Source organism: Pagrus major, chromosome 11, assembly GCF_040436345.1.
Source record: "Pagrus major chromosome 11, Pma_NU_1.0".
NCBI lineage: Eukaryota > Metazoa > Chordata > Actinopteri > Spariformes > Sparidae > Pagrus > Pagrus major.
The window spans coordinates 23314683-23458087 of NC_133225.1; the positions used below are offsets into that span (position 1 = coordinate 23314683).

General features: G+C 40.0%; 8 protein-coding genes across 12 annotated transcripts; 6 read left to right on the top strand and 2 right to left on the bottom strand.

Moving 5' to 3' along the window:
* Positions 1-2372: 2372 nt before the first annotated feature.
* On the top strand, positions 2373-7514 carry dmbx2 (diencephalon/mesencephalon homeobox 2). Its single transcript, XM_073476356.1, has 4 exons — positions 2373-2822; positions 3364-3536; positions 4879-5054; positions 6133-7514. The coding sequence occupies exons 2-4, from the start codon at positions 3371-3373 to the stop codon at positions 6649-6651; spliced, it is 861 nt and encodes a 286-aa protein (XP_073332457.1). The 5' UTR covers positions 2373-2822; positions 3364-3370; the 3' UTR covers positions 6652-7514.
* A 2251-nt stretch (positions 7515-9765) lies between these two features.
* Positions 9766-45375, top strand: csnk1g2b (casein kinase 1, gamma 2b). Of its 3 annotated transcripts, none has more exons than XM_073475970.1 (11): positions 9766-9905; positions 12991-13802; positions 27466-27535; positions 35944-36092; positions 36905-37139; positions 37635-37720; positions 39505-39589; positions 39687-39835; positions 40034-40117; positions 43107-43213; positions 44231-45375. In XM_073475970.1, exons 2-11 carry the CDS (start codon positions 13575-13577, stop codon positions 44283-44285), a joined length of 1248 nt encoding a protein of 415 aa, XP_073332071.1. In that variant the 5' UTR covers positions 9766-9905; positions 12991-13574; the 3' UTR covers positions 44286-45375. The 3 variants fall into 3 exon arrangements, with proteins under 3 accessions (XP_073332071.1, XP_073332072.1, XP_073332073.1); XM_073475971.1 differs by lacking the exon at positions 9766-9905 and adding an exon at positions 10032-10152; XM_073475972.1 differs by lacking the exon at positions 9766-9905 and having other exon boundaries at positions 13477-13802; positions 39690-39835; positions 44231-45227.
* A 2844-nt stretch (positions 45376-48219) lies between these two features.
* Positions 48220-55389, top strand: mfsd12b (major facilitator superfamily domain containing 12b). Its single transcript, XM_073475969.1, has 9 exons — positions 48220-48833; positions 50627-50837; positions 51020-51152; positions 51242-51427; positions 52483-52575; positions 52686-52778; positions 52897-53070; positions 53883-53977; positions 54340-55389. The coding sequence occupies exons 1-9, from the start codon at positions 48560-48562 to the stop codon at positions 54473-54475; spliced, it is 1395 nt and encodes a 464-aa protein (XP_073332070.1). The 5' UTR covers positions 48220-48559; the 3' UTR covers positions 54476-55389.
* Positions 55390-61735: 6346 nt separating this feature from the next.
* On the top strand, positions 61736-84949 carry LOC141004427 (occludin). The gene is made up of 9 exons (XM_073475904.1): positions 61736-61986; positions 67168-67768; positions 69538-69729; positions 70832-70999; positions 77920-78083; positions 80644-80856; positions 81557-81728; positions 83201-83242; positions 83546-84949. The coding sequence occupies exons 2-9, from the start codon at positions 67187-67189 to the stop codon at positions 83645-83647; spliced, it is 1635 nt and encodes a 544-aa protein (XP_073332005.1). The 5' UTR covers positions 61736-61986; positions 67168-67186; the 3' UTR covers positions 83648-84949.
* Positions 84950-86731: 1782 nt separating this feature from the next.
* LOC141004583 (nuclear receptor subfamily 2 group F member 6-like) lies at positions 86732-99544 on the bottom strand. The gene is made up of 5 exons (XM_073476160.1): positions 97850-99544; positions 96089-96183; positions 90494-90828; positions 90114-90360; positions 86732-89641 (listed from the first exon to the last, which is right to left on the bottom strand). Exons 1-5 carry the CDS (start codon positions 98116-98118, stop codon positions 89367-89369), a joined length of 1221 nt encoding a protein of 406 aa, XP_073332261.1. The 5' UTR covers positions 98119-99544; the 3' UTR covers positions 86732-89366.
* Positions 99545-114523: 14979 nt separating this feature from the next.
* Positions 114524-125053, bottom strand: ushbp1 (Usher syndrome 1C binding protein 1). Its single transcript, XM_073475769.1, has 14 exons — positions 124887-125053; positions 123922-124145; positions 123582-123718; positions 123167-123330; positions 122283-122447; positions 121665-121912; positions 121172-121312; positions 120897-120985; positions 120627-120762; positions 120162-120396; positions 118481-118639; positions 117029-117120; positions 115961-116083; positions 114524-115846 (listed from the first exon to the last, which is right to left on the bottom strand). The coding sequence occupies exons 1-14, from the start codon at positions 124890-124892 to the stop codon at positions 115681-115683; spliced, it is 2085 nt and encodes a 694-aa protein (XP_073331870.1). The 5' UTR covers positions 124893-125053; the 3' UTR covers positions 114524-115680.
* A 1168-nt stretch (positions 125054-126221) lies between these two features.
* babam1 (BRISC and BRCA1 A complex member 1) lies at positions 126222-130596 on the top strand. Of its 3 annotated transcripts, none has more exons than XM_073476499.1 (9): positions 126222-126340; positions 126988-127433; positions 127518-127576; positions 127663-127783; positions 127918-127996; positions 128114-128138; positions 128245-128374; positions 128496-128582; positions 129567-130596. In XM_073476499.1, exons 2-9 carry the CDS (start codon positions 126999-127001, stop codon positions 129765-129767), a joined length of 1137 nt encoding a protein of 378 aa, XP_073332600.1. In that variant the 5' UTR covers positions 126222-126340; positions 126988-126998; the 3' UTR covers positions 129768-130596. The 3 variants fall into 3 exon arrangements, with proteins under 3 accessions (XP_073332600.1, XP_073332599.1, XP_073332601.1); XM_073476498.1 differs by having other exon boundaries at positions 126251-126340; positions 126985-127433; positions 129567-129855; XM_073476500.1 differs by having other exon boundaries at positions 126251-126340; positions 126985-127433; positions 128245-128368; positions 129567-129855.
* A 2632-nt stretch (positions 130597-133228) lies between these two features.
* plvapb (plasmalemma vesicle associated protein b) lies at positions 133229-140675 on the top strand. The gene is made up of 9 exons (XM_073476424.1): positions 133229-133685; positions 134029-134205; positions 135002-135095; positions 135476-135677; positions 135777-135996; positions 138520-138669; positions 138905-139030; positions 139576-139680; positions 140309-140675. The coding sequence occupies exons 1-9, from the start codon at positions 133482-133484 to the stop codon at positions 140315-140317; spliced, it is 1287 nt and encodes a 428-aa protein (XP_073332525.1). The 5' UTR covers positions 133229-133481; the 3' UTR covers positions 140318-140675.
* The last annotated feature ends 2730 nt before the right edge of the window (positions 140676-143405 follow it).

Here is a 143405-nt window from a genome sequence, read left to right on the forward strand (position 1 = left end):
AGTTATACTCACTGCAAAGATGATTTCAGAAGACTTTACAAGTTTTATTTTGTAATTTAAAGGTGCACTATGTAGTTTTGGGGAGGAAAGAGAGAGATCTTCATTGGCTGATTCATTTATGTCTAAACAAAATAAATAAACAAACTTTTTATGACTGAATAAACTGAATAAACAAACTGACCTTAAAGAACAACACAGTTTCATACTGTTTTAATTAGCTTATATTTGGCGGACCCTGCCACCTTTCTTATTTTCCTCTGAGAACAGCTTGTTTATTCAGTCATGGATGTTTTGTATTATTACCTCATTAATCAATAAACACAACAAGAAGATTTCAAGTAAACATACCTTGAAACAAATAATTACACATTTTCCTTGATGGTAGCCTGAGAAAAAAAAAACCTGAAATAACAGAAATAATGTGACAAATAGGTGCCTAAAGGTACATGTAAGATACTGGCAAAAGAATATCTCTAAACTTCAAGATTTTGAACAACCCAGAATAAATGATAGCTAGATAACCACAGGTAAGTTATAACTTTACATTTGTTTAGGTTCAATTTTCTATCTAGGGTTAGGGAAACATCGTAATTTGGCTTTAAATAGCCTGTTTTTGTCTCGCCACAAAAATGCCTGGAGTTGTCTCCTTAAAAAAACACCTCAGATTTTGTCGCCACATATACAGCTGGAGATGGTCCGCCTTTACTGTGAAAAATAGACAGCTTTGGTAGCCACGGAAACGGTTGAGAATCTCGCCACAAGCTGCAGCCGTTGGCGGCCTTGTGGCTTGTAAAAACACCACCATCATCATCTAAGTCAGCTAACAAGCATATGATACAAAAGTCAACCTCAGATGTATCTGCGGTTTGCAGAAACGTTAACTTATATCCAGGCGACTGGGCTGTTGTGAAGAGAAAACTCACACGGAAAGCTACAAGCTAAAGCTAGCACACCAACTGACCGCTTGAACTGAAAAACCATGCACTGGTGAGTCTCCCATTCCTGTCTCGGAAAACTGAGATCTTTTCTGTGGGAAGAAGGACTTTACATTTGTATGCCGGTCTACCAAGATACATCTTGAAACTTCTCACTGAAGAGTTGAACTACAAAAGCTAGCTAGCAGTTACAGTTGGTAGCATCAGTCGCCATGGAGACCACCACTCACACAGAAATGGGACATACTGCTGAGTGAAAAAGTGTACAGGCCATGAAGAAACATAAAGAAAACTCTGTATTTAAGACATCTGATGCACGTCTGTCCATAAGAGTGATCCCTCCTCTGTCTCACTTTTCCTGTGTTTTCTAATCCAAATGAACTTTACTGATGAGAAATCAGTGGTGGAATAAGTACTCAGATCTTTTTCAGTCGGTAAAACTACAAATACCACAGTGTTAAAAGTACTGATCCCCAAATTCTGGGCCTCCCGAGCAGACATGTAACATCAAAAAAACAATTTAAAAAACAAAACAGTGGGTAAAATGCCCTCACTCTAAATTGTTGTAAATGGTTTATAACACATTAATTTAGTTACAAGCCGATACAAGATCTTTATAAAGACATAATGAATGACAATATAGTCAACACTTATGTGATCATTTAAAATATGTCTATAGGAAAAGTTATAATTGTTGACAAATAATGTACATTAAAGGGGCACTATGTAGCTTTGGAGAAGGAATTCAAACTCAGAATTTTAATATTTACAATATTAATGAGGTAATAATACAAATTCAGAAGTACTTCTTTTTTCCATAACTGAATAAACAAGCTGCTCTCAGAGGAAAATAAGGTCCCAGAACACTGTTTGAAGCTAGAAAAAGGTGGCAGGGTCCGCCACATATAAACAAAGTAAAACAGTATGAAACTGTGTTGTCCTTTAAGGTCAGTTTGTTTATTCAGTTTATTCAGTCGTGAAAACGAAGACAGTTTATTTATTTAATTAAAAAAATCAGTCAATGAAAATCTTAAAATTTCTTCCCCAAAACTACACAGTGCACCTTTAATAAAAACAACAACATATAGTGTGTTATAAACCATAAATGACTGTAATAGTCTGAGTGTGTAACTGTAGCTGTATTAAGCAGCACTAAATGTACCTACATGTATTGTTGTAGAGTATAAAGTCCTTTACTTTAGAAAATGAATGTATTAGAGGACTTAATTTTGATTTGATGTTTTTCCTGACTGGCCTCTCTGCTCCTGGGAAGACTTGTAATTTAGCTCAGCTGGGTGTGGAGAAATTGTTCTCGTTGAGCAGCGCTCAGATTAACTTCACATGGTGACAGTTTATAGGCAAAATATGGTGCCTGTTAGCAAAACAAACCCTGAGAGAAAAGAGGGCCTGTCAGAGGCAGCGGTATGGGAGAAAGAGGACTGAGGAGGAGAGCACAATCAAAGGCTGTTATTTTAATCTGTCCTGCCTCGGAGATTAGCCGACCACATTGTTTTAATTGTTTTAACGGGAGGGAATGAAACGCTCGCTTATAGGGGGATCCTTGGCATAAATCTCTCAAGTTCAATAGTTTCAAAAACTTGAGCTCCTTGCAACCCCCCTCTCTTCCCTCATCCCACCTAATCCCGGCTAATACCTTTCTTTCTATTGGCTAATGGCTGAGGGGAGCCTGGGTAAATGCTTCTTAAATAGTCGTGGGTGAGAATGGTTTCGGAGAATAAGATCTGTGCCACGACAAAGAGCGCTGCTGTGCGAGGATATAAGGCCCGAACTGGACTGGGAAGTACTGGACTACAGCTCACCAGGGTCGGCTTCTGTGCGTAAAGGCGCACCTGGATCTCACGCTCCTGCTCAGGCTCCGGCTCTCAGGTAAACAGCAGAGGATATTTAGAAAAACTGCGCAGACAGAAAAGGTTTTAACAATGTTTTTATCGCGGAAAGATGGCTGAATGAGTGGACAATTGTGTACGGACATCAACGAAAGCTTATTTTTGGTTAAAAATGCTGCTTTTATGGCTTTGAGATGCGAAACAGGTGCAGAATTTGACGCTAAGTGTGAATATTTGTCACCAATTCATGACGACACATGAATTAATTTTTGAAATAAAAAGGTCACAATCTGAAAAATGACTAAAATTGCCAAAAAGGACAGTAATTATACTGATTTTTGGAGCATTAAATGAAAAACGTCGGTCCCTCCAATAATAAGTGCTCTTTCGCAGGTGTGTGTATTTTTTGGCCACTATGTCTAACAATGTATCAAATTAACAAATAACAACAGCTTTAATTACTTAATCTACAGTAACTGATTTACTGACCTCATGAAAGTACCAGTTAATAACTGTGTTTACGAGGTTTGAGGAATTTGCCCGTGCAGGGTTTCACGTTACAAACCTTCCTGTGTCCTCAGATTCAGTATGAACTCGTTGAATTTCTGCGGGACGTCCAGCGGCGGTGTGTATCCGCTCCACGGTGTCAACTCCGTGCTGTTCGACCTGCACCACCAGATGGCGGAGCAGTACCACGTTTACTCTGCAGCCAGCCCCGCCGTGCACACCCTCTCTGTGGCCGAGAGACTGGCAGGTGGGTCCTGCTGTGGAGGCACATTTCTGCCATGAATATAATTATTTTCAATTTTAGACTAAACTGATGAAGTCATGTTTGTCTGTCACTTGAAGTGTTAGGGTTTGTTCAGGACCAGCATGATATGGAAACCTATTTCTGGCAGCTAAAGAAAGAAAATGATGAAAACTCAACTAACAGTTAGTGAGGGATATTGGGATATGGGTGCAGATATGCATGTGCATGGATATACAATAAAAGTCAAATGAAATGTGTCGCATTATTTTTGGGGATCAAAAATATTCACAAAACACAAAATAAAAATTTTAATATGTAACAAAATAAACAATCCTGTGAAACACTAAAATATCCCAATATCCCTAAATCATTTTGATGAGTGTGCATATATCAAAGTCAAAATTATGAAATAAAGAGTTGAAATCATGAGATATAAAGTCATATTTATGAGGTAAAAAGGCAAAATTACGAGATTATGATCTTATGAGCTACTTATGTATCAAATGTACAAGTAAAAGTATATACAGATAGATATAAACAGTAATGTATATATATTTATAAAGTCAGAACTGTGAGATAAAAGTAAAAATGATGAGGTATAAAAAAGGCAAAATTATGAGATTATGATCTTTTTTGTCTCATAATGACTCTTTTCTCAGAACAAAAAATGTTTAAAAAAAGTAATTTTATGTCAATAAATGTACTTAAGAATCAAAAGTACAAGTAAAAGTAAATACATATAGATATTTACAGTTATGTATTTATATAGGTCGACCGATTATCAGCCTGGTTATTTATTGGATCAGATGTCAATTGCTGATTAAAATGAACTGATTTAAAAATGTGCTCATTCGGGACATGGCTCGATTTAACTTCACTTGACTTGCCCAGGAAAAAATGACAAGAGACTTCCATGAGACTTGGACCACATGACTTGAGTCACGTGTAAATAAAGACTTTATGTGTAAAATGTGCTTTTAGGAAAAAGATTTATTTGTCCAGCGGTGTATAAATGAGTTAAAAAGAGCTGCATCTTCAACAGCTCGAGTGTTGCAGTTCTACTTACACATTAATGCATTTTGTTGCGTTAAATTATTGATGATACTTATCAAGAGAAATTATTAATGCAGGACTTGTAATGGTCAAGTGTGACATTGCTACCTTGACTGTGTGATAATGCAAAGCCTATTAGGAATTAATAGATGACAGATCAGTCCAAACTGAGTCCATACAGGTCAAACCTTTACTGCATCCCTGAAACACAGAAGAATAAAATGGAAATGTGAAACTTTTCACTTCAAAGTATACTTTGCTGATGACGTTTTCTTTCTCTTCTTCCTGCCAGAGCTCATTCTGGAGGCTCGGTACGGCAACCAGCAGAAGCAGCGCCGCAGCCGCACGGCGTTCACGGTGTCTCAGCTGCAGGCGCTGGAGAAAGCCTTCCAGCAGACACAGTACCCTGATGTCGGCATGAGAGAGAGGCTGGCCGTCTGCATCAACCTGCCCGAGGCTCGCATACAGGTGAGAGCAGACACCTGACTGTAAACAACACTGCATGTGTGTATTTGTTATTTTATGGTAAACATTTAGCTGGAAAGCATGAATAAACCCTCCTGTGTTTAACTTAATATATTAAAGTCTAAGACATGTAACTTTAATAGGAGAAAGAAAGTGGATAATATGAATCTTGGGAACAAAAACAGGCCACTTCAATCCCATATGTACATGTACGAGGGTGTCAGTGGTTCAAGATTTTTACATAACCATCTCAAAAAATATCCTGGTTTCACAACAATGATGCTTAAAGGTTGTGGCGGACTCGGGATTTTTGAGGGGCAGAGGAAATAAAAATAAAAAGGGCACAGTCTGTATGTGGCGGGGGACCACAGGGCACTTTATCAAGTTTGGTCCACTGGAAGGGCACCCTGGAGAGCACTTTATCATGTTTTATCTACTTTAGGGGCGTCCAAGAGGGCAGTTTTGCTGTTTCTCTTCACACATGGGGGCATCAGGGGGGCGATCACCCTCGCCACCTCCCCTTAAGTCCACCAGTGTTTAACGGAGTAAAAATAGAAGTGTTTTTTGGTCAAGCAAACACTGTATTAAAATTCAAAGAATATTATGTCCATGAAACTTGATGCGTAGTTGAAATATATATATATGTTTTGATAACACTAATACGGTAGAATATGAACAAATTGACACGGTATGATAATTATTAACTTTCACATGATGGAATACCTTGAAATGGTACATCGCTGCAACCCTAACTTGTACATACCTGCTTATATACATATAAATATACATATATATAGTTCATATATTTAGTTTTAGCTCCATTTCTGTGTTAATTATTTCTTATCTGCCTGTTTGAGTGTCTTTATGTTTTGTTTTGTGATGTTTTGTGTGATTTGGTCGCTGTAAAGCTGCATTATGTTGTGTTTATCTCTTTTATTTTGTTTTGAATGTCTTGACTTAATATGTTCACATTATTTGTTCAGTCTTTTACAATTGGTTTCAAAGTGTAAATGTTTGTATGGCACTTACAAAAAAAAAAGGTGCTATAAAATAAATGTACCTTTGCTGTTTGTTCATCCAGGTGTGGTTCAAGAACAGGAGGGCGAAGTTTCGTAAAGGTCAGCGGTGCTCCCCGCTCTCCCGAGACCACAGTATGGAGGAGACGCCTCATCACAGCAAGGCAGGACAGGAGGAAGTCAGGACAGAAGACAAACAGGACACCACTGCATCACACATGGACAGCAACATCCCTCCTCGTCGCTGTCCTCCTCCTCATCCTCCTCCTCATGTGGATAAAACTCGGGATGTTTGCCCTCCCCCTGTTCCTTCAGACTCTGATGTTTCCCGTTGCTCCCTCCACCTTCACTCTCCTACACTTTTCCCCTTCATGACAGGGGAATGCTACAGCCATCCACCTCACCAGCCGGTTGTGGGAGTGCTGTCCACTGAGCTCGCCCTCCCCCCGGTGTTCTGGCCCATCATTCAGCAGCAGAGCTCCGCCCTGGGGCCTCATCAACCACCCATCACTAAAAACTGTAGCCTCTCCCTTCAGACTGCTTGTTCTGGTAAAGCTGTGCCTCACCCTCACCTGGGGCTGTAACTGCAGAACTACAGCCCGACATCTTCGCCCCTTGTGGACACCTGAAGCAGCCTTGTGTGTGAAAAGACAAGGAAGAGAAGCAGTGACTGCACCGAATGTTCATTTTTATTTAGTGAGCTTTATTGAATGGATGAAGTACTGTCACATGCTTTCAGAGGTTTTTTAGACTAGATCACGTCTAATTTGGATCTGACTAAATGACCCTCTGCAGGTTGGTTTTGGCTTGCTTGAAGGAGGCTGTTCTTTAAAGGATTACTCCACCAATTTCACACATTAAAATGTATTTATATGTCTTTGGAAGTAATGCTGCATATGTGAAAAAAAGTAAAATAAAGCCTTTTGTGGCTCCAGACGAAGCTGCATCTAATCTGATAAATTGCCTCCAGTGATATCACTTAGTGGCCAAGTTGCATTGTGAGTAACATAGGCACGACTGCATTGCACTCTTCTCATACTATTAGACTCATTATGGACAGTTTTAAAACAAATAATTAAAATCAATACAGCAGACCCGGAGAATTTGCCTTTACCCACAATGCACCTCAGTCACTGATTGACATAACTGAAGGCAATTTATCAAATAACAAGCAGACTTCTCTGGAGCCACAAAAGGCTTTAAACTACTTTTTCACATATCTAAACACACTTTAATGTGTAAAATTGGTGAAGCTGCCCTTTAATCCATATTATTTTCATTCCAGACAACAAGCAGGGAGCACACGACATTTAAATTATTGTTGTCTCGTTCAGCATTGTTGAGCTACACTGACACGTAGCTACACAGTAATAAAGCATGTGAGAGGGGTTCCTTATTGTAAGTAGGCACAACATAGAAATGTGAAATAAAATTATTTGTACGAGAATTCTGTTTTTCTTTTTTGTTTTTTTGTGAGACTTAAGATGAATTTCACTCATTTAAAATGTGACACATAACAAGACTGGAAGAAAAGAAGGTATTAAAAAAGGTTTATTATTTGTATTTACATAGAGATCTGCTTCAAGAAAAAGATGTAATCTATTCAGTATGAGGCTGGGTGATGATTCAGTTTCATCTTCTGTCATCATTGGAAGTGTATTGTGATCATATGATAATAACATTTCATCACTTTAGTCTGTTTGATTATTCTACGTGGTTTTCTACATATCTGCCTACAATATACTGTGACATTGATTTCAGCCATATTGCCCAGACCAAAGTTGATGCCTGAGAAGTTCTTTGAGATATAAAAAAATTTTTTTTTGGGAGCACTGCCAGCAGCAAGGAGATAATCTGCTCAAATAACTGTCGAATTTTACATGAACTCTGGTGTTTTGGGGGATCCTGCTCTGAAGAATGAATGAAGCAAACATCTGGCAGTTGAAAAAAAAGAGGTCAAACTTCCCACAAACGTTAAAATTTAAAGAGTGAGGAAGACAGGAACTGTATTTAATTTGAATGACTGTATGCACACAAACAGGTCTATGAAGTTAAAAGGATTGTAGTCTTCTTGAACACAGGTGTGTTTTTCAGCTTCTGAATCAAAGATCAACAGTCTGCAGTGTTGATCCTCGTGCAGCTATGGCTGCAGCTAATGATTATTTTGATTTTCAATTAGTCAGTAACTTGTTTTATTGATTAATCATCTAGTCTTTAAAACTGTCAGAAAATAGTCAAACAATGCCGATCAGAGCCTAAGTGCCTTTATATGACTTGTTTTGTCTTCCCAACAGTCCAAACCCCAAAGATATTCAGTTTACTAATACAGAAGACAATCAGCACATCTTCACAATTAACAAGCTGGAACAAGTGAATTATTGACATTTTTGCTTAAAACATGACTTAAAATTATCAAAATTAGAGACTGACCGATATATCAATTAGCCGATATTGGCCTTTCACAGATCTGTCAGTATCGGCGCATATGTTGTCTGATATGTGCCGAATTGCTGGCGTAATTTATAACTATAAAATGAGTCAAATACATTTACTCAAGTACGGTACTTAAGTACATTTTTAGGTACATGTACTTCACTTAAGTATTTTCAATTTCTGCTACTTTATACTTCCACTCCGCTACATTTTGGAGGCAAATATTGTACTTTTTACTCATTACTACATTTATTATATAACTTTGGTTACTAGTTACTTTCCAGATTAAATGCTACATCAGATAATCAGTCCACCCACTGTGTACAGTATATACATACATGTGAATATATGTATAATTTACTTGAAACTTGTACTTTTTGATACCTGATACATTCAATATCAGATACTTCAGACTTTTACTCAAGTACTATTTGTATGGGTAACTTTCACTTTTACCAAAATAATATTTTAATATCTCTTTCCAACACTGTCCGTTACATATCTATATCACAAGTGTTTGTTAACCACATTTGAAAGATCACTGCAAAACTGTGAGTATATTGGCCAATATTCATTTTTTTACTCCCTAACATCTGTACTGGCGTTGGCTCCAAAAACCAAGTATTGGTCGGCAAAATTATTGCTGATTAATTTTCTGTCAATCGATCAACTGCTTAACATTCAATAATTTCTGCTCTGAGTTTGATTTCATCAACATGTTTACTATAAAAAGGTAAACAATCTTTAATAATTGTTAATGTATCTGGTGTAAATTCCACATCAGGATTTCAGCTGTGGGATCTTTGGCAACATACAGTATTTGGATTTTGCACCTGTGAAATAATATCAAATAATCTGATTTTCCCAAAATATGACAAAGTGGGAACATCCAGCCTTTTGTTTAAGATAAAAATATCAGTACAGGAAACTAAGATATGAAGACCTAACTCAACATATAGACTGTAGTCACACACCTGTGGCATAAAAACATGTTTGAAGGGACCATATCAAAGACAATAATCCCCTAATTTGTGTTTAATTAGTAAACTAAACAATACAATTGTGTTTGCCAAGTTGCAGATATTTCAATAACTTCACACCATCTTATCTTCAGTTTAATGAAAACTGCACATTTGTCAACAGATCGACATGTTTGTTTGTTTGTAGCAGCTCCTCAGTGAACCACGCGCCTGACGTTCAGCCCGATTCTCCAAACCGGCTGCGTCAGTTTTCCAGCGTAGTGCGGCGCTGTGAGCCAGCGTGACGCTGTGCCTGGGTATCGGCAGCCGAGGGAGGCTTAAAGAGACAACAGTGAAATCATAGCAACTTGACTTGAGGGCAAGAGAAACGAAATGAGACCGAAGAACCATGACTTGGACTACGTTTCGATAGCTAACATTTAAAGGTAATATTCTCTCATTTGCTGACAGTTGTTTGTTCGTAGCAGCGTCTTGGCGCACACTAAGGTTCCTGCTAGTGCTTCGTGTGTTAGCCCGGGTGCTAGTTTGCTAAATGGCTAGCCTGTGAGCCGAGCGGTGAGAGAGCCCAGGCTGCCGTTGGTGTGCAGTCGGTTGTTTAGGATTAAGGAGTTGCCCGGCAGTGGTCAGGATAAGACTGTACCTGGAATCTGAACTCAAAAACGATCCTCTCAGGTGAAACAACGATTCATTTAATTATAAAGTGACTTCGGTCGATGGCATTAATTAGTTACAACGTCGCTTGGGACGTTGTTATTTCTCAGTTATTAAGCGTTTACTAACTAACCTGGTTACTGTAGCAGAGGGAATGTCAATCAATGAATATTTTATGTTCTGTCCTGTTTCGACTTGTTCAATTTGAATTGGTTCGTTAAAGGTTAGCTGGCTTGTGTTCTTATGGTTGACTGCTGTTAACAGATTAGCTAGCGTTACATCGTTAGCTGGTTTTTATCAGGCGTTGGGCCAAGAGTAAACGGTGTTTTTGGTAGGTGCTAGCTAGGTTAGCTTGTTACTGGTAACGTTATGTGGAATTTCGATTGAGCTGCAAGTAACAGTAAGATTTACGCATACTCTATATGCATGTATCGCTAATACTGTAATGTTGTTCAGATAGCACACTAAAACAGCTCAGCAGAACCAAACTTGGTACGATTGAACGATGGCAAGCTAACTTGAGCTTGCTAACTAACGCCAAGATAGCCTGAGAGTATCCGGCCTTGTCCGCCGAAATAGCTAACAGTCTTATGTTAACCCTAGGTTTCCCGAAGACAAACATCGACGGGGTTTTCTTGTAAGATTTTATTTACTTTGTCTTATGTCGTATCGTGCTATCAGAGAGTAAACGCAGCTACTTTGAATCACCCGAAACTAGCGCTAAATGACAGCTGCCAGGCACTATTCGGTAGCCAGTTAGCTGTTAGCTAGCATTAACATAAGCTCTGAAGAGAAGATATTTTGTACACTGCAAGGAAACATTGTCAATCGTATCCAAGTGCTGTAATACTGCTACTGTTGTTATTGTCAATCTGAGGCTTTCTGTTGGTAGTTGGATTCATATTTATAACGTTTGAAACCCGCCTGCGTCGTCTTATTACGAGCTAACTGTGTTGACTCCAACGTTGATTGTAGCAGGCTGACGTTAGAGCCCCAAGATTTCATTTAGGACATCATTATTAGTTTTATTCTTTGTAGTTTAATTGCCACCTCAAAGCTAAAAGTATAAGACAGCTTAGTCGCTATATATTAAAGAACATGTTGGCTCTACCCAACAGCTGACATGAAAAACAACACACAACTTCCTGAAATGAGTCAGTCTAGACATATGGCCTAAGATGGCCAAGAAGTTACTTAAGATAGTAAGTTCATTAGCTAGATTGATCTTTGTTGTGTTCCAGGGGCATCGCTATCCTTTATTGTATTCAAACACTTTGGTTTTAAAGTATTTACTACTTTTGTTTTAAAGCGTGGACTTTTTTTTGGGTCACCTTGACAAATAAAGTGCTCAGCATAGTGCACATCGCCATTTCATTAGTCTTTGTGATCATTTCACAATCTTAGCTTGTACCCACCTTCTTTATTTCACTCCCAGTCTTGTGACAAGGTAGGCTAGTAAGCAGGCATACCATGAGCATGGAACAAGGAAGATATGACAGTGTAATGACTGACTGCATACCTGGCCTTTAAACGTCTTCTTTTTCTCAGGCAAGCTGACTGCATTACTAAAAGAAGATGGACATGCACAAGATTTCAGTGGATTTTTATGGGTTGTGTCTGGGTTTATTTACACACAGACGCACCTCATAATGTTTCAGGCTTCAGCAACTAACTAGTGTAGTTGATATAACGTTGCTTACTCAAGAAAATGTCATCCATCCCATTGTTTGTGTACAAGATATTACAGTCACATGTGTGAGTGATTTTTAATAAATATTTTTACACAAATCAATGCTTATTGTTGGCAAACGTATGATTGATAATACTGTGTTTTAGTCCTGTGATGATTATATAAGTCCTGAGCTAGCTGTAGACTAGACTGTATCCAAATCCTTCCAATAATATGCTTCCCAATGATGCAAATGTTATGATGAGATGAGACATTACAGCAGTCATTGATCCGCGTAAGTGCCTTTCCATAGCAAAGAGTAGCTGCCCATCGCTGGTGCCTGCATTCAGCACCAACATCATCATGGACATAGGGGAGTTAGGAGAGCTGCTCTGGACAGAGATGTCTGCATGTGATTGTTAGCAAAAGGCTGCACAGAGATGGTCAAGTCACACTGCCACTGAAACCTGAAGTAATGGTTGTGTTTGTTGTTTGTGCCTGACATGGCTTATCGATTAGTGTATCATGGCATGGCTTAGTCTGATACCTGTTCTCCTTTTCCCTTTTACATTTTTTCTCCACCCCTTGTCTCTTGGATGTGTGTTTATACACGTGATCATTATCAGAAGTTTTCAATAGTCTGAAACTTAGCTCATCAGTGTTTCAGAACATTAAATACATCAGTCTTGTACAAATCTCTGTAGCGTACTGTGTTTTGGGTTTTAAAAAATAGGTTTAATTCTAAAGGAGGTCTTTTCTCTCATGTCTGAGGTCCTCTTTGGAATATTTCCGCTCGTATCGATTGCTTTATTGAATTTGCCTCGCGCTGGTCTGAAGCAAGATCTCATTTCAGCTGTAGTAAGGAACAGCCACAGTGGACATAATTTGATCCTCAAGTGAAAGGTTCAACTTTTTGTCTAAAAATTTTAATGTCTTTATGCCAAGGAAATGTTATGGGTACAGATTATGATTGATTTGTTCATTCTTTTTCCAACATTTTGGCTTATATTGATGATTGTAAGTGTAGAATGGGATAGCTACTGGAGAGGGTATCTCATCTGAAGATGGTCAACATAGTGAGCATCAGTGTGCTTTTTAAAATCTTTAAATATGCCAAAAGATGTGGTTGTTGTTGTTGTTAGAGGCTGTACAGAAAACATACTGATTTCTGTCTGTTTTTGCTTTCGCAGATCTCCAGCTGACATCAAACCCATCCGTTACCTGTCGCCCCGCGCTGTTTTCTCTAAATCTGGGTTGCCTCGTCTGCTGTGGCCCTGCAACATGGAGAGCTACCACTGTGTCACTGAAGGCTGACCAGAAGGAATGAGGCACTCCTGGAGATGTTCCCAAGTGGCCTTGTGGATGCAGTAGCTGGGTTTCGGAGTGCTATTTTATGACTAGCATTGTATGTGTGTCTGTGGGCACATCCTAGCACAACCTGCCTACTCCTCAGGCAGGGACATGCTACTCTGAGACTGGAGCTGGAGAAACACACAAGAAAGGATCCCCTCTGGTAAACAAGGAACACGAAGAAAAAAAGGGAAGCACTCAGCAAAAGAGTTGTCTGACAAACACACGGGGCACTTCAGCTGTAGCTTGAGCTCATTTAAGTGTCTTCTGAACTATTGCACATTTTAACAGCGACACCTTTCCTCTGTCCTGTGAGATTTGTCCCCCTCCGCCTCCCTAAAGCCTCCTCTGTCGTTGTTATTGGAGTTTCTATGATTTGCATGGCTGGAGAATAACCGTGGAGAGGCCAGGGTATCACAAGCTTATGGATTTTGACAAGAGAGGGGGCAAGGGAGAGACAGAGGAAGGGAAAAAGATGTCTAAGACAGCAGGCAGCAGGACTGGACATGGGGGCCGGAGTTCAGGGACCAATTCTGGAGTTCTTATGGTTGGCCCAAACTTCCGTGTGGGCAAAAAAATCGGCTGCGGGAACTTTGGAGAGCTGCGGTTGGGAAAAAACCTCTATACTAACGAATATGTGGCCATCAAATTGGTAAGTTCATCCTTAGGGTTGGTGACGTAACAGAAATATGAACTCATAATTCTACATATCAACCACACTAGTGTTCTGGTATATCTCAGTGGATCCTGTATGAAGAATCCTGCTTATCTTATGATTATGCTCTTTCAGCAGTGGTGTTTTTATTTTCATAGAAGGACAGCCACATATTTTCCTTTCACTTCATTTCAAAGAGAGGGCAAACTGAAAATGTATGTTAATTGATTAATGTATTTTTCATATCATTTTTAGTTCCTCAAGTTTGTTCGAAACAAGTGGTGATTCTTACTTGATGTCCTCGAAGATAAAGTCCATACCTTGGAAATGTTTCATTAATAAGAGACTCAATCTAGGATAATTTTCTTTGTAAAAGCTAAATGTTCGAACCTACCTTACCTACCTTTCCTACTCTTTCCTCATTCAGTGGAGTTGATGTCAATGCCTTTGCAAGCCTCCCTTTAATAAGCTCACACCAGGCCTTATGAGCAATCAATAATTTACTGCATCTTTTGTTTTGTGTCAGCATGAATTCTTTTTTTTCAGGCCCGCTGGATCAGTAGCATTTAAACAGGTTGTGAAAAGCCACATGAAATATCGAGGTCTCTTTGTTTTCGTAGATTCTAGGTCAGCCAGTGGCTGCTCAACCATTTCCTCTGCACGTCATTTCTTTTTTATAAATGTGTTGCCACTTGCATTGCTTTGATCACTGGCAGATATTTCTTTCTCTGACAGTGCCCTAATGTAAGCAAGGCCTAACTCGGACTCTAGTTAAGTAGTCGTACTGAAGCTGATGTGGACTAAGCGTCATCTCCACCACATCTGCACTGGTCTGTGTGTGATTATCTTTACATTTGTATCTCCCAGCGAGGTCATTATCTCTGAATGGGCATCCACTGAATACTTTGCTAACCACATAGAAGGCAGAGGTTAGCAAACAGCTATAATTGCAGTTCTCCTCTCTGAAATCTTTAGTTGTGCTTGCTGCCTCTCCCCCCCTTGCCTGTGAACCCTCCCATCTGTTTGGGTATTTTTATCCCCATGGTGTCCAGCTATATCTGGATCTGGTATTAGGGCCATGACACTGCTCCATGGATCTCGTGGCCCACTGGACCCAGCTTTTATTTGAATGTATAATTGTGAGAAGAGGAAGTGTGCAAATGGTGTCAACAAGGCCCGGCTAATATTAGGGCCTTGTTGTGAGAATTGTTTAGGGTTTCATTTTGAGGACTTATTTCAGATGATGATTCATATTTTCTTGTTGTTAATTATCAGCTACAATAACTCCATTTGCTTCCTTTTGATGTTTACAAAAAAGATCCTTTAAGGCTTACATTTTTTCAACACAAATTATACAAATTAGACTGACTGTTTAAGTAGTTTTGTGGCCTGGTGTTGTGACGCCTGACATGGAGAGGTCTTCTCCCCTGTCGATTCTCGGGGTAACCCAGACTCTGGCACAGTTGTCTGTCCACATGTTTCTGTCTGTCCCTGATCTCACAGCTCCCGGGGGTAACCCAGTGAATGTCACTGCCTGTCCAGTTAGGCCTCTGTTTTGTCAGAGGCTGTTACTGAGCTCTTCCTTATGGACGAAGACAAATAACAGCCCTGTTATCTACCACCACCTGCTAACACATGCTTGACATGAGTAGGGTGTCCTCCGCTGTCTGTCAGTCACTGTGGCGGTAATTGCTCACTTGTAGATAAAAACTTTAATAAATGTTGGCATGGATAGATAGGACTGAGGGAATGCTGTTTGTTCATGATGTGGTTGTACAGTTTGACAGAATGCTGTTATGATTGGATAAGAATAAACAAATCTGAGTAGATATATAGAGTAAACTGCTCAAATCTTATATTCTGTGAGGGATACTAGGGCTGCGGCTAATCATTAATTTGATCATTGAGTAATTTGTTGATTTTTTTTTTTTTTTTTTTTTTTTTCAACTAACTGACGAAATGTTTTGTCTGTAAATTTGAGGAAATTGTGAAAATGCACATCACTACTGCTAGTTCTGCCTAAATGATGAATCGATAATATGTTATTATATAAGACATGATACATGAATTCAAGGACTGATAGGATTATCTGGATATTTGGCAATTCACTTTCTGTTGACCAACGACTAATCATTTCAGACTTTGATATAGACTGTGCACCATCCAGTGTTTCCCCTGTCATTAAAATCAAATGGGACCAATATGATTTCTTAACTGATCAACCCTTGGTCTCAGTATGAAGGAAGTATGTCAATTATTACTTAGTGACTGGTTGAATGAAATGTTGCTGATCTACCAAGAAGGCAGCTTTGTTGAAATGTCAACGTGTAATTGGTTATGTGGCTGGTTAAAACAAGTTTAATCCCTCTCCTTTGTTGAAATGAATTGTAGATGTCAGTCTCTGAAGCACAGCATGTAGTGATTACTCAGTGTTGAGCTGGTGCCTTTATGTGCTGTGTGTCTTGTGTACCAACGTGCAGAGTTGGCCATGTGGGTGGTGCCTGCCTGCACCTGGGACAAAGGTGAATGCCAGTGTCACCCTGCTCCACCACGTGATAGCAGAGATAGAGATGTATGGCAGGGCAGTGTGCACAGGATCCTCTGTCAGTGGATCTGGAACTGCTGCGACTGTTGCTGCAATAAAGCGAGAGTGAAGGGGGAAACTGCTGAGTGCTGAAAGGTCGTCTTTGTTAGCAGGCCTTGTCGACACACAGTGGTTCAGTCTTTGGTTCGACTGGATGCTTTCTCACACTGACAAACGCCTGTGTGGTGGAGGCAGGACCATATAGCCACAGCTTTAAGCACACTGCAGGCTTAACTCCCAAGGGGAGATCCCGATGTCTTAAAGAAACAGTAGCATCTAATGTCTGCTTACTGTAGAAACTAGCATCCATCAGGCTCATTTAAAGGGTGAAGGGACACTACCATCTCTACCAATGAACTCTCCCGGCATGGTGACATAACTGTCCAGTGAGAAAATGACCATCTAATCCGCTTTTTTTATTTTTATTTTTTAATTTATTGTTTTTCACATAACTGCCATACTATTTTTATTTTAACACCCTTACTATCCTGATGTAGTGTAGTCTCACTCTCTTATTTCCTGACACTATCTTCAGGGTAATGTCTTATCAAGGTCATCAGCCCTCTGTTAACCCCATCCCTGTGTTAGCCTTGGGTGCAGGACCCATGCACACACCCATCTAATCCATTCTTTGCGCTCAGAAATCCAATAGAATTGGTTTTCACTGACATTTCCACCAGTCCACTCTGCAAACAGTCGAAGATACAAGCTTTACGGCTTGTATTTCATCGTGGTCCCTTTTTGTGTCGTTGGTCATTCATTGACAGATGTGAGGTGCCTGTGAGACATCCTGGTGTTATCTGTAATAAGTAATAAACCAGTTGGAGGGCTCTTTGTGGCGACGGACACTTTCGACAATGACAAGTGGCTGTAATATCTGCCCAACATGGGGGGAGAGAAATAAGTGAATGTTAGTGTTGGGACTTATTGTACAGTGCCTCCCATAGCTCAGAGACAGGGGGGTGATATTGGAGTGATCATCGAGGGAAGCCAGCACAGTAAACACAGAGACCTACTGTGCATTGTGTGCCATGTACATACAGAGCAGTGTTTAACTCTTTAACTGTAGTGTATGGTGGCAGTGCTTGCTCAAAGCATGGATGGACATCAGACTTAAAAATTATTTCCGTATGTCACCATCCCTGTGACCCTGATTGCTCTGGCTGAAATCACAAGTGGCAGTAGTGGACTTGATCGGCTGAAGCTTTTTAAAGTGAATTTTGTGAGTTGGCCAAAACACAAAATATAACACTTGGCTGTTGTCTGACTGGTCAGTGTGCTTTGTTTATGTCTGTACCATTTACACGATTTGTTTGTTGGTTGGTTGGTTCGTTTGTCAGCAGGATTACACAAAAATTACTGAACAGGTTCTCATGAAACTTGGATGGAGGATGGGTTGTCGGCCCAGAACTGACCCCATTAACTTTTGTTGTGGATCTGGAAAAAGGGACAGGTCCAGGACTTTTTTCTTACTTACTTTAACACTGAGAAAGTTTTCAACATATTTGCTAATTCTAATAGACTAATGCATGGATCATGATGAAAAAAAATCAGGCGTATTTAGGTGGCTGTTACCTATGAGTGAGTGTAGAAGAGGAGTGCCATTCAAGCTCATATTTTAATATGAGAGTCTGGTCAAATGACAATGTGTAATATGAGAGTCCTAATCCGTATTGATGAACCCACAGACAAATACCACCAGACTCTGCAGTTTTCCTCAGCGCTACACAGTGATTTAGTGTCTTTCAGCTCATTGTTTTGGTTTTCTGGCCTGCAAATTTACTACTTGGTTCAGTCTTATTTACAGCTGCAGCGGTCAGAAAAAGCCAAGATGAATCCATCCTATGCTGCCTCCTCATCTCAGAGCAGATACTGGGCTTACAGTATTCTCCGCATACCCGACTTCATATGCTAGTATTTTTATGTGTCTGTTGGATGTGTAGATCGAGACGCCAAAAAAAATGTATGCTTCAGATGTTTCATAAAATATTGTGTATTGCTTCCAAAGAGCACCACTGCACTATGTGAAATGTAATTGTACTGTGTGTAAGGGGCATGGTGGGATGTCTCTGGCAGTTTTGGTTTTCTTTAGGCTGAGTCACTGATGCAGAGGCATAAGACTTAGGTGGTTTACATGAGTGAAGCCTCTCGGGCTGCTGGTCAGTCGTGATGCTCTGAAGGAGATCTGAGGTGTTGTACTGAACTCTCCTGCCTGCCTCCCACTGAAGCATGATAAGCAGCTCTTGTTGCAGTCTAGCTCAGCAGCTTACACCAGCTCCTCATGATGCAGTTGTCGAAGAACTGCAAAGGCACAAAAGCTCTCTCAGCATGTTTGGCTGGAATTAAAGTGACATTTTGACGATTTAAGTTGTCCCCTACCCTGCTCGGGCTCTCCAGAGAGCATGCTGGGCAGGCTAAATGAATAAATCCGTGGATGTCAACAGCATGCAAAAGCCTACCTAGAGTCAACTAGCTAATCCTCTAATGAATCAGTAGCCAGCAGCAACACAGACACACATTGTTGCTTTGAGGATGATTTAGTAGAAGTCATAAAACTGGCTCAGGAGAGTATAAATGTCAGTGACTTCACAGTAGAACAAGAGCAGTGTCAGTGTTTGATTTAGAAATGCATAAAAAAGTATGTTTGAATATGGTGTGAGGTGTGTGTCTGACAAGCAGTGACTGCTGTGTAATTTGTACCTTGTAAGTGTACACCCTAGTTCATGGTACAGCACTATCATATTTTCCCTTTAACAGTTTTGTTTAGCAGTTGCACTGACACTTTTCTTGTATTTTATAAATGGTTGTCTATATAATGTTCAAGGCTGTTGCAATACTTAACAAGTTTCTCACATTCTCTTTGTGATTATGGTGACTACCATGAATTTACACTCTGCTGTTCTGTCTTAACTTTCTTCATAGCATTGTAATTGAAGTGGTAAACTAGAGCCAAAATAACCAAACCAGAGTCAGATTATGGTAATTTGAAAGGAGCTGAAGCCAAATTGACCTCAGTTCTATTTTTGAGAGTTTGCTTTGCAAGACAAAATGGCAAGGCTTGAGGTTAGAATTAAAGCAGTGTCATACCATGTAAGAGATTAAACTGTGTTGCTGCATGGCCTGTTCGACAGGATTTATAGTGCAGAGCAAAAGGAATTAGGAGACAGATATTTTGACATGTCATACAAGGAAAACCACATATGTAAATAATAATATTAAGTTATCCAGGGCCCACCCGTGTTTTTCCTGCTATAATATACCAAAATCTCTGTTGTGAAAAAGCTCTGACTACAGCTTTCATTTGAGGCTGTTGTATCCCCATCAGATGCACAGGAATTGTTGCCTTTAGTACCCTTAGCACTCTGATTGTAGGGGAGCAGCATTAAAAATGTGTTTGAAAATGCAATTAATGACTCTGAAGCCAGTGATAACAGCAGCCACTTGCTATGTTCTCTGATGATGATCTCTAGCGCCATTTCCTCCATTTTCATGTGAGCTTCTGATCAAGTGTTGTCGGACCCTCGCTATCCACACTGAATCCGTTTACATGATGTCACAGAATGCATATTAAACAAACCACGTACCTATTGGCTGTGCACTGGACATCAGATTGGAGACTTAACCATTTGTATAAAAGATGGCTGATTTTGCTCAGATAGCCAATTGTGTTTGTACGTTTTAAACAGAAAGAGTGCATACTGTTATATTTAGATTTTTCTCTACTGGAAATTACATACAATATAGCCAACAACAAGTAGAGATGTGTGTTTTCTTATCAGAAACTTTCAGCTCCCTCGTGATCTCCCTCTAGCCAGCGGATATCTTATTTATGTTTTTGTAGTAAAAGGAGACTGTATTGTTTGGATAGCAGCTCATTTCATGAATTAACTGTTCCTCGTCCATGTTGTGCTTTCATCTATGATTTTGTCTTAAAAAATATATTTTCCATTGTTTTTACCAGTGCCAAAACCTCCAGGTATTTCTGGTGCATTATCAGAGAAATTGGGTGACCATGTGTACTAAAAAGACCTTTAAGCCATTCATTGCTCTTTACATTTGAACATCAACACCCTTAATGCTGATAAGTAGCCCTTTTAACCTCAGTCACTTTAACCCAATTAATAATGTTTCCTGTATGGACTGTACGTTGTAGAAGAGATCCAGAACAACAAAAATAACACGCTGTCCTACTTTTTAGTGACTGTACTGTGTTATTACTCTATTTATGACAGGACCCAAATTTTAAGTTGAACAAATGAGGTAGTGCACAATACAACAATACATTGTACATTGTTATGCCATACCCTGCTCCTCTATTCAATGACAAAGGAGACTTGCCTCTTGGGTTCATGTGAGTGGAACTTCCCATGACCATTTTGATCACTTGCAGCACTGTGTGCTGCGTTTGCCTCCCTCTGACTGAGGCAGCTGAGGTCAGCATGTTTTGAAGAGCCCAATTTTAACATTGTTTTTGAAACCTGCTTATTTCTATTGATTCTTTTTTGTAATGTTGTCATGAAACGGAAAGGGGGGAAAAGAAGCATTGAAAGCTGATATGTTGCATTGACCAACGCTTTTCTAGTCCATACATAATTCCAGTATAAAAGTCAATTAACATCAAAATACAAAGAGAAGAAATGCAGTTTTTATTTACTATCATTTTGAGAAGTATATGGCAGCTCTCTTAGATCCTCCCAATGCCCGATAATGATACCAGACATTATAATCAACTTCTGTGGAAGCCATCTTTAGTGTTGACAGTGAGATAACATGATACACCATTATTTGTTCAGATGCTATTGCTCCATTATTTAACTGTACCACAACTGTTACTTGGCCTTTCCTATAATACCTACAAGTAAAAATAATAACTCCAGAACATACAATTGATGTCTAATTCTGGCTGATTTCAAGCAGTGTCGGATTATCACACTGGGTTTCAGGAGGCAGCTGATGGCTCCATCTGGGTGTGTTAAATCTGAGCTGAAACAGGAGAAGTGCTGGCCAGTGGCCAGCTGTTGCTCTCTGACACCACTCACTCCTTAACATCACCTCCCAACCATAGACACCTGTGATCATAAAGACTGGCGGAATAGTGAAAACACATGCACCCCACACACTTCAGTCTTCTCCATTTGTTTTAAGCTTAGTTAGCCATTAGCATCATGAAGGCTGCTGAGTAGGGATGTCGACATTTGAGTTGCTCTGCCTCAGATGAGATGAGTCACATTGCCAGTTGCATATTGTGAAATGGTTTACTGGGTGTCAGGCAAAGGTTAGGGTCTATTCTGGGCTTTATGCATGATGTTGGGTCTGTTCCCCTGGACATGGCCCTCATAGGCATTCATACGTACACACCCATTGAATGTCACTCTGGCTGTTCAGATGATAAACAATACAGATGTTTATTTATGTTACATTACGTCATCCCAGCTGTCCGCTTTACTGTACCATGCTGCTTTACTGTACCATAGTGTTTTGCAAGATATTGTTCATGGGGCGAAAGGGTTGTCTTCCGTTGTATTTCACCGCAACATAGAATAAGTATTAGTAATTATAGACTATTGGTATATTGACAAAAATTACATTGGCATTATTAAAAAGCAACAATTTATTAGACTTATGTCTGTAGGGCTGCAACTAACAGTCATTTGTGTTATTGATTAATATTTTTCTTGATCAGACAATTAATCGTTTGGTAATTGGACAAACAAAATAAAAAATGGCCTTCACAAGTTTCCAGAGTTCAAGTTCAAACAAATACTCTTACATTGCAAAGCTAGAACCACTGACTTTTTAAAATCTATTATCAATTCTCAATCCAGTGTGTTGTCAGCGGGATTACACAAAAACCACAGAACGGATTTCCACGAAAATTGGATGGAGGATGGGTCTCAGCCCTGAAGGAATATTGTCTCACTTTCTTTAAAATTACCAGATAGGGCATTTTTCAACATGATCTGGATTTTTCTGGTTTTGAAACCTGCAGCAAAATAAATGTCTCTTTTAACTCACAAGTCACATAAGAATGATCAGAGTGATCAACATAATTACAGTAATTATTTATGAATACTAGACAAGAAATTGTAGTTGGTGTGTTTATACAGGCTAAAAGGACATTTTTTTTTATCTCATTGGTCAGCAATACCAATGAGTTAAAGTGTTTTAGGCTCTCACTGTGGTTTACTATTCACCCTTTAATATTGTGATCATGTCTGTCATTCATAGTTTTCTTTTTCCTTCTTCATTTGGTGGGCATTACTCCATCCAGTCACTGAGGTCGTTACTGATCTTTCTCAGCTGTGTTGGAGCAGAGATCAGATTTAGCCTAGATGACATCATATGCAGAGTTGGTTAATCCCAGGAAGAGGACTTTGTGTGGCGCTGATGGCTTGCTTCATCCACACAAGTCTACGGAGGCAGCCACAGGTTAAAATACAGAAACCACCACCTAATCCGTGATGACATAATCATGTATTTGTACAAGCTTCAAGTGTTTTACTCTAAGAGGGATCCTTGAAACGGCATGTAACATTTCATCTCGCAGTCTCACACCCATCCCCAGGCTGTTGTAACTACAGGATTTGATCCTACTCTGCAGTATTTGCTGTGCTAATATCAACAAATCTGTAAGCTTTTTAGCTGTGGGCAGCAGCTAGTATAGGCCCATGTCAACATAACCTTTCTTTCTGGTAGAACACTAACACAACTAACAACAAGTTTACCGCAGCTAGGGTGACATGAAGGCCCAACACTCACCAGCATCATTGAGTGCACTGCCAGTCCGCTCCCACAAATGGGCTTCTCTGTCTCTGTTAGTAAAATTTCCGTATGATGAATCTCAGGATAGACAGACACGGCCATAACAACCTTCTCCCCCTTTTTCTTGGTTACCAGGGTGATGGGTGAAGTCCCACCCCATGTAATATATGATTGGTTGCTTGAAAAAGAGCAACAGTGACAACCCCAGCGCCTTTCTGAGCAGTTTAGAGATTTACTATAAGCTGCCAGAGTGGCCGAACACACACAAAAAAACGTTGGCCCTTAGTCACTTATCATTTTTTGATATTCCTAGCTCATCAATTGCCCATGCAGTCGTTTTTTGAGAAGCCAATGAGTGGTGGTGGCTGTTAGAATGGCGTCTTTTGATTGTCTGATGTCGTTTTGGGAAAGCTGGTCCTACATAGTTGCATGTGAGGTAGTCTGTAGTCAGGCCTAAACATGTGAGTATGGGATAAAAATGCTAGAAACAAATTTTTCTAAACTTTAAGAAGTAGTAAAGAAGTATTTAAAAGTAACTTTAACTGGCAAAGTTGTGTAGAAACTGAAGATTTCATGGCAAACAAAAAGCTCATTGACAAATGCAAAACAACAACACAACTAAAACTAATATACAGGCACGAGGGTTGGGAATCATTGGGCATCTAATGGTTTGATTCAGTTTGATTCATTTAAAAGGCTATGAGGCAAATTTCTTAACAATTATCAATGGATCTTCATGTGTCAAACTTTTTGTATACATGTTTAATTTTTCAGTCAGTGTGACTACTTGCTACTTTTAAAATGTTTTTATAATGGCCCATAATTAAAATTGACACGATGCATGTTTAGGGTGGTTAGGTTTCATCATCCAGTTGGTCCAAGGAATGTACAACCCGGATTTAGAAAATCACAAAATTGGGCTTTTAAATGTCCAATTATTGACTTCTCTGCATTGAGATGTAATCTGTCAAGAGAGAATTGCTATGCATCTTAGAATTGATCTTATCCTTTGTAACACACATAGTAAAATGTATGTTCTATAACTCAAATGTCAGACATAAACCACACATGAGTACACATGAGAGTTCAAAATAAAACCACATTGTTAAAACAAGATATATCACAATGTTGGTGACAGTCACAAGAGGATATATTACTGTAATGTTTGTCTGTCATGGCAGTAACTGACAAAGACTCATACAAGTCCTTAAACCGAGGAAATGCAAGGACAATTTGGTTTCAGATGCACAGAAACACAATGAAACACTCGACTGCAGTGTGGAACAGCCGAGGTGGAGAGGTTACTGTGGCAGCAGGTCAGACAGGGAAGAGCCCTTCTGGCCTGTGGGTCAGCTGCCCTGGACACGAACCTGGACAGTTGGCAAAAAGCTGCTCTCTGCATGACACCAAACAGGGTAACCAAAAGTTAAAGGTGAATTATTTAGTTATCAGAAAACAGATTTTGCTTTTATTTTGCCCTGCAGATGTTGCATCACTCAATTTATGTACATTTTTTATAGAAATACCACAGGGGACCAAGGTGAAAGGATAGCTGACTTCTGTTTTTGAGTTTATGCTTAGGAGACATAAACTCCCAGTACATTCCCTTTTACAAAATTGCCTCTGTGAGTGCAGCCCTGCCATGTCAGGGGGGCATGTCAGGGGAGCATGTCAGCACAGGGAGCAGATCAGAAAGTATTGGATATGGGCAGGAGCTGTGAAAAATCCCAGTCATATGCAAAGATACATCAGATATTTGCAGCATGGCCCTGGTCATTTACACAGCAGTAGCTTATCCCATCTGCTGGGAATAGAGATGACTCTTAAGTACGTAAAGCTGCCATAAGCCTCTGTTTCCTATTGTAAGCTGTTTTAGAGGGTCCTGTGGTTCGCTGCCATCTGTTTTCACTCATTATTTATATATTTTATATTTTCTTTCCCTCTCCTCCCTGATGGCCTTACTTGTGCGAGACATGCTCATTGTCCGAGTTCATGTAGGAGGTGGATGACGCTACAGCAGTTATCCGCTCTACCTCCCCAACTGGTCACGTGTCTTCCTCCTACAGGCTTCCACTCCTCTGTATAGCCTCCTGACTTCCACTCTCAATTTCTAGCCCCTGGCAATGCACAGTGGCTTCTTATTTCTCTGGCACCCTTCTTTTTTGGCATTATGTTGGAGCAGGATGCTGAAATCCTGGGTTTTGTAGGGATGTATTGAAGTTGCACTTTATATTGACTGTATGGGAACAGGAGAGTCCATCTGTTCTCTATTTGATTGTAGAAAAACTCGTCTGAAGTCAAAACAATCATCTTCGTTACATACAGTATTGAGTATAAGCTTGTGCAACTCTTTATCTAATCTTATCATCTGCATATGGCTTCTGTTTCTTCTTTCTGCTTGAAAACCCAAACTAAACTTTTAAACTACATAGTTCCTGTAGTGTTTGCCAGACGTTTGTTGTTCTTCATAAGATCTAAACTTATACTCCAATGTTTTATGATCATCTCTTTTTTCATAATTCATAGTTTTACTTTTGTCAATGTGTTTTGCTTGTTCCTTTCCTGCAAATGCAGCTCCCTCTCTAAGACATGCAAACATACAAAACTGGCCATTATCAAGAGCCAGTCAGGTGTCTGTGTCAGTTTAATCAGGAATATGATGGAATTGAAATCTCTCTGCCTCACCCCCTCAAAAAACATCAGAAGAGATTATGCAGTCAGAGCATGCATAACAGCAGACTATACAATTGTTATTGTTTGTAGAGATGTTGCTTTAGCTTTCTTTATTTTATCAAGCTTTTAAATTAATCAATCAGATATTATTTTGTATAAGGCAAATAGAGATAGAATTGTGTAACGTGCGAGGAACCTTGTTTTTCCCCCCACAATTAGGATAATTGATTAGATAAGTGATCTATGTGTGAGATATTTCACACAGTAAAGAAAGGTTTGTCAGTTTTTTTTTTTTTTTTTACAATCTCTGTTAAACCGTCTATTGATTTGAACCGTGAAGTGAAACCACAGAACACATCCCAAAGGACTGAGAATGGTCATCTTAAAGGATGAAAAGTCCCTTATTGTGGCGAAAACAGTTCCTACTTTGTGTGTGCACTCCTACGTGCTAGCAGGGCACCAGAAGAGAAAATGCTCCTGATTTGATAAAGGCCTAATGGAGTGAATGTGGGAGCTTAACAGCTTTCAGCCTCTAGTTTATATAATTTAAAATAGAAGTGCTTTGGAACTGGATGCACATGGGAAAATTTAGATTAAATCTCACGTCAAGCACCTATTGAGAAGTTGCTCAGCTGAATAAACTTTTAGGCATTTTCTATGCATTTGTATGTAGAGCAGCAAGTTTAATACACACAGCAAAAGCTTTATAACTAATTTTCCCACTGTTTCACTTAAATGCAGAGGTCGCATTTACATTCTACCGACTCATGATAGAGGTAAATATTATGCTTGGTTATGTCATAATCTCCGGCACATCAGAGCACTTTGACAAACAGGATAATGTACATCTGTGCACCAATGTAAAGCCAGTATTTGCTGGCAGTGTGTGAAAAGGGGGCTGCATACCGCCACTATGGTCAGGGGCTTTAACACAGGCTGTGGTACAGCAATTGAAGATTAAGGAAGGGAATTAAGTTGGGTGTGTGTTTGTTCTATCCTCGTCACGTTTGTCTATAATGCCCTTGTCATCATGAGAGTGGGGTTAATCAGATTACATTTTAGGTTGTAAAGCTGGAGCTGGCGATATAATGAACAATATGTCCTAGTAGGTCGATTATCAGCCATGTCATCACAAAAGCCTGCTGTTCACCTGCTGGAACTGCTCTTTATCCTCTCACACCCTGCAAGTCTGACCCAAGACTTAATTTAATTTCTGTCAGGCATTAAAATAAGGACAACCCTGCACTGTAGGCATTTATTATTATTATTATTATTATTATTAGTTTATTTCATAGGGACAGTGCACCACTAATCAACAGAGTTAAAAGAAAAACTGTAAGTGGGCCAGAGTTAGCCAACAAGGCTAGTTTTCGTCCGTTGTCCCTGGCCAGATGTTAAAGGTTTAGGGTAATTACATGTTGACGTGTATGCAAAGGTGTCCATCACTACCTACTTTTTTCCCTATTGGTAAAGCTCTTAACACAGTCATTTGTGCTTTTGTGTTGTTATAGTACCTTTAATTTCTCTTTATTGTGTGAAAGCCATGCAAGCATTGATGTGTTGAAACCAAACAGCCGACACGCCATTATTGATTAAACTACATAGAGCTTAACTTATTTTTTTCTCTCTCTTCTCTTTCAGGAACCTATAAAGTCCAGGGCGCCTCAGCTCCATTTGGAGTATAGATTTTACAAACAGTTGGGAAATTCAGGTAAGAGAGATGCAGCCTGTTGGTTATTAGTCTCTGATTGAAGGCAACATTGTGATGAGTTGAAAATGAAACATGCCTTTTTACACTAGATTAGGACACTCTTCTAACAGACAGAAGCCTGTCAGTAGATAAACAAGCACTTTTAGTGGACGCAACTTTGACAGTTGAAGTTGCCGACTGGACTGATTCCAAAACCTGTGATAAGTATGAATCATTTACACACCAAAACATGTCAATACAGGGCCAGATTTAAAAACACTGCAATTCCCCTTTATACCTCAATGATCATGATCAGCTTTTAATAATCTAGTTAGATTGGCTAATGTTAAATCTAATGCAGAGTTTACAGAACACAGGGCAGGTTTCAGTGGTCTCATCTGGTATCATGAGTGTGTCAGGTTCACTTGTGTAAGTACAATATTTGTAATTAAGAATAATGGCAGGATGGAAATGGATGTGTTTGCAGAGAACAAGTGGACAAATGGGAGAGACAGAGGAGGACAAAGATATAATCCCTAAAAATGTTGACAGTCTGATATGGAGCTGGCTGAGTGGATTTTTTTTTATAGCATGCTGCTTGTATGGGACAATTTGTATACAGGATTATATTGCAACAAATATGATAGAATCCTATTAGACTCTGTCTTGTTAAGGGAAAAAATTAAAACTTAGTGAATACCTCCTTTAACCTATATATGCCAGATATGCTATTTATTTATGCAGCTATGGTTCAATCAGGCCTTGGTTGTTCAGATTTAAAGAATTCAGTTTTTTGAATGTTAAAATTACGAGCATAGTGGTAAAGGAAGGCAAAAATGGAGCAGGAAGGATGCATTTCCAACTGTATCTGCATTGATGTGGACATGTAACACCAGACAAACAGACAGCTTCCACTCTACTTGAGGCTAAATTTCACAGTGTGTTTTTGTTTATCTTCCCACATCTGTGGGGGCCAATGGATGCTATGAAAGCCTGCTTCCTCTTTTCTGATCCCACTTCTACAGTACCCAGAGTCTTTCCTCTCCTTCAGCACAGCCCTGAACATGTTAATGTGCTATGATGCATAACTGTGGCTCCAGGGCAGCAGCTCTTTGATCTGGTGTGGCTGGTCAGCTAGTTCCAGAGTGGAAGAGAGAAGGCAGAGTCAGATGGTTGGGAGGGACCAGGACTTGATTTGTTTTCACAGCCCTGCCTGCCTGCCTGACTGGCTGGCTGGCTGTTTTCTGAAAGTCTCACCTGTCATGTTTGTCTAAGTTTGCGTGGATGCATGTGTTGATTTAGCTGGCTCACAACACTCATGCCCAGTCTTTAATTCAGAAACCATATGCAAACATGCCACCACTACTTAGTAGGGCTGCTCGATTATGGCAAAAATCATAATCACGATTATTTTGATTGATATTGTAATCACGATTATTAAAGACGATTATTCATTGATTTGAGAACAAGCATTTATTGAACTTTTAACTCTGGTATTTCTTTTAACACGATAAGTTTGAACTGAAAAATGCAAATAAATAAGAAAAATATTTTAATAAAATGAATTAAATAATATGTAATGTAAAAATAAAAAACCATAGGTCCGTTGTGGTGGCAAAATATAATGCTGTTGACACTTGCAACTTTTCTGCGACATTTGTCATAAAGGGCAGCGCAATTCTGCTAAAATGGTGACGTGATGGTAACACTTACTACCGCTTGTCCAATGTGTTAATCAGTTAATTGAACCCCGGCTCGCTAACGGTGTTGATAGGGCACATGTCTTTGGCAATCATGTATGTGACGGCATCCGTTATTTCTTCATGCCTGCGGGAGCCGGGTGGATGTGCCTATCTTGCACAATATCTTCGTTTGTTCCGAGTCAGACTCCTCGAAACCGAAGTGTTTCCACACCACAGAATTCGCTTTATCTTTCTTCCCGAGCAAAGGCTCCTTTCTGCCATCTTCTACCGTCTTCTTACACATTTTTTCCAAACACGCACCGGCGTGGCTGAAAGCGAAACTGTTCAGGCGGGGGCGGGGCGGGGCGGAGCGGAGGGCACAGGTGGAGATGGAGGGGTTCGCTGCATTTACCACACAAGACACGGCGCGCGGCAGAATGATCGTTTTATTACGATTATCTTGTTTTCATGATCGAGGGAAGCCAAAATCGAAATCGAAATTAAAATTCAATTAATCGCCCAGCCCTACTACTTAGTCAAACTGACAAGAGCAAAAGATACAGACAAGAGGTTTGTGCAGTCTCTAACTCCTGCTGCTTTTTGCACTGCAACCACCCACACCTGGATGTCTCATCAGCTCTCTTCTGTCCCTTCTCTGTCCCTTCTCGCAGACCAAGACATTTATAACTGCATCAGGTACCAAGGTCCCTACTGACCTTTTATTACATAATTTAACCTGAAGTAGGCTTGCTTAGTCTATTAAAGGGTAGCTAGTCCCTCAAAGTCCTTTCGAGATCATTTTGCAAGAGACAGTTTGTTGTAAAATGCCATTTAGTTTTGTGTGAAATGGCTCAGTGAACTACATCGTCTCGCTCAATATGTCACCAACATCAACATGGCCTTCACCTCTGCACAGAAAAAGTATTAAAATAAAAAATCACAACAAGTTTGGCAATATTGACAACTGCAGTTATGCCAATGGAGAGTTAGTCAGTTCTGTGAGCTAGTTATTATTAATTTAAGTTATGAGTTTTGGTGAGCGTTAGACAAGAAAAAGTTCCATAGGTGACTGTTGGGTGTGTAGTCTTTCTAATTATATTTTCTCAGTCTTATATTAAATTAGTGTTATGACAAACTGCGACTTTCTCAAGTTCAAAAATGTATTTTTAAATTTTAAAAACATGTAACTCATGTCACAATTCAAACTGAATCAAAAAATTATGTCTCTCACCTTTAACTACTGCACATGTTGTTTTTCTGAAACAAGAACCCATGGTGGTCCACCTGTCTCTATGTTTGAAAAACAGAGAAATAAGGGAGCAACGATTGTCGGTGGCATGGCCTCCTTGCTACGTAGCGTGTGACATGGAGGGTCAGGGGGACACGGGGGAGAGCGACTGACTGACTGCTCAGTGTAGCATGGACAGCAATGTAGGGCTTGTAGCCAGAGCTAACCAGCCATGAGAGGCTACTGTCAGACTCTTTTTCTCAACTGGAAAGACAAGAAGTGTGGTGGAGCCTTGACAGTCACTAGAAGCACGTTTATGGCCCTTTGAGAGAATTTCCACCTAGGTATTGGTGTTGCAGCTCAGCTAGCGGCTCTATGATGAGAGGTGGCTCATCAGTGTGACTGTGGGGTTCGTCACTGTATAATTATATGTATTGAAAACTCATATTTTACATATTTATGTATTCTTCTAGTATATGTGGGTTTGTCTTTCTAAGAGTATTGCAAGTGGCCTGGTCCTCTTGTTGCAGTGATCCTCCCTCATCTGACAAGTGTGTGCGTCGTGGTCTAATTTAGTGACACGTGCCAGCTTCCTGGCTAGTTGTGCCAGCGCAAAAGCCCTCCACAGTTGATGAGGAGGTGGGGCATTAGGGCAGTCCTTGACTATTTATAGATGGCCCTCTACAAGCAGTCGGGACATTATGGTGTGTCTACTTGGATAGCTTCCCTAGCCACAGTATCCTCTGTCTCCCTGATTGACTGTTGCTGCCTGCAGATTGCAGGGAAACACTCTAACATGCGTTGCTAAGAGGGTGTGGCCTATTTCTCTTTATGGCTGTTCTCATTTTAATCTGTCATTCTGATTTGTGAGCAAATATTGCACAATGCATGGCCACACAAACATAAACTCACCAGTAACTGTAATTGTCATCTCCTGTGTCATTTCCTCTGATTATAGCAGAGGATTCCTCCAGTCCAGGCTTGTCTGTCTCTGCCTTCGGTTGTTTCCTGTGGTGCATTTAACACACTATGACCACCCCCCTACTGAGGTCATTGATGGCCTTCAGTCTCACTCTTATTGACTGACATCTGGGGTTGTGCAACATGTAAACATGTTCCTAACCATTACACACAACAAGAGACGGGCGTTATCTACAGGTAGTTTAATAGAACAAGCTGATGTGATGCCATTTAAGTGCTTCTAAATGCAAACTGACACATTCCCACATTATTACACTACTTTTTACATGATTTCAGTTGTGGTTGCTGCTGCACACGTCATTCAGATGTACACATCAAGTCTAAATTATGTACAAGATTGAGAAGACGGGAAAGAACTGTATAAATAATCAAAAATACATAAAAAAAAACACATTAAGGGGCAGGGCCTAGACTAAGATCATGATGTGTTTCAAAGCAATCCCTGTGATACTCTAATGATATTTTTCCAGGAATATGTCTGATCTCCTTTAATACTACACCATGAATCCATCAAGGGAAGATACAGTTTAGCAACCCTGTATCATAATCTTCATACAGTACTAGAGGTTTCACTAAGTCAAGATATTTTGATCTTTCAAAAATAGAAACATACATAAACATATTGTGTTTCCTTTATTTTGGCTTAAACTGCTGTTTTTCACATCATCAGATAATGTTGAGAGTCAACAGGTGGTGACTAGAAGGCAATGAGCAGCTGGGAATGAAGGGAACATTTAATGATGAATGGTGCATTCTGTCCCACTATGTTCCAGCTTTTCACTACTCACATGATACTTTGAACGGGAGTCAGAATATTCGGTTGTCAAAATAAAGCAGAAACAAAAATCAATTGAAAACAGCCAAAGTCAGACAGAGGCCCTCTCAGTGTATCTATCATCTAAAAATGGAGCACAATATTACCACACGATTGAGCAGAGAGGTCCTATCTCCAAGTGATGACTGGCTCCTCCATGATGATATGACTGGACGGCTCTCTTGACTGTCTAGCATGGGAGGAGTCAAGGCGATAGATTAAATCTACTTATGTTGTCAACTTGGCTAAATGGGCACATGTGACCCTGATAGTCCTGTGCAACCCAAGAGCCTCAAATATGTCACGGCGTGGACTGCTCAGCGCTTAACGCCCAGCAGGAGCTTATCTGCACTGCACTGTTAATTCTCTCCTGTCCTGAACAGATCCCAGCTGTTGGAGATCCTGCCTCCCAGCACTTGACAATAGACCAGGCATTGCAGTTGGTCTTGGTAGGAATAGCAATGCTGCTAACTGTCATACAACTGTCATATGTCAAGGCACCTTGAGAGTGTGTCGTCTTCTTCAGCCACTTTACTGCTGTGGTCAGGGGAACAACTTCAGTTTTATGAAGCAACTGTCATTTAATTGTATTTCACAGGCCGACTTAGCTGATTCTCATGAATTTTATTGTAATGCCATATATAAGGAGGTTTCCTCTTCATGATGGGTAACAGAATGCCTGTGAATATTCATGAGCCCGATCAAGGCTTTCATGGCATGCTATGCCATGTCAGTGAGTCTGTGTCGATCATATTATATCATGCAAATCATGAAATAATACTGCTGTTGTAGGATTATCACAGGTCAGATTTATAAGATTATTTGAACAACTCGGGGATAAAACTGCTGAGATGTCATTAAAAGCTACACCATTGAAATAGGTGCACCATAGCAACAAATCATAGAAAAAGAAACAATTCATAAATCATATTAACTGCTCAATTATATTTGATAGAAGTCTGTGTAATAAAACATAATTTGCTCTGGTGTAAGGGTTTTGGGATGTTGCTAGTGAGTCACATGCAGACAGTGTTTTTTGGTCAAGGGAGAAGAGATACTCTAGGTTCACTGTCGGCATCAAGTGAGATGAAAACTGTCTTTCAAACGCGCACACTCGCACCCACACCAATATTGCTTTGCCTTCTTTATGTAATGCACCTATTGGAAACTGAATTGTGTTGTGGTATTTGTTTTGGCAATGCTGGTTTTTGGAGAGTATATTTCATTGCTACTTGCTATTTGCTGTTTTGTAACATTTCACAGAGAAACAGGTCCTCCTCAAAATTTTAATCTTTTTAATCTATATATATATATATATATATATATATATATATATATATATATATACATACATACATACATACATGCATACACAAACATACAATTTTAACATGATGTATAAAAGTAGCATGCAGTATTGAATTGTCACATTGCAGGGATGATGGCTAGATGATGAATCATTTCAGCATCTAGTATGACATTATGTCCAGTAGTCATAATGCCAAGGACGCAATGTATGAAAGCAAATTAGGTCACCTGTGCAACATAACAAACACTGCTGGATAAAGAATTACAACAACAATCTCATGACTAATTTTAAACACAGTCTAGTCCATCTGATAAATAACCTACTTGTTGGTAGTTTTGCTCACAATAAATGAAGAGAATGCTGCGTTGAGTCAGAGAAAATGCCCTAGTTTTTATGAAATCGGGCAAATCATTGCTTGACTGAACTCTTGTGAAGCTACAGAGACTAAAAACTGCAAATAATCTGTTAGAATGAATTATAAACTTGATAAAAACAAACTATTGCTGTCGTATTTTTTCACTGCAAGGGTTCAGCCCTATAGCATCTTGAGGGGATTGTTGTGCTTATGAGTTATGTTGCATTGGTAGCTCCAGGCTCAGTCTGTGCAACCCCAAGTGCTGATCACATTTCAGCCTTGTGAGAACATCTCCAGAGCACTGGGCCTAATGGAAGTCACTTCTCCTCCTCCTCCTCCTCTCTCAGTACACTCCACTCCATGATCTCAATCTTTAATACGCATTCCCTGTCCTGTCCTCTCTGGCCATCTCCTCTCTTCTCCAGCCCTCTCCTCTTCAGCCCTTAACTCTGACATTTCATTGTAGGGCAACATTGTCTTCAGCTGCCATGATGCAGCCTTCCCCGTTACTGTGTCGCCTGAGAGGGCCTGCCTGAGAAACAATAGGTTGGATTGTCTCAAATTGTCAAGACAGCGGGGGTCGGAGCACCACTGACATTGGCTTGTAGTGAAAGCCAGAGCATATCCCATAATGCTGGATACAGTTAGATGTACTTTTTATTTGACTCTATATGAAAGTTAGAATAACATTTGTTTGGCCTTTAGCTTTTCAAGAGACAAAGTTGTTGTCAGATCAGCGTGATGATTGGCAGCATGTTTCATCTTTCCTTTTTGAGGTACTTTCTGTTGCAGAGAAAATTCGAGTGTTAGTATTTTTGTTTTGTTGTTACGGCCGAGTTAGCGTCAACCATAACAATACACATCTGACATAGTCTCACCCCAAAAAAGTGCTCTGGGCTTTTTCCACCAGCCATCTCTAGAGTGGTGCTTACAGCTGCTCTCAGCACCAATCATCGCTCACACCCACCAACAGAAGATTATAATACACTGTGTGCTTTCCTCTTGTGATGACTGTGCTTTGAATGCCCTCTAGATTTGGGCCAAGCTTTGATGACTCAGCCTCCCAATGATCTCTTGTCACTGCCTCTGTCATGGGCATCATTAGCTGGAAAATCCTAGATGCTAAAGGGCAGACAGGTGTGTGTTTCTGTGTGAACACTGCATGTACATACATGCATGAGAGTATCTGGGTCAGTTTTAATTTTTGTATTAATACACAGACTATCTTGTTGCCCTGTTGGACTGATGTTAAGGGGTGATCTGGTAAATCTAGCTGTAAACTCCACCTCAGGTCAGGCATCAAAAATAGAGTTAGAGTTATAAAATACATCTGAAATTTCAGTGGGGAAGGACTGACAAAAACATCAGATAAATGAGTCTGTTTTTTTGTCTGCGTATCATTACTTATCTTTATTTCCAGTGAGCTGTTGCATGTTATTCTAGACTGTTTGGGAAATTTGATGCTGGTTCCTCCACAGGCCTCTGCAGTTCATTTTGTTGTGATAAAGCTGTTCAGTTAAGAAATTGGAATTTGCCCTCATGATTTTCAGATAATAGCATGCTTTCTTCCAAAATCAAAATTTTACCTTTAATCTTAATATGTGCCTGACTAAAACACTTCATACTGTTGTGTTTTGCCAGGCCCCAGTTCTCCTACTGTCAAAACAGTAAATGCATAGAGATAATACTGCCTGGTTGATCCATCTACATTCTTCCGAAGTCATACACGTCACCACAACATGGGTGTGGTGGTTTCTAGTAGCAAAGGCTATTTACAGTTGCCGTCACCATGCTGCTGACTGTCAGTGGAGTTTCTTTTTCCCTTTAATTCTACTTCATGGCAAAAGAATCCAGAGCCAAGCCAACAAACCTGTTGAGTGAAACAACCTGAAGTGTAGTTTTCATAGTGCTGCTGTAGTGTCAGTGAAGAGTCTCCTCCCACATTTAAGACATAAATGTGATTGTGTAAGATAAGATTGTATTGTGATGATTTCATTGATAAGCCAATATTTCACGAAAGTAAACTAATTTTATTTGTGTGTGTGTGTGTCTGTTCACAGAGGGAATCCCTCAGGTGTACTACTTTGGTCCTTGTGGGAAATACAACGCCATGGTGCTGGAACTGCTCGGGCCCAGTCTAGAGGATCTGTTTGACCTCTGTGACCGCACCTTCTCCCTCAAGACCGTCCTCATGATAGCCATACAGCTGGTAAGACCTGGAAGAGGAGAGCAGCACGCACATATTTATATTTATAGCTTATTTTGGTTGTGTCAAGCTTTACAGAAAATGTAGTGCAGCTTTGATTACACTTTTATAGTAGAGACATGAAACTGATAGGTCTGTGGGTTTTACCATGAAAAAACAATCCATTTTCATATCAGGGGCAAGAACAGTAACTTACGATAATGATTGTATCACTATATATCAATTCCGCGCCACTTGATACATTGCAAGACAATCCTCTAGCGCTACATCAGGATGTCTGTGTAACTGGAGAAGAACAAAATACCCCTCAAAAGACAAATAGTAAGAATTATATCTTTATTATTGCCAGTTTCACAGAAGTTGACTAGTTAAATGAAACAATGTGCATAAAAGTGAGTCAGTATCGATACAGTACCGATACTGGTACCAGGAATTCGGTACCGTTACCCAGTGGTAGTAAAAAAATCTCACTGTTTTAGCAAACTAAACAACATGTTGGTAAGGAAAGCATAAGGTATTAAACAGCCAGTAGCTGAGTTTTGGCTAATGCTCGTAAAAATGCTCAGATAAGGTCAACCAAGACAGTGGAAACAGCCCAGTTACCTCCAGCAACAACTTATACAACGAGCCATTTAATTAACACAACACGTTGAACTTCAAAATATTCTGAATGCTAGCTTAAAATAGTCATGTAAATCAACATTTAATACATGATGTGATCCTCACTCTTCTTGTCATCAGAATATTTTGTAAATATTTTGGTTGAGTGAGTCAAATTTCAGATTTTAATCTTGATCCATTTACTGCACTTGTAGATTACACGGATGGAGTACGTCCACACCAAGAGTCTGATATACAGAGATGTGAAACCAGAAAACTTCCTGGTTGGGCGGCCAGGAAGCAAGAGGCAGCACACCATCCACATCATTGACTTTGGTCTGGCCAAAGAGTACATAGACCCTGAGACCAAAAAACACATCCCCTACCGGGAGCACAAGAGTCTGACTGGGACGGCACGCTACATGAGCATTAACACACACCTGGGAAAGGGTAAGAAAGTCTCAGGAACACTGCTGTGGTTTGATTAGCCCTTTACAATTGCACAGGCAGGCTTTGCTCGCATTTACATTCAGTTTAAGGAGATGTCTTAACTGTATTGTATTCTAAGCAAACTTAAGCAAACCATGTGCCATGGAGACTCAACAGTCATTTTAAGTCCCACCAATCACCTCAGGAGGTGATTTCACTGATTAGTTCTTCCCCTCTACTCGTGCTAATCAGTGGGTGGAGTGTTTGGTTGAAATGAAAACCTGCAGACTGTTGGCTCTTCATGGCACAGGATTGATCCACCTGCCCCTGCTCTATGGCCTAATCATGGCCTTTTATACTGCACGTGGTTAATTATAACTCCTGGATAATTGAGCAGTCTTGCTGTGCTGTATTTCTACCACCCAGGGCCATGCAAAGTTAACCTTGCCAGCTGGATGTAAAAGGAATTTGTTTCTCACATGTAACCTAATTTTCATCTTATTCTGTCTATTCCAGAGCAAAGCAGAAGGGATGATTTGGAGGCACTGGGTCACATGTTCATGTACTTCCTCCGAGGTAGCCTCCCTTGGCAGGGCCTAAAGGTACTTTAGTGTATTATTTCATTATCCAATTTTATCATCCAGTTATTGCCACGGACTGATGTACAACGGACTCATGCAATCCTCTTGTTCAAAAATAGAACATTTATGTGATTTAGGCTATAAACATATATATGTAGATAAACATTAACACATATACACCCAGGAAGTAATTCTGTAAATCTATGTTGGGGGAAATGTAAACGACAGCAACAAGATGGGGAAGATAATATGGTCAGCATCCTCACATCAAAAGTTTGACATCAGGTAAACAAAGTCCATCAACCCAGACCATGCTTCAACACCAAGCACCAATGATACAAACACATTGTCCACCTCTGCTTGTCCTGCACTCTGTCAGCTCAGAACCTGGTCCACCCATCGAGTGGACTGGGATTTATGGTGGAGGCAGGTCTCTGTAAAGATGTGGGCACAACAATCTCAGATTTCCCATCGCTTTGCCAGCTGAGTCCCATTTTGTCCATTTCATTTCCCTGCGACTGGACATTAGCCAAGAGCAGCCTTAAATCCAAGATGGACTCTCCCTCTTCTCCCTGGGGCGGGGTTGGATGGTCCAAAGATGCCGTGGGCAGTGATCGTCTCAAAGCCCGCCGCTCGTAGTATAAAACTTGCACTTTCTTCTCCAATGCTGATTAATGTATTTCTGCCATAGACAATGTGTGTTTCAGCAACAAAGCAGAAAAAGGAAACAAAATTTGAAGGAGCTACCGGCCACTGCATCTGAATGCACCATCATTGCCATGATATAGTTCCTACCTTAGAGTCATGCTGCTTTTGTTAGAACAGCTGATGGCAGCAAACAGTGCAGCTGGTCCCAGCAATCACCCGAACCCACAGACTTGAGTTTTATACTCTTGAAAACCATCCTGAAAATACCCAAAGTACAAGAATAGAGAATAGTCATAGATGATATGCTACACAATGTTAACATTATTATTCTAGCAGAATTATGTCTCAACTACGTCAACCAAACAAAATCAAGAAGTGTCAGTGGCTATATGAAAACTAATTTGTCATCAATTTCCTCGTGCATTGGATCCATACGTTTGTTTTCATGACAGGATTCACCCCATTTGCTGACAGTCAAATAATTTCAGTCAGTGACTGACTGTGTCCCTCACTTACATTTACATATTATGTACTGCTACATTAACGGTCACCTGAACACACTTGCTTTGCATATATAAGCAGTTTTCTAAGAAAGAGATTTAAGTGTGTCAACAGGTGCCTGGAGGGCAGGTTATAGCTGCACGGAGTTGCTGTGCTTTTTTTTGCAGGCGTCAATATCAAAGGTGTACATAGAATAGATGAGAAGACAAGACGCCTCATCTGAACATTTGCTATGTGGGAGGAAGCTCGTGGTAGATGAATGTGAGGGATGTATAAATGTGGGGGATGTTGGGTGGCTCAGGCCAAAACAAGTTCTCACCAACACACAAAATGACAGGGATCAAAACACAATGAAGGAATATAGAGTCGGCTTTAAACATCATAATGTTACAGGTGCCCTTGTGACAGAGTGGTTTAGAATTGTTCTGAACGGGGGGGTTTCTACATCTAAAGTGTCATGGCAGACCAACACAACACAAGCTCTCAGTGCTGTGAATATCTGTGTAATGACTAAATAATTCAGAATGACTAACCAGAGGATTTGCATCTGTCTGTAACTCAAGTGCCCAATATATAACACATTTGAATATTACACTTATCCAATTTGCCTGCAGCTATGTCTTTACTCAAATGTATTTTCCCTGTCTCCCTTGTAGGCGGACACTTTGAAGGAGAGGTATCAGAAAATTGGGGACACCAAACGAGCGACACCCATTGAAGTGCTTTGTGAAAGCTTCCCTGGTCAGTAGAACTAAGCAGTTTCCTTTGTTTGCCGTGTTATTTGATTTCTTCCTCGTTCAGCCGGATGTGTAATTTAACGGTATGTATCTTGATACAGAAGAGATGGCCACCTACCTGCGCTATGTGAGGAGGCTGGACTTCTTTGAGAAGCCCGATTACGACTACTTGAGGAAGCTCTTCACTGATCTGTTCGACAGGAACGGCTATGTCTTTGACTATGAATATGACTGGGTCGGCAAATCACTTGTGAGTGCCCCCTCATCCTCCTCCTCTTTCTTTCCCTCTGAAATTCTTTGATTGGACCATCAAGCAGTTGTTATTAATCTTACTAAATCATAACCTGTTGGCTTTTGCAATCTAAATTTAACAGAGCTTTACTCCTCATTTTATTTTCTTTATATTATCTTCATTTTGACCGTGCTTGTTTCCTTGCGTTTCTTGCAGCCCACACCGATAGGCCCCATCCCCAGTGACACGCCCCTGCAGCCCAGCAGCAGAGACAAAGCACAACAGCAGACCAAAAACCAGGTGAGTTCATCAGTATTTCAACACAACAAACATACAAGTCACTCAGGTTCCTCTGCCAGGTTATTCTTGTTGTGTCAACCTGCGAACAACTTCCTGGAGAAAATGGCTGCCACTCAGCTCCACTTCTCCTTCACTTCCTCTTCCTAGCTACAGTCTGACTGCTGGGCAGCGACATCATATTTCCTCAGTCTTTGTCAGACAATAAGACTTTCACAAAATTGATGCCTTACTCGTAAAGAAAACGGACATGCACGATCGTGAGGCAGGCTCTCCTGCTCCAGCTGTGACACAAAGCACCGTTTGCAGTTTATTCTTCACACCTTGCCACTCTAAGCTCAGGTCATTACATGCATGAGTTGAAAATGCAAATTGCATTATTCATACCAGTAATGACAAGCTATATGCTTAGTGTGTGACAAAGTGTGGACTTTTTTTTTTTTTATCCCCTTTTATTGGCATGCTATCCGAGCCTTGTTTTGTTTGTTTGATTTAGCAGAGGGGTAATAATTGAAGAGTTTAAGTAGAGAACGTCCATAAAGTCCTGCTGATAGACATGGTACAAATCATGTTGTACTTGATGAGTCATTGTTTTCCCGTACAGCCATGCAGGCAGTGCATTAGATTTTATGACTGACTGATTGCAGTGGACTCTAGCCTCTTTTTACTGCTCTACATTTAACATGATTGGCTTGATAACAACACGCCACCCTTTGAAGCACGCAAAGCACCACCTACAGTGCCATGTACGATGCCCATTACTGTAGGAACCTGTAACATCCTAGTTTAAACGGTCAGCTACAATAGAAGAAAGCATGTACTATCCATCTTTGTTGTTACAGGCTTTAGATTTTTTTAATTTTTAATATTGCAAATGAAGGAAAAAACACCCTATACTCTAAATTTGAGCCTCCAGTGGAAGTTGAATTATTGCTAGTGCCCAGATACCTGTTAACGTAGAAGACTGTCTGGGCTGTATTGAGTATGAGGTGCTAGTTGAGGTGATCAAGGCTGTTTTCTTTTACTCTTGCATGACTTTGTTAGTGTGTTGATCTGTGCTTCGCATACATTTTTGCTTCCCTCTACTCCTATTAACATAGTTTTTCTTAACAAGCCTGCTTCTGCTTGGGAGATGTCTTCTATAATTTTTTGTTTTGTTTCTTTTTTTTTTTGTTTTCATTCACTCCCCCTCCTCCTTGTCCCCCCTCTACCCTCATCCCCCCCTCCCACCACATTGCCTCACCCTCACCCCACAACCTCCTCCCTCCCTCCCCTCCGCCTCCTCCTTCTCACCACTTCACTACCACCTGCCTCAACCCTTTTTGCTCTTTGCTCAAGTCACCTGAGCCCAAAGGAAGTGAGTCTCAGCCCACTCCAGTGACCAATAAGGAGACTCTGGGGTCGCACCTCACAGCTGAGCGGCTGGGGGGCTCTGTTCAGGTACTACTGCTGCTGCTGCTGCCCTGTTAGCTAATGCATGAAGCTACATATTTTTGTATGTGTCTGACCCACCCCCCCACACACAAACACACACTGACTCCGCACTGCCTGCCTGCCTGTCTGTCTGTCAGGAGCTCCGTCTTGACTCTCTGTGTGTTTGCATTATGTTTGAATCCCCGTGTGCCAGTGCTTTGCCTGTTCTGTTTACTCTTGCTGCTTCATTCGCCTCATCTGCTGTAGGCTGCCCACAGAAGGGCCATGCAAAGATGACATCCAACAGCAACTGTCATGCAAACCTCATGAAATAATATTATACTGATAGATGGTCCAAAAGCAGTGCAGTAGATTTTTTTTCTTCAGTTTCCTCCAGTTTAGAAAAATACAGTAGAGCAATTAAAACATCAATCAAATGTTTTTGCTGTTTTCAACATGTCAAAACGCCAACTGTATATCCTTAGTAATCAGTCCTCTGTGGTAAATGTGGCACACATATGCCACCTTGTGCTGGCTGATAGAACTGCATCTTTTAAAGGATAGATTCACATTTTTCAACTCTGTCTTAAATCAGGATTCACATTCTTATATAAATACTGCTGTTGTTTTGCTGTTATAACTATTCCTGCTCTATACATAATAATAATAATCTGAAACTTCAGCAGTCCAAGTTAGTTAAATTACATGTGTGTCTTCCAAAGTGTTTTTAGTATGAAATTCCACTGCTCTCATGTTGAGCTACAGTTGAGGAATAGTTTCATTACGGGGGAATTTTGAACAAAAACATATTTTCATTTGAACTATTCACCTGATATGTTTAAAGGGGCACTATGTAGTTTTGAAGCAGAAATTCAAAATCAGAATTTTAATATGTACACTAGTAATGAGGTAATAATACAAACTCAGAATTATTTATTTTTTCCATAAGTGAATAAACAAGCTGTTCTCAGAGGAAAATAAGGTCCCAGAACACTGTTTGAAGCTAGAAAGGTGGCAGGGTCCGCCACATATAAACAAAGTAAAACAGTATGAAACTGTGTTGTCCCTTAAGGTCAGTTTGTTTATTCAGTTCATTCAGTCATGACAACGAAGAGTTTATTTAGTTTGTTGAGGCATAAAATTCAGTCAATGAAGATCTTTCTCTACTGATTTAAAATGTTTTCCTCAAAACTACATAGTGCCCCTTTAAGTCAATGTGCTCAAACCTCGTTTTAGCTGTAGATGAACTTTGAAAACATATATTTGCACAGATCGAGGCCTCTGGATTTTTAGTGCTTTAGAAAAGGACCTCTAAATTAATAGTATGAAGAGAAGGGTTTGTTTTCCTTATTGGCATCTGACTTCTGTTTTAAGACAGACATGAAAAAATACAAACCTATTCTTTTTTTAAGGGGCAATCCAGGTTACATGCTGAGCGCCTCTCTTAATCTGAGAGGGCAGAAAAATATGAATAATCAAGGTTACATATTTTTATGTGAATGTTCATCTCCACCCTGCAGTCAGTGGCTCCATATGTATGCGTTTGTGAGCAGTCTGGTGTCCTTTTGTACTCGTGCAGGTGATGAGCTCAACGAATGGCGAGCTGAACACTGATGATCCCACAGCCGGACACTCCAACGCTCCCATCACCGCTCCCACTGAGGTTGAAGTGGCTGACGAAACCAAGTACGAAACAACTGCTCAGATGAGTAGAAGACAGTGCTGCTAGCAGTAGGGTTGGGGTTAATAGCATTTTGCTGAGTCCAAATATTAATTATGAGCACCGTTTCAGAAATAATCTCCATCTCCATCTTTTCCATCATTGTATTATCAATGTCTGTTTGTGTCTTTCTAAATATAACGTTGAACAACGTAACATCCATTCTGTCGGTGTACAAACTTCAATACTCCGAGTTCAGATTTGCCAGTGATGCTACAAACACTGACAAACAAAAGTCTGAATATCATTCTGAAGGAGTTTTTCAAAGCTCTGTTTTCAGTGACCTTAAATGCAGTTTGTGTGTACTCAAGGCCAAAATATATAGAAAAGGCTTTGTTTTAAGAAATACCCATATACGCGTGGACAGTGCCTAAATCGTGGAAACCAATTTTCTTCTGTACATGACATTTGAAGTGGCTCTTTAAAACAATTGATAACAATCTACATGTATTAATCACTTTTTTATTGGCCACATGTGAGCGGATTGTAACGTGATATGAAAAATGAGACCTTCTCCGTCTCTTCCCCATATGATTGGTCAGAGAGTAAGACAGGAAGCCAGAAAACTTGACTAAATGTAATGTGTGTAAAGCTTTTAACACATTACGTCGTCTGTGAATATTTCTGTCTGACTCAAGATTTTCATCAGCAGTGATGGTTCTTTAACAATAAAGACAACAACTCCCATGATCCAACGCTACTTCACAACATCATCAAACTACGTCTTCTTTTTTTTCTTCAGTCTTTCTTAGAGAGACACCCGGGGACAGAAATGACAGACTGAATTTAAGTATCAGCTTACTGGAGAAAGCTGATGAATAAAGACAGATAAAGAAGCAAAGTTTGATCAGAGCCAAAAATTCACCAAACGATTGAAACCCAACCCTGACAAAGTAGCATGTTGAGCTCTGTATTGATTTACCAGTATCTGTGTCATGAATGTACTTTTTCCTAAATGTGAGTGTCTCTTTGTTTTCCTGCAGGTGCTGTTGTTTCTTCAAAAGGAGAAAGAGGAAAGCCCTCCAGAGGCACAAGTGAACGAAGAGAACGGAGAGAACTTGAAACATTGTGGTCACTGTCAAGTTTTAAATGGAAGCAACTACACAGACCCCCACCCCTGTCCCCCCCTCTCTCCAGCTTCCCCATCACCTCTTTATCCCCCTCACCTCATTTCCCCTGTCACTCTGTACCTCCCCCCTCGCGCTCTCTCTTTCTCGTTCTCAGTGCTCCCCGGCTACTGGCGAGTTAAAGGAATGTTGCAGTCCTACTGACTCCACAACAGACTCTTGATTCCTTTATCGACGAAAAATAAACGTACCTGCATTACAACGGGGGGCTTGAGAAAAAGTAAAAAAGCTGTAACAATGAAACTCGAATACCGTGGCGTGAATATGAAAAAATACTGTTTGAAACAGTTGATGTATTTAGCATCCATACAGAACGCTTATTGTTTCAACAGTTCTGTTGATGAGGGGGATCCATTCGAGTGAAAGAAATCTGCTCATTTAGGAAATTGTTTTGTTTTTTTTCTTTCTTCCTTTGGTGTGTGTTTTGGGATCAAGGTAAAGAGGAAAAGGTGAACTATGCTGATGTTTAATCTGAGAGACACAGGAAGCATTTCATCTATAAAACAGAAATTTGGAGGATTTTTATGTTTTTTTTTTTTTTCTTCTTTTCTTTTGTAATTGAATCCTCAGTTTTTGAAGTCAAATCCCTGCATTGAAAACTTATTTTTATGTTGTAGTGTTCTGGAGTTCAATTCTTTTCCTCACTCTGGCTTTCTTTTCGTCTGTCAACGTGGACTTTGTAGCACAGTCACTGGCCTCAGGTACTGTGGAAGATTGAGAGAAGCAGATATTAAGCTCTATTATTATTGCACTTTTGGAAAAAAAAAACAACAATTACAGTGGAAAACTTTAGGTTTGAAATTAACAATTAAGAATACATCTTAATAAAGACTGATCTAGGAAGAGTCCTTCACTACGCTTATATCTGAGTTATGGCCGAAAAATGTTGTCGATTTACATGAAAAAAAAAGATATGTCTTTCGATTTTTATTTCTTACATCAAAATAATTTACCAGGAAATCATAGTTTGTGCCTTTCTAAGTAAAATGTTTAAAGCTCAAGTGAGTGTCCCGCAATGACATTTTATCCAATCTGTCCCAAATGCTTACTGGATTACTATGTGTGTCTGTGTGTGTATATTTGTGTGTGTGCTTACAAATCTGGAGGTTTTTCTAAGTGAATGTGTTTTTGACTGTGTGCACATTCTTTCACTTACAAGCAGTATACATCCCTTCATCCTCTGCTGTGACAATCAACACATCTGTTCAGTGTTTGGAAAGAGATCAGGACTGTGTGTGTGTGTGTACGTGTGTGTACGTGTGTGTGTGTGTACGTGTGTGTGTGTGTGTGTGTGTGTACGTACGTGTGTGTGTGTGTGTGTGTGTGTGTGTGTGTGTACGTGTGCATGGTGCCAGCTCAAAGAGATCTAACAGACAGCAGTCCAAATCTGCTTGAACCATTGTTTCATTTTGTCAGGAGGTCACAGACAGACAGACAGACAGACAGCTCACTGAGGTTTACTTGTTTCTAAGGTACATCATGTCTCTGACAGTAATGGGCTGCTGTAAAGAAAGGAACCTTCACAAAGCCAAAGCTCACTGGATTGGAAAAAAACAAACATTTGCCCTTTCTTTGAGTACCTTGCTGCTGCTAACATCTTTAGTTTAATTTCAGGATGCAACCCATGATTATTTTCATTGTTGATTAAAATGCTTAGTATTTTCTCGATTAACCGATTAATCATTTGGACTATAAATCATCAGAAAACTGATAAATGGCCAATATATTGTCCGAGGGCTGGGTGATATGACCTTAAAGGTATATTGTGACGCATGATAAATCTTGATATTTTAAAATCTCCTCAAAAGCACTTCATAAATGCTAGGACTGGGTGACAAAAGGAGACCTATTATGTTTTTTTTCCCTTTCCTTTGGTGTATTATATGGGTTCTTGTGCATAAAAAAGGTCGGTCCACACCAACGAAAGCTGCTCTCTCCCACAGAAAACACTCCTCCTGAAACGCCTCGTCAGTGGTCCGCCTTTAATTCTGTGACTTCTTGACATCACATTACGTCACCATGTCACACATTTGTTATTTATGCCTAGCAGCTAGTTCGCCATCTAAGAATTAATTCAGCAACAACTGCTCTGTTGTTGTTTGTGGTGCTCGCTCAGGCATATATGTGCTGACCAATCAGAGGAGACTTGGTATTTGGGAGGAGGGGCCTTAAAGAGACAGGAGCTAAAATAGAGTATTTCATTCGGAGGGGGAGTACAGTGCTGCAGTACTGGGAAAACTCGAGTGTTTTTGAGCATTAAAGCATATAAACTAGTAACAGAAAATACAATTATGAATCTGAAAATTAGCATAATATGTCTCCTTTAACAAAGACATTTTAGATAATCATCAGTAATGAGGATATAATGACTAAGTGGGTAAAGACAAATAGAACAGTCTGGTCAGTTTAGGAAATTACACACTTTTACTGTAATTCAGCCTTTAAACCAGGAAAGACGACACTTATTCCATATCAAGATACAAAGATATCCAAAATGTAGGAGGATATACAGTCTCAAATCACGATAACGATATGATATTGATATATTGCCCAGCCCTGTATTATCCTAGCCATACAGTGATGTCATTAAATGTCTCGTTTTGTCAGACTTACTGTCCCAAACTTCAAATATAAAATGTATTATCATGCAACACCAAGAAAAGCTGTGAATACTCACCTTTGGAAAAACCTGGTACCATCAGACGTTTGGTGCTTTAAGACCAGCTTCCGTGATTAATCGATTATCAGAATTTTTGTTTTTTCTAGGTTGATTGATTACTCAACCAATCAGTGCAGCTCTAGCTTCATGTACCTCTGGGAACATTTTGTTTTTGTGTGTTTTCTTTTTGTGTCCAGGCCAAAATAAGATGCATGTCTGGCTTGGCACTCAGGATTTTTCAAGTCTCCCCTGAAATTTCTGACGTTTTATGGCTTTGAGTTAATTAAAGGAGTTGCGGGCTTCTCCAGAGATAGATTTAAAGAAGAATAGTCAAAATCGAAGCAGGCCGAGCCAAGATATCCTGATGGGTCAGATTCCACATACACTGGATCCTACATTTCCCATAATGCAGCTGGATACTGTCTTTTCTTGCCTTCCAAATGCCCAATTTGTAACACAGGCTCTTGGTTAAAAGTTTCATCAACATCTCAAGCCCAAACTGAGATAACCTTGATGACATCACTATGTAATCATGAGGGCTATGTTATTTTATATTTCTGTTAAATTCAGTGCAGTGTCCCTTTAACTCACTCATCATTATGATTCATTTAAGTTTAATTTTAGATTTACGGTTGCACAAGATTGACTGAGCTTTACTGGCCAGTCACAAGATGACTGACCTTTACTGTGTCACGACACGGTAAAGGGAAGTTTAGGTTGTTTTCCGCTTGAAGTTTGTTAAAGGAAATATTGCAAATGTATGAATCCAAACTTATCAATTGAGAACAAATGCTCAACATCAGAGACTTTGGAAGTAATCTGACAAAACTGCACCGACAAGAACACAAAATACATGAAGTCAAGACATTTTGCTTGCATATAATCTGGTTATTTTTTTAATTTCTTTTTTTTTTTTTTTTTTTTTTTTACAAAACTGTTTATTTCATCTTCTCAAGTGTCTCCAAGTGTGATTGATTTTAAGTTATGATGAAGAGATGAATTTGTGTTTACGAGCATGATTTAGAGGACGTTCTGGGTAGGGTTCTGTGCTTGAATCACTGGCCATGTGAATTACTGAAAGAGGAAGTATTTGTAACCCACGAGTTTTTTCGTCTTGGTTATTCCTCAAATTTAGACTACATGTACATTGCAGAGGTATTTAAACAAATCTCCAGATGTTCCCTGGCTGTCACACGGTGCACCAGCGCGCCTTTACGCGGGAAGTCGTCGGTGTGTCCAAAAAAAAAAAAATCTTTTGTTGGCATTTGATTATTCTTCTGAAAGCTAAACCGGTTCAGCTGACCAGCGTGGTGACCCGACTTGGCATAATCCACAACATTGCGTTTATTATTTGATTCATTATTGAAGGAGGGATTTTCTTTTTTGGAGATGTCCAGACCAAGGTTGAACTGTGTCTTTGCTCAACGTCTGTTAGTGTAACTATTTGCATAATGTATTTGTAAATATGACAACGACAGATCTCTAATTGTGAATAAAAACAGTTTTATCACAGGAGTCAATCAATCATGGAGCAGTTTGTGCCTGCTGATCGGTCTCTGTCAGTCTGCAGGCGGCTTTGTTACGCAGCGGGACATTTTCTCAACGACCTGTGCGCCTCTATGTGGTTCACTTATCTGCTGGTCTACCTGCACTCCGTGCTCGGCTTCGAGAGCACCTATGCAGGTGTGCTGCTGCTCATTGGTCAAATAGCGGACGGATTGAGTACGCCGCTGGTTGGATATGAATCCGATAAAACACCTGGCACCTCCTGTGGCAAGAGAAAAACCTGGCATCTACTAGGTAAGTACTGTGAGGAAGCTCATTTCTGCCAGTTTTTTAAAAAAAAATATATATATATATGAAAAGTTGGCCTTGATTAAAAAAAAAAAAAAAGGTGATCCATAATTGACTATATTAGACAGTCAATTATCAGATTAAAATAAGGGGGCAAAATTATGCGATAAAAGGTCGCAGTTAGTTAAAAAGTCTAAATTGTGAAGTAAAAAGTCAAAATTATGAGATAAAAAGTTTGAAATTGTTTGATAAAAAGTCATACTTTTGAGATAGAAGGTTAAATTTTTTAGTTAAAGGGCACAATTGGATACAAATTTGAAATTGTGACAAAAAGTCGAACTTATGAGATAAATGTTGACTTTTTATCTAATTATTATGACTTTTGCATCATAATATCTACTTTTTATCCCGTAACTAGCCTATGACTTACCATAAAAATATGTTTTCATTAAGCTGTGTCATCTAAATAATCTTTAACTGGCACAAATTGCCTTCCGTGTGTGTGTGCGCGCGCGTGCACGTATGTGCGTGTGCTACTAATAAAGAAAATGAATATTGAGAATACATAATGTGTTATAATTTTTTAATTCTTGATGTCTCCTTTCAAAGCATATGATTGGATTGTTATCATCACATTAACTTGCCACATGTAGAATTAATACAACAAACTAATAGGGGGGAGCATGTCAACAGAATAACAGCTAACAGCTGAATACTGTAGGTGCCAGTAGTTAATTAGCTCAGTTAGTTGTGCAGCTAGCTGTCCATACTGGGATTTTGAAGCACTGGGGAAGTGTTGGTGTTCTTAAGACAGTATCAGGAAAACACATAGTTGAAGAAACCTTGATAAGCGAGAATTAATATAAGAAATCAGTTTGACCTTTGGACAGGCAGAGATCAGCACCCGTGTGAGTAAAGCTTGATTCATGCTTCAATATTGAACCGGTGCTGTAACTACACCATAGCCTGATGTGCACCTCCCCAGAAATGTAACAGCACGTTATAGCGTCATGGAATGCAACGACTGTGATTGGTCCGCTCGGAAGCATTGCATTTTTCAGCTCCTCCTCCGGTGCTTAGCGGAGCTTCTAATAACAGGGAGTGTGACCTGCAGTTTCCCCAGTAAACACACTGCACTCTTCAGTTGCTGCAGTCCCTTCTGGCTGGCCAGCTGCTCTTCTTGGAATAAACTTCTCCCTCGTAGCCGCTCTTGACTGCCGGAGTGTCTCTGAGCGAGAGAGAGAGCAGACAGAGGCTGGATGTCCAATGGCACATTGCCCCTCAGCGAGCAGCCCACTGGCAAATGCCTACTTGCCAAAACTGAGTCGTTCTAGCTTGGTGTGAATGCAGGGCCGGCCCACCCTGCAGTCCCTCTGCCTGTCCGTTCTGCAAAGGGGAAAGTTCAGCTGTCAGACTGCTCACCGCCCCCAGCAATGCAGACACACCAGGGCACATGTATAAATGCTCATACAGCTTTGGCCACTTCTCATGGTTCTGTCTTATCTCTAATTGGTGCAATTTGCAACTGCCCCTGGTCTCCCCTACTTTTGAATGCTGATAATAAAGAGGTTTTGTTTGATTGTAAGTGTCTGTACAGGAGTGTTTTAGTGACTTATTATGGAAACAGACCACCATTAATTGTACTGACTGGAAACATTATGACAGTACTTATTTTGTTTATCTGGTCCTTTTGTAAACAGAGTATAAAATGCTCAAAAAACTACTTACCTCAGCAGTAATAGTCGGCTTATTAATATTCCAGAAAGTTTAAAGGATTTTTTTGTTTCTCTGCTTTCCAGGAACTGTGTGCGTTCTTGTATCTTTCCCCTTCATCTTCAACCCCTGCCTGGCCTGTAACGACAACGCTCCCCAGTGGGCTCAGCTTGTTTACTTTTCTCCCTTCATCATCATCTTCCAGTTCGGCTGGGCAGCCACTCAGATCTCACACCTGTCCCTCATCCCAGAGCTGGTGTCCTGTGACAGCGACAGGGTGGAGCTCACTGCGTACAGGTGAGGTGACAGATTCCCAGTGATGAGAAAAGAGAAATAACTCTCTGTGGTTTCATAGTGTTGTCCAGAGAGGCTCAATCCTGTGAGCCATACATTTGTGAATACTGAAGCATGAACAAGATGCCTCCGTGTCTTCTAATTCTTACTGTTTGATTGTGTTAATTACATTCCTCCCTCTGTAGGTATGCCTTCACTGTGGTGGCCAATATCACAGTGTACACTGTGGCCTGGCTGCTCTTTCACTTCCAGGCTCAGCACGCTATGGACCCCTCCATCACAGGCAACCTGGGCCCGGTGGACATCCCTCTGTTCAGGGTAAGAGGAGGGATGCCAGACAAATTTATACACTCCTGCAAAATCACTGTTTTTTTTTCACCCTGATCTCTCTCTCTCTCTGTCTGTAGACACTGGCTCTCATCATGCTGGGAACTGGAGCTTTATTCTCCTTCATATTCCATGTCGGCACAAAAGAGGATACGTCAGCCTCAGAGAGAGACAATGAACTAATCAGATCTTCCCCCTCACAGGAAGATTTGTCTCGTCCTGTGTTTCAGTGGAAACACTGGCTGAAGGAGCCATCCTTCTACCAGGTGAGTCCTAAATCTGTGCTGGGTAACTCTCTGATGAGTCAGAAGGTTTCTCCTCCTTTCTCTCACATTGTAACTCTGGACATAACCTTTTTTGTTTTATACATTTGAATGTACTTTTCCTGTCATTCCTTGCAACCATTTGCCTCCCTTCATGTCTGTATTGTGTGAAAATCCATTGCTGCATGGTAGAATCACAAGGATTGGTCAATTAATCCATAAATTGGTTGAAAGAAAATTAATCTATTAATCGTTTTTCAGGCAATGATGTTTAACATTTCCTGGTTCCAGCTTTTTAAACTTCAGGATTTGCTCCTTTTCTTGATTTCTTGTCATTTAATTTCTTGTCTTGATAGTAAATAAAGAATGTTTTGGACTGTATGTTGGATTAAAATTTTAATATAATAATTTTCTGCTATTTTATAGACTAAACAATGAATCTAATAATTGTGACAATATTCAGAAGATGAATCGATGGTAAAAGTAATTGTTAGTTGCAGACATGGTGGAGGGTAGACACTTGTTTGGGTTGGGTATGAAGTCAAAATTGTCAAAATTACATTAAATTATGAGGTACTGCAGGATTTTCCAAATTAGTCTGCATTTAAACTGTATTACCAACAATTATAATAATGAAACATTAGCAAAACTAACACAAACTTGATGTGACTGTGATTAGGGCTGGGTGTTTGATTACTGACCAAAATGTCTTCATAGCATCAACTGCTTGGTTTCAAGAAAAAACAGATGCAGTCTTGCTTATTAAATGGTTTCTCAATTCTCAATTATAAACTTTATTGACATTGGTGTCAAAAACTTTCAAACAATACCCAGCCCTAACTTTAATGTCTTACACAACTCAAAATGAGTGGATGTACATGGCTGCCTGGAGCACTAGGAAAAAATATCCAAAAATCTAAAACTGTGTAGCATTAATTCAAAATGGTCAACAACAACGTCATGTATACACTGTTTTATCACTAGATTTGTTTTATAAACCGGCAAAAACACTGAATTGTCCCTTTAAATCTTATTTTCTTTATTTGTTTTTGTGTCAGATGGCTTTCCTGTACATGTGCACCAGACTAATAGTCAACTTATCTCAGACCTACATCTCAGTTTACCTCACCAACTCACTGATGTTACCAAAGGTAAGCCCACACTGTGTGTGAACTCATACAGTGACTTGTAAAACTCATTATGTTGCCTCTGTTGGTGAAATGTCTTATCTTGCTATTTACATCCTAATTTCCCTCCTCAGAACTTCATTGCCATCATTCCTCTGGTGATGTATGTCAGCGGCTTTGTTTGCTCCATGGCCATGAAACCAGTCAGCAAGCTCATAGGAATCAGTGTGAGTCTCTCCCTCATCAGATATTGGCAGCAACAGTCCCTTGTATTATTAATTCATGTCTTTTGCATGATTAATAAGAAAAGTTCTACGGTAATGAAATGTATTTGTCCGTTGTCAGATTACCTATTTGATTGGCCTGCTGTTGGTGTTTGGTTTTGCCGCCTGGGTGTTTTTGGACAGCAACATGGGAGGCAAGAGCATCTATGGAGCAGCTGTGCTGCTGGGAGCCGGTTCAGCTATAATCCTGGTCATGTCTCTGTCCATGACAGCCTCACTCATCGGGGAGCAGACGGTAGGTGGAGGAATAAACCTACAACAGTTTACAGCTTTGTAGGAGAGTTGTTGCATTTAAGAATTAAAAGGTGGAGGCTGGTCATTTTCTATATTTTTCTTGTTATCAACAATCCCATTGACAGTGCTCAGCTGTTTTAAGACTTCTGAGCTATTTTTAAAAAAAATTAAATAAAAAATGAAACTACTGTATATATATGTTTTGTTTTTCTAAATTACAGAGGAAAATAAGGTCCCCAGAACACTGTCTGAAGCTAGAAAGGTGGCAGGGTCTGCCAAATATAAACAAAATAAACAGTATGAAATTGTGTTGTCCTTTAAGGTCAGTTTGTTTATTCAGTTTATTCAGTCATGAAAAGAGAGTTTGTTTATTTAGTTTGTTTTGGCTTAAAATTCAGTCAATGCAGCAGCCTTTTTGTTTTAAATGTCACATCAGAATCAGCTGTCCAGTCACAGGAGAGTTGACTGAAGATCTACAGTATGATAAATGGTTTAATGTGGGTTTTAATACTGGGATGTTGTTCTTGTTAGAAGATGTTTTGGGAACTCTCTCAGCTGTGAAATCAAAGGGGAGGGTTTGTAGTGATGTGCCTTTTATCACAGCATTTTACTGCTGTCACATCTCTCCTCATGTCCGGCTTTCTTTTCTCACGCTGTCTGAAAAGATATGAATGAAAATCCTGACAGAGAGCTTATTGTGTGTCTTATTCGCAGCTGCAAAGAATCATGTTGGTGATAGATCGGATAGATTTCAGTCCTTTGTGCTTTGCTACACTGACTGTAATAATCTGTGACGTCTGTCTTGTTTGGCAGCAATCTGGAGCCTTTGTTTATGGATCGATGAGCTTCACAGACAAAGTGGCCAATGGGGCGGGGGTCATCCTCATCCAAAGCACCTGGCCGTGCAGGTGAGTCTCAATGTGACTGAAGCTTTTCACTGAAGCATTAAAAGGCAAGTGTAGAAGAAGTGGTTAAAAAAGACGAATGTCCCAAAAAACAGAGAAGTGAAATCAGGGTGTTTCCTGGTTAATCTGAGTCACAAAAACAAGAGTATGCTCAACAATATGAACAGTATCTGCTATTTTTTAACATGCGTAGGTCATAGTTCACAACCTTTTAGGCTTCCCCTTAAAATGACTGAGTAGTGGATTTTTCTTGGAAGATGTGAAAAGATTCATGTGTAATCAAAGAGCACAACGTTACTGCTTTTTTGTTTTTGTCACAGTCTAACAAAGTCTGTTCCCCTTTTCTCTTCATTCCTCTTCAACAGCACAGAGGCCTGCTGCCCAGCCTGTGTGTGGTTCTATCGTGACGTCATAGTGACAGTAACCGGGGGTGTCGCCGCGGCTGCTGCACTTTGCTTGCTGACAATTCTAATCAGGCCAATCAGGATACGGAATATTTAGGGTTTCAAATCTATTGGTGGTCATCGTGTCACACCTGTGCACATGCACCGAAAACAACCACAGGATTGTTAGAGACAGGTGTGTTTTGGATTTCTGTCTAAATTTAGCTTTTTTCTGTTGACATCCACAGTTTGTATATAACTGGATACAGAGCACACTCAAGGATCACGCCTTACTCAATAAATCTTTTAAATTATATGGACATAATTTGCTAAATATTTTGCCTTTCTTGTTGGACAAGAGAATTGGTGCAGAGGATGAAGCCATGCTGCCATCTAGTGTATGCATTGGTTACTACATTGCTTTCCTGATGCAGATTCTTTCATGCTTTCCAGATGTTTCTGCATTCTGTGATTTTCACTCATCATTGCTCAATTTAAAAGAAAAATGATCAGTTTTTAAGTCCGGATGACCTAGTGAAATATGTAAACTTGTGCATGGTATATACAGTAAAGTCTATGATGACCTGCAGTCGTGGTCAGAAGTTTACATACAGTTGTAAAGAGCATGTATATCATGGCAGTCTTGAGTTCCAATGATTTCTACAGCGCTCATACTTCTGTGATGGAATGAGTGGAACACAAACTACTTTGTGATTATAGAAAGATGTGTGAATCAAATTTGCTTTGTAGCATGGCCTCAACTTCTTCTGAGTGATTCTGACTGATAACAGCTGGTGACTTGATACACCGTTAGACTCAGCCACAAACACGACACAATAGGAAAGTCCAAGGAACTCAGCCATGACTGTGTCACTGGGGGGTCAATAAGAGGATATTGCACTATTCTTTTGCAGAAAATTCAGTCAACCTGGTCTGTCAGAGGTTCATGAGAGTCGAATACAATTCCCAGTCACATTAAACAACTAAACACTCTTTTAGTAAACAATTAAAACATTGAATGATTGATACATATACATGTCAGCGTTAAACTTTATTGTACTATGTGTGTGTTCTCTTTTTTTGCAATGTCATTCTGTAAGTACTGTATATACACTGATCAGCCACAACATTAAAACCACTGACAGGTGACGTGAATAACATTGATCATCTCATCACAATGCGATGTTCTGCTGGGAAAGCTTGGGTGCTGGCATTCATGTGAATGCCACTTGACATGCACCACCCATCCAAACACTGTTGTGGACCAAGTACACCCCCTCATCACAACAACACTACCCGATGGCAGTGGCCCCCCAGCAGGACAATGTGCCCTGACACACCGCAAACACTGCTCAGGAACAGCTCAAGGAACACAATAAAGGGCCTGAGGTGTTGACCGGGCCTCCAAATTCCCCAGATCCCAATCTGATTGAGCATCTGTAAGACGTACTGGAGCAGGTCTGATCCATGGAGGCCCCACCCCCCAACATACAGGACCCAGAGGATCCACTATAAAACGCCCTGGTGCCAGACACCACAAGGGGAACCTTCACAATATTAGGCAGGTGGTCATAATGTTATGCCTGATCGGTGTATGTCACCACTGATTTTACTGTTCATAACAACTGTTCTCCAATCTTTAACCTGCACACCCTGTGTTATTTTGCTTTTCTGCCCTGTTTTGCTTTGTTATGCTTTTCAGCCTTTTAAACACCTTGGTGGCCAGTAGACTACAGATGAAAAATAGCCTTTTGGCTAATTTGAACATTTTTAATCATGTATTACCATGTGTTTTATCAGCGCCGCCCCTCCCTACACGCAGAACACGCGCTGTGCGTAGGGCCCCACGATCCATGGGGGGCCCCATTTTGCGCAAGGGGACACATTCTCTGCAAATGCGCAAAGGATGCGCATCGCTGCCGTGAGGCGCGCGTAGAGCACCAAGTCAGCCCGAGGCAGGAGAGAAAAAAAAAAAAAGAGTAATCTGACACCGCACACGTTGGCGCAATGATTGACAGCACGCAGCATCTGACCAATCAGCGGTCAGATGCGCCGACAGGCAGTTGGATGCAGGTGGAGAGATGGCCTCCAAACGGCAATATGAATCGGGAGAAAGCAAAAGAAAGACAAAGTCAAAACAAGAGGAGGAACACCCCAGCTGCTAGCCTGCTAATCATGAGACAGAAGAGAGGATAATTCTGGACTGGAGATTAAATTTTCCAGCGGCCCTGATTATCATTTATTGAATGTCTTGTTAACTGCATATACATTCACCTCTGTTGAAAAAGGAGTGGTTAATTGACCAGTTGGTGGTCGTATGTTGGCTCAGGTTTATAGCCTATCAATCTATGCTATCAATAGAAGTTTTGGGCTATTTTTATGGAGGTAAAATGTCGCCATCTCTTGGTGAATTTAAGATAATCCTTTATTTGACCCACAATGGAGAAATTTAAAGCGTTGCAGCAGCAAACAGCAGTATAGGAATATAGAACCTAAGTACAAAATGTAAAAATAAGTATATAAAAATATTTAAATATAGAGGTATCAAATAGCGGCAATAGCTCAGTCCGTAGGGACTTGGCTTGGGGGCTCAGATGTGGCCGGTTCAAGTCCCGCTCGGACAAAAAAAAAAAAAAAAAGTATGATGTGAACTAGTAATGGAGAATACTAGTTCACATCCTGGGCATTGCCGAGGTACCCTTGAGCAAGGCACCGACCCCTAACAATGCTCATTGGGCGCCGCCTTGTGGGATTAAAATAGTATAATCAAATCATAATGAATATAATTATTATTTGCATTAATTTTAATCTTTGTGAGGCTAGTGTTTACATTAATTTCATTGTGTAATTTACCATTAAGACCAAAACAAATCTTAATAATCTGCTTGTATGATGGATTTCTTGTCATAACAGGGTCAATGCTTAAGTTTGTTACTAAGGGTGACACGGAGCCAGCGCCCAGTACGTCACAAGGGCCATCAAGCACCATGTCTACTGAAGCAGCCTGCATCTGTAAAAGGCTTGTTCCATTGTTGAAAGAGGCTGTTCATTTGATTTGTTCCTACTAATAAAGGTTGTAAACCTAAATGGCCTTTCATGATACAGTCATTTTGTAAGGGGGGGGGGGGGGGGGGGGGGGGCCAAATTCTGCTTAGGGCCCCAATTTGGCCAGGGGCGGCCCTGTGTTTTATGAATAATCAATTTACACTTTTTTACTTTTGAATATCAGCTTCTAAATCATTTTGATGGTACAGTGTCTTATAACAGGGTGAATGGTGTCTCTGTCTCAGCCACTCTGCCCCCTATCACTTGTTTCTTCACAGACATTTCATGTATAGATATACATGCGATGCATGATTGTGATGCAACCCTTGACCTTCTGCTGTGAATAATGCCAAAGGTTTTGGTTGACCTGGCAGCAACTGTGGCGATGGTCCAAGGAAGTGAACTGGGTGAACTTGACTCCTCTTGTGCGACTCTCTCTCTCTCCCTCCCTGTGTGTGTGTGTGTGTGTGTGTGTGTGTGTGTGTGTGTGTGTGCGTGTGAGAGAGAGAGAGAGAGAGAGAGTAAGAACAAAAGCTAATAGTTGCCTGACCATTATTAGGCTATTTGTATCACTTACTTTGATCATGATCTGTACTCTGAAAGAAAAATAATCCAACACTGGTTTGTTGGAAAGGAAAACATAAACATACTGAATCTGTCCTGACTGGCAGATCAACATCAGAACAAAAGAGATTGATTATTGTAATGTTGCATTCCCTTGAAATGTATCATTAATAAATGATAACACAATGGTCATTTCAAATTTGGTCTCTATTTTGTCTATTTTCTATGGTATGTTTGTAGTTTCTTTCTATCTTATGAGAGCTGAAAAACCAACTGATCAGAGCTGACCCTCAAGGGGAAATAAGAAAAAACTTGAATGGACTTCAAAACCCTTAAATCAGAAAGCTCCACACTCAATTAAATTCCTCTTCTAATTGAAAATGTTATATAAACCAGTGCTCAAAAATAAATTCCATGTGGGTTCAGCCATGATTTCTGTCTCTAAGGGACATTGGTTTGCTGTAGTAATGCCACATGTTTGTATTTCATTTTAATTGGTAACCATGTCTCTGTTAAGAACCTCAATACGATATTAGTTTGATCAATTTAAGGGTCTCATTTTGTGTTCATGATCACTTTTTTCTAAAATTGGTTTATCTTACTATTATTTTATTAAATAATCTTTGAACAGCTAGCAGCCCAGTTATTTGGGCTTGTAAATAAGGATTACACTCTTATGAGTGAATGAAACACAATTTATACACTGAAACAAAGACAAAGCAGTGCAAGTTAGTAGTGAAACAGACATAAAAAAATAAATACAAAGTGTAACAGAGGAGTGTAAGTAACAAAAAGTAGGATCAGGGACCAGTGTGGACCATCTTTTATCTATGTTTCTACTACTAAACATGCTATTTTGATAGTGTCCTATAGGGGTATTTGCCTCGTAATAAAACTTAAACTTCATGCAACTGGTAAAAGACCACATTTAGTACAAAAAAATGTTCCATGTCGAAAAGTGCCATGAAAATACTATTTATTAAGTATACGGAAAATAAAAATGTTTTTGTGGCATCATGTAAATGAACTGGTATTTAAAGGGTTTAAATCTTGAAAATGAATGAATATTTGGTCGTTATTATCAGGACTGATGTTGGTTGAAGAATGTAACCCAGTGAAAGTTGAAAATATCAACTGTCATCAACTGTTCTCTCCTCACTACCATCCACAGAACAATTCTCTCTACTGTCCACCGAGGAAGCCTCCTCCACTCTGTTATCCTCCCTCTCTCCTCCTCTTTAAGCGCTCTCTGTCCCCTCACCTCCCAACCAGCACGAACAACTCCTCTGCCTCCAACCCCAGGAAACTATTCGCCATATTCTCTTCGCTCCTCACCCCTCCTACCCCTCCCCCTCCCTCACTGCTGATGACTTTGCAACTTACTTTACCAAGAAAGTAAAAGACATCAGCTCCTCATTTACTCCTATGCCCTCCCAGAAAGCACCTCCCCCAACCCTCACCTATGACAGCCTTACCTGCTTCAGCCCTCTCTTCTCTGAAGATGTTCACACACTAGTGACGTCTAACCGTGCCACCACCTGTTCCCTCAACCTGATTCCCTCCTATCTTCTCCAAAACATCTCACACGACATCTTGCCTTTCCTCACCACTCTGATCAACTCCTCCCTCACTTCAGGCCATATTCCAGCTCCTTTCAAGACAGCTACAGTAAAGCCACTCCTAAAGAAACCCACCCTAGACTCGGCTGGCATCCGAAACTACAGACCTGTATCTCTTCTCTTATTCCTCTCTAAAACCCTGGAACGTGCCGTCTACAACCAACTGTCCTCCTACCTTTCGCAAAACGACCTCTAATCAGTCAGGCTTCAGGACTGCTCACTCAATTGAGACGGCCCTCCTCACAGTGACTGAGTCGCTCTGTGCCGCCAGAGCCTCATCCCACTCCTCAGTCCTCATCCTCCTCGACTTATCCTCTGCGTTTGACACAGTCAACCACCAAGTCCTCTTCTCCACTTTGGCTGAACTTGGCATTGCTGACTCTGCTCTTACCTGGTTCACATCATACCTGACAAATCGCACCTTTCAGGTCACGTGGAATGGCTCCTTGTCCAAACCCTGCTCCCTGGAAACTGGTGTCCCTCAAGGCTCAGTACTAGGACTGCTTCTGTTTTCACTATACGCTAGATCACTAGGCTCTGCAATCACATCACATGGATTCTCTTACCACTGTTATGCTAACGACACCAAACTGTTCCTCTCCTTTCCCCCATCCTCCAATACTCACGTTGCCACGCGCATCTCGGAATGTCTGGCAGACATCTCCGCTTGGACAACTGCGCATCATCTCAAGCTTAACCTTAGTAAAACTGAACTCCTCTTAATCCCGGGGAAAGACTGCCCTCACATGGACCTGTCGGTCACTGTCGAGGATGTCACGGTATTGCCTTCATCAACTGCGAGGAACCTGGGCATAATCCTCGACGACGGGCTATCCTGCACCCCCAACATCACTGCGGTAGCCCGATCCTGCAGATTTGCCCTCTACAACATCCGCAGGATCCGGTCTTTCCTCACAAAGGACACAACGCAACTCCTGGTCCAATCGCTGGTCATTTCCCGCCTGGACTACTGCAACTCGCTCTTGGCTGGACTCCCAGCCTCTGCGACTAAACCGTTGCAATGTATCCAGAACGCTGCAGCACGCCTTGTTTTCAATCTCCCATGTGACCCCCCTCTTCTGTGACCTCCACTGGCTTCCTGTTGCGGCCCGCATCAGATTCAAGACCATGGTGTTGGCCTTCAAGGCTGTCAACAGAACTGCACCCATCTACCTCCAAACACTGGTCAGACCACACGCCCCAGCGCGAGCACTTCTCTACTCTAGCTCTACTACATCAGCTGGCCGGCTGGTACCACCATCGCTAAGAGCAAACAAAGACTGCTCAGCGAAGTCACGACTCTTCTCTGTTCTGGCGCCCCAGTGGTGGAACGAACTCCTGACCAATGTCAGGACAGCAGAGTCACTCGCCATCTTCCGCAAAGGACTCAAGACTCACTTCACCTCGACCCCACATAGCATGACTCCCTGCCAACCCCCCCCCCCCCCCCCCCCCCCCCCCCCCCCCAAAAAAAACATAATTTATATGCACTTGTATGTTCTTACCCTTAGCACTTACATCATAGCACTTTTGTAATTATGGTATCCTTGATAAATAGCTGCTACTTTGCTCAGATGAGGGCTTGAAAATTGTTTCTATCTTTTCTTTTCTACTTTATCGACGGTGATATGTTGTGGTTTCTTTCTTGTGACAAATGTACTTATTGTAAGTCGCTTTGGACAAAAGCGTCTGCTAAATGCCCTTAATGTAAATGTAAATAATATTAATATTGTGTCTTTATGGCAGTTTTTGACATCGATCATTTTTTGTTCTAACTGTGGTCTGAGTAATTTAAAAAAAACAAACAATTTCTATCAGTTGCATGAGGATTAAAAAAACTAATCAGTTCCCATTGTATCCTCTTCAGTGTTTGTCTTGTAGCTAGATATTACTCTACTGCTGTTAAGAACTATATTATCCGGCGGAAGGCTATGGTGACGATGATGATTATTTATCTTTCACTTCTGACGATCATTTCTTAACTTTAATTTTATTAACGATCCATTGTAGTTGAAAAGTTCCTCTCTGGCAGTGTCTCTGTCCAGTATGGTTGCTCTAAGCCGCACAAAGCCCGACCTCTGGCGGTTGACACTCGGCTGTGGTGCGGTGTGGTGCGGTGGGCCTCATCACCGCGGACAGGCGGGACAAAGCACTTGTTGAGAGGCTGCTGTCCGGGAAGGACCCGTTGTCTCTGTCTCGACACGGGACGGCAGCTTAAAGCGGAGCCACGACTTCAAATAAAGAGGTTCACTTTAATATTAACTCAGAAACAGGTTATTTTTCCGACGGACACATTATTTTTTTCTCAACTGCTCCAAACTTTGAGAAGAAAGGGAGTTTTGACAGGAAACAGGGACTTGCTGCGCTCTTTAAGTTTTTATTCCCCTTCAACGAACTTCAGGTAAGACGACATGACGGTGGTTTAAAGTGATTTTAAAATGGAGTTAGAGATATTCTGCCAGACTAAACGTTTAATGAATGTGTTTTTATCTACTTATTTACTACTTGCTACTCGTTGCCTGAAGTATTTGAGTGAAGAGTAACGGTAAATGTGTCCCGTCGACAGGTGGGAGCCTCCGTCTTGTTGTCCGATCACTCAAGGTTCACTAGCCAACAACAATACCGAGTTAAGCTAACGTTACGGTTTGTTATCAATCATCAATTTCAGCTGTACCAGAGGTCTGCTGGGATTCAATAAAGCTAACCCAAACCTGCATTCATAACGGCAACGTTAACCTTAGCGTACATATCTGATTGGCTTTTTGATTTGTTGTGGCTTGAAACTTACACATAACCAAACTGTGATCAACAACAAACAATAAAATAACCTCACTGCCAAAAATCACAGCAGGTTCAACAACCTGCTGTCCAGCTCAGGCTGATGTTTTTCTATCGTTGATATTAAAGGGACACTATGTAGTTTTGGGGTAGAAATTAAAACTCAGATTTTTTAATGATGATAATACAAATCCAGATTTTTTTTTTCTTTTCCCATAACTGAATAAACAAGCTGTTCTCAGAGGACAATAAGGTCCCAGAACGCTGTTTGAAGCTGGAAAGGTTGCAGGGTCTGCCAAATATGAACAATATTTAGTTTAAATATTCAGTTTATTCAGCCAGGAAAACCAAGAGTTTCTTTATTTAGTTTGTTTAGGCATAAACAAATCAGTCAATGAAGATCTTTCTCTTCTTCCCCAAAACTACATAGTGCACCTTTAAAGGTGTGTTTAAATCAGAATTCATTGTAAACACAGGACTAAATAAATGAGTACAATTCAAAGATGTAACTACTTCAGTAATTTCAATTTACATGGTTAGAAAGAAAATACTAATTAGAAGGGATATCTGTGTTGAGTACTACAGTGTAGGTAATGACTTATGAATTGTTCTTACTGTAGGTGCCAGTTTATTAGGTACACCTAACGTAAAACTATACAGTCCAATACAGCTGTAAAGTAATAAATCCCAACTTTATGAAATAATTAGACTATAACCTTATTATCTCGCGGAGCGGAAAATGTATCTTTATCTTACCAAAAAACAAGAACAGCCAACATGGATCCCTATAACAAATGTGGTAACTGAACACCATTTAAGCACAAAACACAGCTCATCAGTAAGAAAATACAAGAGCCTGACTGATATATTGATTGCCCGATATTATCGGCTGATATTCACATCAGTATCGGTGTTTATTTTGTCTGATTTATCTGCTGCTATCAAAGGTTTTCCTGGATTACAATGCAGGAACAGATGCTTGTTATTTTAAAATTAGTCCAACTAAAGTTTACTGCTTCGCTGATGTAATTTTAGACAATATTGTTAACCTATAAAATATCCTGCCTCTGTTACATATCTTTCTTTCTTTGTCACAAGTGTTTGTGAAAAAATGTCAGTATATTGCCTGATATCAGACATTTTCACTCCCCAATATCGGCGTCAGCATCAGTCCAAAAAGTCAATTATCAGTTGGGCCCCAGAAAATACACATAAAATACTGAAAAAAAACATTCAAACATAAAATAAACATTTAACAAGTTAAAATTGACATATCTCTAAATCAGTTTAAGTTTTGAATTAGTGTGCATTAGTTTTAGATAATGGTCATGATGTTTTTCGCATCACAAATTTATTTTTCACTGAAAAAAAACAAAATCCTGATGATTTGGCATTTATTTGGGTCTTTACCCAACAAACATGTTTTTTTTACATCTAGAGAACAAGATTTGTAGGTCAGACCATCTCTGCAGCACTACAGTACTTCATTATAATGCTGTTTGTCACACATTTATCAAAAAGAGGCACACCTCTGCAGTCTGGATGTTGCACTTGGTCATATTGCGATTTCAATATTAGTTTGATTAATTGTGCAGCCCTAGTTGTGGCTAAAACATTTGCAGCTGATGCATATGAACCTGTTTTTTTCCTAGAGATTTTTCAGGGGGCTGTTTTTGGGCAAGAATTCTTGGCTGACTCCTGTGTGTATGCCAGTGGGTCGCAGCCTACATTGGGCAGAGGCCTAATTGTTTTTGACAGATGTGAGACATGTGACTGTATGACTGGAATTCCATTATCAGCAGCAGATGATAGAGTCTCTGTGTTGTAGTGGAGCTCAGGCTGCTGCTGGTGGGTGTCTGACCTGACCTGTGACTGTGGTCCAAGTGCTGCACTTTCTGCCCAGCTTCAAAATGAGATTTGTGACAAACAACACTGTACAACTACTATTACTACTACTACTACTACTATTGTTACTCCTACCATTGCTACCATGCTGCTGCTGATACAGCATATACTTCTAGTGAGTACACAACAGTAAACTGTCTTCAGGGAAGTTGCTGTTAAACAACTTAAATGCATCAACTTGATGAGCAAATATCACAAATCAGTAATTGTGGTTTTGTGAGCCTTAACAACCAGTGTGCAAAACTCAATGGCATCTTTTTTCATACAGCTGCTACAGCTACAGTTGAGAATTGCTGTCATGCAAATGTCAAATAAAATCAGTTTATTATGAGGTAAAAAAGCAGCAAATTCTCCCTTTTGAGAAGCTAGAGAATCATCAGAGTTTTGTTTGACAAATTATGGTTGGTTCATTCTTCAATCATATTTTTATTTTTAATGATAGTGCTATTCATCCATCCAGATTGTTCTGGTGTGAGTTGCTGGCTTGCTGTGGCACGGTAATACAGTTGTCGGGTGTAATTTGGTGGAAAGAAAATCGTTTATACATGAAACTTATCACAACAAGGTCTGTGGATTAACTTTAGCAACCAGGTCATTGTTCTTTGAAAGAGAAATTACTGTTGAGTTGAGTTTTTTTTTTGGCTCTTAAAGCACCACAAGCCAAGTGCCATCTAGTTCCAATATATTGGAGAGAAGGCAGACATCTCTACGTCCAATATGTCCAATATATGTCCAAAACTCAGCAACTCACACCAAAACTATCTAAATGGAAGAATAGCGCTACAGGTAAGAGGAAAAAGATGTATTTTTGATTTTCGGTGAACTGTCCCTTTAATCACTGCAGCAGTGGCAGGGTCCTAAAATCTGTACCTGTTATTCCTGCCCTGCCCCCAAGATTCACAAAACTGTTAAATGTGCCCTTAAAAAACAAAACAAAAAACTCCATTACTTCAAGAAACGTACAACATTTTGAAGATTTGAAAGCATTTGATTCCCTGGACCTTGACAAAGAGCCAGTTTGGACCGAAAATGTTGTAGTATTCTTAATGAACAGGGACCATTTAACAGTGTTGTGAGGCTTTGGAGTTCCTTCTTAGTGTGGTTTCATTGCTTGGAAATGACTTGAGCCTCAGATTATTTCCTGCCACTTATCAATATAATCAAACGCTGCAGTAGAACATAAACTATGACCCACTGGCTTACGAGACAGCATGTTGCTCAACAATAAAGGACACCTGACACCGCTGCACACAACCCACCTATCCACCTGTTCCCCAGTCTTTCTGTCTCTTTCTCCTGCCTCACTCCACTCAGGAACTGCACAGAGGAGCCCTTGTCTGATCCTCTCTGGACAGTGCCCCAATTTTCCTTTTTTTTCTCTTACCCCGACTCCATGGCAACACTGTTCCTGTGACGAGCAGCCCTGACTTTTGCTCCTCCTGCTCCCAAAACAAAGGCAAGAAGTTATGGAGGGGAGGGGGTGAAGGGGGGAGTAGAGTTGGGGGACAGGGGGGATTGTGAGAGGAATGAAGGATATAGAGGAATGAGGGAGGGAATAATGGGAAGGTGTCAAGGATGGAGGCTCTGAGGCGAGACCTCTTCTGCTGTGTGTGCTAGTCCCATAAAGAATGAAGAGTTATTACCAGGGACTGTAGACTGTGGGCAGTGCCAGGGTCTGTCTGTCTGGTTCTCTAAGGTCCTGAATGGACGTTACATCCCACACAATCCAACCAAGGTGACTGAACGGGAGAAATGTGTACAAGAACAACATTTTTTGTTGTTAAAATCAGTACTGTGGTGTAGAGCTGCAACGATTAGTCGATCAAAAGAATTTGATTGCCAACTGTTTTTGTCATCTGGGGTTTGGACTGTTGTATGGACAAAAGAAGCAATTTGAAGACGTTGCTTTTGCCATTTTTTGGACATTTTATAGACTTTACTTGGAAATAATTGAAAGATTAATTAATCATGAAAATAATCGTTAGTTGCACCCCTACTGTGGTGCCACTGGGAGACAGAGTTCAGTAAATATAAATACATGTGAAAACATGCATTTAAAAACATACATCAAACATTACAGTCCACACAGATCAGTAGTCTGTTACAAGCCCATTGTTCTCAGCATTGTGTTCATATCAGGCTGAGATTTGACTTGGCAAATAAGGAAATAGTTGTGGAAATAATTTCTCATATTTTTGTTCCCTACAGTAACTTAGCCCTGCTGTTTACATGCTTTCTCACTCAAACTCGTAGGCTGCCCACTCCCTGTAGAAGAATGGACATTGTTAAGTGGTATATAATGTGACCTTGGATGTCCCCCTGTAAGATTTGAAGCAGAAAGAAAACAAAAATTTTAGCTGGAGGACGGGATGTGAAATGTTCAAAGTCTCGCTGGACATTGTGGAGGCTGGAGAGAGACTCCTACAGCCTGTGAAGAGGCAGAAAGGAGAGTATTGTTGTTAGGCTGTGCTCCTCGTCCTGGTACCGACATCTCCACTCTGACTCTGACTTTGCTGGTTCAAAGACCTCAAAGCTAAGGTCATTCCTCTAATATTTGTATTTTCTGTTATTGTTGGAAAGTATACCTGATATTTTTATGTGATAAGCGATAAATGTGAAACATAACAGCCTGACGGAAAAAGAAAATTGCACAAACAAGCCTAACGTGTGCCCTCATAAATCACACTCCCTTAGAAATGGTAAAACATTTACACGGTTCTGTTACTAAGCCTCATTACCAAAGACAGGCACGCCTAACTTTCCCATATCTGCACGTAGCGTTACTCATATCAGTGCTGCTGAAAAACAAGAGACGGACAACTCTTCTTTGCTTTGGGCAGTAAACTTTGCTCCCTCAACTATACAAAAAATCATTTTGATTCGTTGTTTTTGTTTACAGTTCAGGACATTTTTGAACGATGTTTGACAAGCAGCGCTACGAGAGTCCACCTGTCTACAGTCCTCCTTTCACCTCGCCGTCCAACAACGGCTTTGGCCCTGCAGGGAGCTTCCATGCCCCCCAGAGCGATTACAACCAATACCCACCTCCGCCAGGATCTTACTACATTGAGGAAAAACCGCAGCACTTCTACAAATGGCTGTCACCTCCGGGGATCATCAAGGCCATGATGGGTACGGTGATCGTGTTGTGTGTGGCGATATTCGCCTGCGTGGCCTCCACTCTCATGTGGGAGATGCAGTATGGAATGGGAATGGGAATGGGCTACGGCAGTGGATATGGCAGCTACGGTTCGGGATATGGTGGTGGCTATGGTGGTGGCGGCTATGGTGGTTATGGAGGCTATGGAGGCTACGGCAGCAGCTATGGCTCCTACATCTCACCTTACTCAGCCAAAACTGCCATGATTGCCATGGCAGCCATTAACTTCATTGGGGCCCTGGCGTTCTTCATCGCAGGGTTCTCAAAATCCAACACGGTCCGTTGTAGGAAGTTCTTTCTGGCCCTCCTGATTAGCAGCGTCATGATGGCTGTCCTGCAGGTAAGACCCATTCTGTTCTGCTTACTCTAATACTTGTCCTTAACCTTTTGGTCATTTTATCCACAATACTGATGATTATTTATCAAAATCTCATTGTGTTAATCTTTTTGGAAAGTACCAATAGTCATCCCTAAAATATTGAGGTATTTGGTAAAATTTTTTTATATTTGACTTTGTCACCAAATCCTTTGGAAATGCTTTTGAGGGAGATTTTGATTCTGGTGATTCATTTAATAGAAGCATAAGATTTCTCTGTTGAGGAACAAGAGACCAACATATTGTAAAAATGACAGTGTTATAATAATAAAATGCAGATAACTATAATTAAATTAAGACTGAAGGCTCATTTCTTCCAAATGTGTCCGGTGTATGATCTCTTGACTCTTGACTACAGCTATAGATAACATAGTTTTGCTTTACTATTTTTCCTAACCCAGTAATACTCAACACTTTGTGTTTTATTCTCCAGGATAAGGACTTTATTTCTGATATGTTTTGCAGCTCATTATAAAATGTTAAAAAGAAATCTGTACTTTAAAATATACCAAAAATCATATACTGGACAAAAAATATAAACTGCTACACAAAAATCACATTGAGGACAAGATATTTTGTCTCCTTTCATAAGTCTGAAACAGGTCAAGTCTTTTATCATCATTCAGCTAAAAGAAACCAAGATGGAGGACAATACACTGAAATCATTGCTGTAAGGGACAATGAAGCTTAAACTGGAAATAATTTTCAATCTACACATAGCACATGTAGAGATTGTTTACCTCCATTTAGATCCTCATGCCTTGATTCAATATTGCAGTTGTTCTAAAATGATATGTGAGAAATTTGGTCTGTACTCTACATTAGAAGCATTTTAAAGGAGCATTTTCCTGCTGAAGCATAAATACAATTTTGAGGTTCCCATCCCACATCCCAACCAACAGTGAAAAATGTTGTAAACGCCTCGCTCTGTTATGAGCGGTATTTAAATGTGCATGTTTTTGAAAATTCCTAAATACCAAAAATTAAGATCTGGAGCTGGACATTTGAATGCTGTTCAGATCTCAAGTGCTCCTCTGGGTGGTTGTCCAAGATGACACCAAGATTTTTATACTACTTAGTATATAATAGTACTATAGATCGAACATTAAAAGACACTAGTCTTTCTGGGATCCAGTCTGTTACTTTTCTTCCAACCTGCTAGAGCCTCTAGAGTGTCTAGAGGTTCAATAAGGGCAGAGAGTCTTCAGTTAACATGATTTTGTTATGAGTTGGCTCTTTTTTTTTCTTTCTCTTAATTAAATCCTCGACTCTTTGGTTTTTAATATTACATCTAAAGGCTTTCTTTTCTGCTGCTTTAAATAATTCCTGAAAATTTGTGGATATAGTGGAGTGTAGAGATTTGGAGACATAATTTTCTTAAACCTACATTGATGTGACCTTTTATTTTATTCAAAGGGCAGAAACAGGAAGACTATTTACCATACCAAGCATGGTATAAAAAGGCCCCAGCTGATTAATCGCAAACAAAGTATTATTACAGAAAGACAAGAAAACACTGGAGAATCATCTAATGTTTGTCCAAAATGAGTCCTGTACTGTGCTGTACCCTTTACAGGCTGTTCAGCAAATTGTACTGGGATTATGATTGCTGCTGAATGCAGCTGTCATATTTGAAATGAATAGTAAGAAGTACTACTTCAAGTCTTTTTTTATTGAGAGATTTTCTAATTGTAAATATCAATATAACTGTCAACTTCGTGTTTTTTTTTCAGGGCATCATAACCATTGTCTACATTGTCGGGGTGAACCCAATGGCCCAGAGCTCCTCCAGTATGATGTACAATCCAATGCTTATGATGTGTCAGAACCTCTACCAGACCAGCTACTCACAGATGGGAGGAGTGGGAGGCTTCCCCATTTACAACCAGTATCTTTACCATTACTGCTTTGTGGACCCACAGGAGGTTTGTAGCTTTTCCTGTAGATAATTTGTAGATACCAAAAGGTTAAAGGGTTGAGTCACGTAGACCCTTCAGGATAATTTCAAGTAGATGTATTTGTGGATATTTATTACATTATTTTAAATTATTTGTGCTGGAATTGTAACTTTAATTGTTATTGTATGGAAGGTTTTTAGTGCACTATAAGATCCCTAAATTTCAGATGTGATGTAATTTAAAATAAAAATTTAAGAGCTGCAACGATACATCAGTACTAGATCGAACTATTTTGACAATAGATTAATTAGTATAGGAGGATGCCAACTTGGGCTTTGGGAAACACTGATCAACATTTTTCACCATTTCTGACATTTTAACAACAAAACAACTAGTTTTTAGATTATGGAAATAATAACAATGGAAATATTCATTAGTTGCTGCCCTAGCTGCACTTTGTTCAATATATGTACTTTTTAAAAAATTAACTCTTTAACTCGTCAGTCATTAAAAGTCAAATAATATTGAGAATCCCCATTAAAATTTCATAGATCTTAAGCTTTAGGTGATGTCTTTAAGTTACTTTTGTTTATTTTGTCGGCACAACAGCCCAAAACCAAAATATATTCAGTGTACAGTAATATAAAACAAAGAAAGACAGTAAATCCTTATTATCCTTATATTTTAGAGATTGTAAGCAGTTAATGTTTGGCATTTTTTGCTATTAAATGATGATGAAATGATCATTGCAGAAATTGATGATAAGTTTTGTCTTCATAGAATAAATTAAATGTCATTGAAATAGTTTGGGTTTACTTGTGTATCATACACCACCATTTAACAGTTGTGTAAAGCTAATGAAATGTGAAAAGTAAGATAAATCAGGACTCAAAGCACATTATAGCCTCTCATATTAACCGTCCTGTACTGTTTTGTAATGGTATCAGTTATCATGAAGCATTTGTTGCATTTTTAAGGTACATGGAGCCACAATGTGTGATATGTTTATCTCCTAATGATGCCACATGTTTGTTTTTGTACTTCTTGTACCAGGACATGCCAGCTTTATCTTACAGCTTATCTTCTTGACACGTTTTCAAAATGTATTATCATCTTCTTGCCTTTTTAGGGAGTCGCCATGGTGTGTGGATTCCTGGTTGTCATCGCCTTCTGTGTTGCCGCTTTCTTTGCCCAGAAAACAAGAGGGAAGATCTGGCGTTACGGGAAGCCAAACATCTACTGGGAAGAGCCCCTTGTTGGCGGGAAGGCCTCAGAGGGCAGAGATGTAGAGGAATGGGTGAGAGACAACAGGATGATAGTCATAGTTTAATAAGACCATGTTTACACAGGATTTATGAAGAGAAATCATATTCCGACCTGAATTGACCCTGAGTTTGTGCATGCACAGCTTGCAGTCAAATAAACAGGGTCACAGAGAGTTTAAATCCAGCCTACGGAAAGTTGATGGAACACACGGTTCACCAACAGATTTGATGATGAAATGATCAACTTGTTGGGGTGGCTGTAGCTCAGGAGGTAGAGCGGGTCGTCTAGTAATCGGAAGGTTCGAATCCCGGCTCCCCCCAGCTACATGTCGAAGTGTCCTTGAACAAGATACTGAACCCCAAATTGCTCCTGATGAGCAGTTGGCACCTTGCATGGCAGCCTCTGCCATCAGTGTATGAATGTGTGTGTGAATGGGTGAATGTGGCAAGTATTGTAAAGCGCTTTGAGCTGTCAGTAGACTGGAAAAGCCCTATAGAGATGCAAGTCCATTTACCATTTAGCAACTACGGTGTTATTTTTTCTGCATAGAATGTTCGGTTAGAAAAACTGATGTGTGGCAATTAGTTTCCACCTGTTTTTACAATGCAAAGTAGGTAATGGGTAGGTCATCAGTGAGGTAGTCATCCTACAAAGGTAGTCATCAGTTGTAAAGATAGGTTAGGTGAGTGTGATGATTCAGATGCAGTAAATAGCCAGACTGAGACTTGCACATTCCTGAGGTTGCTGTTGTCAGTTGTTATGGTATTTTTGACAATATGACGTTGTTTTTCACCAGTTTTTAGTCTCATATGTTTTCATTGCTGCTTTTATGAGTTGAAAGTCCATGAAGAGCGTCGTATATAGATCTTTATCATTTTATAGGATTCAAGAGGGAAACAGTCACACTAGCGTGACAGCGTTTCCTCTGACTGAGTCACTTTGTTCAGGGTCAGGGCTGATAGAAGCCAGTGGTTGTTTGCTCATGGTCTACTACCTGGTTTCACTCTGGGTAATCATTAACCACCTGAGGAGATAGTAAGCAGGCAGGTGGTTTCTAGAGAGCCTGCCTTCAGGTTTTTAAAAGTCAACAGCATGCTGGTCATATGGGACCGTTACCTGAAATATGGTTTGATTATTGACTTGACCTGCCACTTTTCAGATGATGCCTGTTTTATGCAGTGAATGATAATAAATTAAATCTAAAGCTCAGGTTTGAAAATGTAATTGTCATAAACAGCACTAATAGAGTAATTTGACATGCTGTAAACTAGATTGGAAACACCATATCTGTAGACACTATTTTTATATTCCAAAGCTAAATGAAACATGGATCTGTAGACTATTTCCTTTCTGTCTTCTACAGTACAAACTGTAGTCAGCATCCTCCTCAATACATAATGTCCACAGCCAATGTTTGTTCTAATATTGTGCAAGGGAGTGTCAAGAACACGGATCAAAACGTGCACACACGTGGCAGACAGTACATACATGCCAATTACAAGTTAAAGAAATATAAAAATAAATATCTAATCCTTGCAAGAAAACAAAACATGCAAGAAAGCCAAATATTACTAGTTAAGGTTGGGCTGATGAACGATGCCAGCCATCGACTACTAATCCCTGATCGTAACATTTAGTAATTTAAAAGGCTCCCCACCAGAGAGCACAATTAAGTGGCGTGTCCCCACAGACATGTAGATTACTGTGTAAAGGCATTGTTCATTTCTAATGTACGCATGGCCCATTTTATATCTGTGACATGACCCAGCCTGTCCAGAACCTGAACGTCATTTCTAAATTTTTGTCTGGAAGGTCCGGGTCGGGTATCCCTGATCCATTCTTGGGTAACAAAATACAACAATGATGGATGTCTGGTGATTCTACACTAATGACAAATTTTTTTTATGAATATGATATTGCATTTCTTCCATTTAAATCCCACACGCTGGACCTTTGAAGGACTTAAATACTGGCTTAGCTCTGTCAATTTATTAGAGGTGTGCATCTTCACTGCCCCCACGATTCCATTCGATTACGATTCACCAGTCTACGATGCGATTCGATTCGATTATACGATGCATCTTGATGCATCTCGATGCATTACATCCTCAATTTTCTATATTACCACACATGGCTTTTTCATCAATTAACACAAACAGTCAGATAAATATGAACTCTTACTTAGAAAGCTGCTTTAAAATTCAGATGTAAACAAATGTCAAATGTCTTGTTACATTAAGTTGTAAAGAAAAATATAATTATAGGCCAAGCTTGGGATGCCAAGTTCAGAGTGTGGGCAAAGCACCTCACATGGGGGAAATTTCCAACTTGCGCAGCCACAATCATATTTGATGCATTGTCCGTCACTAGCACAACAGCTTTCTCTGTTAGCTGCCACTCCTTCACCACATCAGACAGAAGCTCAGCCAGATGAAAACCAGTGTGGCTTTCAAAAACGGCTCTGGTTTGCAGCACATGTGACACAATGTCCCAGTCGTCATTAAGGTAATGTGCCTTTACCATTAGATAGGACTCGGTCGCCACAGAAGTCCATGAATCGCATGTTTTTATCATGCATCGGCTACCGCTACTGCTTTCCTCCGCCATGTTAGATGTTGGGTTTACTATGCTCGCGCGCGTGTCCGTCCTTCACCCACAATGCAACTTGAACTTTACAACTTTATTGTCCAGCAGAAACGGGAAACGCAACAACAATCGCCCATGTTTAATTTTGAATTTAAAAATCGATTATGTGACGTTACTGCATCAATTCAGAATCGTCCCATTAAGCAGCTCGATGCATCTTTGAATCGATTATTTTCTGCACCCCTACAATTTATCAGATTTGTCTGTGTAGGATGAAGAAAGTACTGTGAGTCTCATTTTATCTCTTGAGCTGACTGAAGGAGAAGTAAAAGAAGCCATATACAGATATGGTGTTATATTGGATAATATAGAGCTGTTTGTTTATGAGAGTGCTTGTCATTGCCTCGAACATGGCATCATGCACACGGAGGTGTACGGGCAGAGCAGGGTAAATGAGACAAGCCCAGAGTGAATCTTATGACTAGTACTAGTGTCTAATGCCATGCTCAGTGATGTCATCAGTCTTATTGGAGGTACAGTAATGAAGTGTACACTGCTGCTGCAATTAGAAACTTCACAATGCTTTATGTTTTGTATGTAAATATGTAAAAAATGAGTGGGAGATTTTTGGGGGATTGTGACCAAAAGCAAAGAATTCTGAGAGGATTTGCAATCATATTATTATTCATTCTAACTAGTCAGTCACAAAGATTTTAACATGGACTGTATGTAGGTTGTGGAACATACTTAACTTTGCTCCCTAAGGATTTTTTTCTCTACAAAAGCAGGTCAACCAAAGTGTGCCATTACTGTATACTTATGTTACATATTTATCTCTGTTAACAGCCTCAATAAATGGGCTATTAGTGTGGTAGAATTTGCCCTCGTGTCCCTATTTTCCTCTTATGTCTTCATGTTCCACACACTGCAGTTTTTTATTTCCTTCGTTGCTATGATACCTGCATATTGTATCTGTGCCACTAAATGAGTCATAGTGCTTGTTTGGCTCCTTTAAACACAAGGCCAGTGACAGTCTAAGGCTGTGGTTGGTTTGAGATTGGACCCATTGCTGTTGCTGAGCTCAGGGAGGCCTGGCATACTCTGATGACCTCACACACTGGCCTCATTCAGCTCTGGCGGGGGGGCCGTGCATTGTGTCTGCTGCATGAGGTCATCAGAGTTGGTTTCTGCAGGGCTGTCTGTACGCTCGAAACACTGACATGCTGCACAGATGTGGGATGAAAGCATCCTGGGCAGGTTGCATAGAGGTGGATTAGTACATCCAAAGACAATAGATCGTGAATGTGGTTTAAAGGAATAGTATAACATTGCATGATAGCTAATACTGACATTAAACAAGTTAGAATAATATTGTATCAGGAAACAAAATGTTGCTTCCAAAGTGGTGTCCCAGGTCTGACTGTTGGGTTTATAGTTGCTACTTTAAAATGTTTTGTGTTACTGACATCTGATGAAGGAGGAATAGTGTAGCTGGAGGCTGAACAATTTTGGGAAAAGTTGTGAAGTAAATTCAGGTGTGTATAGAGTGCTGCAACAATGACATACTTTTGTAGGCTAACCCTGAAGTTAGCATTGCCGCGATTCCCTCGACAAAAAGCCTGTGGGATTTTTTTATTGGATGTTGGATTATTGCAGAAAATAAGCTCTGTGGCAAACACAAGTTTCCTTCAGCAAGATAATCTTCACAGATGCAAGTAAAAAGTTAATGTTAGGCTATAAACAAATTACATTGATGTCGCATGACTTTAACGTCACCACCACTGAGCTTCTTACAACACTATACTTTACACACTTTGCCATAAATAGATCAATGTGCAAGTTGGAAAGTTAGAGTTAGGATACTTTGCAATTAAAGTCCACCTGTCAAGATGAAGTAGTAAGTAGTTGACAATGACATTTAGTATCCTTCGACAACTTCTTTCGTCTCATTTATCCACTTGCTAGCAAATGCATTTTTAAAGACACGTCAATGCATTAAAATTTACATGTGGGGTATTTACTGATTTTATGTTGTAGAACAAAATGTGCAAATCTCTTAAGCTGTGTTTACCATAGATCTTATCCTAGGCATCTAACCCAAAAACCCTCATTCCTGTGGCACTCTATTGGTAATGTATATTGTATTAAATAAAATTATTTCTAAATGGCAAAGTGTTAAATATAGCTTCTGTGGTAGTTCCCGCTACAATAGGTGTATCCAGGCCCACAAATGTGGGCCAGGGGCGTAAAGTGTGTGTGTGTGTGTGTGTGTGTGTGTGTGTGTGCCGGCCTTCATTTTCATCCCAATTACACACCTGTAAAATTTTGTGACTGGATGTTTTACGGTTTTGACATGATTGTGCTGACAAAAAAAACTGTCCGCAGACAGACGGAGATAAACCTGACAAAGTACTAAAAACCACTTCTGTGGTGATTCCCACTACGATAGCTGTCTCCAAGACCATATTTACCATGATGACACACACAGACTCACAAGGTGAAAACAATACCAGCTGTCACTGTAGCTGCTGGTAAAAATACACAAAAATAAATTCTGAAAAAGCTGATAGGCAAACTTAACTAGTCAGCCTGCTCACTGAAACTACAGCTGACTTCATTTGGCAGCTACAGTTCTCTTTACAGATGGTGCAGTCCACGTTTGGCAGTTGACTAAAATTGCAACATTCATTGTTTTCTCTTTTAAACATACATCACTGATCAATGAAAAGCCTTTTCACTAGTTTCACACATGCACAGTTAAGAGTGGTTTTTGGTTTTCAAGTAGACATTTTACAACTTACATAAATCTTTAAATTACATAATACCACATTTTTCCTTTCATGCAGCACTCCTTGGTTTGTACTTCTCCCTCTCCTTTTGTAGCACATGAACCTCTCCCTCACTTTGGCTTTTGTACTCTTTCATGCTTGTCTGCTCCCCCTCTGCTCCTTCCTCCTCATCAACATCCACCATCTCCCTGCCTCCCTTTGTCTTTCTCCATATTTGCCTTTTTCGCTTTTCTTCACCAGGTCCTCAACCCCAAACCTCTTTCCTGTGCTTACATACTCTGCTCACAGCCCAGAAGCCACTGTGCTGCACTCTGAGGGGGCATTGTTTGGATTCTTACATGAAGTGCAGTCTTCAAATGGGAATCTGCTGCAGCTGCATGAAGGGCACCTCTCCCCGGCACTCCACCCACCATGATTATTGTTTTTTGGGGGCCAGGCTGATGTTCAACGCTGCTCCTTCATTGCAAGGAATCTAGGAGATTGCTCAGTAATGTACCAACCGAGAAAGCAGGAGGGTGGATGTTTTCTAAGGGTTGTACATAGTTAGGAGACTGTGAATTCTCACCAGACAAGTACAGTAAATATTTCTGCCTTGTTGTGCAGGTGCAGTAGATGTCTAGTAGTTTTGATAATTTTCCAGATCATCCCTACAATCATTTTCAGTCCTATTTCTTGTGCAAAGGCAGATATTGTGCCTGGATTTTGAGCCAAAATGAAAGCCTCTTTACATACTTTTACAGTGTATTATCTAGTTTTAGTCTCCTTTTTGTTGTTTTTAGTGGTCTCATATCCTCTTTGAGTTGCTACATTTGAAAAAACAACTTAAGGGTGCTTGCTAACATTAAGCCAGTAAGAAATCCAGGTAACAGAGGAACAGAAAGACCCATTTGAAGTTTAGACTCCAGTGGTTTGTGCAGGGGTTGTGTAAAAGGCATCTAATGATTGATGAATGCACTGAACCCAGTGGAAGTGGAAGAAGCTGTTACCACCCCTGAGGCCTTCATTGTGAGGAATTCCCTCCCCTGCAGGCTGTCTGACCTCACAGGAAAGACTTGGAAAATACAGATTAAAGATATTTACATGACACACACTGTTTCCTTTTGTTTGGAGAAAGAATGGAGAGGCACATCCCTTCAAGGTGTTCATGCAGACATGAGACAATAGAATGAAGTGAAAGCAAAGCTGGATGATTTCTGTGTATATAATTTATCTTTATGACTAATCGTTTAAGGTTACAAGGTTTTTTCAGACTCAGAGACAACAACAGTTTGGTTTATTTATGGTTAATGTTTGATTTATTTTTCCAATTAGCCTATAGTCATTCTTTGTTTTTGTTCTCGTGACCTTTTCAAGCAGATAACCCTCATTTCACTGAAGAGTTCAACTGTGCTGTCCAATGCCTGACTTGCAAACTTGAGGCATTAATTACCACACGTTTTGTCTCTGGTGTAAAGAGACAAGTTAAGGAAAAGAGTCAGGAACTGAGCCTGTAGCGTGGCATGGTCTTTGTGAGTGCTTGACTTGTTTGTTTGTGTTTGCTGAGTCTGTTCCTTCTGTTTTTTCCTGCCTGCTGTAGGTGAACAATGTGGAGGAAAGCCGCAGTGTTCAGGACGCCCCAACCCTGCTGGTGTCAGAGAAGGGGGCTGGGCTGCTCAACGCCTCGGCCAACAGTGTCATCTCCTACCCTCCAGCTAAAGTGGACAGCAGCTCCTATAATGAGTACGACTACGACAACAAAGAGTGGGTGACCCTGTTTTCTCAGCCCCCCTTTTTAGCTCAGAGTCTAGAATTTTATGTTCAAATCAGATGAAGCATCTTTTGGCTGATTAAATGTTTCGGATGCTAGGGCATTTTTATCTTCTGTAATGTGATGTATTTCCAAGGACAATATAGGCGGTGTTTCAGTATGAGAGGGATTACTAGCCCGTTTGTGAAGTTACCATTGCTCTCTGACCAGCCAGTGCGTTATCCTAAATACATGTATCCATATAAAGAAAAAAAGGGTCGCAAACATATCCAGCCTTCATCAGACTGATGAAAACAATGGCCCAAAATGTTTTGTGTATTTGCCAGACAGATGATTAAGTAAATTCATCAAAAAACATATTCCTGAGTGCGACCCTCTTTTGCATATGTGAATACATGTACAGTATCTCTGCACATGTATTCAAGAGTTTGAATTTCTTCCCCAAAACTACATACTGCCCCTTTAAACAATATACTTCTATGAAAAAAGTGATTACAATGTTTGAGTCGGGGCACTGTAAAGCAAAGATTCCACACAAACAAGGAACCTCTGAGCATGTGACTCACACAAGCAATATCTAATCACTGCTCAGTTTTAAAGCCCATGAAAACATATTGCCCTACCCACAGAAAGAGCTCTGGGAGTGACCTTTGAGCCCTCGTTGGATTAACTTTCCCTTGTTTTTTTTTCTCATGTTCATTGAAATCTCTAAGGAAGGGAAAACGTAGGATGTTTTTGAAAAAGTATATTCGCTTTTATTCAAAGCTAGAAATGATTTCTCAAGCACCTTGTTTTTGTTTGCAGTAATGCCCTCAAGACTGTGTGTTTTTTCACAGTTTCTTAACATCTCGGTACCTTTGAAAAACATGGTAAGCTTGTGTCAAAAATATGCCCCGACTGACCTGATTAATGTGAAGTTCCTTCTTGATGTTCACAGACACTAGAACAAAACAATCAAATTTTACATTTGCAAGGATTTTGATTTGGTTCAAAGTACAGAACATTATTTTGACGATTTCCGCTCTCACAAAGTAAACATAGCTGGCGTTTTTCATAAGCAGAAGAATGTTAGCCTGAAGACCCGAAGTGTACTCTGCTGTTAATAACGCAGCCTGTTTTGTAAGAACTTGTACTATCTGCACAGGCTGGATTTGGATGCCTCTACAAATCCCCACAAATCTACAAAATTGAGCATGATTTCTCCCTCCCGTTATTAAAGAGCTGTACCTGCCTCCTGGTCACTGACGGGCCTCCACATGGCACACAGTCAAACCTTAGAGCGTGAGCAACAATAATCATTAGTGGTTCAAGGTGTTTACCTTGACCTTGTTTACCAGTCTGAGTCATATCAGTACATATTTGTTTTTTTAGTTTTTGTTCTTATTTTGGTCATGATGTTCTTTGTGTAATTTTCTTTTTGCTTAATTTGTTTGATATAGTTAAGGACATAATTTCCACTCAGAGTTTCAGTAATTTGATTTACTGTGCAATTTACAGTTCCCTCAAAGCTGTAGATTTATGAGCAGCAGAGAATGAATGGAAACTTGTTTTTGCCCTGGGGTTTGCCTTTCAGTATGTTAGGCCCAATCCCAATCTCCACACTCACAGACTCACAGACTTTGACACGTGTTCCCAGTAAGCCAGCGAGGGTTTAGGGCTGTCCCACTGTCAAATCATTAAGGGTATGAGGGATGTCTTGCAGATATTTTGAGCCCTTTCTGGCTACTTTCTGTAAGTGTGCACACTTTGCCTAAAGGCATTACTAACAGTTCATAGCTTTGTAACATTAAACACAGGGTTACCATGGGTTACCAGGGTGTGTGCTAGTCATTTTGTACTAGAAGGGTATATATTTTACTAGAAAGCTACGTCCTCAAGGTAAAGTGAATTTTATCATCATATGTTATTTGCTAGATTAATAAAAATAAAAATAGATAAGAATGCGTATATATTCAGAATGGGAGAAAATACCTCTGACCAAATTAGATCACCTCAACGTCAGTCCAAACATACACAATTGAAAATGCCATCTAAATAGTTAATCATTATTATTATTATTATTATTATTATTATTATAGTCTTTTAGAACTTCACTATAGTAATTTTTACGCGCTGTGAAAATCTGTAGTAATAGGGATGTGCTATCGACACTAGAAATACTGGTTGGTGAATCTTGTGTCATTGATGTACATTATACATTTAAATTACATATTGGCACTGACGTGTCATGTATTTTTTGTCAAATGTTGCTTTATAAACGGCATCTATTACTTATGTTAGCAATGACGGTTAACTGTTGCATCTAAGATATAATATGTGCATTATTTTTCAGACAGTGTTTAACCTTATAGATTAAATTGTGCTCAATTTTGACTGTTTTCTCAGTGTTCTCGTTAAAACTTTGTTTAAATGTCAGAGAAGTTAGTCATTCAGCACATCTCTCATAAAAACTAGAAGAAGTAGTGAGGCAAGGGAAGTGTGGAGGACAAAAAAACAAATATGTATTTTGGCATCATTTGTCATCACGAATGTTTTCATGTTTTTGTCCTGCAGGTATTCAGAGAGGACTACCAGCAGACCATCAGAAGTCCTCTCACATGGTGGAGGAACCAGCTCCAGCCCGTCAGAGGAGACTGGCCGCAAACCCTCCGCCAACAGGGGCAAGAGACGCAGACGCAAACCCGACTTTGATGAGTCTCAGTACGAGACAGAGTACACCACAGGAGGAGAAACAGGCAATGAACTTGACGGAGAGGAGTGGGAGAGGTGAGAATTAAACCTCCATGACCGTGGTGTTGTGTCTCTGTGCAGCTCATACACAGTCTGGATTAAGGATGGAAAAGTCACGGTCTAATAGTACAGATTGTAGATTGCAGTAAAATACTCCCTCCCCCAGGACCAGACCTCAATTTCTGGATTTGAATGAACAATTGTAAGCTCAGAAATCAAGCTCACATGAGAGTGATTTACAGGAAAATTATTCTAGAATATCATTTAGATAGAAACATGCAAGCATAAAATAATAAATAAAAAGATGCTTAAACAGTGAAGTGTGGAAAAGGCTGCAGTCTGCTTCACTCTGCCCAGGAGTAGTTAATCCTCTGAGGCATGCCACTTCACATGGGTTGTACTCAGGCATAATGAGAGAATTGGGTCAAAGGTACAAAACATGGGGGTCAATGTAGTTTATGAGAAAGTAGTTTTATTTGGCTGTCGTTCGATCTGCCCAGACTTCAACGAATAACCTGAAGGAGATATTTGAAACCTGTTATTGAAACCAACGGCAAAAGTACACATCCTTGACCTCTGCACTGTGTTCCGGTGGTTCAGTAGTAAACCTGATAACCTTAGTGACTGTTGTAAATTGTGATATTCTAGTGCAGGACATTTAAAGTGTTTTTAAATCTTTCTAGATACAGGTTTATCTCTTTTTCTGACCCTTTAACTCCTCCTTCTCCTTCTCCAGTTCGTACCCAGAGATAAGATCTGATGCTGAGCGTCAGGAATATAAGAGAGAGTTTGACGCCGACCTCAGAGAGTACAAGCGCCTGTGTGCTGAGATGGACGACATCAATGATCAGTTGAACAAACTCAGCCGGCAGCTGGACACACTGGATGAAACTTCTGCCAAATACCAGGTCAGATTTAGACAGAAGTCACCATTAATGAATCAAACATGCTGGTAATGGAACAAAGATGAGCCTAAATTACAAATCAGGAATGCAATAGGGAAGATTATCCCCTTCAGTGGATGGAGATTAATAAATAATCTATAGGAATAAAGGAGAAAAAAAAATCTTGTGTAGGGTATGAACACTGGAGGGTTCCCGTTACATAAATCACAAATTATAATTTTGCAGAATTTCCCAATAAATGCTGATCTTGCCACAGAAAGATTATTTTCCTGAGCTTCTCCGTTAGAGCTACCAAAAATTGAGATTTGCAGTTTTTAGTGTACAGCTTCAGTATGATGAAGGTGTAAAAATTTTTCCACACTCATATCCAACTCCTAGATGCCTGGTATGTTGCCTCCTTTAGTTCCCCACATACATCTTTTGCTATGTTTTCTTGAACACCAAACACCCTTAAGTGTTCTGGGGCTTCCAAGCAAGAACTCTGCATTAATTAAAAGACAAAAGAGATATTAATTGTTGAGCAATAGAAACATAAATCCGGCAGATGAGGCCATGTCCACATATCGTTTTTTTGGGCAGAAAAGCGCTGGCTCTGCGCTCAGGAGCACTGACATGAAGCTGAGAGAAAAAACGCTGCACTTGCTTCTTGTCTCTATGACAACAATATCTTGACAACTGCAGCTGCATGATCGACACTGCCCCTTTGTGGTTTACTATCTGTTTGTTTTTTATTTGCCATCTGGACATCAGAGCAAGGAGGATGTGGGTGCATACCATGATCCATGACAAAAATACAGTGAATATTATCGCCCAGGAAAAAGAATAATGCGACTATGATGTCACTAGTGCCTTTCTGAAAAGTTGAGAGATTTTCAACTCGAAGCGCTTGGAGCAGTCGCATAACAAAGGCGGAGCACTCACAAAAAAGACGCTGGTGCTCAATAAAAAACGCTATGTGGACACAGGCCCTGACATTGCTGGGACAGTTTAAAAACAAACAATCAAAATCGATACAGCAGAAAAAGAGATATCACCTTTTTTAATCCCCAACTCTTCTTCCTTTTCAAAAATGGTGCTGACATTACCCACAATGCCACTTTATACAACTATTTTCACATGCAGTCATACTTGATAAGACCTGTAAGCAACTTTAATGTCTAAAATTGGTGGAGTTATTCTTTAAAGGACATTATGTGGATATAGTGCACAGAAGGAACTATAGAAATCAGTAAAAGATGAGTTGAACATGCACCAATAACCTTTAGCATTTGCACAGTTAGATCTCCTGTTGTTGTGTTACTGTGCTGACAGAAAAAATGTGCCCTCTTCTGTCTTGGGATGCTGCAAGTTTTCATCAAATACACACATAGGCACTCAAAGACAAGGTCTCAAACAGACAAAAAACAGGAAAAGACATTGTTTCAACATTCAGTTCAACTGAACAACTGAGTTGTTTTTTCCTCATGTTTCCACAGGCTGTAGCAGAGGAATATAACCAGCTGAAGGATCTGAAGCGGGTGAGGAGACCTTTTATAAACTACACCCCATAAAAACTTAAAACATATTGCAGTTATTTTCAGTTAAGTATTACAGATGTCTTTCTACAAAATGTCACCTCATTTAGTTTCCATCTTATTCCTCTGGACATAAAATGTCTGTGTTCTCTCTCTAACCCTGTATTACTATTTTTAAAGCATAAACGTCAGTGAACATCTTCACTGTCTAGTATTATTAAAAAACTGATTCCACTCTTGACCTTGAGTGTTATTTGTCATATTAAATGCCTCCTCTGTGCTCTCTGTGCTCTCTCTGCTCTGCAGACGTCAGACTACCAGTCGAAGAAGAAACAGTGTCGCAGGCTGAGACACAAACTGTTCCACATCAAAGGCATGGTGAAGGACTACGACAAGAACCACTCATGAATCCACTGAGTCCTGACGCTCAGCTCTGTGGTCTAAACAGCAGACACTGAGAGACGCAGGCCAAGATACACTCCAAAACACTACAAGGACTCTGTGACATCCTGAGACCAAAGTACCTGGACACACACCCACACACACATTTATAGGGAACATTCTGTGTGTTAATAATGATCTTGCGTTTTCCCTCTTTCACTCTGATCAGTTACGTATAAGAAAATGGGTGCAGGAGCTCAGCTGTAGACACCTCCACAGCTAACACTACCATATTTTTTTTAAAGATCCAGCTCATTGTTTGCAGTGTTCAGTCAATTGTGACGGAGGGCGGGGTAGGAGAGAGGTTGTTTGAAAGTCACCTGACCCTCAGCCACCTGTGATAACACTGTGCTCAGTTTCTGTGGCTGTTTGTTCTCCAGATTGGCAAATTTTCTTTGTTTTATCTCCGGAGATAAGAGGTGCAGCAGTATTGTAGAGAGCGTAGTAATGGGTGAGACAGATTGCTGGGATTGTGTCGAGCAAATATGCAGTCTTTCTTAACCCCTGGCACGGCGTTATCTTTGTGCTTTTCTCATCTTCTTCATCAGTGTTTGTATCTAAACTCTGCCGGGACTTTGTGTATTTTTTTTGTTTAAACTTAAGATTTTGATACTAATTATCACAGACGCAGTCAGACCAAAAAGGGGACAAACTGGCCAATGAGATATGTGTGACATTGTTCTATATACACTTCCAATGAATCCTGTTCCTGAACAAATTCACAATGTCTGTCTCTTTGATTCTGCAGATATCTTAGCATCTGTGATGACTGTATCTGTTCTTTGTACATACTAAAGACTCATAGTGGCTTGTTTTGTTAATCACTGGTCATTCAAAAATGTGCTTAAGCTATGCAAATAACTAAAAACATCCAGACTATGTTTATATTTTTTATCATGCATGCTCCTCAAAAAAACTGGAAAACACTTTTTCTGTAACTATATAAGCTATACTCATCTTTTCATTTGATTCTCTACCAATGAAAACGATCATCTGCTGATTCCACGTGTGGTAATGTTTGTATTAATCCGCTTAAGTGTACGTTATAAAATCATCTAGACACACTTTTGATTTTTGTCAGGCATTTGTATTTTTATGAAGAACATCGTTGTCATTTTACAAACCCTTTGCGAGCCATTTATTTTTGTATAAATTTATTTTCTTTTGATGCTATGAAACGTCCGTTTTTGTAACTGTATACTTCCATAAGGTATGGTGTCTAAAAAATGTTGAAGTCAGTAAGTAATAAACATTTCTAATTCTCTAAAACTTTGTTCTTATTTTTTCACTTTTTTCCTGGTTTGGAGCAAGGAACCTGAAAAAGAAAGAAGGGTCATTACGTCACCGAATCTCGCTTTGGGGCCAGACTGCAGTGCCAGTTCTATTGAAGTCAATGGGTGATGCATGGAGAAACACACTAAAACCCAACACATCTACGTCGTGAGAAAATGAAAGAACACACTTCAGACGGTAGTGTAACCACTGATTCTTACCCGAAATGATCTACAGAGCTGATAATGTTGTGATCAAACGTGGCAGGTCAGGAGCCTTTCCTACACAAATTTGAGGAAAGGAACAACGTGTCGATAAAAAAATTAGTTGTTAACCTCTCTGAAGTGTGTTCTTTCATTTTCTGGAGGCATTTCTTCATCAGAAGTCATACGGCGTAGATATGTTGGGTTGAAGTGTGTTTGTCAATGCTTTTCTCATAGACTTCAATACAGCTGACACCACAGTCTGGCCCAAAGCGAGATTCGGTGACTTAATGACCCTTCCTTCTTTTGTAGGTTCCTCGCTTTGGAGAAATCTGCAGCTAGGTGCATCTGCAGTGAGCGTCCAGCAGGGAGAGCAGCAGCACTGCTGATCCAATCACAGTCAGCTCAGTGTAAGCTGCTGCTGCCCTCTTTTGGTTAACTGCTCTGAAAACATTTTACTAGAGCAGTTTACTGGCGTCATTGTACACAGTATGTGTCATTTTTAACTGTTTTTCAGTTGGCTTACAAAAAAATCCATACTGGTATCCTTTTGAAGTTGATGTGACAAAACATCGATCACAGTCTAACTTTCGATCGTCACTACCAATTAAACCTCACATAAAGAAAGCAGAATAAACACTAATATCCCTGTACTAGTAGTATACTTGCAAGTGTACTACTTCAATACTTCTTGGGACTACATGGGCCCAGCTTTTAGTTTATAAAAGTATAATTCTGAATATACTTTGAGTAAGACTAGTTAAGTTTGAGGACACAACTAGCTTTATTTTGTACTCCAACTACTCTGTGAACTATACTATCAGTGAAGTTACAGGTACTGGTTATATACTTTTTAGTTACTGCGAGTAAACTTGCATATAGTTTACTAGTTATGTAACACTTATCCACATTTTATTTCTTGAAAGTATACTTTAAGTAATCTTTAGGTAAGAGTAGTGAAGTGAAAATATTAGCCAAATATACTTAGACTCTTCTGTATAATTGTAGGTATAAACAAAGTATACTTAAACATAACTTTGTTAAGTACATCTCTTGAACATACAAACTGAAAGCATGCTCTAAACTGACTTCTTGTCTAACATTCATTGTCAGTTTTTTTGAGAATTTCGACAAAAAGAAAAGGTCATGTAAATACAAGGCTTTTAACCTTTTTGCCAGAAGAGTTCTTGGATCTTGGAAAGAGAATTTAAATGAAATTCATTAAGATGTAATAAGACTGCTTCAAAGCTTTTAAGAGCTAGCAAATAGTTGGCTTTTTTTCTTTTTTTGCTTGATTAAACAAATTAAACAATTAATTGATGACCAAAGTTGCTGTCAGATTGTCTGTTAATTAAATTACCAGTTAACAGACTAATTGCTGAAGTTACAAGAAAAATGAAGACAGTCCTTATAACTCACTGAAATGTCACATTGTAGTTGTGTATTTTGATTAGACAAATATAAGAATTTGAGTTTTTGCAGTGTTTACATGAAAATGACTGTCAGTGTCTCTGATTTTTACAGATGTGTGTGCAGTGCCTTTCAATGTCTCAGATACTCAAGTCATCCACGGAAGGAATGTGCATACTTTTATTTCTAGTAATGCAAAAATAACCAGTCAGCCATACGAACTTCTTTTGCATTTTTACGTTTGGCATGATCATAGAAACATGCTTCTTTTCAACATAAAGCTACACAGTCAAATCAGTACAGTTTATATTCCAACAAATAACACAAAGTGATTCAAGGACAGCGTGACGAGCTTTTGATGACGGTGTTCGACAGCATCGGGGATATCATGTCCATCTTTGCTTTTTTAAAATTAAAAAAACTCAGACCACAAACAGACATTTCCACAACTCCACATTGTCATTTCTTTCAGTCAGTTAATTTGGCAAGAAACACATTTGTCACATTCAGCTGCAGTTAATGGCAATAACACACATGAATGTGACTTCTAGTACCCTTTATCTCAGTACCAACAAACACCATAACCTTTACAACAGTACCTTACATAAGCATAATCATCTGAAAGTGACCTCTGTCTGTTACGCCACGCTAACACACATCTTTCAAAGGGGAACCATGAATGTGACGGAAAAAAAAAAAATCAGCAAAATGAACAAAGCAGAGGAAACAATCTCAGCTCAAACTTTCAAGCATTAACTTTCAAAACATTCTCAAATATATTTTGGCCAAAGTCAGGTGGACAAACAGGTCAAAAGGGGAAATATTGTTACTGTTTATGGTTTCTGTGATACGTTGATCCCTTTATGTTTATCTTTAGCACATGAACACACAATCTTTGTCTTGGATGTATAAAACATGAGGTAATAATGTTAGACAGGGATGTGACTGTCTGAGGAGCCAGGGTGTGTTTGAGTACATTCACCTCCACTTTCTGCTGCAGGAACATTATTGTATAATGTACTATATTGAAGAGTTGCACAAAAATTTGGGAAATAGTTATCCACTTCCTTGCGTACAGAGGAGGGCTGGACATTATATCGATATTGTATTGTTAGCGTGATATAAGACTAGCCTATATTTGGTCTTAGATTTTGGATGTCTTGCAGATGTCGGTGTGAGTTACGTTGGAAAGACGTAGTACGGGGAGCATTTGCTTATTTGTCTTTTCGTTCCAACGTAACTACAACATCTACAAGATGGTGTCTATGAGTGCTGTCTGGGAAGCTGGAACCAGGTGCTTCTTAGCTTAGCATTGCATTGCAACTGGAAACAGCTAGCCTGGCTCCAGGTAACAAAAACAGTAACAAAAAACACCAATCAGCACCTGGAAAAATTTCAAATTAACAATTTTGTCATGTCAACATCTTGTTGGGCTTGTTTGGCTGGGAGCTGTTGCAAACAGTAAGGAGTCACTTTAAAAAAACAAGATATAAGTTGTTACTAAGTGACCTTTAGGCAGATTTAGATTCCTTTGGACAGAGTCAGGCTAGCTGTTTCCCTTTGTTTCCAGTCTTTATGCTAAGCTAGGTAACACGCTACAGCTATCACAATATAAGTTTTCTTAGTACCCGATTATCGTGGCCAGAAGAATTCACTATAATGATATTACTGTGATATCTATAACTTTTTTGGGGGAAAATGCTAGCAATCGAATCCATCTTTAACTTTGTTTACTGTGTGTTTTGGCTCTTTTTTGGCAAATAAATGCCGGTAAAATACAAGTGTAGGGAGGTGGAGAGGGTCTGTAACTATAACTGTAAAAAAAGAGAAAAATTACACTCCATTAATGGTGAAAAGGCAACCAGATGAACTCAAACAAAAGACTCAGAAGGTCTAATTTTCCTGGATAATTCACATGATATTATCATATGTGTATTATTAACACAATATCAATATTTCATTTTTTTAACATCACGGTTATCGCGAATGTCATGATATCGCCGCACCCCTATAACGTGCTTGTACAGACGTGTAACGGGTTCAATTTTCTTGTCTAAATCTGCAAGAAAGCAAATAAACACATCCCCAAAATTTTGAACAATTCTTCAAAACATACAAAATGTCTGCTCTTGTATACGCAGTGCTTCAAATAGTACACTATACAATACAATGCCCACATCTCTTCTTTGTTTTAATGCTGTACAAGGTGACACTTTGCAGTCATCATAGATATATTTGGTAACAAAGTTTGATATTTTGTCGCACATATCAAACATGACACAACTTTAGGTATGATCTGCACAACATGTCCTACTTGTGACAATTAAAGCTCTGAAGCTGCCACCGTCGGCCTGTGAGAGTGGCACTGATATGGCTTCATTTAGAGGGAAAACACACAGAGACTGGGTTCAAACTGAGTCACAATAGGGGTGATGTGGGAGGAGGTAGTACAGGCACATGGCCTCATGTTAGAGTCTGCAATTTAACTAAAGCCCTGTTGTTTTTGTCCAGAATGAGACGGAGAGAGATCAGAAGGAGGTCAGAGCACAACTGACAAGTGCTGCAAACATATATTTAAAGATAGTTACACATTTTTGTTTCCCTGAAAGCAGCTTTGGTGTGACTTCCTCCGAACTTTGCAGAGCTGAGGTGGAAAAAAGCTACGTTCACAAACAAGGACCCTATACTTGTGAGATCCCGGTTTGTATTCATAACATTCAGTTTGTACTTTTATGTAATCTTCTTGAGCTCTGATTCCCCCCAATCTGATCTCGGCCTGTCTCACTCTGGAGTCAGCGGGTTCACTGTCCCGGTGCGTAGGGCCAGCTGATGGAGCTTCCTGATAGCTGCATGTCTCGGATCAGCGTCTCGATCGGTGTCTTGCCCACCAGACGCATGAAGAAGAGCTGGGAGATGAGGTTGGCCGGCACGGCGCGCAGAGCCGGGAGGCGCAGCAGTAAACGGCCGAAGCGTTGAGGCTGGTTGGGATACTGCAACCTCTCGTACTCTGTCAGGGCCACCTGGGCCTTCTCCTGCAGGGACTCCACGTGGGCCGGGTCAGTTAGACCACATGCATCTGTAAGGCATAGACAGAGGATTTTGTCACATTTTTTATTTTACTGCTGCTTTGTTGGCGGTGCAACATGGTGGACTCTGTGGAAGACTCTAAGGTAGCAAAAACACAATGATTCCCAGTTTCAGCTCATTATACACTAATGGAAACATAAATATTATCATTATTTACATTTCTGCCAACTAAATCCTGCTAAATCTTACACAGTGGACGTTTTAATTGACTTGTGAAGTGGTATCAATCACTTGATTGTGCCCCTTCAGTGAGGTCAGAGGTCACAGTCAGTCAAATCAAAGGATTCTTTGAGCTGGTGGAGATTTAATGTCTTACTGTCTCATAAACTTGAACCCTGTCTGACACCTCACACAGACAGTTTTGTTTTGTTTTCTATAAAGACACTCGGTGACCAGTCACGACATCAAGTTACAGCAGTTTTCACCACTCAGATAACCTTGTAAAAACTAACCAAACCCACCTGGTGAGAAGAGTGCGATGGCTTTGAGGCAGCTGTACTCGGCCGTGTCCACCTGCAGCCTGTTCAGCTTGTCCACCTGGTCCTGGAAAACCCTGACCTGGTCCATGAAGGACACCACGCGCTCAGCGGACATGGGCGACGAGTGAAACCCAGCAGCTGCCAGCAGAGGAGCCATGTGTATGGGCAGAGCAGACTGAGCCGCGTTCAGGATGAAGAGCTCGCTCCAGCTCAGCCTCAGCAGCGCCACCTGTGTTTTTATGTAGTAGGAGAAGGACAAGAGTTACAAGTGAAAAGAAAAGAAAAGAAAAGAAAAGAAAAGAAAAGAAAAGAAAAGAAAAGAAAAGAAAAGAAAAGAAAAGGGACTGTATGTCTTGGCTGACCTGCTCTGAGACAGGCAGTTCTGGGAAGTATGGGATGTTTCTGGCCCACTCGATGGTGCTGAAGAGGAGCCGGGCAGCAAGCTCACAGATGCTGTCGATGCCCATGACGGAGCCTCCGCTCGCAGACGTCTGCATCTGTGCCTGACTGTACGGGGCCCCGTAGCGGCTGTTGGGGTACGGCTCAGCCCGGAGGAGCTGGGAGATGAGCTCTGACACCGGCTGCCCGTTGAAGTAGTCCGCCCCGATGTGACCTGGCACCGCCCCTCCAACCCCACCCGCCATCGAGTTTGGACTGATACCAGGGTGAGATGGAGGAATTCGGCCCCGCTGGACGGCTGCAGAGAGAGAGGAGAGAACAGAATGAGAATCAGATGCACTGTCTGAGAAATGGCAGATGCTTGTTGATGTTTGGAAGATGTTGGAGGAGACATTTCAACTTTCTCTGAAATTCCAAGGAATAAAATCCATTGACTCACTTTCAGCCAAGTGATCTTGGCTGATTTGTTTAAAAAAAAATGACTAAAGGAGGAACCAAAGTACATATCCTCGACCACCATTATTTATTAATTTCACTATTATCTCATGCACCCACTTGAAATACACATGGCTTGTGTATCACAAAATGGTGACCTCTAATTGCATTTTGATTAAAGTTCACATCCTTTATTATTGAAAGAAATATTACATTTGGTGGATTGTGCAGCCTTGGTGGTGGTTTGTCCTCCTCCTCCTCCTCCTACTGTGTTCTGTGGTTCTCTACGCTTTTGATTCAACAACTCAGGAAATTACAGCTTTTAGTTTGAGTAGTGATTGGAAGGTCGCAAAAAAATCAATTAACAACCTGAGTAACATGTAACAGAACATAGAGCCTTTTGTCCTCATCATCATCGAAACTCATAGAAGACACATTATCGCTGTTCTGTGAAAACAACCTTGCACAAAAACATGTTTTCAGCTCTCTTTTCTATAGATATCCTAATGATTTAGCAGTACTTAAGAGGAAGGACATTTTTCTCAACCAATACAGGATAGTTTTTCTGAGAGGAAAAAAAAGATGAGTACAAGATAGAAGAAGAAGAAGAAGAATGTCCAATATTCACTCTTTTGGCTCTGTTTTGGTCTCCGCCAACCCCTGACAGAAATGTCTGTTTTTTTAGCTGCTAAATGCTTCACTATTAGGTGTTTGCCAGGCAGTGTACAATGGATTTATCAGAGCTTTTGCTTTGTCTTTTGCTTCTGGAAACATGGCTAATGAGAGCGAACCAAAACATTGTTGTTGTGCGCCGAAAAACCAAAACATTAAGCTGAAAGATGCCACAATGGTCTCTCTCTTGACATGCAATATATCCAAAATGTATTTGTTTACAGGTCTAATTTGCAAGAAAGGCCAGAGTTTGAAGGGGGAACTAGCTGCGACAGAGGTCAGTTTGAAGACAGTGGATACAGTACAGAGGTGATTTATAGCGGCTCCGATCAGGGCTATGACGGCTGGGACAACAAGACACGGCAGGCGGGGAAAGAGAGGTGTGCATCAGCAAAGAGCGAAAACGGTCTGTAGAGCTGGAATATTTTCACATCTTACTCAGTGAATTGAGGATTTATTTGACCAAACCCAAGCCTGTTGGCTTTGAGTTTGTTTTTGTTTATGTCAAGTTCAAATGAAGTGTGTTTTACAAAGAGTTAACAAAGGCTCGTCAAAGGCCCTGTCCACACACACAGGTATTTCTTAAAATGAAGCTTTTTTCTGTGTTTTGGTTTAAGGTCTCTGAAAACGGACCTTTTGGAAAACTCCTTCCATGGTGAAGATATTCAGAAACTCATTTTTGGAGACAAATACATTTATCAGTGTTTGTAGCATCACTGGCAAATGTGACATCAGAGTACGTGTTATGATATTGGAATGTTTTAGTTTGTACGGTGATGGAATGGCTGTTTTATTATTCAACTTTATATTAAGAAAGACACAAACAGTCGATGATAAAACAATGATGGAGAGAAAAGAGAGACAAAAAGAGATTATTTCTGAAACTGTGCTAAAATGCTCTTCTGAACGGAGATATCTAACCCTGTTTCTAATGATACCTGTGTAAAAGTGGACTAGGCCGTAGAGAGAAACTTAAATTCAGACAGTGTAGGATTTAATTTTTTGTTTAGTGAGAAAAAAAGGTGCAAATATTTCTCATTTGTTGTTATTTTGTGAGTAAATTTTATTGACTTAGACTAAGCAGCAAACTCATGGTATGAGGAGACAGGACAAGCCAGGGCTAGCAGGTTAGCATGCTAACTTCAGTGGATACCTCTGTACAGTATATAGATGTCTTTGACACACACTGTTGTTTTTTCACTTTCTGTTGATGATGTTAGGTCATTGTTTTAATGATAAACACCAAAAGTGCAAGTGCACAAAGAACAATACGTGTTGTTTTAAATTGTAGTAAATGTACTGTAGTAAAAAAATTCCAATGGCAAAATCTCAGTTGAAGCCGTGACTTTGTGCCTCCCTGACTGGGTTAAAGGTGAAAAAGACATTTCCAGGTAATGTGGAAACAGTTCAACCTGCGTCACGGCCACAGTCAGCATGGTTCATTAATAACCAGTCCCAATATAACCCCTGACATACTGTCACCTCAGTGCACATTATGTATGGGACAGCTCGTGGTATCCACTGACACAGACTGAAATACAAGCACGGTTAGGTAATAGCTGACTAGAATACAATTACAAATGGGTTTGAAATAGTTTGTGATGTGCTAATGAGGAAATTAAATGAAAATAATTACGCCAGGGGAAATGGGGGTCATCTCTTCTTACTACTAATCAACCTCGCAGAAATTAAGCTAATCATAACTGTAATTAAATGGATATATATAGTTTTCAATGGAGACATTTCAGTGAGGTTTGACGGAGCAGAAGACTGAGTCACCTCGTCAACTTGCTTGTGTCTGTTATGCAAATCCAACATGGTCGCCTCTAGTCGGCCCCGTCGTCCCTGGAGCTCAACAGCTGCAGGGAGTCGAGCACCGCCGTGAAAACATGCTTTGGTTGACAGTATAAATATTGTGCTGCGATCACTGGTAAATGTCAGCCTGTTTCTGTTGAAGCAAGCACTTTCTCAGCAAACTACCAATTTCTGGTATTTATGTTTCTGTATGTGTGTTTCTGGGTATTTGTGCATTTGTGGGTTTGCTTTGCTTTGCTTTGAGTGTTTGTACGTGAATCACAGTGCTTGTTAGTATGTAAAGGAGAGGATGTGATTAGTTTAAATGTCAGTGCATTTCCATTTTATGATGCATTAGTCTGCTATGTTTCAGGGGGAAATGTGGTGCTTTTGATATGTTTTTGCACTCCACTATATTTATTTGACTGTTTTTCAGAATATATTATATGAAAAATGTGATTACTTTGTAACTGTGATATAAATAAGTCAGGATTTAACTATCCTACAACATTAAAATGCTGCTTAGAGTTTACATTACACAAGTAACTAGAATGGCACTCAGTAGAGCGTATACCTCTGCCAAGGCCCAGCAGTTCCCTTTTATTCAATCTAATCAAATATCAAATAAGAGATATTTAAATCCACTACATCACCTTTTTTTATTTGGATCCATCAAGATTCATGCGTTATTCACTGAGAAATTAACAAACATGTAAAGAAAAAAATGTCTACACTTGCAATGTTAAAGACAGTTTATCTGGATCTGCACCAAAAGTTAATGGGGTCTACTCTGGGCCAAGACCCATCCTCCATCCAAGCTTCATGAAAATCTGTTCAGTAGTTTTTGTGTAATCCTGCTGACAAATGAACCCAAAAGACTGACACAGGTGAAAACAAAGCCTCCTTGGCAGAGGTGAAAATAAATGAAAATGTTCTTTTCTTCAGTAAAATTTAAACGGCAGCACTCTAACTTTTAAAAGTGTATGTTTACGTGGTTTCTACTTTTTCTATTTAATTAAACTGATGTTCAATGATTTATTTATTTATTTTGGCCACTTGGGGGCAGCACAACAAGCTCTAAACAGACATGACTGACATGCAGTATTATCATCTTTTAAGATGCTACGGCCAATATGTTCATGATCAGTTGCTTATTTACACATCCAGCAGTTACGGAGCAGCATAAGTATTCATGCAGGATCAAATTACTGTCCACCAGATGAATTGAAGTCCAATATTCACACCTTTTTTTTGCTCTGTTTTGGTCTCCACCAACTCTTGATGGAAACATCTGGCTTTTTATTGATTGAAGGTTCTCAGTCATCCAGGTCATGGTACATCTAGGTGGTGTATCGTAGGCAACTGGACTTGTTTCAGCTTCTTGAAGATGTTTCACCTCTCATCCAAGAGGCTTCTTCACTTCTAACTAACTGTCTTATGCCACCTCCATCTATGTCAAACTGGAACGACCGTCTTTGAACAGAGGAGGTGGCCTACGACATTACTTAACACCCACCTACAATGCTGTACTGAGTTCTCTCCCCAGACAGCTTAACAACCATTCACACCTGGGCTCACCTAGCCCTAGCAACCCCCATGAAGGCTGGTTTGACCAACGACCCACAAGTGGCCCTAACGACTCTGAAACTCAGAGCTCACACATGTCCTTCATGACTCTGTAAGGTCACGGAGTGTAAAAGCCTGCAACTCCAGGCCAGTTGACTACGATACAGCACCTAGATCTGGCTTTTTAGTTGCTAAATGCTCCATCATGTTCACCTATTAGTTGCTAACTGTCTCTACCCCGTGTTTGGTCTTTACCAGGCAGTATAATGGATTTATCAGAACTTTAAAATGTATTTTTGTAGGCTAGCCCGGAAGTGAGCGGTTCCCTCGACAAAAAGCCAATGAGATTTTTTGATTGGATTTTGAATCATTGTACGTTTTGCTCAGCAAGATAACTTTACAAATAAACAGCACTTTTATGATTATTGAAGCGTAAATTTAATCGCCCAAAGTAAAAAGCTAATGTTAGGCTTTAAACAAACTACATCATTTTCGCATCGAATCAACGTCACAACGACTCTTTACTATAAATTCATCAATCTACAAGTTGTAAAGCTGAGTTAGAATAGTTTGCGACTAAAGTCGGCCTGTCAATACCGACTAGTGAGTAGATGATTCTCCGTGTTCGGTGTGATGACGTTGAATCTCCCCGGCAACCTGTTAGCCGCCGCCGTTTTTAAGACATGTACACATTCATTCAAACTTGGGGTATTTACTGACATATATTTTATCATAGAACATGACGTGAAAATATCCTAAGCTTGTGGTAACCGCCAACCTTATTTCAGGCATCTAACCAAAAGCCCACCATTCCTGCGGCACTGTATTATTAAAAAACAGATGCGTGTTGCTTCTGGAAACATGGCAAATGACAGTGAACCCAAACAGTTCAGTTGTGTGCTGTGAAAAAAACTAAATATTGAGCTAAAAAGGTCCATAGAGATGAGGGGAACTACAGAGTTATAGGTTTGTTCCCATGGAAATGACGTAGTTAGGTCTTAGACTTTTCTTCTTTAGCAGTGATTCATATGTCTGTTTAAAAAAAAAAATGCTTTTGCCTGCTGTGCTCATGGATGACAGAGTTTTCATACCTTCTTTGCGCATTCCAACACGGAAACATTTCTTCAGACGACAGTATTGGCACTGGTTGCGGTGATGCTGGTCGATTTGGCATTCTCGATTGGATCTGCACAAAGGAAAGAAAAGATAAGGTGAGTTTCCATGAAGGAAAAGAGTCCCCCCCCCCCCCCCCTCTCACTGACCCCTGTGATGAGTGAACTGTGCGAGCTGGCGTGGCTGAAAAGCTATCAAGGCTATGACCTTTGTAAATCATCGGCCCTATACGCCCTTGTGTTGCCTTTTACAGCAGGACGAGGTCTGCCAACGTTTCACAAAGAGAGCAAGCGAGAAAGAGAGAGAGTCCTTTTCAGTCCTGGACACGACAAATTTAAAAGACACCTTCCATGTAGAGTTATGCATTATTATGTGGAAATAATAACTGTATTCAGGGGCTGAGAGTATGTCTTAGTAAGAGCAGAGAATTGAGTTGCTACGTTGTGTTCTGGTGGTGAAGAATAATGGGAATGTTGACCTTCTCAAGCAATCCATCCTCACATGACTGACCTTCAGGCCCTTCATTTCTTTTCTTTTTTTCCCCGTGGGCTGTTTGTGAGACGTATCCAAGGTTGAGAACATATTCTGGAGTGAGAAATGCTATCTGCTTCATGAATGTGACTGCCTATATAACAGCTTATATACATAGATGGTTGCACCTACTTTAACCCCCCTCCACACACACATTTATACACAGCATTCAGAAGCACTATATATCATTTATAAGTGTTTATAACAGAGCATAATGCCGACTGATATGTTGATTTTATACCGCCGATATGAAAACATTTCTTTTTACAGATCACAAAGCAGAAAAGATGCTTGGGGTCATTTAAAATTAAAATTTCAGTGAAGTTTATTGTTTCAGTTCGCAGCTGTCATTCTGGACAATACAGTTTACTGTAACTGCAAAATATCCTCCTTCACTGACATTATATCTTCGACACAAGTGTTTGATAGCCACATTTAAAGAATTATTGCAAAAAAATGTGCATCTATATACGTATATTGGCCGATATATAGATATCAGGATGTGTTGTTCCCTAAAATAAAAAACAATCGAGTATCAGTCGGGCTCGAGCTATAAGCAGAAAGAATGACATTATTGTACAATATCTACCAACTTCTCTTATAAAGACACATCTTATATTATCACAATTGTATTTTACTTTATTGTCATTAAATGTCTATACACCTGTGATTGCCCACAAAAGTTATAATTGTTCACAAATAGATTAAAGGGGCACTATGTTGTTTTGGAGAAGAAATGCAAACTGCAGAATTTTTATATTTACAATATCAATGAGGTAATAACACAAACTCAGAATATTTATCTTATCCATATCTGAATAAACAAGCTGTTCTCAGAGGAAAATAAGGTCCCCAGAACAGAAGCTAGAAAGGTGGCAGGGTCCGCCACATATAAACAAAGTAAAACAGTATGAAACTGTGTCGTCCTTTAAGGTCAGTTTGTCTATTCAGTTTACTCAGTCATGAAAACAAATAGAGTTTGTTTATTTAGTTTGTTTAACAACATAGTGCACCTTTAATAAACACCTATATCATCGTAGCAGAACTGCCTTATAGTGTGTTAAAAAACAACTATTCAATGCTAAGTAAAATGTCAAGTAGATTGTCAACAAAAAGACAATATAGTTCAATAAAAACAGTGAGCAAAGTAAATGAAACGTGTGTTCAAATTATCAGCAAAATCAGTCAGATTTCCCAGCAGCCCTCACCTGCAGGAGTAGTTGAGGCTTCGTCTGATGCTCCTCTTAAAGAAGCTCTTGCAGCCCTCGCAGGTGAACACGCCGTAGTGCTTTCCGCTGGACTTGTCCCCGCACACCACACAGTCCACCACGCAGGCCTTGTCCTCGTCCCCGACGTCCACATCGCTGCTCCCGGCCTGAGGCGAGACGTCCTCTTCCTCCCTCCTCAGGTAAGCCTTCTCCCCCAGTCCATTAGTGTCCCCGTTGGGGTTGCCCCAACCCCCGCTCACCATGGCCATATTCTCTGAGACGCGCAGTCCTGTGAGTGGATCATACACAGACCCGCCCGGTCCCCCAACGTCCAGCTAACCTTAAAGTCTAGAAACTGACTCCAGAAGACGAAAACAGTGGATCCAGGTTTGTATAAAAGGCAGGTTTTGTCCGATGAGTGAGATAAAAAGTCGACTCCCTTGCGTTGACCTTTCTCCCCTTTGCCGTCTGGTTGTTATGACCTAGAGGTCCTTCCCGGTGCTGTTTTCTCTCTCTTCTTTAATCTCTCCGCTCTTGTCTTTCACCCCTTGTGCTCGCTGCCCTGACCTCTGATCAATGGCTCCCGAGGTCTGAGAAAACTTCAGACACTCACTGAGTGGTTCAGAGTTCAGGCAGGAGAAAAGGGTGCCGCCTTGCTCTTTTCACAGGAAACAATAAATTACACTTTGACTCCTTCTCTCTTTCTCCCTCCCTCTCACTTTCTCTCTCTCCCCCACACCCCCGGAAGAAGTAGTATAAAAATCGCACCTCACCTATCCCCTCAGCGTGGTGAAGAGGGACAAAACAAAGTCGCTCTCCGAATGTAAAAGAAGCTCTGCCCCTCTCTCAGCGCACGACTTTCTCTCAAAAGAACAAGCAAGTGGGAGGAAAATAACACACAGCTCCCCTTAGAGCAGGGTTAAAGTGCCCTGCCCTCTGCTCCAACTTATAAACTCGTCCAACCAGTTCCTGCTGCGTGGAGGTGTTATCTGCTGATCTGAGGCAGTTCGAGTCCAGACTCACTCTTGACTTGTCAGGCCTGTTACTGAGGCAGAGGTGATAGTGATGAAGAGTAAAAATGAGAAAAAAACACTCATGGGGAGTTTTGGAACTTGGATTTTGTTTCTTTCTTTGGTATTGTGAGAGGAGACGACCGCAGCCAAACAGAGCCGGCTGAAACGTATTCCACACTTGACACTTAAGCAAAAAGAAGTGTTGAGAAAGATACTTCTCCTTTCTCTCATGAGACAAGTCCTCCTCTTCTGTGTCTGTGGTGAAATGATGTTTTCTTGCGGCTCCTCCAACTCTTCACAGCCTGTCGTGTCAGAGGCTCAAATGTCACAGAAAAAAAACAACAAGCCAAAACAAAAGCAGAGTTGAGAAATATCCCCCTCTCTCTCTGCAGAGCTCCACAAAGTGTTGCCTCTCTCTTCCTTCTCTTGCTTTGTCAGTGCTTGTCCATCCAGCAGTAACAACCAGAGGCCAGAACCTCTCTACATTCCCTGTCAGCAAGTCAGGGTGTACTGTTGCACTCTTTACTATTCTGCCCGTCCTTTTTTTCCCCTTCTCCTCCTTCCTTTCTTTCTTTCTGTTGGCCCCGGCAGGAATAAATTAGGCAAACAAGCGCAGGAAAAACACGGTCACGGACCTTCTAGTGAAAGCCAGACGCCGCAGCAGTGTAGAGCGGCGGAGAGAGATATCCTCCTCTGCTGCTCCTCTCAATCCCCTCTCTGTGTCTGTGCCTCACTCCCTCCTTTAGGGAGAGTGAGCGTGTGTCTGTGTGCTGAGGGATTTGACACTGCTATTCAAGCCCTGCCGTTGCCATGGCACTGGATGCCTTATAAGGCCAGTGGAGTCAAAGAGCACAGAGTGGGCTGCAGCCACACACACACACACACACCCACGCACACACACACACACACACATGCACAGAGAGAAAGAATGCCTGGCTGCCTGACTGGCTGCCTGTTTCCCCCTCTGACCCCGGGCCAGCCTTGGAGCAAACCCCAACACTGTTGCTGTAACACAAAGAGGGGAGGGGGGGCCTCGGGGCCGACACACAGTGAGCGAGCGCATGGCACTCACACTCATGTTCTCCACTCCACTCTAATCCCAAAGAATTCCCCCGACTTTGTTGACCCAATAATAACAGGAGGGAGGGCCTGTTGTTGCTGTTGAGCAACTTGTCAAAAGGTTATATGATACACCACCGGCTCCTTTTCACACCTGCTGCACACGCTCACAGGTCTGTGTGGAGGAAGAGCTGCTGTGTCCGGAGTGGTTGTGATTTGTGTGCATGTTTTGGCTGATAACTGATTGCAGATATTATCCGACTCATGTTGGCGGATAACGATAAATGCCCTCATTCTTTTCCTCTGTAGAATTAATATATCATTATGCCTACTCTTATCATGATGGCCCACTGGCAGATGCCTATAATGCTTTTACAAATGTAGAAAACTACTTAGTTAACAGTTTGTGTACTGTGCACATAAATAAAGTAACATAGAGCGATGTAGTTTGTAGTCAAAACCAGGAAGTCAGTTAGCATTTTTGCGCATCCGATCCCTCGTCTCAAAGTCTATGAGGTTTTTGATTTGGTTTTCATCACCACAGGCTTAAGATATTTACATGTTTTGCTCTACGACATAAAATACATCATTAAATGTCCCACAATTGAATTATAAAGGTGTTTAGTATTATAGCATGTCCATAAAGTTATTTGACCTGTATAATAAATGTACTGTTAGTCAGTATTGATTGTAAATCCAACCAGCCCATTGTCCTGACTGGATACCGCATCTATCTAGTAGACGAACAGCCCTATATGCAGTGAGGTGGAGAATAAGGTTATGGAGGTCAGGGGGTGCAGGTGGGGTGGACATGTAGTAGCCCAGCTCTCTTGCAGGAGACCGGAGTTCACCACCCACCACAAACTGGCATCATCAATCATGTAACGTTAACCAAGTGTTTTAGTTGGCTAATCATATTTTATTTGCCATAAAACTGACCTTTGCTCAGACTCGACCATGACAATAGTTAATGCAAAGCCAAGTTATCAGGGTTATTTCTTCAGAGCCACAAAAGACATCACACAACCTTTCTACAACCCTGTCTCCTAAAAGGTAAATGGATAAGTTCACCCAAAAATGAACATTTTGTCATTATCTGCTCACCCCCCATAATCTGTCGATGGAAAGTCGGGTGAGGTTTTGTAGTCCACAAAACATTTCTGGAGCTTCACAGCAAAATACGAGGGAAAAACGACCGCCTCCGACATTTTCTGTAACTTATAGAAACGATAATCTGACATCAACACCAGCTTCATGCCGTGATTGGTCAGCATGTGTGGTGGTGAGAAAATAGCAGAGAAAGTCGCTGTTATTCCCAGTACGTATTGTAAATAATGTAGCCAGTTATGCACCTCACCTGTCAGAGTGACCTTTCAGAACAACTACACACACGTTTGATTTCTCACAAGGTCACAGATCGCGTCATATGAATGAGTTGTTTTCAAGTATAACATGGACTATTTACATTTTAATTGGAAACATAATTTCTGCCATTATTATCTTCCTAATGGCGATGAACAATAGGGATTTTTTTCAGTGATACCAATCGATGATAATCACCTGTTTCTCATGACCAATACAGATAAGACGCCCAAGAGTTTTTTTGTATTGTAGTTTATGCACAGCTGAAGGTAAGAAAGGCTCAGATGTACTGAGCAAAGATGGACGATTTAGTGTTGCATAGCTCTAACAAGACTTGTTATGTTAAAACTATTGTCATCATCTCAGTCACATTTGCAAACATCCACACCGGCGGTGACATGATTGACCCAATGGTCTGCACTGCGTAGCTCTACCAAGGTGCAGCTGTTTGAGGTCATGAGCCTGACGACAGCATGTTGCGCTTGTTCCCGTTCTTTTCCTTCTTCCTTCTCCTCCGTGTTTATCTGCAGATCGCAAACCAACATTAACACACCAACTGTAATTTCATTAATGCCAATAAATAACCGATATTGTAAGTTTTCCATAGGGAAATACCTCTTCTGGGGATGCACAATATAATCAATAATTTATTGGCACATTATGTATCGTAGATCCCCAGTTCCTGGCAACTTTCATTCCTGTGAAGAAGGTATTATGTTTCGGTAGTGCACACAAGCTGCACAGAGGTGTTGGAGGTGGATGGCTGCATGTACAAAGTCCAGGACTTTGATCAGGGATCAAAAAGCACTTTGGTTGAAGTGGTTCTATTTGCAGCTATTTACACATATTAATCACTTTTTTACTGGCCATTTGTGAGCTGATGACATGAAAATTGAGACCTTTCTCGTCTCTTTTGGTTGCCTACACAAGCCTGTGACCATTTGTTTAAGTTGTTTAATGCTGCTGGACTGTGGATTTTTTTGTGAAGGACGCGGGTTGGATTTTCCACGACACTCCAAAGGATGTGACTTGAAGCACGTTGTCGGCTGACAGAGAGCATAGCAAACGTTAGTTTAGAAATGGTGTACGCCAACATAAACTAACCACCGGCTTCCAGCACAACACAGAAGTTACACACAGCCACTTTTCCGTTTTAGTCAACTTGGAGCTTTTTTTAGTATAAACACACAGACTACAATCTTTTGCGACCCTGAACTAAGTACTTTCATCTTGCTTTAGTCGCTATGAGTTGATATTGTAGGAAAACGAAAGAAATACATTCTCAGTGAACATTTTACAGACGCTTTCACAATCAACTTTGCTGAATATGTCAATTAACTTCCTTCCTTATGAATCCAGGCAGAACTACATTTTCCTTAAAAACATGTTTGCTGTTGCACATTGGTAGTATAAAGATGTATTTTTTAAGAGATAAGGTTTTGTTGTACTTCTCATGACAAACAAACTGATCTTCATTTATAAAATCAGTGGATTGCTCCTTTACGTTAGACTGTAGATCATTCATGGTACAAACAAAGCTTTGTTAGACGCTGCTGTTTCACAAACTGAACTGTAATTTGCTGTGCAACTTATCCATCGTCTTGGCACTTGGCAGTCCTCCTGTGGAATTTCTGGCCTGCTTTGTCTCTCATACCAACAGCTTTGTCATGTGAAGGTCTCCACGAAAAAAGGGAGGACAAAATAAACAATCAGAGCCTGCAACCAAGGTTTCCAATAACAGCCTGCAAAAGTAGGAGAAGAAAACCCACAGAGGAGGTATTCACTGCTGTACGCTTGCTTAAAAGGACCTCTATGTACCAAAAAGTGTTTGCTCATCACATGGTGTTACAGGAATTCCCCCTGAATGACAAAACATTTCATCCCTGTGATCTTCAAAAGAGCATGGTGTCTCTCAGAAGATGTCAAAGAGCTGATTAAAAAAAAAAAGACAGGAAGAGGAAGGATTTCTCTTGGGCAATTTTGTCAGTAAGGTTAATTCAGCCTTTTAAAATGTGAGCATAAGGTAACTTTAACCCACATCCGTCACAGCGAGACTCATTGTGCATGGATAGGCCTTTTGTTAGGTTATGAGGTTATCAGGGGCCAAGCTAAGCTGCTGTACGTTGAATTAGTGCTTTCCTTTAAGCCTCTCTCTGTGTGTGTGTGTGTGTGTGTGTGTGTGTGTGTGTGTGTGTGTGTCTGTTAGAGAGGTCACACCATGTGGGATAGTGTTTGATATTTGCTTATAAAATGGCAACCTGGAAGACTTGCTCAGAACAGAACATGCTCAAAACGTACAACTTGCTGTCCTTTAAAAGCTCTCAGTTTTAGTGAATGAGAGACATGACCATCTTTCTTTATCTTCAGGGACACTAAAGACACATTTTGAGTTTATTTTGTATGATCTCTTGACATACTCTGTCTAGTTTGTGACGACAAAAAACGGGTATTTTATAATTTAATATTCGATAGCTTAAAAAGGATTTGAAAATTGTTGCAGTCTGTTTGTATTTACGTCTCACGCAGCGTCCCAACTTTTTTGGAATTTGCGTCGTACAGTATGTTTGAGTATGAGCCTGAGAGTGCTTATGTGTTATAGAAGTGTCACTATGCACGAAGTCTGAGGCAGAGGCATGCCGTTAGTACACATCAGTACATATGTACCTTACATATCTGGTGAGTGTGTGTGTGTGTGTGTGTATTCTGTGCTCTTTGAACTGCAGGTCAGGAATGCAGCTACTCTCAGCATGAAGTCGACTGTGGTGGAGTCTGTGCATTCTCAACACAGTCAGGAGTCCAGAGCCATCACAGTGAAGCAGACAAACCCTCAGTACAGCCACCTGAACGCTGCACACACACACACACACACACACACACACACACACACACACACACACACACACACACACACACACACACACGCTATTTTTTGTGCTTGATCCACTAGAGTGTGGGAAGCTTACACCAAATATTCAAACATGACTGCATATTTGCATCTGATGAAAATGACCTAGGTGTCGCAGGAGTATTTCCTCACATATCGGCTTGACATATTTGTTATAAACTGTTGGTTCTCCATCAGAGTGTTTGAATTGGCAGTAATAAGGAAATGTAATATAATATTCCACATGTGAACAGTTAAATTGTTCAACAGGTGTGTTCCTCAGGATGAGTCAGCTGAAAATCAGTCCATACAGTATTTGTATACATCGAAGATGGCTGCATGTATGCCAGGTTTCATATTCTACTGTCACTATCAAAAGGTGGTTATGTTTTCATCTGTGTGGGGATGAAATGTTATGGAGGCGTGACAAAGCGTCACACAGGCGACACTGGATCTCCGGGAAGCAGTGAGGTCCAAAAACACACCTGAATGCAATTGCTGCTTCAGGAAATCTTCAGGATTGCCACTTAAAAGGACAATAAAGTTGAAGTTGAAGCTAAAATTGTGAAAAACTTCTGCAGAAATGGACACCGTCAAGAGTAAGAAAGAAAACAACATCTCACACACACACACACACACACACACACACACGCGATGTGTACATACACGTTTAACCAGATGAAGCCCTAAAGGCTATAGGAACTGCTGAATACCTGTTGAGCAAAGATTCACATTTCTGCTTAGAAGAGGCTTGTGTCAGTGTATCAGAGGAGATTTAAACTACACAATACATATAATGATAATAAATCCTCAAAAGCTCACATCTCACATCATTATGACAGAAAATACAACCGATTAGAACTCCACCACCATTTGATTTTTTGCACTTAGCATTTACATTACTAGTGTGAAACAATGAAGGTAATACTCTACAAATGGTGGCCTGAACATTAGCCTGGAAGTGTGCTCACTGCGTTAGTAGAAGTGCTGAGGAATTTGAAAACTGAGGTTAAACTTTAACTCTGAGGAGTAACTCCAGGCGAACAGGCGAGAGCACATGACTCCCTGCTCCTTCCTCATTAGCCCCACTGCCCTTTGGCCCAGAGGCCAGAGGAAAAGCCGTCTCTCCCCTCTCCCCCTCCCTCTCTCTCACTTCTCACAACACTCTCTCCATCCTCGGGCCTTTGACCTCACGCGAATGATGGAGCAATTTAAAATACACAGGGCAGTGGAACCTGCCAAAGAAAAACATCTGCTGGGCTGACACACGGTGTCCAATCAATATTTACCCTCCCTCCCGCCCAGGACCTGCTGGAGATGGTGGGAAACTTCCCATTTGGTGTTGCTTTGTTGTCATTCAAATCAGCTATCTTGTGTTCGCTGTGAACAAGGTATCAACCCATTGTTTGTAGAGGAGTCAATAGAACTGTTTACTGTAGTGGTGGTGGAGCTTTTTTTCCCACATGTCCGCCTTAAAGATAAGATATATTATTGAATGTAGCTGAGTGGGAAAATGAGCCTTGGCTTTGCTCAACCTTTGGTTCAACCACTTGAAGTGTGATGTTTACAATATTCCTGTTCAGTACTTTCCACACTGGAAATTACTTTTATGTTGTATAGGTTTTGTAGCTGTTTTCTGATTCTCCTTCTTGTCGAGAGTTCAATGAGAAGGCTGAAACCACTTATGGATCTAGAGCTAGGAGGCAGTTAGCTTAGCTTAGCACTGGGACTGGGAACTAAGGGGAAAAGTTGACATCCATCTATCCTAGTTTTTAAAAAAATGTTTACCAGCATGTCTAAAGCTCACTAATCAACATGTTGTATCTTGTTTGGTAAGTCTGTACATAAACTCAAAGAATGGCTGATCTGTTCTGATCTGTTGATCTGAAGTTTGTCCATCATAGACGTTGATAGAAAGATGGCTCGTCCAATCACCCAAGTATTTTTTGAAAGTGGCTGCCCTTTTCACAGTTTCTAGCAGCGATTTTCCTTTTCCAGATGATTCTGTGTAAAATCTTGCGCATTAGTTGTTCTACTTCAATTTCCAGCTTCAGAAAAAAACGTGTGTTATTCAGAAGGTTATCGATTCATTACTTTTTAAAACAAGTTTTAATGTCTTTTGGATGAAGTCTGATGAAGTATACGATCTGCTGCTTTCTACTGTTCCCTGTTATCACCAGTGAGCGTGACACACCACAATAAAAAACATAAGAGCAAACTTGTCCACTGGCAATGGAAAAGAAGTCAGTTGCTTGTTTTTTATTTACCCCCATGTCTGGTTGTATATGGACTGTGTCAGGCTAGTTATTTCCCCCATTTTTACTGCCTGTATGCTAACCTTGACATGCACCATAGGTTCCCAGCTAGATGATTAAACTGGAGACATGGCAGCTACATGGTAAACATCTCAGCATGATAATGCCCTGAGGTCACTTCAAAAATCATTTAAAACTAATTGACATATTATGAGCTTGTGAAAGGATGGATTTAAAACAATATTCAGTTTCCTCTTTGCTTTTGTTTGTGCTTCACAAACTATTTAGGGGAAATTTCGGGCTCTTTAGCTGCTGAATCCTCAACTATCTTCACTAGTCAGTCCCAAACTGTGTCTGTCTACCATTTGGTGCTTGGCAGGTAGAGTAGTTCAGTACTGTTTGTACAGTTTATCGGATATTTTGCTGGAAACAAGCCTGATGAGCGATGAGAGAGAACTAAAATAGTGTAGTTGCTAAAAGACACAGAAACTGAGCTGAGGGGAACTGCAGTGTTGGATTTGTTACCAGGCATGGTGCCTTTTGCATTGCACAGTCCTTTGGCCAAATGTTAATATAAGAGCAAATTTAATTTTGACCAGTTTAATAAATCATCACCAGGCAGCAGCACACTCATAAAAGTTCACCAGACTCCAGTTGCAAATACTCAACGTCTTTTAACAGTGATGCTTTTGTTCCAACTTATCACATAAAATTTTAAATATTCAAATGTGGCGTTTTTATGGATGCAACCCCGAATTCCTCAAGGTCACTTCTTTGATTTGTATGAAGCACCATTTTATAACAGTTTATATGCTTTATTTTTCATTTTGTTACCTCTGGAAATCTGAAAACTGAATAAGTTTGTAATGACGAGACCACTGAAGGATCTTTGGGGCTGAAGAGGCCGACGTGTGCTTAAAAAACAAATTAGCTAAATGTTTTTCTTCAGATGTAAAGTTATCACCGTTGACAGGTTGTCAATATGTCATCAGAGAACATTCAGACAGGGCTTTATCTTAACGCTCTCCGCAGCCACAACACGTTAGATCGTGTTCCCAATCGCCATCTTCAATCTCTTGTAAATCTGTGTCCAATCTGTTACCCACAATTGTACCCTCTGCTATCTGCCAGGCTTTGCTTATAGGTCAATTAAGGTGCTTAGGATGGCAGAAAATTAACCTAATCAGCTCACTGGAGATGACTCAAATGCTTTAACAGGATTTGAACGAGGCCACACCCCTTCCCATGTTTCGCCTCTAAACACCTTATAGCTGTAATCTACCGCTCAAGCTGACCTCTTTAGCTCATCTGATCTGTTGTTGGTTTAGACGCTGACCTGTGGGGCGTTCAGCTCGCACTCAAAACACAGACTGTTGCTTCCCTACAACAGGGTTTCTAGCAATCAAGTTGGGCAGACTACAAACAATGTTTTTGCATGTTTTGGTTCATTTACCGCAACTCACTCAAACTTTACATTAAGGACTTACAGTGAGACTTAACCATACTTTTTGTTTTTGCCCACCCCACTTGAAGGTGCACAATGTAGTTTGGGGGAAGAATCTGTAATGAGAAGAGAAAGATTTTCAATGACAAAAAAAAGCAAACTCTCATTGTTGTCTGAATAAACAAACTGATCTTAAAGGTTGACACAAGTTCATACTGTTTTACTTTCCTTCCCTGTGAGAGCAGCTTGTTTATTCAGTTATGGAAAAGTTGTTTGTATTACACTGCATGAGTTTTTAGTTTGGTGTATCTAAAAAACTCAGAAATTCATCACAACAAATACAATATTTGTCAGTTTTTGAAAACAATCTCCACCTGTAGCTGTTTAACCATTCCAGTTCATTTTCATACTGCAGTGCAACTATAGTGGAAAGGAAACCAGTTGCTGTGTGTATGATGGAAAAACTCTTCTACATTTACCTGCAAAAGAGTGACCCGGTCCTTTGAATAAAACTACCTGTGAAGCTTCCTGTAAAATCTATTTGAGGTTAGGCTGTCTTATTTTTATGTTATTGTACAAATGGGTGACAATTATTTCCACAGTTGATTCTAAACAGTACAAAATGGATTCACGCACCAAGGGGCACTAAAGGAAGGGTCTGACTTGCAGACCTGAGAATGCTATAGGTACTGTAGCTTCCTGATGCAACCGAAACTGATGCTGCAAAACTTACAAAAGTTTTCTTAAGTTTCAGTACTGCAGCTGCCCCTACAAAGTATACACTGTTGCATTCAGTGTGTATGGGACACACATTGTGCCTTAAACTTTGACCTTCTTGCTTATACATTCATCTCATTCCTTTGTGCAGAATGTGAGGTGTCATTTGTCTGTTCTCTCTCTGCAGCTCAGTCATGTGACTGCATAATGCAACTGGATGCACTAGGACATCCTGATATTTTTGGCATGTTGTATTTGACATCCTGTATATTGGGACATTCTGTACATAAAACATATTTTTATTTATTTATTTATTTTTTTACCATATTTTAGAATGGTCGTATGTGTGTTGGAACTGAACACTGAAGAACATTTTTGCAGGCTAACCCGGAAGTTAGCATCACTCTGCTTCCCTCATCAAAAAGCTTATGGAAATTTTGAACTGGAGTTTGGATTATTGCCGTAAATAAGCTCTTTGGCAACAGGTTTATACACTTACACGTTATGTTCCCATACCCATATTTATTATTTCCAAATAAAAATACACTGCCCACACTGTGTATAATTACACTGTTCATGTTGTAAATATTATGTTTATACGAGTCTATTCTATTTTTTATCTTTATTTTATTATATTGTTTATTTTTTAGTTTACCATTGTCTATTGTAATATTCCTGACCGTTGGCTGCTGTAACAAAGAAATTTCCCCATTTGCGGGACAAATAAAGGAATTCTGATTCTGATTCAGCAAGAAAATCTTCACAGATGAACACGATTTTTGGTTTAATGAACCTTAATGACTTCAGGGTGACTCTCATGATGAAAGGAGGCATAACATTTTAAAATGCAGATGTTTCAGGAACTAAGAAACATTGTGTTCTAGCTTGATGTTAATTAAATTGATCCCAGGATCCAGAATGAATTAATCAAACAACTTTGTTACCCTGCAGACAAGCAGGCATGTAATCCTTTAATAGGAGCTTGAGCATAAAAATCCCTATAATTGGACTCAGTTTCACCGCAACAAGGTTTCACTCTTAATCTGGTTGTTGTGATGGTGAGAAGGCCTGTTGGTCTGAGCTGTTTGCTGTCATTATCTGAGTGGGTGAGAGCACAAAGCGGATGTGATCGGCATTTGATTGAGGTCAAATCTCTTTCATGCATCTCTGTACCGATAGTACTCGATCCTCCTGACCTCCACACGGGCTGGCTGGTGTCCGAAAGCTCAGGAGAGAGGTGTCAGGTCAGCGTGGCAACGTCCCAGAGCACCGGGCAGAGAATAAAGACATATAGAGAGGAGGAGGAGATGAGAGGGGATATGGAGTGGCTGTGACAGGTGAGCTAATGGCTCTGAGAAAGAAAGGGCGCTGACGAAGGCACAGGCTGTGATCTCTTTGTACAGCTTACAGAGGGACAACTTATTAAAATGAGGAACGGATGCAGAGAGTAAATGAGTTGACCTAAATCCCCTAGGTCACTGCCCCCCTCCTTGTGGATGTGTGTGTGTGTGATTGCATCCACCCCCATGCTGATTGACAGCCTCTGTCGTTGTCTAATAATGGTTTGAGTATTTTTCCCAGGCACTGAAAAACTCCCCTATCCACAGGCTGGGCTGCTGGCTGTTACACATGTGGGGGTGAAATGTGTCCAGAAATGCTGAGCTTAAATGTTACCAGATGAGAGTGTTCCTGCTTTTATTATAATGACTGATTAAAAGCCAAAATCATTTCGTTCTCATGTTAATTGTTTGACTTTCTTATCTCACTTGGTCATGAGTGCACTTTTACTTCCATGCCTATTTCAATAGTTTTATCATGAGCAAGATTAGATTAGACCTTTCACACTTTCATGTTGGATGAAGGTTGAACAAGGTTTTATTAGTTCATGTAGATGTTTGAATAACGTTTATCTTAAAGACATTTAAAACCTCCAGCAGGTCAATGAGTTCCAGTGGGGCAATATTACCTAGTTAATGTACTCAAATACTGTATTTTAGTAAACTCCACTAGATTTTTCAGAGGAAAATATTTGCTACTTTACATTTTTACATACAAAACATGAGTTTATAAGATATGTTGTATTGTTTTAGATTAAACTTCCAAACAGTAAATAAATGTGACTTTTAGTGTAATTTGTTTGCAGCGAGCATAAAAATGTTATAATAATAATAATAATCAGTGTTCTGGTCATTGGGCTACCTTCATACATATTTTTAAATTCTAATTTTATACTGTGCTGGATTGACTGTAAAAGGGTCTGAATTACTTGGTTTGATTACTTTATTTCTTTGTTTTCTCTTTTATTGTGACTTTGTTAGAAGCACTGTTTTGTTTGTTACCTCCACCAAGGAGGTCATGTTTTCACCTGTGTCCGGTTGTTGGTTGGTCGGATTGTCAGCAGGACTGCACATCAACTACTGAGCAGATTTCCTCCTGGAACTGTTTCTCATTTTCTTTAACATTGCAAGATAGGGTGTCTTTCTCATTGTTGTTCATTTCTCAGGGAATAATGCATGGATCTTGATGAAAAAAATAAAGCTGTATAAACATGACTGGTATCTATGAGTGAGTACAGAAGAGGCCATTGGGCCTTGGCAGAGGTATGCACTCTACTGAGTAGGATTCAATTTGTTCTGTTTTTGTAGAAACATTAAAAGACTATATATGACTGCAAATAGGCAGGTTAAAACCATATGCAAGATATCTTATATCTTTAAACAAAAACAAAAAAAAGTGCTAAAAAATAGCTCAACCTGATCCAGCTTCAACTGGTTCACTACAACCAGCTGTTACACATGAATGCATCTGTAATAAAAATCCAATATCGCTCACCATCACTATATCACTCACAGGGTTAATTTTTCCCATATTGACTACCTTCAGATTCTGGTCTGTTAAAGGTCCTATTTGTAAGTTGATTTTTGATATATACTGACGCTTTGGTGTTGTAGGACGGGTCGGCCGCCATCCCAAAGCTGGGAAAACCAAGGATCAAACCACTCAAAAATCAACTTTTCTTACAAATTGCATCTTTTAGAAAATGTTGTATTCATAACATTTTCAGTCCAGTGCTTCATCATTACTTGATGACCATCCTGAGGCTGGATTACTGAGAGAGATGCAGAGGTGGAAATTACTAAGTCATACAAGTCATCAGATACTATATTTAAGTTCAATTTTGAGTAGTGATTGAATGTAAATCACATTTACTCAAGTGCTGTAATGAAATACAGTTTTGTGGTACCTGTACTACCTTAGTACATTAAGGAGGTACATATTGTACTTTTTATTCAAGTACATGTATTTAAAAACTATACTGCATCAGAGTCAAGATAGCATATTTTAAATAAATTCACTTAAATATAATCAGCCAGGTTGAGAACCAATTGATCACTGATGTATAGTGTATACATTCATGTACATATATGTATAGTTTAGGTTTGCTTGTATTTTTGATACGCAAGTACATTTAATATCAGATACTTTAAGGCTTTTACTCAAGTACTGTTTGTATGGATGACTTTCACGTTTACCAAAGTAACATTTCAATTCTAATGTATGACATTTTGGTACTTTTTACAACCCTGATTTTAAGGTACTTGTACTTTATTTACTTTATTTTATGTCCATGTTACCTTTTCTTCTACTGTTTTACATTTTAGAGGCACATCTACATTTTACATACTTTTAATTGGTCGGTATTAATTAACAATCTTACATTGTAGTACATAATAATATGTTACTAATCAGGTCCCTTTCTCTGCAGGATGAGTACATTTACTTTGATAATTTAAGTCTATTTTGCTGGTAATATGTCTGTACTTTTACTGAAGTAAGACATGTAATGCAGGACTTATAATGGGTATTTTTTCATTGTTGCGTTGGTGCTATTACTTAAGTAAAGGCTAAATACTTCCTCTGTTATTGTATAGTGTTGCATGACTGATAAAAACACCTCTCTCTTTCAGTGGGACATTTCGTCATAATGCGGCCTCTTTGATACAAGAGTCACTCAGAGGTTACAACGATCATGTCGTCTAAAAAACCTTTGATGAACTGAGAAGCTTAACATAGGTCTTAGAGAGAGCGAACACAAAATGGAACGATAATTGTATCATCTGCTCTAATGGCAGCTATTACAACAATAGTGATGGTGACCTGGAGGTGTGGGGGGAGCGGCAAGGACGGGCCCTCCACGCTGACCTCTGCTCGGGAAAGGGCAAGCTCAGGCAAGAGTCAGGGCGTCAGGGGGCTCGCCACCTCGTCTGGCACTCTGAACTCTCCATTCACAGCCTAACACAACAGCCAGGCATCACTGTGACCCTGTGGGTGTGGCACTCAACCTTTGCCTTAACCTCCTGACCGCCGGTCACAGCTGCAACTGACCGGCTCGGGTAGGTCAGGGCACGGGGTCGGCTGGAGGGGGGGAGGAGGGATGGAGATGATTGAGAGATGAGGGAGGATGGAGGGAGAGGAAATGGAAGGATGAGTGAGAGGTAAAGACTGAAGGAGGAGATGAGCAAGATGGGTTTTTAAAGGGCTGATACACCCAAATTACAAAAAATCAAATGTTCTCAATTATCTCAGATACTTGTGTTATATTTATGCCCGTATATCTCAATTTTGTGATTTCTATCTTCACGTCCAATACAGTCAATGTGAAAGGGATTTTTTTAATCTGTGGTGATCACAGAATATAAAGTATAAGGCTGGTATTATTTTATATTTTTCGCATTGGCAACAAATCCATGAAATGACCAGAACCAAAAATGTGTTCATGTCTATACACTTTATCTTTTAATATTTATATTTTTATTGGTTTTTCAAATCTGGCAACAACAACATGCGACAGTGGCACAAATACAACATAATATAAAACAAAAAGTTGCCAAGTTTTTATATCTATACATATACAGTCTTATTTCAAATTAATATATATTTAGTTAATACGAGTGTTTTATTATTATTGTTTAGTCAGTGTCAGTTATGGCTGAAGACTACAAGTTTGAAATTGAAAAAAAAAATGGAGGTGTGGTTAGAAAGAAGAGAGGTCCCTCCACCTCTGCAGCCTGCTCCTCATCTCCCCTTGAAGTCAGCGACTCAATGCTACATTAGCCACTAATAGCATTACCCTCGGATCTAATGAGGGAAATCTGGATCTAGCGTCGGGGGCAGAGCCCTGAACATTCCTATAAAAGCTGCTCAGACTTCCACTGGTCGAGCAGCTGAGGTTTTGCACTCTGCTAACTTCAATGGGAACAAGATGATGTAATGGTACAGCTCTTCTAGACTTTCCAAATGTTGTCAGACTGATTGGCTGAAATTATGACAGTGAAAATGAGTCATTTCACAGAGAGCTGCGATGCTCAGAAACATGTATCTTCTGTTTTACCAGCGTTTTCTAATGGGGAAGCTTAATCAAAAAAGTATTTTTGGGCCCACGAGCATCACATGATGTTGTAATGACACAGTTTGGCCACTATGTCAAATTGGTTTCAAAGCCCAGCACCTGGGGCTTGACGTATCCATCGTTTTACAGACACTTCTTTCACAATGTAAGCCTATGGAAAAAGTCTTTTTGGGCTTCAGTGCATCATGTGACGATGTAATTACACTGTTTGGCCACTTCGAAAACTGGTAGCCTGGCGCTCTTCCTAGGGGCTTGCCATCAACCCAATGTTTACTTTCATCCACCATGTTCCAGCGTCATATGATGTCAACTTGGCAACTCGTGTTCAAAAATGTTGTCAGACTTTCTGAGTTGTTGTTTGACTTGAGAGGGCATTCAAGTGAATATTCCCGTAATTATGACAGCAGATGAATGCACAGCAACACACCTAAATCTAATTCCTGACAGTCGAGCTGCACCATGGGTAATGTAGGCACGAGGTTTTGACAAGGAAGAAGAATACATGTAATATAAAAAGGCAACATATGTGGTTCTGTTGCATCAACTTTTTAATTTAACCCTTCATTGTGAGTCCAATGATGCTATACAAATGCAATAATTACTCCCTGGAGACCTCTTTGACTCAGAAAATCAAATATCATGACTTTACTCTATTTTCCTATAGGGATCAGCTTTCTACCAGTTTCTTGTTAAAGCTTGTTGCTGGCTATAAGAAAAAAGTACATCACAGCACAGTTTGGAATATCAAATCATGTAATGTCTTAATGTCATTGTCCAAGAAAAGGACATGAGCATGTTGTGCCTTCAGGTTGCCACAGAGTCTTCAACATGCTTGTTGGCTGATTAATACTGTCTGACCTTCCTATTCTGTCTGTGACTCTCAGCACCAGAAGTTTTATTTTTATTTTTTTGTAACTGAACTTTGTATCAGATCATCTTTTGAGCATGTTTGATTAAGAGAAGTCGAAATAGTGAAAGACAGAGAGATGAAAATGGAGAGAACTATGAAAGTGCGAAGAAGACAATAGGGCTGGCCGTACATATTGTGTGCACATTATGTGTGCCATTGTCCATCAGCCCCCATCCCCCTTCGCGGAGCATTGTCATGACAGCTCGGCCGGCCGGGAGTGGCTTCATATAGTTGGCTTGGACGGGGAAAAGGACATGTGCGCCCCGAGGTCAGTCCCGAGGTCCTCAGTGGGGTCAGTCCTTGAGTCAGCCTTTACACATTCATGACTGCATGACAGCTGTTTCTCTGAAATAAGGCATGTGTCTTGTGATGTGTGACTCCTGTTAGACAAGTTAAGCTCCGGAATTCAGTTTATTGGTGACTCTCACAAGGGTTGGAAAGACTGAACTGTGAGTGATTTCCATGTTCGACTGCCCTACATACTCTATATTTACCTCTCAAGAGTAAATGATGCCTGAACAGATATCTGTAGATCTTGACAGAACAAATGGATGAAAAGGTTCATAACTCTTTACAAGGATAGAAAACTAGGTTAAAATATGACTTCTAAACATATCTTAATAAAAAGACCAACCAGCTGTGCTGCTGTGTTATAAGGCTTCTGTTTGCTACAATAACTTCATAAATTATAAAAAATACACGTGGCATGAGTGAGCTGAATTCAGCAGGATGCTGTAGTTGAAGTGGATTGATTTGACTGATTCTCTGGCTGAAGTATCACAGGACAGTCTCTTCCCTCCTCCACTCTGATGCCTCCCCTGCAGCTTTCGGCGCTCCACTCTGTTGGTGGTGACTCTCCGTCATGGCTGCCACTTTCTGCTCCAGCCTCCACACCTGCTCTCGGTACTTCCTGCGAATCTGCCGGTACGAACTCAAGGCTTTACTGTAATGGAAGAGGAGAGGATTTACTACACGTCACAATGACACTACAGAGCTACTACTTTTGAGCTTTAGATGATAATGAACAAAGACATAATACCTTTCTTGCGATACTTACCTGTGAGCTTGTGTGAGACGAGCAATCTGCTCACCGTTGTCCCTCCTGTGTGGGCTGTTGTCTGTCAGAGCTGTGTTTAGTGAGTCATGGACTAAAGCCAGTCGCTTCTTAAGAGCTTGTTCCCTGAGAACAATAGTGAGATCAGATGAAACACAGTGGTAGACAAAGTAGTCAGGTCCTTTACTTAAGTACTAAGTACTAATACCACACTGTCAAAATACTCTATTACAAGTAAAAGTCTTGCATTGAAATATGTACTTAAGTGAAGGTATTATCAGGAAAATGTACTTAAAGTGTTTAAAATTAAAGTACTCAATGCAGAAACATGTCCTCTGCGGCTGTTATACTTTTATATATTATATTATTATTACTCATGCATTAAAATGAAAGCAGGATTTTACTGTTGTAGTTGGTTGAAGTAAAGCTAGATTTTAATTAATATGTATTGCAACTAATGATTTTCTCTTTATGAATCAAACAGCTGAATATTTTCTCTAATATGGATTAAGTGTTTGATGTTTCCTGTCAGGATTCATACGAATCTAAAGATTGTAAAGTCTCTAGACTAGAGACTCACAGATTTCTTTCTGATGTTTTTCCTTTACTGAAGAGTGGATGTGATGTTAAGTGTGTACGGCTGTGCTTTATTTGAAATATTCACTGTGCGAGGTCAGAGGAGACAAAGGATGCTCTCTGAAGCAGCTGTTCGAAAGAACTGCAAGCCTTTAATGTCCATAGTCTGCATTTGTGCTGATAGTGTTCCTAAGCAACAGATAAAACCAGGCAACAGACGTCTGAATGATTCATTTCTTGCACATCTCATCAGGAACCTTTATATATCTGTGAGAATTTAGATGTCTCCATTTAAACTCACTGCACCAATTTACCAGGTGTCCTTGTAAAGAAACTTTTATTGAATATATTATATATAAGCTGCTTAACAGGTGCTTTTATTGAGAGTATTTTACAGTACGACATAACAGTAACATGTTTTTTTTCATGCGTGGGCCAGACAGAATCAGCCCCCTGCAGTGTCAGTGTTTAAAAAACAGAGCAACAGTGTCTCACCTCTGCAGGACGGCCTGCAGCTCTTTCAGGATGGGTCGGGTCCGAGCGATGTCGCCATCAGCACCCAGTTTAGCTGCACTTTCACAGAGCCTCTGAAACAAAAAATTAAAATAGGATTATCTTTAAAGCGCAAACACCCCATTCAGTTCTGTATTAATGAACATGGTATACACAGTTATTCAAAGCCTCTGCTTCTATTCCCAGGTAGAAGGAGATGAAAGAGCAGGAGGGAGGGGAAAGTATGGTAGTATCTGTTTTTTTTACTCAAACGTGGCGTCATGTGATCTTCTGCTTTAGTACACTTTAACAAAAAATATTCATGGGACCAACAGAGAATAACAGATGAGCATTTAATATCCCTGAAATTCACATTCTGGACACCATAACTATCTATCTCTGTGACAAACTGGTCTCATTTTCACACATGGACCATACACAGTGCAGCCATATACTAGGTTTTGACCTGGTATCTTGTTCAGCTTGTGACCGTCTAACATGTCGCAGTTTAAAGGTAAAAAAAAAGTGACGCTTTAGGATGGTGACCGACCCGTCCTACAGTCCCAGCGGCAGATTTTGACAGGTTGGGAATGAAGCTCAAAAATCAACTTTTCTTACAAATAGGACCTTTAACTGAAGAATGATTCTAACTTTTACAGATTGCTTTATTTGAATAAGCTTAAAAGGACTGAAGGGGTTAAAGTATCCTATATATTAGCATAAAAAAAAGAAAAGATTAAAGAAGTTCATCCAAAATTAATTAATTAATTTCTTTAGTCCCCATTTACTTCTAATTGTTTTTTTTTTATTTCCCATCTTGATCATCACTTGTGATTCCACATATTTGTCTATCTTGGTGGACCTACTGATCTAAAGGTTGGGAGAGGACAGTGCAGAAAACAATATAATTACTCACGCTGTAAGTAGAAGCCGTGTTATTTTGTTTGAAAAAGTTAACAGGATAAAGTCTGTAAAATCAAACAAAGGGATGTTTGGTCTGACCATGTGCAGCCAGATACAATCTAAGTTCCTTTAAACCATTTAACAGAACTATCGAGGAAGAAAAGAAACCAATTTTTGAGGACATTTGAACCCTTAAGGCACAAGAGTCTGCGCAGCCATGTTTCTGATGCCCTGTGTCTGCAGTCATAGCTAATATGTGAAGCTGATGTGCAGTTCTTTCTCATCTGACAGTGACGGAGGTGTGCGGTGCGGTATGAATCTGTGCTGCGGCAACAGGACAGCCCAGCAGAAGACCTTGTAGAACCGAAATATCCCTCTTGGCCTGGAGGGATTCTGCTTTGGTAGATGTGTGATTTCCCATGTGGGACACCCAGATTTGAATCGGGTCTGCCACAATAGACCAACGTCCTGCTCCCTCTTGCTCGTTTCACCTTGACTTATTAGAAAATTAAAAAGAAAAGTCTCCGTTGCTGCTGATGGAGTCTGTCCTACCTGTTGTTCGGTCTTACAGTCCTCCAGCTCTTCTCTAAGGCTTTCTGGAACGAAAGCTCCAGCTGCCTCCTGGGCCTTCTGGGCCATTAAACTCCACTCCAGACACCGCAGCTCCTTCTCCTTGAGGCGGATTAGAGCTCGCAGATCTGACATCTCCTCCTGAACATAAAGAGTTAAACCATAAATCACTGTATTTAAAGAGTTTATCACACAAACAGCATAAGCAAAGTTAAAATCTGTGATGAAATGTCTTCCATCATAGCTTTTGCAGGTTTTAACTCCACTTGGTGCTGCTGTGGGACGTTAAAGATGGATTTCCAACTTCGGTGATTTAGCAAGCTTAGCACAAAGACTGGGAGCAGGAGTAAACAGCTTGGTCTAAAGGTAACAAAGTATACCAGCCAGCACCCTTAAAGCTCACTAATTAACCTGGCATTTCTAGCTTGTTTAATTAAAAGCATAATTTTTTAACATGGAGTTATATGCAAGATTGTTTCTATCAAGACAAAGCATTTCCTGGCTGCTAATCTCATGATGGCTACAGGAAAATTGTATTTTTCTTCAAAAAAAAAAATGGGGGAATTTTCCTTTTTATTGGATGAGACAGTAAAGAGGCAGAAAGGAAACAAGGGGATGAAAAAAAAAAAACAATTTGACAATCAGGACTGACAAGATCCAACGTGTCAGTTAGTGAGCTCTAGAGGTGCTGGTTGTTTGTTTTGTTATCTTTAAATAGAGCCATGCACTGGAAAAAATGTCACTTCAAAAACAAGTAAAAACGCAATGAATACCTAATACATAAAAACAATCTGCCAATGGAACAAGTAAGAAAAGTCTTTATGACGTCCCGAAACTGTATCTCACTGAAATGTGAGAGGTGTAATGAGATATTTAATTTTTTCAGGGTTTTCCCCTGTTTCTGCTTCCTTAATTAATTAATGCCTTACAAGTTTCAAGTGATGGAGATCAACCAGCAGTGTCTCATACACAGTGTTGTAAAAAGTACCCAAAAGTCATACTTGAGTAAAAGTAAAAATATGGTTGTTAAAATAGTACTTTGGTAAAAATGAGAGTCAGTGTTATGAATAGTACTGGAATATATTAGATGTACGAAAGTATCAACAGTCATTTTCTGGCGATAAATTATCGCCCTGGCTGATTATCCAATATTGTTATTTGATATTCAGCATTTTTCTGATTATCAGAATCATTTTTTTCCCCTGACTTCTTTCCTGCACTACCTTGATCTTTTGCTCTGATGCTGAATTAAATCTGCAAAGTAACTCGTAAGTAAAGTTGTCAAATAAATGTGGTGAGGTAAAAAGTACAGTATTTCCTCCAACATGTAGTGGAGGTACAAAGAAGCAAAAAATGGAAATACTCAGTACAAGTACTAAAATTGTACTTTGTCAACCGTTATACTGCATAGTACTTGAGTAGAAGTACGTAGTTAGTACATGTACCATATACATATAAACTCCAAACACTGTGTTTTGGCATAGTGAGCTAAGTGAAACGTTATGTAGTATATATATAAAAAAAATTCACCAAAAACAACGTTAACATTTGACCAAAAGACACTTATCTCATGATCTCTTTGCGTAGGAGGATAAAGCTGCTTTTTATCAGCTGTCTTTCATATTTTCTTTTTTCATCATAAATTAGGACCCTCGACTCTTACCCTGACAGAGATGAGTTCATGGAAGAGGGAGGCTTTCTCTTTCTTGGTATCTGAAGGTTTGGTGTTATCTTTAGTCACATGTCCTCCTCTTGATCCAGCCTGGTGACCAGTTTCTGGGCTCATTTTGCCCTCAGCTCCTGTGCTCTGCTTAGGTAGACAAAGGGCCGCCCGATCACTCTTCAGCCGCTCAATTTTCTGACGGAGAACAGCCTCTCGCTCCACCGGCTCAGGTGTCCTGTGGGGTTACAGGCCACACTTGACTGAATCATCCCTGATAGCTTTTGAAACATTTAGTCAATATCGATCTTTAGTGGTGGGGCAGGATGATTTATGCAATATTTATGAACTTTCATCTTTTCTATTTTTACTTTCAGCCTGACCTACAGTCATCACTGACACATGTTTTCCTTTCCACCCATTCCTCTGACTGTGCCTGAATGTACAAAGAGTGCTTTAAAGTATCACCTCTGCCCCGGGTGACTGTGTCTTTCCGTCTCCTCTGTGACCCCTGCTGTTGAGAAGGAGGTGGACAGCTCTTCAGCTCCCATGTTCCTGAGCGGGCCTGATGAACTGTCGGGCTGCTGCCTGTCACCGACTGCCTCTGATTAGAGGAGAAACTGTGAGCCCTCCTGTGTATTTGTGTGTGTGTGAACGGCATGCATACCAACTGTATACGTATGTGAGGGGATGCGTGCACTGAGTTGTAAGTATTATTAAAACATGGTATTCAAACACCTGCTGAGTCTGTCTGCAGAGGAATGCTTTGCTGCTTCTTGGCGTCATAAAGTGACAGCAGCTCGCTGTAGGCCTCCTCACAGTCCTCGCTGTCAATCACAACCACAAAGACAAAATATGACCTCACTGGAGGAGAAGAACCTAAATTAATACTGTTAGACTGCTGACGTGTGCACATGGAATATTTAGACACGCGTCAAAGAACGTTTCGGATGCAGAATATGTGTGCAGACAGGCCTTTGTACTGTGTGTCAGGTGTGTTTTAGTGTGTGTACCAGTATCTAAGAGCCATCTGAAGAGCAGAGCAGTCAGCCTCGAGTCTGTTCAGTGTAAGACTGATCTGTTCAGACTCTCCTTTCTTTCGCTCCAGAGCTGCAGTCAGACGTTCATTTTTGGCCCTCAGCCTTTCAATGCACCTGAGATAATAAGGGAGAGGGCGAGGAGAGTTAAAGACATAATGTGCAACATCTCCACGGCAAAATGTCCACAAACGACTAGACCTTTGTTGAGTTGTTTCTTTACATTATTTTAAATGTTACCAACACTTTTTTCTAAGTATAAATGGAATAAAATCAGTCAATGTATCTGAGGAAAATTACCTTTGTCCACCAGACAGACAAGAGAATAACTGAGTCAGTAACAAAGAAATGGTCATTATTTTTGTTACTTATTAAAAAAGTGTAATGCCTGACGAAGGTTACTTAAACAAAACATGGCTATTCAATAAGTGTAATATAAGCCTCGACAGAGACCGCTCCTCGGACTCACCTGTTCAGTCGCTCTGTCTCAGACTCCAGGCTGATGGGACTGGGACAAGGACTGCATGAGTTAACAGATCCCAGAGGAGAACCATCAACACCCACAGACAGAGGTGTTACAGCTCTGGCTGTTCGTCTGTGGAGTAAAGGTGAGCCAGGGAAAGGAGGAGAGGCCCAGTCTGGACTGAGAGCTCCAGAGGTGGACCGATAGGAGGGAGAGCGACTGCCAGACCTCCAGGCTTTATGGAGACCAACAAGCTGAAGGATGAGATAAGAGGAGTTATGTTTCTTCTTGTCTGAGACGTGTTGAACTACCACATTTTTGTGGTATTCAGCCTTCTAAATAAATGGTGTTCATTTCAGCTAACAAAATAGAAGCTTGAGTTGATCTTCCTGGTCTGATATCATACAGAATTAACCACATTAGTTTGAATTTCTAACATCATTATGTCTCAAATCTTTGAGCCACCAACAAGTCGGTCGAACTGAATTAGTACCTAATTCTACATTAAATGTTGTCAGCAAGACATCTCAGAAGGCTTTTTCTTCTGAAAATATACTCACACATCTTGAAACACTTAATGTTTTTGGCACTTTTATATATAACTGATAACTGAGCCTTTCCCACCTTGTTCTTCTCCTCTTCCAGCTGGCTGATGGTGCTTTGCTCCTCCATGCTGCTTCTGAGGGCAGAATCACACTTCTCCAGATCCAGGCTGTCCTCCTGATACTGGTCCTTCGGCAGGCCTGATGGGCATGAAATCCCAAACTCTCGTTCCATGTCGTCCAATATCTGCAACCAGAGAGCCAAAATTACCAATGGGAGTCTAAAGATAGCCTGAACAATGACATATTTTAGTCCTCAATGGATTCATTAAAAGTCAGACAGACACAGCAAGGCCTAACCTCTACAGGACATTTTGGGGGATTTATAGTATTTTAGTCAGGAGTAGATAAAACAGAGTTAGTATAGCTTTGTATGTGTTTGATCCTTGTTTTGTTTTTAGTTTTAGTTTTCATTTAAGTTTACTTTTGGTTAGTTTCCAGAGTGGGTTTGCCCATTTCAGTTTAGTTTTTTATTGTTTCAAAAAATGTTAACACTTTGTGAAGGCAGCTGACTCACAGTCATGGAGACATCTGAGTCTCAATGTGCACCAGTGCCTCCTCGTGCTTGTTGTGTCAACACATTTGACCAAACTGACCAGGACTACATTTTTATTTTATTTTAGTTATTTTATTTTTTTTAAGTACACAGTGTCCTTACAGTTTTTATTTTCATCTCAAGTAACTGAAATGTTTTTTCCATCTAGTTTTTAGATAAGTTTCAGTTAACTCTAATAAACTTGATTAAAACTAAAGATTGCATAGATCAAGATGATTTAGCAAAATGTTATGTCAGTAAATTTTACCTTAACATTAGTTTTCCTTGGAATTTGCAGCTGTAATAGCAAAAATTCAAACACATCAATTTTTTTTATTTTTATTTATTTTTTATATATATAGTTTTAATACCTGAGTGGCCTTAACCCAGCTCTCCTGAGCTGCTCTCAGATGCTCTTGGTGCTTGTCCCGGTCAGAAGCTGTGATCGGGCGGGCCCAGGACCTTTTACAGCTGATCGAGTCCTCCACTGATGATAAAACCTCCTGGAGTTTAGTCCACATTACACCACCACCCCCTAGTGGGAGAAAAATATAGCCATAGTTTATTAGATGAAGTTAGAGGCAGTTTTATATTCAACCTAGAATAGCCTCAATATATAAATAATTGAAACATGGATTTTGCTTGCTTCTTTCTTGCAGTCTTTTACAGACTACAGTAAAATAATACATCATTTGCTCTTTTGGACTCAAAATTGATCACCTATAATACAAGTGCACAGCATCCAAAAGACATGTTCTGATGAATAAAGACAAAGTTATGCTCAACCTCGGCCAGTCAGTGAAGGTTTCGATGTGGCAGCAGAGGCTGTGTTCCTCTCTGGGCTGCTTCTCGCCAGCCGGTGGGACAGCAGGTCTGGGACCAGAGGCCTCGATGGTCCTGGCGGTCTAAGATCTCCTGGTTCACTGCAGAATACACAGCATTCATATGTTTCTTAATTTGTGTTTATTCTGAGACAAGCTATAAGCAGAGCAATATATAATGTATATTGATTTAAAATATGTGAGAACGAACAGCAAACATGGTTTCATCAAAATGTTAATTTAGAGTGAACCTGAATCCATTCATTCAGATCCATTTCGTGGCTCATGTTATTTACTGATGCTACCTTGGTGCCTTTAATGAGCCCATCTTCTTGTTCAGTTCAGCGATGATGTTGAGCAGCGTGCCCACCTCAGCTTCACACTGAGCCAGTTCTGCTGGTGAAGGCTCGAGGTTTGATGTGGGGTCAGAGCCCTCAGGGTCAAGGGTCAGATGGTCGATCGGTGTCATCACCTCCCTGTAACACTCTGATCCAGTATCCAGACTGTCACATCTGACCAGGCTGAAATCCTGCAGACACACAGCATTAATTTTCATTTTGTTTGCTGTATGTAAAGAGTTGTTTTTCCTTCAGCTCTACACATACAAGTGTACCAATACACACACATTCATCCAATAAAGAGTGGCTCTTAATTGTAATTGAGCAAACTATCCCTCAGTATTTATTCACATCTATCCACAACACAGAATCTGTTATGCTCTTGAACCAGACATTGTTGCTGCGGCTATTGTTTTAAGCAGCGGAAAAGGAGGAAACTAAAACATCCTGAGATCCAACTTCCTGGCCAGCAAATATTTGTGGACCAAACCATCTTTTGTTTTCCACAAAGAATGTCGGCTAAATGCCTAAAACATCGAATCAGTGCTTCTATTCTGCCATGAACTACATGTGATCCCTCTATGAAATATGCCAAAATGACAATGAATGGAACACCTATATATTGATTGTGTGAATTCTAACATTGGACAAACCAAAGCTGGAGACATATTTTGGATTCTTGACCCCATAATACATTGACTATACCCACGTATTTCTAGACAGACATGCAGAAAGGCTATTTAATCCAAGCATGCACTGAGCAAAAAGCAAAGAAAAACATTTGGTCACCATAGAAACACTCATATTTACATATCATAATGTATCTGTATGTATAATAAACAAATACTTATAGATTTGCCCAATTTGCCTAGTAAACATATGATAAGTGACATATTTTCAAGACAAACATTGAAACATTCATTATAACTTACCTCCATAGTTCTTGATCCTGACGTCTGCAGCAGTGATTTAGTTCCTCTTGTGGCTGTTCACTGCCTGAAATTAAACATTTGACTGAAACGAAAGAATGTTTTCGTCAGTCCTGTTATTTTCTGTTGTGTTGTGCTATATTTTCCAATAGTTCGTCAGTCACTGCTGCAAGCAGCCCTCTGCAGGTCTGCCAAACAGTGTTTAGTGTGATGAATGAAGTAAGTGGAAAACACTCAGAAAGTCATCCCCACCCATTCCCCGTCACTTTGAGTCCTTTCCTGTTTTGTCCACAGTTAGCTTCCATGCCCTTCTAATAGTAGAATATCTCTAAAATAAGCTCTGGATACACACTGTAGCTGCTCTGTTAGCATGCACAAAGATGTTATGTAATAAGATGATCAATTTTCACTATGCCTCTGACTTAATACACAGTTTAAAGGATGTTTATTTCTATCTCTCTGTTTAAGGTAATTTCTGCTGTATTAATTTGCCTTTTCTGAAAGTTTTAAGCCAACGAGCTGGCTGAACCAGACTCTTCACAATGGTGCTTTGTGCCCTTTTAATGTTGGGATGTGTTTTTCTTTTTGATCTTGTGCTACAACGTTCCATATTTTTTCATCTTGGTGATAGTCTCTGTTTACTGGGCAATAAAAATGGATGAAAGCAATCCATCATCTATTTATGTATTTATTTAAAGATAAAATAAGATAAGATTAAAAAGACTTAACTAATCCCTCAGCAGGGAAATTCACATTACAATGGCTTAAGAGTCATAGGCAGAGGGAAAAGAACAACAGTGACTGAGTCATAGATAAAGATATAAAAGCAAAACAAAGCAATAATACAATAGAATAATATAAAGATGAAGTGAAAAAAGATAATAATAATAATAATAATAACAATAATAATAATAATAATAATAATAATAATAATAATAATAATAATAATGATAATAATAATAATAATAATATATACACTATACACTATTTGCTAATTACTTAAAGATATGACCAGGAGGAAAATTGCACATGATAATAATTGCACTAATAGTTGTAATACAAACATGGTGTATAGCAAATGTACTTTAGTAAAGTATATGAAAATAAATAAAAATAGCCTGGAGACAATCTGATTGCACAGGATACAAGAATTAATCGCAAAGTAATGATGCGCAGTAGGACATACAGTATGCCTTAAAGTAGTACTTTTAAGACTATAATAATCACTGTAACTAGATGGTTGCGATTGAGGAAGGAATAAAGATGCCGGAAGTGTTACTTTCCTCAATAAACTTCACTACCCATAATGCTCCGATCCTCGCTTTTCCGGATTCGATCATTTCCGGTAAGGAAGTTGTCCGATCAAAACAAATGTTAAGTCGCCGCTGAAATATTTCTGCAACTTTCAATGAGTTTCATTTTATTTGAATCCTAGAATTTCCGCAGTTACCTACCAGGTCAGTCTACTTGAGCATCTTAACTTTTAATACGTTACGAGTCGTCTGCTTTGCTTTAATTTATCTTAAAGCTAATGCTAACAGCTCTCGTTGCTACTGCGCTGTCATCAAACATCAGCAGCCCCTCTGTGTTAGCCACATGAACTCACTGTCTGCCTGTGTGGACGCTTTTATAGAAGCGTTTATATCTAAACCATCCTTTCTGTAAAGCTAAAACACTTTAGTTTTGTTGTTTAAGTTAGCCTCACACTGCACTTTGCGTTAATACGGACAGAATCGCAGCTTTATTAGGTACCTTTGTGTATTGTGTATGGGCATGAAAGTGTAAATACGATTATAAAGTTAGTATAGATAACTGGGGTGGGCAGGTGTAATTCTGAGCATCATGTAGCTTTCTTGTTGGATCTGGGTTGATATGTTAAGGTAGCTCTTGTTTAGATTTTTAGGATTTATAGACAGTTGTCCAGCTGGTGTTTTTGAGAAATTATAGTGGAGAGTCAACTTGAAGAGTTCAAATTATATTTACATTTTAATCACATGGTTCAAGCCATATGTAAATGGAGTGGACATTTTTGGTTAAAAGTCTGGTTAAAACAGTGTCTCTTCATGCTGATTTGCCACACTCATCATCTCCTCTTCTTTAGCAGCTTGTGTATCCATGGAGACGCCAGAGCCAGGCCCTGCAGATGGAGAGGAGCGTCTGGTGGAGCTACGACCTCGGACCCGCTCCAACCCTGAAGGTGCTGAAGACCGTCGCAGCAGCACAGGCAGCCTCGGTGGAAACAGCAACCCCAACATATCTCAGCCCGCTGTGGGAAGTCGAGTTGAAGGGGAGGGCGAAGCTTCAACCAGCGACAGTCCTCCGAGTTCCACCACCACAACCGTGTCAGCAGCTACAGCTCAGACCGTAGCCCCCGCTGCAGTAGTGACAGCAGCGGCTGCAGCCGGTGCCACAGTGCCGCTATCCACTGCTGCTGTTGCAGCCAAAGAGAGGCCGAAGCCCACACAGCAGCAGCCCACATTGACAACACCTGTGCCTCCACCAGCAGAATACCAGCTCAGAGTTCCTCGTGTCAACTGTCCAGAGAAAGTGGTAGGACCACAGTACAGTTGTTACTTGAAAGACATACTTTGACCATAAGGCTTTTACTACCTAATGTTGTCTTCTTCATGGCAGATCATCTGCTTAGACCTTTCTGAAGAGATGTCTTTGTCAAAGTTGGAGTCTTTTAATGGGTAAGCTGGAGTAAAGTAAACTTTTATAACCCAGTGCTAATGTTTCATTTGTCACCACGTCCTAATTTGACTGTCTCTCCATTTAGGTCTAAAACGAATGCCCTGAATATATGCCAGAAGATGATTGAGATGTTTGTCAGAACGAAACACAGGATTGACAAACGCCATGAGTTTGCTCTGGTAGTGGTCAATGATGACGCTCTGTGGGTGAGTACACAAATGTTTTAATCTGCTCCAGATGTTTCGCACTGTGCCTAAGCATTACATCTGTGCAACATGCCTCCTATTTTTCCTGAATATTGTCTTCTTCCTTCTCTTATGTATGTGTGTATGTGCCTCAGTTATCAGGCTTCACCTCTGATCCCAGGGAGCTGTGCAGCTGTCTGTATGACCTTGAGACCAACATGTGCGACTCTTTCAGTATCCTTTAATTCAAAACTAACTCTTAAATAAAGATAAATGTCCTACTGTGAAGTGATACCTAGTGTATTAAAGAAATTGTAGTTCTGAAGTTTTAGTCTTAACTGTCCTGTGTAGACCTGGAAGATCTTCTTAATGTAATGTAAGTTCTGTCTGATTATAAACATTTTTGGTTTGTTAAAATACACGAAACGTTACATAGAAGTGTTTACTGAAGGTCATCTCTTCTTCCTCTGTTGTCTTTGTAGTCGACAGAAGATCGAACTGCCATTGATGGAAAATGTTCAAACCATCCCTCCTCCGTATGTGGTACGGACGGTGCTCATCTACAGCCGTCACGCAGGACAGCTTCAGTTTAACCCTTCTGAGGCTGTAAGTGTAAGTATGAGACCTGCTGAGATGTCCTGCTTCCAGTCTTATTATGTAATTTGCTGCATTGAGGAGTACACTGACTTTACATTGAATTGAAAGTCTTGCTTGTTTTTGTGTCCTGCCACAGAAAATGCTGCAGTCTCCATATTTTTTCTTTGATGTGGTCTACCTACACAACGGGGTGGAGGAGCAGGGGGATGAGACCAGCTGGAGGGTGAGTGTATAAGCTGATGAAGGGATGATTATTGGTTTTGATTGTGCACTGAGATGTATGTTGTTGTTTGGCTCAAATTTGTTTGGTGTGGTGTATCATTACTAATATTAACTTGTGTTTTGAGAAACCTTGCCGTAGAACCCCTGGTAGGTCAGAGTGTGAATCTTTTGTGTTACCTTGCAAATCCTTTTTTATTCCCACTGATAGTAACCTATGTTGTTATCTAGAAAGGGACAGGTAATATATAATATATGCGTTTTACTTCTTTCTGCTCCTGTTTTGATCATGGAATGTGAATATGAATTAATTAATTAATTAATGATCCATAGAGAAATACAGAGCTGTATTATGATATAATGTCATGTAGGGCTGCAACGAGCAATGATTTTCATGGTCAGTTACTCTGTTGATTATTTTCTCTATTAATCTACTAGTTGTTTGGTCTATAAATGCCAGAAAATTGTGAAAAATGTTGACACGAAGATTATTTTTCATAAAAAATTACTTGAACCCATTAATTAAGTGTCAAATTGTCATTGAGATAGACTGTAGCTCATGAGATGAAGACCTTTGGCCATTGGCTGTCATTTGGTTATTATAATTATGGCAATGACACATAAGTGTTATAAAGGGTGTAACACTAATAACATGCAGGGTTTGTGTGTGCTGAGTGTGTCTTGAAGCTGCTGTATTCCTGATCTCCTGTGGTGTGGTAACAAATCTGTCATATCTGAAAGAAGCAAGTTTAAATCTTGTATAGCTTAACGATGCTTTCTTTTCTAATGTTAATAGAAACAGTAAGGTACTTTTCTGTATTAGCAGTGAATTAATTAAGTGATTCTGTCCATCTTACTTAGCTTGATCAGTGCGGAGGGATGTTGTGAAAGCCTATTTAATTATAACAACTTTGTGATAAGAGATGTATAATCTGGATATTTCTCTACGTGTTCCATTTCAACCCTGTGGTATGTTTTCTGTCTCCAGGACAACTACACCTCTTTCTGCAACCTGGACTCAAAGGGCATGTGCTATCGCTTTGAGGTTTCCCTGAGTGGACCCGCCATCGAGCTGCACAACTGCATGGCCAAACTTCTGGCTCACCCTTTACAAAGACCTTTCCAGAGCCATGCGTCTTACAGTCTGCTGGAGGGGGAAGACCCCCAGGACATTGAGGCAACGGTCTAAAATGACTCACAAAGCCCTGTTTCTGTGAAATCACACTGTAGTTCAAGTGTACACCTTATTACTAAGTTTTTTTCCCTTAACCTCCGTAGAGCAATAAGTCTTTGGAAAATGTAGGGAAACCAGACATATTTCTTGTCAGCAGGTTTCTATTAAATCAATTGTTTTGTCTCCATAAAAGAATATGAGTCAATGATTGTTCTGAAATGGGAAGGAAATAAAATGATCTGGTTGTTAGCCGGTAAACTGCTAGAGGTCTCCCGGGGATGAGATGACGAATCCGATGTCAGAGAGTCCAGGAACAGGAAGTAGAGGGACAAGATAATGGAAGAATTTCAAAAAGGATTACACAATGGTTAAATCACTAGGCTTTGTTATACTAACTCCCTCATCATTTGTTTGTCTCTGTCAAATCTTAGACCACACTGATCTGTCTGTAAGTCTTAAAGGATAAAATCAGTGCAAACCTGTGGCAATTTTCCACAGTTGGCCTTCTGAAGCTTTGATGTAATGACCTTTAATGTGACACATCTTCTGTAACATTGCCTTTCCTTTTAGTTGGTAATTGTCACCTTTTGTTGCCTGTTTTTTTTTTTTAATGTATTTTCTATTTTATAAGGTTGTCAATCATTTGTCACTCTTGTATGTTACACAGACAATGAAAGAATGTACAGTAATGTCTCTTTTGACAATGATCTCTGCGGCACTGATGGATGGATTGATTGTGAAAAAGGCCCCTCGTACTGCCAGCCTAGCTGCACTTGAAACACATTGTACAGATGAGCTTTTTGAAGCTGTTTCTGGATATTAAAAAAAGGCATGTTTAATCTTATATTTCATATGTGCTTTCTAGGTTTTTGTCAGGAGATGGCAGCAAATCCCCTCTAGAGATGACTGAATTCAAAGGGTTTGTCAGAGACCTACTGTGCTCCATAATGGGTAGAGAAAAGTCTAATTTATTTTAATAGTTTTTAAAATAATTTAAATACAATTATTTTTGGTCTAAAGTGTGAATTTTGATGGATGTTTAGATGTTTAGCTCACTGTTTCAGCGTAAATCTCCAGACACCGCCACTGTCAATCTTCATAATCAGCATCTAATTCCTGAGGCTACAGACCTATGACAGCATGATTAAGCAGTTAATGCATCTACCATTGAAAACCTTATCTTTTATCCACCATATATAAATCCAGAGCTGAAGATATATTTTCCCTTCACCCTAAAGGTGTCTGGTCAGTTATCTTAAAGAGGTGTTTTTATCTCAGTCTGTGACTGTTTGGTTTCCTGTTTTCGTTCAGAGGTCGATCCAGCGTCTGTCCTGACTCCTGATAGTCACTCATGTTCTGTCACTCTGACATAAATTAGTTCTTTCTCCAGTGAGGACAAATTGTCAGGGAGACAATGGGAAGCAGGAAAACCAAGGCTCAGAGGACCTTTCCCCTTTTGCACACACTTCCCCAGAAGAGCCGACTGGTCCTCACGTCATTGCTGTAGATAACGGCGCGGGGGGGATCCAGTGCGTCTGGACTGCAGGGAGAATTTGTTATTCCCTCATCCCCGAAGAATGACAGGTCCCTATTGTTTTCATTCTTTCACTCCTCTGCTGCCATGACTCCTTTCCGTACTCGCTTGGAACAGGATATGGTGGAATTTTTTTGTTTTTTGTTCAGTATTTTCTGCTTTTTACTCCTTACATGGTTTATATTGTTTATCCAGTGTCAGGGGAATATGACCAGTAATGGAGTGGCTATATTTAAATGTGGCACTGGTCATTTTAGATCACGGTCAGACAGTAGTGGAAAATAACAAAGCATTTACTGAAGTGCTAGACTTTTGAAGGCTATAGCTACTAATTACTTTTTCAGGTCAATATTTTACATGTAAAACATTTGATTAGCTAAAAAACAAAATATATTATTCATTATTATTGGTTGAAATAGCCAACAGCATGCCTGGATTAACCTGTGAGGGGGCCTCAGGCAAGTTTATTTATACAGCACCATTTAGACACAAGATAATTTAAGTGCTTTACAGGGTTATAGAAATACAATAAAAAATAAGACAAGAACTTTTTAGATTGCCCGTAAAAGATGATAAAAAACAAAAGCAAGCAAATAAATAGTTACAGATTCAAAAGAAGTTATGCATTTAATTATTTAAAAGCCACAGTAGACAGTAATGTTTAAGACCTGATTTAAATGAGCTGAAAGTTTTGTCAGATGCTGTTTTCAGGCCCCTTTGCTCCATCCAGCATTGTATTCCCAAGACCCAGAGACCAACCAGAATGTTTGATTACTACCTGACCCTGTGTGAGCAAAGTAGAAACTAAAATTAAGTCTTAAAAACACACCTTAGATCATATTGTATGTAAGTCATGCAAATTCTTAAGAAAAATTGCAATTAATCAAACCAACTGACAGTGAACCCGGGGCCCTGAGGTAATAAAAGTAGTTAAAATAAGCTTTCTTAACCACCTTCAATATTAAAATCCTGGTTACATGTTAATGCATCATTTATAATTCAATATGTATAATAAGTACTTTTGACACAAAGGAAATTTCATAAAATGACTCATTTTGGAAGGTATCCATTTAATTTGAGACCGCTGCAGCGTCATATTAGCTTCATTTAAAGATTTAAATATATATTTTTGCACAGAATGAGGGCTGTGGATTTTGTCCCTCATCACCTACAGTAGATGTGCATTAAGAACGGAGAATGGCCAGTATGAGCCAGAGGAATGATTATTATGAATTATCAGCAAGCAAAACCTGTTTCAGTGCAGACACAAGAAGTGTGAGCTGATTGTTTTAACAATGGCAAAAAGCTTTTTTAATTTTTTTCCCGTTTTTAAAGGGGCTCTATGTAACAACTTACATTTATTGATCACTTTATTTCATTGGCCTGAAGTGAAAAAGAAGACCTCTCTTCTCTCTCGGTTGCCTATACAAGCCTGTGGATGATTTGTTTAAGATGTTGGACTGTGGATTTCTTTGTGAAAGACTCGGGTTGCAAAGGGACAGAAAAGTTGTCTGTTTCCAGTTTAAAGAAAGACTTGGAAACATGGGAACCGATCCTCTAAATACATGCATGTTAAAACACTAGATTAATTTTAAGTCTAGAACAGGAACTAACATGACATAAATGGATTTTTAAATGAGTGAGAGTAGAACATCTAACAGGTTATCAAACTTCCTGTGGAAATATTATATCAGATGGAAATTATTATTCCAAGCAGAGTACTTTCAATCTACTTTTGTTCTAACCACATGGAAAATTTGTGATTATTTGGGCTGTGGCTCAGCTGGAGGCTGTAACTGTGACAGAGGTCGATGAGGGAGGAGAGGGGAGGGGAGGGAGGGAGGCGAGGCGAGGGCAGGGCCAGGATGGACTGGAAGTGTGCCTCCAGCACCATTTATAAACATGGCCCCTTTGCACACCTAGAGGTCATTGTTTACATCCATCCATACATGCCATTTCTGCCAGTGTATTTCTGCACCCTGACAGTGTGGCAGAGCTGTAGAAGACAGAGAAACAAACACCTCAACGCTGTTTTTTTGTTTTTTGTTGCCATTTATACTTGTTCACCTTAAAGCCTCAACACCTGTTCAGAAGAAACAGGATTGCATCAGACGGGGAAACCTCGTGGATTTTTGCAAAACAATTCCTGTTTAGATCTTCCACAACCAGCTGCCACCATTTCACCTCCGACAGCCATGTACAGCTCCAGCTACTCCCGGGCCAAGTTTGGCCAGGAGGCAAGGGAGCCCCTACACAAGCGCAAAGGGAAGAGCTGCGGCTACTACATGAGGATCATCTTCTTCTTTTCCTCTCTGATCCAGTCTCTGATCATCGTCAGCCTGGTGCTCTTCCTCATCTATGGACAGCCGGAGAAGTCTGCAGAGGAGAAGAGGGTCGAGGTCAGTGATGTATTAACCTTAGTTTTATTTATCAGATATTAAGGACTGCTTGTTTTAAAACATAAAAACACCCAGCTTTAAATAATTATTGGTGTTTTTTCTTTACAAAATGTTCTTTAAATTACCTCAACTTCCATGAAAGTAACAATAACCGAAATACTTTTTATTTGTGGAAAGGACTTCAAGAATAAGATTTTCAATCACCACCAGCCACCACCGTTTCGAACACAACATGTTATAACTAATATTGTTTAAAGAGCATATTACTGTCATCCTTTCATGTAACATGTTCAGATCTGTAAAATACAGTGATGATGATGCTGAGTGATCTTTTGTTCTGAAGGAGCTGGAGCAGGGCTTCAACAGGCTGAGTGAGAACAACATCCAGCTGAGGAAGGAGAAAGGTGAGCTGGGAGCTCAGCTGGGAGCTCGCACAGCTGAGAAAGATGCTCTGGAGAAAGAGATGGCGAAGCTGAAGACCGATGCCAACAACACAGAACATGGGCTGAAGGAAAAATTAGTAAGTAGAAGATTTTATTAAAAGTTTGTAAAGTTTTATTGACAAGCATGTCATTTTTGTTTTAATGCCTTTTAATCATCTTTGAAAGATTCTCTTTACAACAAGAACAAATCAGGGTTTTACAACGTGATTATACACAATGATTACTTCCTCAGGCATTGTTGTAGTTTCCCTCTTGGTCACCAGTGGTGGAGGAAGTATTAAGACCCTTTACTTAAAGGTCCAATTTGTAAGAATTCCCATATCGTTAAATACCGATGCTTTGGGGTGGCGGCTGACCCGACCTACAATCCTAAAGCCTCAGTATTTTCTTTCTCACAAATTAGACCTTTAAGTACTAATATGACTCTGTTAAAATACTTCATTACAAATTAAAGTCTTGTACTGAAAATGTTACTTTAGTAAAGTATGTAAGTGTAACCAGGAAAGTGTACTCAGTATTAAACGTACTCAATGCAGAACAATGCCCCCTGTGACTGTAGACTATCACATATATATCATTAGATTATCATTACTCATGTATTAATGTGTCATTTTTTTTTAGTTAGTCTTCATATGTTTATATGTGAAATCTTCACTTGTAAAGTCACAAGTAACTAAAGCTGTAACTAAAAAACTTTCATGAACTTAGTGTAGTAGTGTAGAAGTGTTAAGTAGTATATAATGAAAATACTCAAGTACAAGTACGTCAAAGTACAGAAGTTCAGTAAATGTACCTTCCACCACTATTGGTCACAATGATCAAAAAACAGAACCTACCAATCATTAATCATCCTGTGTATTTTTTCATTTGCAGGCTAGCTGTAAGAGAATGAGTGCGACAACACTCAGCATGATCGCGCAACGTCCCACCACTCCAATCCAGCCCCCTATCATGCTCACTACCAGCAGTACGTACTCCCAAACCATACTATGTGTGAGATTTAGTTAATTGCTCTAATACTGTTTAAATATTGTGTAAAATGACTGTGTCGAAGCAACCTTTAAAGTTTTATTGTGTTATATTACAATTTGTGTCTTGTATTGTTTAGTCTGTTTTTTGTTGTACATTTTTATCGTTGAGTTTGTGTTTGTGTTATCTTTTGTATATTAGTTGTTGAGTTTTATGTATTTTAATCTAGGGACGGCATCGCAAATTAGCTTTAGCTTTCCATTAGATACCTGTACAACGGACGGTTTTAGAAGTGACTTATTATAAATTGAGTCAGTGTTAATAAAAGGGCCCGTGTAAGTTTTCCTGTCATAAACACTGTTTCGCTGAACCCTCCAGGTGAGATGAAGACTCTGCAGAGCCTCAACGCCCAGCAGAAAGCTATGATAAACCTCATTGAGGCAAACTTCACCCAGACAGTTCAGTACCTGAGCCAGGAGAGAGACATGGCCCTCAAAGACCGAGACACACACCACCAGGACGCCATCACCCTGCGCAGGGAGAACACCATGCTGAAGGAGCAGCTCACCGCCTACACCAGGTACCATCTGTTTGTCCGTCTGCTCCATTCAGCATGTAACTCAAAAAAACATCAAGATCACAACACGTTAATGTATGTTTTTGACATTTTTTTAACCAGGAAGTGCAAAGAGGACTTTGCTCATTCTTTGGACGGGATCAAAACGGTGACCAGAGATTTCCTGAACAGGATCAACAACCTGTTTCCCCACCAGCTGACCTTTCACCTCACCTGTGACAGCCAGCAAGAGCAAATGGAGAAGATACGAAACAGCTGCACGAACCTCTCCAGAGACGTGGAGAACAAGTTCCAGCTGTACTTAGACAAAGTGGGCAACAAGGTGAGTGCATCATTTAGGAGGTTTGGGTGATTCTTTGATTTGATGTAATAATTTAAAATTACAGATGGATGGACTTGCAACTTGTCCAGGGCTTCTCTGTCCACTTGAAATAACCCAGTGTTTGCATGAATAGGAACTAGAATAGACTTATATGCAGTGGTGGATGAAGTATTTAGATCCTTTACAATTAAAATACACTTAAAGTAACAAAAGTGAAAGTATACGTTCTGCAGATGTAATAATCTAGGGGACTGGTACACTGAAAGGATCACAAGATAAATGAAATCAGGAAGGAAAGAAGGAAAAAGTTCTGCCTCACAAATTCTTTTTCAGTTTTCAGACATTCCTCCAAGATTTGCTTTAATTTGTTAAATATTGGATACTTTAACCTCTTCAGGCCTCAAAAAGTTTTCTTTATGAAATCGTCTGATCACTTTAGAGGCAAAATCTCTCAGATAACTGAAATGTCACAAGGTTACCCTGATAGACTTGTTTGTAAGAGATCAGAGAGCTAAAAAGTTTGGGCACCACTGGTTTAATGTGTAACAATACACTGTATTTCATAAGCATATCCTCTGTTTTGTATTTAAACTCTTACTCTCTGAAAAATAACTCAAGCTGTCAAATAAATGTAGTGGAGTAAAAGTATAAAGTAGCAAAAGTCGGTCACTTTCCCATCACCCTCCTTTAAACTCGCTGTAAAGCTGATGGAATATTCCAACGAACAAGTCGGATGGGAAACCGGTTTCTCGAGGGAGGAAGTCTATCCGCTGCATGATTCATGATGAATCTGGCTAAAGAGACAGACGTCCTCTGAGGCGAACTCAGGGTCACAGCAGAGGTGAAGTGTCTGGCTCTGCTGACACAGCAGCACAGTGCAGAGAGGCAAAAACATATCCTCAGCAGGTATCTGCTTTTACCCTTAAAACAATATGTCTCTTAGATACAACGCTCACGGAGGGGTCAAAAATCAACATTTGATTTGGAATGAATCTATCTGTTTTTGCTACTGTCTTTATCAGTTATACAACTCCTTTGTCAGAAGTGAGGTGGTTCTTTCCACGTTTTTCCACCTTTTTTAATCAACTTTTTCATTCAGATAAATTCTAAAACAAATACATTTTCTATGTTTATTATTATGGGGACAAGTAAATAACACAGACCAATGCCTCATACCACAGCATTTAGCCTCAGGTGGTATGCAGTGCGTATCCATAGATGGGCCTTTATATAATCACATATAAAACAGCACAGAATACAAACAATTATATAATAATATTACCATAAAACTTATTGAGAAGTACCTGAACATTCAGGACTGATTTCTCTTTAAAAACTGTTTAAACTTAAGCCACTAAAGATCATTTTGATTATCAGTGAAGCTGCTAATTATTTTGTCAATTTATTGATTCATTATTGGCCACGTTTATCTAGAGAGCTTGGTGACATCTTCAAATGTCATGTTTTGTCTCGTCAACAGTCCAAAACACAAATATATTCCATTTACAATCATATAAAACAGAAATGTTTTTTTTTAACATTTATTTTTAAACTGTTGTTCTACATATTGACACCTCAATGGGTTTTTTGAAGTAAAATAAATGTGGTAAAGATGAAAAACAGCAAATCCTCATACTAGAGGAGCTGGAACCATAGAATATTTAGCATTTTTACTTTTACTTATTGGCTTCCTGTCCAAAGTTTTAATTGCACTCCTGGCCACCTCATTAGGTACACCCATACAATCTAATGCAATCCAGAACAGAACAGAACAGCTCTCCCACTTATTTAACTTATTCTTTCTAACTGTAAAGGTAGAATTTATAGCTGACCTGTTATATTAAATTGCTTTAAATTTTGCTGGTGCACCTTATAAATTGTATATCATCTTGAGAGACGACTTGTGACCAAGAAGTCAGACAATAACTTAAATCTGAATACATTAAACTGTATACAAAAGGTTTCTTTTGCATCCTTGCTCACAATTTTCTTAAATTTCACGTGTAAATCTTACATAACACTGAAATATTTTTACTTCAGAAACCATTTCAATACGTTTTTCATTAACCTTTAAATTTAACTCATCAACAACTGAAGGGCTTTGAGCCCTGGACAACAAGCACACTGACAGTTCTCTTAATGTCGAGTGCTTGAATGAGATGTCAAACCTGACCTTTTTTCATTCTCTGCTTCAGCTCCATATTTGGACATTAACCTATGTGTTGTGTCCCTCAGGGAGACATTCAGTATAGATTTAAATCCTACGTCAGCATGTACAGCATGTAGCCATTGTGACGTGGAGGAAAATGTACATTACCAAGCACTCACATTGATAGACATAAATAGACACATGGTAAACAAAAAACTGGTACAATTATGCAAAAGGAACCATCTGGAAACACAATTGGTTCAGTGTGGTGTGACACATTCTTCAACCATGGTGCAAAATCTCTAAGTGACTAATATTATATTTAAAGGAAAAACATGGCATCAGATCAGAGAGAAATGATTTCCTTCTTGCAGGTGGCCGAGATCCAAGCCCTGTCCAGTCGTCTGGAGGTGCAAAGCGTGCATTTGAACTCTGATCTGCAGCAGTGTCAACGCACTCGCAGTGAGGTGGCTGCCGAGGCCGCAAAGCAGCTCGAGCTCAAGCAGAAGACTCATGATGATCAGGTGGGTTATTTATATCTGTGCATCGATGTATGTGTGTGGGTGGGAAATGGGAACCGAGGGAGAGATCCAGGAAACAAGCCGATCTCCTCTGTCATAAAACTATGACTACCCTTGTAAAATGTGCTATTTATGATACTGTTTTGACAAAACAGGGTGTAAAAAGAACGTTTTTTGTTGTTGTTGTTGTTTTCACATAGTTTTCCATTTTAAAATAACACATGCATATTTTGTTCAGGTGGAGAAATTACTGATTGAGCAGAACCGGCTGAGAGAACAGAAGAAGCTGCAGGAGGACAGTTTAGCTCTGAGAGAGAAAGAGATTCAGCTCCTCCAGCGAACGATCCCCCAGTCCAACTTTAAGGTAAAAGAAACACAGACAAACAGCCATTTGCTCTGTACAGACACACAAAAGGAAATTATGGAAGACAGTTCCCACAAATGGTTTCAAACCCTCACTGACCCGGGACAGATCTTTGATTTTTGTGCTTATGTTACACATCAATTTGGGCTGCTCCAGGTTTTCCATGTCCGTCGGGGGATTCAAACTGGAAACTGAAAATTCTTCTTGTTTAACCTTTAGGTCACTGCTGCTCTCTAAATGTATTGTATTTGGCTTTCTGAGTGTATTCACAAGAGTACCATCCACACCCGTACTTTTAAATATGATTGAGTCCACTGTTTATATGGACAGCAGTACAGAGGTAAGGTGGTGTGTGTGGACTCAGCAGAAGAGAGGGCAGCAGGAAGGATGGACAGGCGAGATAACGAAGAAAAAACATTTCTAAGGAGTCATAAGTTCACAAAACGTCCCATTTCAAACTCCTCAGTTATTAGTGTACAGTGTACATGTCCATGGTATCTGTTTGTAATGTTATATAACACTAAAATAAAAATGTGTTTTTCCAGCCTGGTGTTCCTAAAGTTGGCGGCCTACAGGCCCCACAGCAGGGCGGACAGACTGCACCTCGGTGGCCCTCTATTGGAGCACCTGTCATCAGCAAAACTCCAACGGTAAAAAGAATTAAAACTTTAATGATAATAGTGTCATATTTTGTGTAGCCATTGTAGCAGCTCTGTGAGGCACATTAGTACTTTGTGCTAAATATTAAAGGGGCTTTATGTGACAATCTGTAGTAATCTACATGTATTATTCACTTTTTTATTAGCCATATGTGAGCGGGTTGTAACGTGATGTGAAAAATGAGACCTTCCCCTTCTCTCTTGGTTGCCTACACAAGCCTGTGGAAGATTTGTTTAACGCTGCTGGACTGTGGATTTCTCTGTGAAGGACTCGAGTCAGATTATCCGCGACAGTCCAAAGGATGTGACTGTTTGCACATTCTCGAGTGCCTCGTCTCAGTGCCTCACAGAGAGCAGCAGTAGCTAACATTACTGTAGAAATAGAGTCTGCTAAAATAAACTAACGACCGGCTTCCAGCACAACACAGAATTCCACAGAGACATCGCCATAGAGCCAATATGATGCCAACATGGCTATCTTTGTCTCTTCTTCACATATTTTATTTTGTAAACTGTATCAACATTAATTCCAGTATTCAGATATTAAGACACCCATCTCATTGCTGTCTTTGACATTTGATTCTAATCATTATGTCAATCATATGTTTTTGTCTTCCAGGTGAGATGAAATGGACGAGCAGAGTAATGACTGTTGGCACCAGTGATGATCAACATTTTGCCGTTAAAGAAGTTTCTGTAAGGACCTGTACATATTCCTGAAACCACATCAATCAACACAACCTGTAAATAATCTGCGTCCATATTAATAACATATTTACTGTTGTTGGTCTGTGCATGCTTTGTTTACTTCTACTTGTAATAGAAGATTCATGTGTTTTACTTTGAGCATTTACTGTGAAAAGCCTGCGTATGATCCACCCAGGTAAATGTAAAAATTTCTATGACACTGGTGTAAATATTTCTATTGTGTGTCACTCACTGTGATTTGTGTTTTTTCTTTACTGTGAAATTAAAATTGAATTAACCAAAAACTGACTCGCTCTCTAACTGCATTATCCTCTTTAGTGTCTGGCATCAAAAATACAACAAAGAGTCAAACAGGACTTTGGGCAGCAGCTGCTCGCTCATCTGCTAGAACACAGAATAGTCTTAAAATAGCAACATTTATGTTTCCTCGTGATTCACACGTCTGAATTTCTACAGCAGCCCGGATGTCAATACATTTAACAACCGAGTCATAAACATATCATCACGTCTGCAGTCAATACACACTGCATGTCAGAAATATAAAGGAAGACATTCTGCATGAATTAGATGCAAGGTTGAAGTTTTTATGGTAAAAGTTCAGACTGTAAATCTATTATTGGCTTTTTTATGGTGCATTTTACAAGTACAGTATAGTAGATGTTATAAGAACTAAGCGTCACTACTTCCTCTTCCTTTCCTAAGCACAAGGCGATGAGCACATAGAGAGCTGGGAACAGAACTTTTTTATGATTATTACGAATTCAGTTTGGCTCAGAAGAAGAGACTGAAATACAAGACAAAAAACTGAAGTACTATTTAATATCTAAGAGGTCCTATAACTTGTCATGCTCCAGATGTCAGTTCATAGTCTGAAATGCTTTTAGACTGCCTCATTAACATGACTTATATGAAAACTCTATACTTTATGAACCAAAAGAAGATAATATGAAAAAAAATGTAAGTCGTGTTATAATGTTACATGAATATATCTGTCATCTTGACTTTTCCAACATTTAGATAAATTAGTTTTTACTATTATTATAATTAGTCATATTTTATTCATTTCTTCTTTATAGAACATCTGTATAGATACAAATGTCTTCCTGATTATTTTTTTACCCACAAGTTGAAATTACAGACCAAATGCCTTTCTTACATCACATCGCCATGAGCTTATGTTTTCACCTGTGTCCGCCTGTTTGTTGGTTGGTTTGTCAGCAGAATTACACAAAAACTACTGGAAGGATTTCCATGAAACTTAGGTGGAGGATGAGTCTCAGCCCAAAATAGACCCCATTTACTTTTGGTGTGGATCTAGATAAAGGGAAGGATCCAGGATTTTCTTCTCACATTCTTTCAGGAAGCCCTGGGAAAAAAAGGGAAGTCATCTTGAAACCCAACCCTCTTTGGAGCCTTGTTGTCTCGCCATTATCATGGAAAAGTGACTCAAAGTTTAAACGAGTCACCAGAGTTGAGACTTTACTGGCCTAAATGCACATTTTGATAGCTTGAAAGGTTTACGAGCAATCGCAGTTTATGCTTTGCGAAATTTTCGGTCTTCAGATTTTATAATGGGTGTGTATTGCAGAAGCTAGAGTGGATGACTCTAGAACTTTTCTCTGAATGTGGATCAGATTAAGGTACCACAATTTTTACCCCGCACATGTAATTTATATATCAGCTTTGTAGGACATTTTGTGCTGGTCGCAGACAAATGATTATGGAAGCAAACAGACTTACACTTTTGACTGAAGGGGCTTTCAAGCAACAAGAGCGCCACCAACTCCGCCATACGGTCCAATGTCGATTTGAGCAAAAACTTCTGGGGGAAAGCGGACCAGACCCAGTGCCACGAGGGGTCTTAAATTAAAAAAAACAATAAAATTCAATAAAAAAGAGGAATGTCTTATTCAACCAGTACAGGAAGACACTGGCACTGATTTTGAGTCAATGGGTCAGATGGCTATTAATGTTTTTCAATTTTTTATGTAGAAATAACATTATTTTATTAAAACTATTTTACACTCACATTTATTTTGAGTCAATGGGTCACATGACCTGGAGGCTATGAAAAAAATGACATCTTTTCATGAAAAATATTAAGCTATTGAAAAAAAGAAAGAAAAATATACATTATATTAAGCTTACTTTTTTAATGTATCATTCAAAATACTTATCATTATCGAGCTGCAGTCTGTGCAGTGGCGAAAGCACCCGCATGATCTCCCATTTTAAATTTGAGTCTAAGGAGTCTGGAGGAAAGTACACAGTGCTAGTTTTCTAACTAGCTGTCATAACCTCATCACTCCCAATCTACATCAATCTACTGCAACTTCTCCTGTCGCTCAGGATTTTAATTTTTGCCAATCAGAGTTCGGGAGCTATTTTCCTATGAAATGAAGTGAGCTCACACACATAATCATTGACACGCACACGACCACACAACCACACGACCACACACACACACACACACACACACACACACACACACACACACACACACACACACACACACACACACACACGCATTAGCCACATGCAAAATTTCTTGAGAGCTCCATAAATGTAATTCTAGTCTATTAAGTAGAACTCTGTGTCGATGCATAAGGTTGTTTTTCATCTTCCTCAGTTTCTCACAGTGTTTTTGATTCATGTCTTACTCAATTGTGGACCTGAATTTTACTATTTTTTTATTTATTTAAATATTTCATTTCTCACACTGTAACAAAGAAATGATTACTCTGGATTTTGTGTATTGATATGTTAAAAATACCAGAAAACAAAATATAACTTTTTGAATTGTTGAAGAACAGAAGGTTTTCAGGAAGACTGCAGCAATTAATTTGCAACAGTTAAATCTGGCGAGCTTGCACCGGATGTGGACAAATCACAGTCATTCAGACATAACAAATATTTGAGATTCCTTCCACATTGCATAATATAACCAATGAAGATGGATTCCCAGGCTTACTGCTCTGATGGATGTGAGTGTTACAGGTGAGTAAGTC

Bases quoted from the DNA above. Each gene is read 5' to 3' on its own strand.
- dmbx2 (XM_073476356.1), top strand. From the start codon at position 3,371: ATGAACTCGTTGAATTTCTGCGGGACGTCCAGCGGCGGTGTGTATCCG. The intron at 3,537-4,878 runs GTGGGTCCTGCT...TCTTCCTGCCAG, and splicing joins TGTGGCCGAGAGACTGGCAG to AGCTCATTCTGGAGGCTCGG. The intron at 5,055-6,132 runs GTGAGAGCAGAC...TTGTTCATCCAG, and splicing joins TGCCCGAGGCTCGCATACAG to GTGTGGTTCAAGAACAGGAG.
- plvapb (XM_073476424.1), top strand. From the start codon at position 133,482: ATGTACAGCTCCAGCTACTCCCGGGCCAAGTTTGGCCAGGAGGCAAGG. The intron at 133,686-134,028 runs GTCAGTGATGTA...TTTGTTCTGAAG, and splicing joins CAGAGGAGAAGAGGGTCGAG to GAGCTGGAGCAGGGCTTCAA. The intron at 134,206-135,001 runs GTAAGTAGAAGA...TTTCATTTGCAG, and splicing joins ATGGGCTGAAGGAAAAATTA to GCTAGCTGTAAGAGAATGAG.
- babam1 (XM_073476499.1), top strand. From the start codon at position 126,999: ATGGAGACGCCAGAGCCAGGCCCTGCAGATGGAGAGGAGCGTCTGGTG. The intron at 128,375-128,495 runs GTAAGTATGAGA...GTCCTGCCACAG, and splicing joins ACCCTTCTGAGGCTGTAAGT to AAAATGCTGCAGTCTCCATA. The intron at 128,583-129,566 runs GTGAGTGTATAA...TTCTGTCTCCAG, and splicing joins GGGATGAGACCAGCTGGAGG to GACAACTACACCTCTTTCTG.
- LOC141004427 (XM_073475904.1), top strand. From the start codon at position 67,187: ATGTTTGACAAGCAGCGCTACGAGAGTCCACCTGTCTACAGTCCTCCT. The intron at 71,000-77,919 runs GTGAGAGACAAC...TGCCTGCTGTAG, and splicing joins GCAGAGATGTAGAGGAATGG to GTGAACAATGTGGAGGAAAG. The intron at 81,729-83,200 runs GTCAGATTTAGA...ATGTTTCCACAG, and splicing joins AAACTTCTGCCAAATACCAG to GCTGTAGCAGAGGAATATAA.
- ushbp1 (XM_073475769.1), bottom strand. The intron at 118,640-120,161 runs GTAAGAGTCGAG...CTTTATGTTCAG, and splicing joins ATGAACTCATCTCTGTCAGG to GAGGAGATGTCAGATCTGCG. The intron at 115,847-115,960 runs GTAAGTATCGCA...CTTCCATTACAG, and splicing joins CGTCTCACACAAGCTCACAG to TAAAGCCTTGAGTTCGTACC.
- csnk1g2b (XM_073475970.1), top strand. From the start codon at position 13,575: ATGGATTTTGACAAGAGAGGGGGCAAGGGAGAGACAGAGGAAGGGAAA. The intron at 27,536-35,943 runs GTAAGAGAGATG...GTCTGTTCACAG, and splicing joins CAAACAGTTGGGAAATTCAG to AGGGAATCCCTCAGGTGTAC. The intron at 36,093-36,904 runs GTAAGACCTGGA...CTGCACTTGTAG, and splicing joins TCATGATAGCCATACAGCTG to ATTACACGGATGGAGTACGT.
- LOC141004583 (XM_073476160.1), bottom strand. From the start codon at position 98,118: ATGGCCATGGTGAGCGGGGGTTGGGGCAACCCCAACGGGGACACTAAT. The intron at 96,184-97,849 runs GTGAGGGCTGCT...TCCTTTGTGCAG, and splicing joins AGCCTCAACTACTCCTGCAG to ATCCAATCGAGAATGCCAAA. The intron at 90,829-96,088 runs GTATGAAAACTC...CTCTCTCTGCAG, and splicing joins TGTTGGAATGCGCAAAGAAG to CCGTCCAGCGGGGCCGAATT.
- mfsd12b (XM_073475969.1), top strand. From the start codon at position 48,560: ATGGAGCAGTTTGTGCCTGCTGATCGGTCTCTGTCAGTCTGCAGGCGG. The intron at 51,428-52,482 runs GTGAGTCCTAAA...TTTTTGTGTCAG, and splicing joins AGGAGCCATCCTTCTACCAG to ATGGCTTTCCTGTACATGTG. The intron at 53,071-53,882 runs GTAGGTGGAGGA...CTTGTTTGGCAG, and splicing joins CACTCATCGGGGAGCAGACG to CAATCTGGAGCCTTTGTTTA.